We start from the raw sequence: 121,896 nt of genomic DNA, 5'->3' as shown, positions 1-121,896 counted from the left end.
TTACAAGTGGGTATCTGGAAATAAGAACTTGAATGCTAATGATAGTTGTATTAAACATAATTAAACATGTGCCTTGAAGTGACAGCTCAGCTCGAAACTCCACAAAATGATGCCACAAAATGACTTATTCAAGACCCCATCTCTGATCATGCTCTTGAATATGACAGGGATCAAGTGCATTGGTCAGTACGATTGACAACAAGAAAACAGGTTGCCCATCTAGTTATTTTACAGATTATTAGTAATCTGTGCTTGTTATGTTTATATTCATGTACACGCTACTCTGATTCACCCACTTGATGTTAAACAAACAAATAAACACACATAGTAACTTACTAAAGTGACTATCAGCCCATGTTATTCTTCCTTTGGAGCTCTGAAAGAGGAACACTGGAGCATCAAAATAGTTTGGTTTCCTCGAAAACTGGACGGTTTAGGTTTTACAAATGTGAATACTCTCCTGTTGTAAAAAACTTGGCAATGTGTTGCATTCATTACTTTAATAGAATGTTCACAAAATGAATGTGCATAATATTGTTACAAGTATGAAGTCCCAACTGCAATGTGCATTAATCTATAGTGTGCTCATAAAGCAGCAGGCTATAGAATTCTTTCCTGGCATACCTCTCTCTTTCTCAGGACTGTGCTTTGGCATAGATCCTTGTGACCACAGAAAAATCTGTGGGACACGAGGATATGTCTGGCCTCAACTGGCTGTGCCGTCGACTTGCATGACACCAGGACAGCCTTCAAGTTGCGCGCGACCATACTATGTCGTCTTCACCTTTATACGCAACAGCAGGGCCACAGCGTTTATTTCACATGCGACCTTCTTGCGCTGTCCTCCGCTGATAGGCAAGGGCAATGAGTGTCCTTGTAAATCAACCTGTTGAGGATGGACTGATTTTGCTATAACACGCATTTCCCATAGACACCTGCCCGAGTATTCTCTGGACTCGTCTTCAACGGGTTGATGTAAGACGCATGTCCCAAAGCAGCAGAAAGAGAAGCATGGGGACTGTAAAGTGTCTCAGTTCTCTTTGAAAGCCATTAGTTGGGGAGCATTCTGTGTCAAGTATTTTAGTTTGCAAGCAAACAGCTTACAACTCAAGTTTTGCACAAAAGTATCCACTGTCGCTGGCTTATTCTTAAATATTCATTCATGTTCACTTGCTACATTGAGTTGACTCATAATGCAGTCTGATGATCAGCCTTGAACTAGAGCAAGTACTGTTTGCATCTATACCTGTATCATTTTGCCATGCTATCAGACATACAATGAGAGTTGTGTGAGTAAGGATTTTAGCCCAGCAGAATTTCGCTCCAATATTTGTGTGAGTGAAATCTGCTATATAGAGAAAAGCAAATATTTCAGGGTAAGTTTACACGCCCACCACAAATCTTGGACATGAAATCCAGCCATTCGAGTGTCATACTTTGTCAGGACGTCATGGAGATGTTTGGTACAGTCTTGTGTCTCTGGAGCGGAGACACAGAAATGTTGCCCTCACCCGCGGCCAGCCCCTGATGAGCCCTCCGGTAGGGGACCACTCTCGCGACCGTCATGTCTCGCAGGATGAACGCATGCAGGAGTTCGTTGACCTTGTCTGGCTGCTCCACCATCACCATGTGCCCGGCAGACTCGATGACCTCAAGCTGTGACGCATAGATGGTCTGATGCATTTTAAAGTACGAAGGAGACATAAATTAAATCATGGGCAGGTATACATGTACATGGAACCTCGAGACTGCTGGCCAGATACTACAAAATATTGAACAACTCAGTTTCATTTATCTATGAACTGTCAATCCGTGACAGAGCTACAAAATGGGGGGGGGGGGGGGAGAAACTCTACTTACCCCATGTCTAGCCCTTTATGTGCCATGGTGGAAACCCCCTGTGTGCCACGTTATTCTGAGACATGAAGGTAGTCATGCTTTGAGAAAGAATTCTGTTTTTCAAATTTGTATAACTTCTACAAATTTCTGTTAAGCTTGACATAATATTGAGCAAAGTTAAAGAGGAATGCCAAACTTTGCTTCTATATACAACATATAACAATTCTATTTTCAATTTTTCTGTTGAATTACCAGTTGCTACATTACTGTAAAGGCATGACTTCTGCACATAAAATAGTGACAGAAACTTAGAATGTACACGCAAATCTAGTTGGGAACACCGCTTGATAGTCAATCACCACATAGAATGTAAGCCGTATGTGAGAGGAACAAAAGCGCGAGAAACGCTTTGATTGTACCGCAGGATTAGCGATTTATCGATCGGTTTTGGCGGCTTTGTTTGTTGAGCAGAATATGCGAAGTTGGCACGCCGTCGACTGAGTCGGACGTGCCAACGTGGCACATAAAGAGTTAGGTAAGCTTCTATACGCAGCAAAAAATCAAAGAAACTCAACCCTTTCTGAACCAGGAACTTTGGACAGTGTGTACAATGCTGTGAGGTTTTCTGTGCCAATCTGCACTCTACATTTGTATGTTAAAGCACACAAAGGATCCACAGCATAATTTATATGCCTCATAAGAATTGGACAAAAAGACAAAAGAATTCTAAGTTTTCATGTTCCAATGAAACAAACACACCTGCAAATAAAAGGAGCACTTCCGCACACGATGTCATCGCCTAACAAGACTTTAATTGATATGCACACAAATCTTTCACCGAGTCCCATTTGCAATAGAAATTAAGATTTTGTTAACTTTGATGAAAATTATCGCAAAGTTGTGTTCAAGGCTTCTAATGCCATCTTCTCATGCTTGAATAATGCTAACATGTTTTCAACACACAAAGTGGCACTGGCATTATAGATTTCTGGTTTGCATTGAAAATTTGAGCTCTATATTGCTAAAAGTAATGCTCATATTACTTGTACAGTTATTATGGCACAAAATATCACAATGAACAGTCTAGAGCAATTTTGAACCAAAGCTCCCTGTTGCCCTACCACCTCAAAGTATTAACGACTACTATGTACAATCAAGTTACTGACGTTAATGAAAGAGTAACGTGGCCACTTCTCTCTGAACAGGAGACCTCACATAATGTTTAAAACATGATGCATTTTCCTGGTCTTAATATTCAAGGCATAGTGTATGTGTCTATGTAGTTCCCAGTTTGTTGCACACACCTCCTGCATCAGTTCACTCTCCTCCTGTCTCACAAACTCGTCCATGGCGCCGTGGATGATGAGCACCGCCACGGAGAGATCCTCGTGGTAGGCGTTGCCCCCCTCCGGCCAGTGCTGGCCTTGCATCGTGCCGCGCAGGACGTAGGCCGGGATGTCGAAGGCAGTCCGCAGGTCTTCCTGGGTGTGCTTAGAGCCTTTGTGAAAGGCTTGTCTGTCAAATGAATGGATAAACGAATAACTGATGTCATAAATGTTAAAAGGATTTTTACGAGAGTGATCTGCATGCCTGAAACACGATATCAACAATTTCCTACGTGGAGGTAATATGTTTTACTGAATTGAGGAAACAAGCAATACATTCTTTCAATGGCTATTGTGAAACTATGTACAAGTAGGATAGACTTACCAAAAATTGTTACACACCAACTAGGAAACTGCTACATACAAGTTTTTACTTACCATTGTAAATACATGAATGGAAAACACGCTCCCAAGTTGTAATTTACAATGTTGTAATTTACATACAGTATCACATGGAAATACAATTTGTATACTCCTATAGGAAAGAAGGGGAAATCAGAGGTGTGTTACCTGGCAAATCTGCGATTGATGATGGGCTTGATGCACCCGAGGAAGCACGAAGGTAGACAGAACAGATGGCAGGTATCGGGAGACAGTGGGATGGGACCTCCATTGCTGATCAGAACCAGCTTGGTCACTCGCCTGGACCTCTCCCTGGCTATCAGGGTGCAGAAGGACCCTCTGGGGAGGCAAAATATTCTCACATGTCAGCAGCAGAAATGTGTAACAGTACTTACACTCCCCAAACCATAGGTTGGAGCACAAATGGCTTCAGTGTAGCTTAAAATGAGGACTCTTCTGGAATACTGCACAGAATACTTTGTTGCAAAGATAATATCCAGGTTATATTTGAATTTGCACAGTGTTTTTATTCAAAGAATATTTTCAAGTTCCATTGTGAGCTTGACCCAAGATACTGTGATTTACCAGTACATGCAAAGTGACACATCCTCTGGAGATCTTTCTTCACTGATTGGCACAAATGTCTGAAAACTAACTGATAAGTGATATTGAATAGTCCCTATTGTGTCACCATGGCCTTACTGTTGGAATGATACACAATGTTACACCTGAGTGGACTGGCTTATTTGCCTTCACAGCTGTAGGTCAAGTTTGGATGAACTATAATGAAAGCTGATGAAATAGCATGGAAAGTTGCAGAGAGTATGTGCCTTGGCATGTGCAGGGGTAAGGAAGGTATGTGAGCACACAGGCAATGACATATATCCATACATCTCCTTATGTCATCCTGAGGCAGACGTACGTCACTTGATTTGATGAAGCAGCAGAAAATATTTCTAATAGGACTTTATGGGTCAAGTCTTTGTGTTCAGAGTATTACATGCATTTAAGACACAGACACCGTAAGCCACTGTACATGTGACAACTCACCCATATGAATGTCCAATCAAGATGTTCCTCTTCTTTGAATATCGATCAAAGACAGCAAGCATGTCCTTGGACAGTTCCTGGAATGTATAAGCCGAGGCGTCCTTCGGTGCTCGACTGAGCCCGTGCCCTAGCATGTCCGGCACCACCATCTCAAATCCTTTTTGGCGGAAGTATCGGAGCTGGTGGCACCACACGTCCGCACTGCCACCAACCCCGTGCAGGAAGAACAGAACGGTGCCCGGTTCCTCAATGAGGGAGATGAGAGACACCTGGCTTGCCCACTTGGTTCCCTTACTCACAGTAGGATCAGCAACAGAGGAAGCTGTGGTCTTTTCCTTTGTATGCACTCGATGTGTGATGGTGCCAGATGATGCTGAGTTGACGCTTGGTCCAGGTGGACCACAGTCACAGTTGTATCTATTGATATCTACATGATTTTTTCCTGAGATTGACTGGGTCTGGCAAGACGACTCACAGTTGTGGCCATAGGTGTGTTCTAAACATTTTGTGTCCACTGTGATGCTTCCATCACAGAGGCCGGTCCCACTGTCATCATCTTGCGGACCTTGCGATGCGCCACCCTGGGAGGTAGTGTCTGAGCCATGCTTGGCCTTTCCCTCAGGCTGAAGGTGCAGCACGTGCAACCACCTCCCTGGTCGGATCTGGACGATATTCTGCTGGTCAGCGCAGCTGGGCGAGACTGCTCGCCTCCGTCTGTTCATGAAAGAGGTTGCGCCTGTTGAGTGCGGTGCCTCTGGCTGGTTCCTCATTGGCGTAGAGGGAGGAGTTAATATGAATTGCAGACATAATCACCTCATCTGTTCATGATTTCCTGCTGGATGAATATCTCTTAGGTACTTTTTCAAGCAGTTAACCAGGCAATCCATCTAGCAGTTTTAGCACATCTGGGGTCTGCTAATTTCTTCTGAAGATTCTATGTACCATTAGGAGTCCCTGTTGCATGTTGGAGGAAAATATTTGAAAATTGGATCGACTTGCCACTGCTTAGCCATGAAGAAAAAAAGGAGAGAAAATTAGATTTAGATCAGACATCAGGCATTATAAGCTGATGTAGGTTGTAGAAATTAACATGACAATGACCTTTTGCCCGCTTCAATAAGTGTGAGTTGATGTTTATATATCAATCAACAAAATGAAAAGTTCTGTGTGAAAATATGATTTGAATGTGTTTACTTAGAATGTGTAATACCAGTTGGGCTACAAAATTATCAACCCATATCTACTACTGTATGAAAGTGCATCCTAATAGATCCCACGATTTGTATTCAGTTGCTCGTAGCAGGCACCATTAAGCATCTAATTCAGTTCAATCTCCTAAACTATACGACTTACCGTAATTATGGGTAAACTCAGCCCCTCCTAGCGCCCCCATTACAAGGGGCCGAGTTTACCCATAACTATGGTTCTACTTGTGCTTGCGAAAGTACTAACATTAAATTTTAGTGATTATTAGACTACATGAATTTGACTTTTTACGGTTGAACGGTCTAGACCTAAACATCTAGATATTTAGCTATAAGAAACCCCAAAATCTGTAACTACATATGATTATTACCAAGGATTGACCTCCCATGCCAAAATTCGACCACACGCAAGAGCATTTACCTGTACTATAGGTTTTACATGTAGCAGACAGTCAAATTTTGGACAGTGTTGCGGTCGAATCATGGGCAACTTGCTTTACTTAAAAAAATGTTGAAGGGGTTCTTCCTAGCGAGGATTTCTAACCAGTTCAGTTCGGGAAACCCACTCACAAGGGGGGCCCCTCCTTATAAGTAACCCGTCCCCCCTATAAGTAACCCCGTCCCCCTTATAAGTAACCCCCGGGGCACCCCTTATAAGGAGTCTCCACGCTTTTTTGCAATGCAACGCGAAAATAAAAGGACTGCGGCAATTCGCTTGATTATGTCCATAAAGCTTCACAAGTTTCCTAGTTACTCACGAAATTTGAGCAAAATCGGTTTGAGGCATCATATCTAAAATCATGGCTTTAAATGCGATGTCAAACGACCCATGCGAATGCTGAAATGCGAGCGATTACTGGCGTGAGTGTCGCCAGGCGCGGCGGCGCGGCAATGCTTGAGTGCAGACGTGGCGACTGAGTACGTACTCAGTCGCCACGTCTGCACTCAAGCATTGCCGCGCCGCCGCGCCTGGCGACACTCACGCCAGTAATCGCTCGCATTTCAGCATTCGCATGGGTCGTTTGACATCGCATTTAAATCCATGATTTTAGATATGATGCCTCAAACCGATTTTGCTCAAATTTCGTGAGTAACTAGGAAACTTGTGAAGCTTTATGGACATAATCAAGCGAATTGCCGCAGTCCTTTCATTTTCGCGTTGCATTGCAAAAAAGCGTGGAGACTCCTTATAAGGGGTGCCCCGGGGGTTACTTATAAGGGGGACGGGGTTACTTATAAGGGGGACGGGTTACTTATAAGGAGGGGCCCCCCTTGTGAGTGGGTTTCCCGAACTGAGTTGCAGTAGAGTCTACCAGCAGTTATCACCCTCCCTAACCCCGGGGCGCTCCCCACTGATCTCCGTTTGGGCCTGTCGCAGCTACTGTGTGCGGTAAATACTAAATTTACACCCTCAGCCCTCCCCTCCACATGGCCATGCCTCCTGACGTTAGGACATGTATGGACACCCCCCCCCCCCCCCCCCCCCCCATGCCAACGTCAGGGTCTAGTAAATTTAATACTACTCACGCAAGGACTCCTTCGCTTCGGCCTTGCAGTTGCATGTTTCCTGAGATCCGCTTGCTTCGTTGGCGACGCATACAATTGAAGAGGTGCTCACACACAGCTTGCAGATTGCAGAGGTTGCTTCTGAAACCACTGCAGTGCTACTCGTACGATATAGATCGAGGCCCAGCCTGGAACTGCAATTTGCAACTGAGTCTGAAAGGCACGGTACTAGGAGCTGTAAGGATTATCTCTTCAAGTATCGAGGTGCGGATCCATTTCCCACAAGAGTTAGAGATATTCATTACCTACTCGTAAAAAATGTATATAGTAATATAACTAAACTATCTAAATAAAGGCATAACAAGTTAGACCTTCTTTGCCTCAATGTCTTTGACGCGCGACGAGCAGCTATGTATGGGAGATCGAGGAGATCGAGCGAGATGTAGTGTAAGTAGCCAAGGTAATGTTTGAAGCTCGTTCATAATAATGTTCCTTATTCAGAGAATATGTGCAAATAAAATCATCAAAATCATACAATTAGGCTTAGTATTATTAATTTAGATATAAAAACAATATTTTTAATTTATAAAATACCAAATTTTATTTTTCTGAAATTTTTATTTCAGAAATGAATGAGCTTTTAATGCACAATATTGTCTCTTCGCACCGGTCTCTCGGGGAATACCCTGATCGTAATTGTTGTGTACCACCATGATAATACCCACTGCACTTATCTCTCGCATAGCAGATATCAGTGATTTTACCGTGAAATCTCACCTTTTCGTTTTTCACATGTGTGTGTGTTTGACTTCTATGACGTGCGAGTACATAAACGTTTTTAAACAGGGTCAAGTGTGCAATTTATTCCTGCTTCTCTATTTCAAGAACACATTGACTGACGTCCACTGACTCGTGACCGTACTGACAATAATGACATTTGTCACTGGTCAGTGTCAATGAAGAGTGTCGGACCCTCAGACAAGTGTTATGAAGAACGCATGTTCAGTCGGATCGGACCCTACGTCGCGTCACATCGTATGCTTCTCGCAGATCAAGAAAAGATCACAAGAGATTTCAAAGAAACTGGCACTGGAAGTGTTGAGAGTAGACTGGACCACGGCACTAAACAGAACAGGAGAGGAGACTAGAGCGTGGATTGGAGTTCATTGTCTTTTCCCGTGTTGCCTTGCTTGCATCGTTGAGATCAAGAATGTGCTAAGACAGTAACCTAAGTTGCATATGATATGATGAGCCACTTTAATAAACTCTTTGCAATTAGAAATATTTGGGTATTGGTAGAATGGATCTGATTGGCTTCACACACGTCGCGTTGGCTGTGTTGGTGTGTTGTTGGCAGTGGCGTGTTTCCCATCAGGTAAGCAGGCTACAACAGTTTGATTTGATGCCACAGCCACAGGAGTGGAATGAAAGAAAATCATAGAGATTTAGGCTTAAAAGAGCTCCACATAATTTCATTTTTCTATCATTTTTTCTTTTAAAATGCTGAACAATCCGGACTCTCTTTACCCACTGTGGATGGTGGGGAGGGTATTAATGTTACTACTAACATTCATGTAAGTTCAACAAGTCAATTTGACATGTACTTTTCAGGAAAATATGACATTTATTGGAATTTTCTTTAGGCCTAAAACTTTCCACACCCATGGATGTGACATCATGAATTTGTGGACTTCTTATCCATGATACATGGATGCAAAGAAATAAAAAGGGAAGAAAATCCTTTTGAAATGCTTAAGTTACAAATGTATTGTCCGATTTTCCTCAAACTTCACTGATGTGTTTCATTGATATTTCTGCATTTACTGAATCCACATCAGGATGGGGTAAATTTCCCTGTAAACCTTTTCATAGTTTTATTAAACTTTGCACAGGTGATATATTTACCATTTATGCCCATGTTGCTAGCTTACAGAAACCCAGGTCATATCTCCTAGATATCATGTCTGTGAAATGGTTCTTGATCAAAATTGTTTGCTCCATATGTCTTCTCCAAAAACATGTAGGCCATTTGTAGCAACTCTCCAACCCCTCCAACCTGTCTGGACGACTGCAGCGGGAGACGCTTCTATCTCGGTCAAGATGGGCTCTGCAAGATGTGTGTACAGTGTTTGGAAGGCATGGGTCTTGACAAGGTATGTTGAATCTGTTTTGTTGAAGATTGCCTTGAAAATGATGATGTAGGGGCACTCAAAGTGACCATCTCCAAGCAAGATCATATTCAGATTAAATTTTAGAGCAATTCAAAAAATGTTGACTAACCAAGTAGAGTACAAAATCTGGTTTAGTGCCTTTTAATGTTATGCTTTTTTGTGCAGATTGCAAAATGTTAAAGAGAATGTCAGAAATGCTCAAAGTACATGCATTGATATTTAAACCATGATGATGTTCCCTGCGTGTGATTGATGTTGACTTCACCTCCTTTTTTAGAGAGGGAGAAATATTGATTTGCAAATAGATGAGAATTATTTTTGTGTATATTTATTGTTAGTACTTTTTTCTATGTGTGTATACTGAGGGTAGTCTTAATGAGGTGCCAAAATTACTCTCTACACAAGGCACACCCTTTGTAGCAGTGATGGTCAACTCTGCAAGTGAAGTATATTTTAGGAAATAATCTTGCTTCAGAGGAGAATAGGTGCTGCAAACAAAGTGTGACTAGCTGTGATTGCCACATATTCAACTAGTCTGAATATTATTTCCAGAGGTTAGGAGCTGAGTAAATTATGACAAATCCTTGCAGCATTATTGTTGTTTTTTTTATTTGGGGGGGGGGGGGGTGTTTGGAAAACTGATGTTTTCTTTAAAAAGTACAGTCGTACATCGTTAAGATTCACATGATGTGTAATTCAACAATGTACAACCTCTACTATATTATATAAAGACACAGAGTTCATGGATTAACTCAGTTACATCTCATTTGGAAATGCCTGCTGTATGTTACATTGTTTACCTAACATTTCCTGTTAAATTTGTGTCTATTAAATTCAATTATAGCATATTCCTATTGTATGAATGTGCATATTCAACAGAGCAAGTCACTATTCCTTGTTAAAGGACAAGTTCACCTTCATAGACATGTGGGTTGAGTGAATGCAGCAATATTAGTAGAACACATCAATGAGAGTTTGAGGAAAATCGGACAATCCGTTCAAAAGTTATGAATTTTGAAGTTTCTGCTCAGTCACGGCTGGATGAGAAGACTACTATAGCTTCTGATGTCATATGAGTCCAACTATATAAAGAAAGTATAAAGAAAATTCAAGATATTCCCACTTTTCTCACATAATAAAAGAACACTCGACTTCTCTCTTTCAGAAGTCAGGGGAAATGATATTACCCCTAACATAAGTCAGTAACATGTCAAAGAAATGTGCACTTTATTCAAAAAGTCAAGTTTTGTAAAATTCTCTTTTTATTTTCCTTATATTGTTGTACGCATGTGACATCATGCACTGTATTAGTCTTCTCCTCCAGCAGTGATTGCACAGATACTCTAAAAATTCATAACTTTTGAACGGATTGTCGGATTTCCCCCAAACTTTCACTGATGATGTGTTCTACTAATATTGTTGCCCTCACTCGATCCACATGTATATGAAGGTGAACTTGTCCTTTAAGACAGTAAAGGCATGCAAGCTTCAAGATTGCTGATATATACCTTTCACTTTCTAGCAAGAGGATAGCAGAGATTCTTGTATTATTCTTACCAAATTATGGACCAGATGATCTCTAGTTCCCATCAATAAGTGTCTATCCATATCAATCATTCCAGTACTGTGGAGATGGCGAAAACGGGGATGCAGTGTGCGTTCCCTGCCGAGAGGGTCATTACTCAGACAGCAGCATGTACTACAAATGTTTGCCGTGCAGGATCTGCGAAAACACGGAGATAGCACAGGAATGTACGCCCACCACAGACAGAGAATGTGGAGCTTGCCACATGGGGTAAGATTCGCCAGAGTAACGTGGCTTGGTATTTAGGATCATCAGCCGATGCTCAATGGCTATATCATGTATTGGGTTCCCGTAGGTACTGTTGCCTATATGTTACATTCTTTGCGAGCGGTGTGTGCATTATGAAAGATTGAAAGTTATGAAGTTTGACACTTTTGACAAATTGCCTGCAAGAGCGAGATTCACTGGCAAGGTGGCATAGCATGAGATAGTGAAATGGAGTAGTTTCAAATGCTTTTATTAACTCGAATATTTAGAAGTTTATATATGCAATTTTGATCTCACAATGAATTTTTGAACATACATTACTTCAGTCACCACCTAGGTTTATGCAGATGCTGTTATGTACAATATTTCTTCTACAGTTTTTATTTGCAATTCATTCCAGTACTCAGTAGCATACAGTAGATAAGATGTGCAAGCAAATTGACTGGTACGTATATCTTTTTGCAGAGCCCAGTGCAGTTAATGGACATTTCAATAATGTTTGAAACAAATCTATTCTTTTCCTAAAAAAAAAATATTACATGCAAATACACACACACACACACACACACACACACACACACATAGATATTACCGCGACCCACAAAACCCTGACCTGTGCAACCAGAAGTGTGAATGGCTGCACGACCCGAACAGTGAACCGCAGTGCTCAGTTTGGTGGGCCAGTCAACACACACAGACGCAGCATCCAGGACCACCTACCACATCTGACGCATCCATCTCCCCCCTCCCAGGTATTTCAAAGGGTGCGAGTTCATCCCCAAGAGCGGTATTTGTGCTGATGTGGTAGATCCTGTGATGCTGATTTGATTTACTTTGACTATTCATGTTTTGAGAAGTGAAGTTAGAGAAGAAGTTCACCTTCATAGACATGTTGATTGAGAGACTGCAGCAATATCAGTAGAACACATTAGTGAAAGTTTGAGGAAAATCGGACAAACCATTCAAACGTTATGAATTTTAAAGTTTCTGCACAGTCACTGCTGGATGAGAAGGCTACTACAGTGTATGATATCACATGTGTAGAACGATGTAAAGAAAATATAAAGAGAATTCCACAAAATTTCATATTTAGAAAAAAGTCCACATTCCCTCAACTCACTACTGACATATGTTATGGTTAGTATATCTCCCTCTGCCTTCTGAAAGAGAGAAGTTTAGTGCTCTTTTATTACATGAGAAAAGTGAAAATATGTTGAATTTTCTTTATATTTTCTTTATACTGGTATATGCATGAATTGACATCACAAGCTGTAGTAGTCTACACATTTAGCAATGGCGGCGTTGAAACTTCAAAACTTCATAACTTTTCAAAAGATTGTCCGATTTTCCTCAAACTTTCACTGATGTGTTATACTAAAATCGCTGCATTCTCTTGGTCCTTATGTATAAAGTTAATGACGGTGAATCTGTTTTTCAAAATGCAACATGGAGGAGACATTAACCCTTGACCCCCACCCATGGAAGAGACGTGTCATAGCATGACCATTGCAGATCCAAAGCTGTTTATTGCAGTGCATGCTGTTTTTTTTATCACGACGAATATACATCATATGATATCAGATTTGTATTACTTTTGGAGCTGAAATATAGCCGATGATCATGTTTGGTGTATGGTTGAAGAGGAAACCTTTTTGGATAAATGCTGCAAAGAATTTATCCAATGTGTTCAAAGACATACAAATGTATTTGAATTTTGAGACTGATGCTCCAAAACGTAAACACATTTACAATCATGATGTAGTTTGTACCTGGTATTTATAGTACATTTAAGCATAATAATGTGAATATTTCCAGTCAGCTCTGTCTCTTACCTAATGTTTTTTTTTTTTTGTTCTCATTCTTATTTTCAAGACTTTTGAACTTGACTTCTTTTTTACAGGAGGTGTTGCCAAATCTCGCTTAATGATTCTTATCGCAGTGATGGTGGTCATGTTGGTATTGGTGATTGTGGGAGTTTTGTTCGCTGTCTGTATGTTGCGCTCTCCACTGGTAAAGAGGAATACACGACAGAATAATGAAGGTCCAGCCAGGTGATTTCCCTTTGAACTTCTGCTACATTTCCCACATTCTTGTTAGAGGAACAGCACCCAGAATAGAGATAATGTGACCAAAATACTGCTACAAATTTACTGGATATGCTTGTAACATGTCAGGATGGTGTAGAGGTGATCCCAATAGCTTCACTTGTCCATTGATTGTATACAAAATATGAAAAATGCTAATGTTTTTGCAGGGAATTATGTATTGTGCAGTATACACAGAGAAAATAACCTGAGATGAAGTTTTACCAAATATACATAATTGTTTGCACCATGTGAGTTCCATGAAATGACTTAAAAAGGAGATCATTGATACAAACATGAAGAAATATAAGAGTTTTGAGTTTTCAGCAAAACCCAACTGTACAAATTTGAGTTTGCAACATGGTTGCGCCAACTTCTGCAGACCAAGACAGATACTGATGCACAAACTGAAAGATCTTGCATTAATTACAAAAAAGAAGGTAAAATGATTCTGATAGAATTCATCCTCTATAAAAATCCAGAAAAGCAATTAAAGTTTTTATTGCATTTCAAATCATACCATTTTTTATTTGTGTAAAAAATATGTGGGAAATATGATTAAAAAAATATTAAAAAGCCACTCTTGTTTTGGGATGATCTATTCAAAGTTATGACTATACATAATTAGGATAATGTTATAAAGTACTAACTGTGTTCATGAATTTGCATCTGCACAATGTCAGGACTTCTACTCTCTCCACTGTTTTTGTTCATAGATTTTCACGTCTTTTTTTTTTTTTTAGATAAAGGTAGATCTTGTGATCCAACCGAATTCTTCTAAAACATTAGTATGAACTTATATCTCCCCAAACACACTTGATAAGCAATTAATGAAGAGAAAATTATGTTTTCCAGAAATTGAAGAGTTATGTGGATATTGTATACATTTCTTAAAGGAAGATGGTTCAGCCATGATGTCAAAAAATTGTCAGTGTCTGAGGGCATTATGAGGATTCTTTAAATTGAAAGAAAACATCTCTCTTGACAGAATTGTTAAATTTTATCCAAATTTTCACTATCAGTCTCTCAGTATGTACAGTCTGTATACAATGAATACATGTAATATCACAGGATTGTGACCTTTTAGCGCGTGTGTCTGGAATCAAGGTTGTGTGATGATGAGTCACATAATTGCATATGATGCACTTTCTTCCTCTCTGTTTATCAGCAGCTCACCTACAGGTGAAGGGCAAGAACAGGAGATGGATCGCTTGTTGCCACATCAGGAACAGAATGAAGCATCAAGAGTCGAAAACAAACTTCACCAAAATGGATCAATCATGACTTCTCAGCAAGATGATGATACTAATAGTGATGATGACTCCTCAGAAGATGCACATGACAGGTCGGCGGAAGGCACATCACTAGAAGGAAGTGCACGCTACGACGACGAAACCAACGGACTACTGGTAGCTGCCGGATGCAGTAGTGCATGTGGAAAGACAGAAGAGAGAGCAGTTAGAGCTCCTGCTACCCTAGGAGAGCAGATTGAGGAGGCCGGAGACATGGGAAGAGAAGAGATGCAAGTAGACGCGAGAGTCAGAAATGATGTCATCAGTGGTGGTGGAGAGATTGAGTGGAAGAAAGACAAAGATTTTCCTGCTGGGGCTCCGTTCCATGGAAAGCAAAACATGGAGGAAGGGGAAGAGGAGAAAGGAGAGGAGGAGAAGGGAGAGGAAGAGAAGAAAGGTGAGGGAGAGGAGAGGGATGGAGAGAAGGAGGAGAAAGATGAGGAAGAGGAGGAGATGGAAAAAGAAGAGGAGCAGGAAAAAGAAGAGGAGCAGGAGGAGGAGAATGAAAGGAAGGACGAGAAAGAAGAGAAACAGGAGAAAAAGGAGGAGAAAGGTGAGGAAGAGGAGGAGAGGGAGGAAGAGCAGAAGGAGGAAAAAGAAGAGGATGTGAATGAGGAGAATGATGTAAAGGATGAAAAAGATGAGGAAGAGGAGGGGAAGGAGGTGGCAGGAGAACATTTAAAGGCTCCTGAAGTAAATGGTACATGCACATGTAGTTCAAAAGGTAGGAAAAGTGGGGAATCTGAGATGTCAACTCCCAGTGAAGGTACACATACCAATATTTCAATGACTTCAGAGACGCCGAACCAACTTTTCCCTAATGCCACAACAATTAATATCGGGACTCTTGTCCTTGGTAACCAGCACAATTATCGTGAGGTGCCAAGTGCTGATTGGACGCTAGAAAGTGGGTAGATTATATATACATGTATATATACATGCATATAATTATATTTTTTTTGGGGGGGGGGGTGGGGGTGGTGTAGAGAGATGATTTTGTTCTCTGCAAAGAAGTAATGTCCTCTCTATGAATCGGGTTGATTTAAAGGAATATGTGTGGTAGTTTAGATGGCATGGATTGACGATATACTAGGCTTTGTTTGATATATGGAGAATATGCAGAAACTTTATATAATGCATATTATTTATATGTCTCCCTGCAAACTGTTCAATCTATTTCTTTACCTATAGTGATTAGAATATCTTTAAAATAATGTTTCGTTCTGCAAGCCTTGGAATTATGGTGCTCTTTCTTTCTTTCTTTTTTTTACTCATTTGATATGATATGGATCTGTTGATATAGAAACGTAATGTATGTTTATATGGTTAAGGAACCTATGACTGTGGTTTGGGTTTCAGTTTTCAAAGTAAAAAAATCATGGTTATAGCATGATGAAATGTCATGTTTGTGCACAGTGGGTTACCATTATGACAAGGGATGCTCTTTCCTTATGGTATTTGTGTCAAGTTTGTGTGCACTGTAATGCACTATAATGGCATGGTAAATTTCTGCACATTGCTTGTCATCTCACAATTTCAATGTTAATGGGAATAGTTATCATATGTAGTAAATAATGTTCTACGCAATAGATATCATGCGTGGTTGTATGCATTGTTACTGACTATACTGTATGTCCCCCCCCCCCCAAAAAAAAAGGAAAAAAAAAGAAAAAAGGGAATAGAAATTACAATTGGACTTCCGCAATGGTAACTTTAACAATAGTGATCACTTCAAATTTTTTGTTCATTTGTTTGTTCATTTTCCATCTGAGAAGATGGCTGGATAGCCCATATTCAGCTATGCTAAGCTGGTTTTTCATGGGGTCCAGTTGGATGTGAGGCGGAACCACTTCACCGGGTTAAACACCCTGCACCTGCGATGAATGAATGAAGCTGGATCTTTTACGTGCATGAGATGTGACTCTCTCACACACGGGACCTCCATTTTATGTCCTATCCGAGGGACAGAGTGTTTTGCCTCTTGCTAGAGGGGACGGTATGATTACACACAACATTGCTCAGTCCAGACTTGGGTTCAAACCCGGGTCGCTTGGGTCGGAGGCAGACACGCTACCGACTGAGTCAACTCACTGCCCATAATCCAATTGCAATTTCAAAGTATGAAACTATAAGTTATTACCTACATCTTACAGAAAACCCATCCGATTTGCTTCAGTGGTCAAAGAGAAATGAGGATCTTTGTTGAGCATGACAGGAATCCATTCCCTCCAAGTTTTGTCCATTCACATTTCCAAGAGCAAGTGCTGAACTTGGAAGAAACAGACCCATGAAATGCTTTACAACGATCCATATTTCTCTGTGACCACTTAACCAATTTGAATTGGGTTTTCTATAAGATTTAGGTTAAAGTATAGTTTAAATCCCTGAAATAGCATTAAGATTATTCAATCATTTTGAACATTATCAATGCGGAAATCCGATTGTACTATTTTTGATGAACATACTGTATGTACAATGTATAATGTATAAATGTGTATTTTCTTTTATGCACTCTGAAAGTATAATTGATTTGAACTTTCTAGCTCAGAGTGATGCTTTCAGAAGTGCTTCCAGCAATATCGAAATGTATCCCATTAAAGATATCGAATGATGTCTGTTCGTCTTTTCTTTAAAAATCAACAGTACTAATATTCTTATGTTTTGTAAGTTTTTGTCCAGCATTGTCCGTGTGATTTTGTATACGCGTACAGATATTTACAGCTGATAGCCTATATCTATTTAATATTTTTAATTGTTCGTATCTTATCTCTTTAAAAAGAGAGATACAGGTCTTTCATTTCAAAGATTTATGCAAGCCAACTTCGGTGGCATAGACGAAGTAACAACTAACAGGTTCTGCACAGTACTCCACTGCTTTAAACCTGTAGAAATCATTCTTGTTGCTTATTGTACATGACTCGGGGATTGTATTCATTCATCATTTGCACTATTTAGGGACCCACATCCCTGTATGTATGATATTATGCACATAGATAATATTGTATATATTTTTGGGTGATTTATACATATGGCATCTTTTCATTGTGATTGTCTGCAATGTCATGTCTGATGAAATATATGCCTAATATGCAGAATATTTTTGTATTTGAAACGGAGAGCCACGACCATGAATACGTGAAAGACTTGTACATTCAGCTTCCAAACATTTTTGTTAACTTGAGTTTATTTTGTTCCTGTAGGAACTGTATCAAACTGAAATGACCAATGGAAGAGTGTGGAACAGAAATCTTGAATGTTGAATTTGTCGACTGTCAATGTGAATAAACGAATAAGTGTTATCATATCCTCATATCATAACACGCTCAAGGTCAAGAAAATTTGCTTGTCGGTGTCACGCTGTGGTGTCATTATAATGAAACTACTGTATAGAAGCGTGCAGCATTTTGGGTTTATGTGGATTGGTAGGCATGGTGGAGGACCATCTTCACATACACAGCCTGCCAGAAATCTATTTTTATCGTCAGATATACAATGTGTTACACGGTTGTGATGGGTTGTCATACAGAGTAAAGTGATAAACTGGAGTCTTTTGTGACTGCGGGCATTTAAAGGGAACCCAAACGCCCGTGTCAAGTAACGTTGAGTGCAAAGCTGCCAACATCTTGACGATTCGATTAAATTTAAATAAAGCGGCAAATGAGCTATAGAAGATATTTCTTTTATAAATGGTCACAAGAGGGTGAAAATCGAATTAAAAAAAAAAAATCTGTATGGATTGTACGTTTATAGGCCCTGTAACGCAAAATTTTGTAGATTCCACATTTCTTATTATTGAGGCAATCTCCTCTCGGGAGTCGAGATATTTCCCACAATTTTCGTTATGAAGGTACATACCTGTTCCCTCAAACAGTTTTGATCTTTCGGATATTTAAACGTGTGTGTGTGTGTGTGTGTGTGTGTGTGTTTGTGTTGGTCGTGCATGTGCGCGCGAGTGTTAATAATGAACTAACGCATGTGTCTGTGTGTGAACGAAAATTTTACTCGTGTGTGTGTTCGTGTTTGAAAATCCCCAATTTAAAATTACCATGGTATCTGAGAAAAGATTTCTCCTGTAGAAACAACATTCACATGACAGTAAGGAATCAAGAAGAATCATGAATACACTAAACAGATCAAGGGAAAGAAAGAAAGAGAGAAAAAATAAAAAAGTAGAATAATTTAGGGCCCACAAAAGAAATAAGACGAAGCGTTGTTATGTTTTCAGCTTCCTCGAACCCCGTGCTTTTCTTTCTCTGGCGCTTTGGTTCACGATGATACATGATGTGGTTTGTTTAACCCAGGGTAGCCTCCTCAGTAGTTTCATGGCAACCCCCGAAGAATATGCTTTCCATCATTAATCCCAGCGTTGTCGAGTTCTTATTCTAACAAATTGTTCGGGGGGGGGGGGGGGGGGGGTCGTTATTTCGAAGATTTGTCAGTACGAAAATGAAACTTAGGATGTTAGTTCTTAATCGATCTCATTTCGTTTTCAGATTGACGAACCGTCGGAATAACGAATCTTATTTCATTTTTCGGATCAACGAATCTTCCCACTATTTTAACGAACAGTCGAAATAATGATGATAATGATGATGATGATCATTAATGATAATGATGATAATAATGATAATTGTTATTATTATTATAACTGTCAATATTATTGTTATTATTATTATTATTATTATTATTATTATTATTATTATTATTATCATTATTATTGTTATCATCATCATCATCATATCTTGTTTTATCCGGGGCATCCTCTTCAGTGTTTCCACTGCTCTACCAGAGGACCCTGCCATTATCATTACCCTGGCATTGCCAGGTACCCAATGGGCCATTTATACACCTGGGTCGAGAGGGACATGGTGGGTAAAACATCTTGTCCAAGAATGTAAGCACTGGGTGGAATTGAACTCTGGCCCTTTGATTGGGAGTCGGGAGTCGTATCCACTATGCCACAGCGCCCCCACATAATAACACCCCCACGAAATAATGAACTGTCACCCGATTAGGGAAGGGAGTTGTGACGTCAGTGTCCTGTGAAAGCCAGGGTAAACATAATACGTCTACCATGGCTGGTGTCTACGTTCAGGGCCGGCGCAGTGTTTTCAAAAGTGTGGGGGCCCACTTCCGGGTTTCATGAGCTAACAAGCAAAAAAAACAAAAACAAACAAGCAAAAAAAAAAACAAAAACAAACAAGCAAAAAAAAACAAAAACAAACAAGCAAAAAAAAACAAAAACAAACAAGCAAAAAAAAAACAAACAAGCAAAAAACAAAAACAAACAAGCAAAAAACAAAAACAAACAAGCAAAAAAAACAAAAACAAACAAGCAAAAAAACAAAAACAAACAAGCAAAAAAAAAAAAGTCCGCAGCTCTTTCTCTTCCCTTCATTTCCGGGTGTTTTCACCTGACAAGCAAAAAATAAGGTCTTCAGAGAAAAAAAAACATAACCGTTCCGCCGCCATACTTCAAGATCTCTCTATTTCTATTTTAGTGCCACTTACGTACTTCCGGGTTAAAAAAAGTGTGGGGGCCCAAAGTGATGACACCTTATGTATTCCTTTGTATGGTGCCCAAAAAGTGTGGGGGGCCCGAGCCCCCACGGCCCCCACGGCTGCGCCGGCCATGACGCTCACATTCACACTGACAGAGAGAAGCGGAAATAACACAGTCGTGAGGCGATTTGCGAGAATTGATCAAAATGTCTATATTTCCCTCCCAGCTAAAAACATAGCCTGTAATCCACCAAAGCAGCAAGCAATAAATTACAACCCACCAACTAGAAAAAGGCAATAGAATCATAAAAATATAAAGTATATGATTAATAATATTATCATAATTATATCATTATACACTGAATCAACAAAATTGCAACTCGGACACGGGTTAGACAGATACTCAAAAGACATATACATAATAAAAAACTTGAGAATTATGATTGAAATCCAGACTGGAGCATAGAAATATAAACATCTATATAACATTACAGTTGACTGTGGCTTGTTTTCAGCTCTTGAACGGGGCAAAATTGACGATTGAGTTGTGTTTACGACTGGGCAAGATGTTGACAGTACTCCTACATTGGCCTTCAATGTGGGATTACGATAAACCGAGATATGCACAAGAAAAAGATCCAAGCCACTTTCATCAAACTCTCCACTCAGAATTATAGTATTCCTTCCTTTCTTCACTTCCGGGTTGCGGAATCACTGCTCAGCACAAAATAATAAGAAAAGAACAAACCTTTAGAAGATGGATATCATTCTCAATGCAACTACATGTACCATGCAAAGTTTGAACACTTGTAACTTTATCCCAGTCGTGACAGCGCAATTCCTGGTAGTAGATAGTGCCTTCATATTATCATTATTTCGACTGATCTATCAGGTTACACTGCATCATCAGTAAGAGGTAGTCTTGCAACGCAAGTTTGTGAAAATGTGAAAATTCTGAGTTTGTCTTCCTGAAGTCCAGTTTTAAGTTTCACACAATAAGAAGGGAATGATGTCATTGTGAATGCTATATAGCATTCAGTTTTCACATTCATCTGTGTTCTTCGTTTTCACACATCAGAATTTGTCAAGCAATGATAACAGTGGGCGAAATTCGAATTGATGAAAGGATGCATTTCATGACTGTTGTTAGGCCTTACATCCTAAAGCAAAATTTCACCCCAATGTTCAAGGTGACTTTGACAGCAGGGACAGCTAACTACACAGAATATTGCAGAGTTTTGCTGAAATTATACTTAAAAAATATGAAACAGTTTTGGAACTCTCATACTGAGTGTTACGTGTTCTGGGAAAGAGTATTATTAACACAACCATATAAATTATATGCAGCTTTGTTTGTGTAATTTCACGTGGGGTATTTGAAGTACATGGGCACTGACTGGTGTTCACTGACAGAATCAGGCATATACTACGCCTGTATAAGCTGTGATTTTTGCGTGCATATATTTTCGCGAATTAGGAGGTCATGGACATTTTTGCGAGATGTTGTTCTTGCGATTTTGACATCGACGCTATCATAAGTGCAAGGATGCCTGTCAGTTCGAGATATTTTCATGTGTTGTTGAATTCGCGGTCCAACAGTGATTCTCGAAATACGCGAAAAACCCTCGCGAAAATAACAGCTTATAATGCACAGTCATTTGTCGTGGTCATGTCGGCCCATCAGATCGAACTGCATCGACACTGACCATGATTGTCCTTGCTTTTGTCCCCATTGTAACATAGAGCAGTGTGGATATGATCACGTACCTGATATAGAGTACATTGGCAAGAACTGGACCACTACATTCCCAAAGTGATGTTGATGTCTGATATAACAAAATAAGATACTGATTAACGCAGAATCTGACGAATACTTCGAAATAGCAAATGTTTGATATTAACCAATCAGCCAGCAAATCGGCGCCGCTGAGGTATTCTCTATCATAGAACTTCTTACGCACAGGACAAAGTGGATCGGTGAGAATTGGATGCTTGAGTGTAATTTTGGAACTGTTTGCGAGTAGGTTTTACTCTATTTCCAAAGTTAAACGAGAGCATCCAAACGTCACTAATCCATGAAATAGAATCATTCGTTTTATAAAACGTGTCCGTGAATGATCAGTTTATGAATTTCAACCTTTTTCCCCATTATGCACTCGCTACACCAACAATACTAAATACAAGGCTTGAGCCACGCATTCGGATTTTACCGGACGCATGACCATGACCAATCAGATCGCATAGATGAAACTCATTTTATAAAGTGGGTTAATGTCACTGTTCTCTGTGGGAGGTATCTGGATTATTTCATAGGCCGACCCGAATCGCTCTGAAGCCACCGCGCCGCCATCTTACCACGCACGTTGCCCATGATGTATAACTTTTGCGTACGGAGCTCATCACCAAGATTGTGGTGACGATCGTGGAAAATGCGTGCAAGTCCCACCAGTGTGCCTGGTAAGATTACAGTGCGGCGGCCTAAGTTGTTAGCACAGGGTCGATTAATCATGAGATATCCAGATATTAAACCCTTTTAGAGATAAGATGCTAGTCTATATCGGCGTCTTAAAAATCTTACTCTTTTATTGTAAAATCATCTCAAGACCTTCCTTCGCAGTGCGAAGTGGGAATTATTTCATTTTGACATTTACATTAATTAAGTCCATCTTCTATACTAATAACAATGCTAAATCGACTATAACAACACCGAACCCCACGTACAAAGCACCATAATTTTCTAGTAGGCTTAATACATATCCTTCTTTTCGACATGTAACTTTGCAATGTCTATTGAGAGACTTACTACCAACATTAGGGCCGACATGGAGTGTAGGCAAGTTTACGCTATAATAAATATGCGTGACCCAAATATCCTCATCAAAGAAATGTTGCGAGATATCTAAATTTCATTATTTTTCCACAGAAAAAAAAAAAACACCAATGGCAACTGTAACACGAATTCGCTTTCGTGAACAGTGAATTGCTAGCACTTGTAGAACCTATAGACCCGAGGCAACAGAGGAATTTTTAGCACCATTATTCATCATCCCTCGACCAAACTTCATTCATTTGCCACACAGGTACATGCTGTCGGACTCGTCCAAGAGAATCACATTGTGGTTATTTGTTTGAAAATCACGATACTACACTCCTCATGAACTACTGAGTAGGACGATATGCTTACTGATTCATGAATATTCACAAGGGGAGGGGGGCGGAAAGATGTAATGTGAATTTGCAAAATCTGTAGATTCTTTTCAAAAAGATGTGCGTCTCTCTATCATTGTGTAGTCTTTATCAAAGTCGTTATTGGCTTATCGTAATGGCAAATAACACAAGTATTCATGTGGTTGGACATATTATTGCGATGTTTGCCGGCTTTAAATCGTGCGTTGCAAAATAATGAAAAGACTCAAATTCAAAGTGAAAACAATTACGTCGTTGGACCTGGAGATATTATATTCGCTATACCCATCGCTTTCTCAAGAGAATGTATAGAAATTTTGTCTCTGTTTTTTTTTTCTCATCTACAATGCGTGACGATTATCAAAACCTTGGAGGCGCACTTGGATTTTGCAAGTCGTCAATCAGCGATTCTATGAAAGTACATGTAAAAACATAAATATGGTGACTACAGCATTTCGAAGTGCATGCACCAAAGAAGTTTATTTTGGTACATCGAGCTAGCCGTGGATACAATCTCTCACACTGAATTCTCGCTACAGATGTATTGTAGGTAAATTTGTGCGCAAGACAGTGGTGCCGACAAGGGGGCATTTCATGAAGCATTTTGTCCGACAAAGTTGTCGGACAAATTTTGCTCTCAGCCAATCAGATGCAAGGATTTCAGTTGCTTGTAACAGTTTGTCAGAAAAATATCCGACCAAACTGCTTCATGAAATGCTCCCTGGGCCCTGTTTCATAAAGCTGTTCGTAAAGTTACGCATGACTTTACGAACGACTGGAATATGAAGTGCCAATATGTGTGCACATTTTTTTTCCTTTCGTTTTAACAAAGTACGACAGTATGCCAATATTTCATCTACACTGGAGTAAAAATACACTTAAAAAACAACAACAACGTGTGTTAACATGTAAAAATAATTGCTATCATATGCAAATTTCATTTTACCTAATGAAATTAGCAATGACTGTAGGAAACCCACTTGCATTGCTATATTTAAGTCGTTCGTAAAGTTAACTTTACGAACAGCTTTATGAAACAGGGCCCTGCCGCATAGTATTGTTACGGGTCTTTGAAGAGACCAGGTCGGGAGCGCGGATAGAGTCTGGCTGCAAAATACAAGAAACAAACACACATCGGACGTGACGAAGGGACCATGGCGCTTGAGGAGATACGTATAATCTATTGTTCACGTGGCACCATCGTCTATGTTGTTAACAACGTGGCAGCGTCAGCCCAGGTATGATAATGTTCATCTCGAAGAGTATCGACAAGATGACGAACGCGGCGTAGGCCACGAGAAACACAACGCCCAGCGTCTTGCCGAGCTTAAATCGACACACGCTGATGAGGAAGAAGGCGATGATGACGTTGGTTAGAAGGAGCATGGCGATGATGGGGATGGCTCCGCTGTAGATCGGCACCGTGGACCCCCTGTCGATGAACACGGTTTGGATGAACCACGGAAGACCGAGTCCTATCAGGATGTCGAACAGGTTGCTGCCTAGCGAGTGCGAGATGGCCATGTCTCCAGCGCCTGCAGCGGTACGAGAAGATAAATTAAGATAATTTTCGGGGTGGGCCAAGACCGATAAGACTTTATGTAGTAAAGAAAGATAGCTATATAAAAACACCCGGGAAATATACAAGGTACAATTTTGCCATTCTCTATATATTTAAACGAACCCGAACTTGACAACAGTACTGTACAATACAACAATATATCGCATTCTTCTTCTTGAAAACTCAAACCTACTAATGATCTTTTCTGCAAAGGTATATATTGGAAATATCGAGAATAGATCCCCATTATGTTTGTAAAGATGTGTAAAATACAAGTCAGTTGTTTTCATATTTTGATATGCCCCCATTAAAAAAAAAAATGATATGTTTCACTTCACTGTTTCCCGAAATTGCAACTGTATGAAAACTCAGGGTCGCTAACGGCACACACTTAAAATGCCTTCTTTTTTTTAATTTTTGTGAAAATTTTGAACAAATATTCTCTTTCGAAATCTTAAAAAAATAGACACTTTGTGGGTGAATTATGCGGAGAGATCAGATCTGCTCATCATAGTGTAGGTTTTGTGTGTGTGTGTGTGTGTGTGTGTGTGTGTGTGTGTGTGTGTGTGTGTGTCTTTTAATTGGCATTCCCTACCCTTTGCTAATGAACTCTTCCTGAATTCATTTTTGTATCTTTCTTTTTCTGCGGTCCCATGACTCGGCAAGGGATAGGCAATTTCATTAGCAGGGGGAAGAACCTCTCACCAAGAAGCATCTACAGCTATACTCACCTTCCCGAGCTACGGAGATGCTCATAAGAGTGTCGGGCGTGCTGGCCCCCGCAGCTAGCAGCGTCAGCCCCATGACCTCGTCTGGAATGTCTAACGTTACGCCTGGTGGATGGGGGAAAAACAAACCAATAAAAATGGTGTTTCTCAACAATGTTCCATTACACCTGATAATATGCACAAAGAGTTTTTTTCCCCAAAAAATGTCAGCTTTCAAGAGAGTAGAAAGGAGCATTACAAAGTTGTCACAAAACTTATAGCCGTTGATTGCGAGAAAAAATAAATGTATTTCACTTTCTCCTTTTTTTCAACATTTGAAATGTTCATTATCAAAATACACGTTCAATATTGACGTAATTACGTAGTTCTATCTTTGATCTACGTCAACAATGTTCAGGACGGCATTGTGACCAATATCTGTGCTTAGCATAAACATAATGAAACTTCAATACACATACTAAAAATATGATTTTTTTTCTATTTTGTAACTTTCACTTTTCTATCTGATCGATCTGATCAATTGTACTCTATCTATTGAAGTCAATTTGCTCAAAAGAGTGGTTTGGACCTCGGGTGTTTTTTTTTTTTTCTGTCACACACCTATTACCGACACCATCCAGACGAGAACGTAGGTGAGGCCACCGATCCAGAACAAGGACACGATGAAAGTGAGTACGAAGCAGCGCTCCCATCGCTTTTTCCTACAGTCGGGCACTGTGACGTAGAAAGCGAAGATGATGGGATAGGCCGCTATACGAAGCAGCCTGCCGAGCCCTTCCTCGGGCAGGTCGAAGGGCGACGATGGCTTTTGCTCGTCGTCGTTGTCGTTGTCGTCACTGACTTCTCTGCGGTTATTGTTAGTGCCGTCGTCGTCGATGTTCTCGTTAATGTGTCGGCTTCCAATGAGGGTTACTTGGACGGCCGTGTCTACTTTGTCGTTCGGTAGGCTATTTATAAATCGCCCTGGGGAGAATCAGAAAACAAATTTGTGCGGCATTATATATCTCATGTTAATTCGAAAGTTCGTATCTGATGGGCGGCGTCTGAAACAGTGAAATTTTATTAACGATGATAGTGATAATGATTACAGCCTTTCTTATCCCCATGGGTGTGTGTGTTATCACGACGACATACTCTGCTTTCGGAATGGTAAATTTCACACTGATAGAGAGACTGAGATTAATCCACAGGTAGATGCTGCTGAATCAAATTTCGAGATTATTGGTATAACCAGTCAGTACACATCTACCTTTGATTAACTCGCATAGTATTGAATTCAGCCCCACTCACATCTTAATGTTAATCTTTTAGGCCGCCTCGTAGATGAGATGCTCTTCCAGAACATGTAAATTTAGTAAAAAAATCCCCTCAAAAATATGAATAAATAAAAGATAGATAAATAAATGAATGAATATGTAAAACAAATAAAAACTGTACTGTATGCCACCACGAAAAGGCGGAAGGAATTCATGATAAAATCATCTTTAAGAAAAATGTGATTGCATGATGGCGTCTATTTACATCAGTCTACATCATACGTTTATAACACACACACACACACACACACACACACATGCACAGACATGGGCCATCGAAGTGTTTTCAGTGTGTGCGCGGGAGGGGAGGGGGAGAAATATATGAATTAGGGATGAAAGAGGATGTATAAATCCACACCTTGTCCGGGAGGCGGGGCGTTATTAACGTATGTTCTTTTCGGCGACGCAGTCTTGTCGTCGGTCTCCGAGTCGCTCTCCGCTATTAATCGCCGAAGCTCCATGCGATCGGTCACCTTCGCCCTCTCCTTCCTCTCTTCGTCTTTCCGCGAGCTCTTGTCAGCATCCGGGTCCTTCTCCGGTATGCAGCAGAAGAACTTTCTCAGCCGCGACTCCAGATACCCATTGTTGTACATTAGTATGCAATACCCAACGTAGAGGGCCAACAGAATGGAGGCATCACGCCTGGAGTTTCATGGATGGATAAATGACGAATAAAAAAAGTAAACAACAGCAACAAAGACATAGGAATAACAGTTGTGAATATAATGATAAGAATAATCAATAACAAGTTATCAACAATAGAAAGTAATGGTAATGGCAAAGGTATCAATACGGTTTGCTTGCTTGTTTGGTCCATTTCTTCTTTTTTTTCTCCAGGTATACAGAGAAGTTAATGGCTTTCATATCATGCAACGCAATACGAGATACCACAAAACGTGAAAAATAATCCATTTCATACCAAAGCACAGTCATTGTTCCGTAAGAATTACAAATCATTATCATTACAAACAAATGTATCGCACACAATGACGTGCATTAAAGACATTTTTACCATTATTTGCATATGAAACAAAAACCACGCTAGTGTGCTTCAAAATAGTTAGGGATAGAAACAACCAATGTAAAATATTAATCAGTATAATCTAAATTAAGTATTGTTAGATAAACAAGATGTGAACAATAGATATACTAAAATTGTTTCTAGAATAAACCGTCTAGAGTTATGGTTTATTGGGAAAAATTGATATATCCTGTATTTTAGGCTTTATCTCGAGGGTTTTTTTTTTTTTTACTATTGTACCGGTACAGGATGTTTTGTGATACAACTGACCTACAAATATTCATCAAATGTGATCATTCGAACATTTTTCAAGTTACTGCTCCCAATGGCAAATAATATCTCAAAGTGGGCGCGGGGAGAAATAATTAGGGAAATATACCACCATCAAAAGTATGGTCTTATCTTCCAAAGTACAAACCCATTCAGCGGAAGACTAATTCTCTCTTTTCGAGACTCACTGCTGCCAGTATGATTCCGTAAATTATCGATGATGATGATTATGGTATGATTCAACACAGGGTAACTCCTTATCTGCGTTCTCTGAGAACCCTGCATCTTTAAACCTGTGAGTCAAGGGGTGAGCAAAACACCACAGCTGCTGTAAGCGCTGACCGCATAGTGATGGGAAAAATTAAGGACCCATGGCGGGACACTTGATGTTAAAGGACAAGTTCACCTTCATAAACATAAGGATTGAGAGAATGCAACAATATTAGTAGAACACATCGGGGAAAGTTTGAGGGAAATTGGACAATCGATGCAAAAGTTATGAATTTTTAAAATTTTTGTGTTGGAACCGCTGGATAAGGAGACTACTACAGCTTGTGAGTCATATGCGTACAACAGTATAAAGAAAATGTAAAGAAAATTCAACATATTTTCACTTTTTTTCGCATAATAAAAGAGCACTTGACTTGCCTCTTTCTAAAGGCAGGGGGAATGATATTACCCATAACATTTGTCGGCAACGAGTCGAGGGAATACGTACTTTTTTCAAAAGATGACATTTTGTGAAATTCTCTTTATATTTTCCTTATATTGTTGTACGCTTGTGACATCTAAGTTATTCACACACTGCAGTAGTCTTCTCATCCAGCGGTTACTGCACAAAAACTTCAAAAATTCATAACTTTTGAACGGATTGTCCGATTTTCCTCAAACTTTCAATGATGTGTTCTACTAGTATTGCTACATTCTCTCAATCCTTATGTTTATGAAGGTGAACTTGTCCTTTAAGTTGCTAGACTTACTGGTTCCGTGCCCGGTTTTATTTGTTTATTTGTTTTTGTTTTGTTGTTTGTTGTTGTTGTTGTTGGTGTTAATTGTTGTTGTTGATGTTGTTGTTGTTGGTGGTGGTGGTGGTGTTGGTGGTGGTGATGAAGATGGTGGTTGTGTTTTTGTGTTGGTAGTGTTGATGGTGGTTGTGGTGATGGCGGGTGATGGTGTCTTGTTTTGTTTTGTTTTATTTCGTTTTGTTTTATTTGTTTTGTTTTATTTTTTGTTTTGTTTTGTTTTGCGGGTTTTGTTTTGTGTGTTTGTTTGGTGGTTTTTTTTTTTTTTGGGGGGGGGGGGGGAGGGAATGGGGATGAAGTTGCTCGACTGTTGTAAGTCAATTATAAGCCTACGAGTACTACGTATATCTTTGGCATTGCGTGCATTCTGTGTCTAAGAATATTGCGTATTCCCAACCATTTGGAATACAGTATCTGACTCATTTGATCGTCGATGGTATATAATTATCTATTGAAGTCCTAGTCCCGAGCGGGTTAAACAAGAGGGTGTTCTAACAAACTCACCAGTCCACGCTACCGTCCTGGACCACCAGTACAAGGCCTACAATTGACACCATGTAGGCAAAGCTGTCCCGCGTTAAAGGCCAGCATGACAAAACGATCACCTGTTACAAGAAGAGACGATACGGCATTGCAAGGATCACATCGAATATTTTTAGCGTCAGTGTGTAACCCTCACAGCAAAGATCTGTTAAATTTGTTTGTTTGTTTGCTTGCCTCTTTATTGCTGACTATTCCGCCGGAAAAGGCCTTCGGGAAACCATTTTTGTTTTCCAGCAAAGCTCCTGGTGTATTACATAATCATGTTTTCCAAGGACTAACACAATAAATTGAAGGTTAATTCGCATATATATATAATACGTATGTATATATGTATATAATGTATATATATATATATATATATTATATATACATATGACGAACAAATATTAAGAGAAATTGAAGCAAATCAGGACGCTAGGAAAACAAGATAATATTGTTGGATATAAATCAAAGAAGGGAGAGGGAGACCCAAGGCATCCGTAAATATGTCACACTATCTTTCGTTTTCATTTCCTTCTAAAAGTATGTGTGTGGGTGGGTTGGGGGGCAGAAAAACGAGAAAGGGAAAGGGAGAGAAAAGAGAGGGAGAGAGAGAAAATTGCATATGAAGAGGCAAAAATTCGCCTGTAAAAGTCCTCGAAATCACGTTTCTGCCGACCATAATATGATTATTTCTTCTACATCATCCAATTTTTACTGTTGATAATAAAAAATAAACAAATAAAACTCCTTCATTTATTTGAGCTCTTTGTTGCTCATTTCATTGTTGGTTTTGTCTGCAAAATTTTAAAAACCTTATACTTCCAAACTCTAGATGGAGTCCTGTTGACTGGCATCATTTTGAAGCTTAAAGCTCCTTGGCTTCATAAATTTGTTCATTTTTCATCAATTTCTTTTTTGATTTTGTGTAAGTATACAGTGAATCTAGACACTCTCTCATTTATCGATATAAAACTGTATTCAATTGTTTATCGGAACATTATGTTCTTCTAGAGAAGAATTTGTTATATAACTGTATAATTGTACTTTTTGATTTTGTTTTTCTCTTATGTTCCGGTCATTGTTGTACCCGTGCTCCCCTTCTCAATCTTAAACTCGTTTTTAACTGGGACCTACGCTCAACAAGGTCGCTTTTAAGTAGGTTCCTTCATATTTCTTTAGCATTCATTCACAGATTCCAAACTTAACAGATCGACCACTATGTTTTATATATTTGCAATGTTCTATGTATGTCATGTATTTCATTTAATTTTGTTATATTTGATGTAATTTTTCATCGAGAAATATGAAAATGAATTGAAATTGAAATTGAAATTATGTGAAACATGATTTCATTTCGTTTAAACTTCAGTCCATAATGTAAATACAACAAAGCATAAAGCATAATAGCGGAAATATGATTAGAAAAATACGAGACACTATTAAGCAAATAGATATGTAGTTCAATAGCTTTTCAATTTTACGGTTTAATTTTGATTTTCTCAAATAAAAAGCTTAACAGCGAAATCTAGAGATGCTAACTTAATGCAAACCAGATGATGATTTCTGCAATAGAATTATCCCAGTATCTTATAGGTTACAAATAAAATGAATAGTGCAGGCGATTAGTAGTAGCATAGGCTCAACTCTTACATTTTCTCTGATGGCTCGTTCGGGCCACTACTAGTATAATAAGCCTTTGAATTATGAATTATGGTGGCCCGAAATAAGAAAAGTAGCGGCCCAAAATAAAGAAAAAATATAAAACTTTACTTTAATTTGTAGCTGCCCGATCGGGTGGCCACCAAAATATAAGCTTTTATTTTAAGTTTCATGGCCCGCTAATGCCCTGGGCCTATCATAATGCTTACCTGTCCAGCAAGCACTCCGCAAAGCCCTATGACACAAAGCACGTTAAACACAGCTGAGCCGACAATTGTGCCAATGCCTATGTCGTTCCGAATGATGAATACGGCTGGTTTCGAGGGAAAGCGGAAAGGAAAATAAAACAATAGAATAAGCAAAAAACAAACAAGCGTGAGAGCTCCCCAGGGTCTTGACACAAACATTGTATAAGAAGCACAAATGGACAGTCACCAAAGGAACGCCTACCTGGTGTCGAGCCCATTATATACACATACAAAATGGTACAGGAAAGCTCCATCAGTTTGCGGGAGTCTTAATTTTACACAGTTATATCCCCAGGAAAAAAGATATGTCAATGTAATTTGTTGAAAATAGATTGCTGACTTCTGCCCACAGCTGCAGACAGTCAGTTTGAGTTGATTATATATATATATATATATATATATATATATATATATATATATATATATATATCTAAACAAGACTCCTGAAGAAGGCGTAGGACGCCGAAAATTTGAGTCGAATAAACTCATGCTTTATCAGCCAAAAATGCATTACCAGATTGTTATATATATATATATATATATATATATATATATATACATATATATATTCTGTTTTCAACGAATTACATTGACATATTTTTTCCTAGGGATATAACTTTGTAAAGTTAAGACTCCCGCAAACCTCTGAATGGCTTGAATGGCTCTGCACATTTCTCATTCAAATAACGTCATTTTATAATGGAGCCTATATTGGCCTACCTGGGATGTGCGTAATATGTGTGTGTATATGAGTCCACATGACTTATTGTGTAATTGAGTATGGATGTGTTCCTGCACACTGTAAGCGTGTGAGTGTTGGGGGAGGGGTTCACTCGATGTCCGCCATTTGAATTGCCATGCAGTTTCTTCTCGGGAGATTACACTGTTAATCACTTTCAATAAGTATAAATGTGCAGATTGAGGTTTGCGCCTCACAATTAGTCCTGCGAAGCAAACGTCGTTCAGCCCACGAGGAAAACACACACACATACACACAAACACACACACGCACACACACACACACACGCACACACACACACACACACACACACACACACACACACACACACACAACTACAATACCCATGCATAACAAACAACTCTGGGGCAGTATTGCTAATTGTATGAAACTCAACAACCTTTCCATCCCGGAGTTACAATAATGCAGGCATCATTGTCGATTTCAATGGGATATAGAATTACCACTTATGGAGCTAAGGTGTCTTAGTCGCTGCATGTTTAGGCCTATATTACTGCATGCTGTCCAGACACTATACATTTACCGGAGAGAATGAAGACAACACAAAGCAACTACAGGCAGACATCAACATGAATAACAAAATGTACCCAAATCAGACATAAATAACAGACCAAGCGTTAAAAAAAGAAATGATAATCCTCTTACACGTTACTTAACTCTTCGAAATGTCTTTTACAATTGGAGTGTATAATGGTGCATTTTTGCAACAACAATAGTACCGTACACGAAATGCACACACAATGGCATAATGGTACACACAACTGTCTTCTAAGGGCATTTTAAGCGTCGCAGGCACTTTCACAGTTTTGTCTTTGGTTTTGATTTGTTTAATTATGTTTTGCTTTGCTTTTTTGTCTTTATTTTGTCTTTTGTTTTCTTTTTGTTTGCTTTTTGTTGCGATGGTTTCCACGCTGTTTAGATCTGTTCGTTATAGGTTAAGGCAATAAACCACATCACAACATAACAATATCGTTATTATAACACATAATCTTCTTAGACAGCAGCGACATTTATGCTTAGAACCTCAAATTTTGGGATTGGTTGTAATGGTAATGCATACAGTAGCCGTGATAGAGCTCAGAAAACAACCAACCTTAACCGCAAATAATATGGTTTAAAGGTGTTGCATTAACTGCAGTAAATACAATTAATCATAATGATTACAAAGACTTTGTGAAATGTCCCCATGACCATATCCTTTCCAATCTTATTCGAGTGAATTTCCTTTTGGCGTCGTGTTATGATAGCAATGGGTTTTCTAGTTCCATTTGTGAAGAAACCTATTAGAATTGTACGAAGTAATAAAAAGAACGAAACAAGAGAGAAATATTTTGTTAACGACTTTGTAAGTAAATTTTGGAAAGTAGGCCCTACAATATCAACTACTACCCTTTGGGATCGTTGGACCCTCATCAAGTTTACTCTTCAGAATTCTGGCCATCAGTCAAAAACTCTGACACGGAAGGAACTTGTGATGCGTTTCTCAATCTTGGCTCGGCACTCTTAACCTTATCCTGTCAGTTCGCAAAGACTTATGAGATATCAAAGAGTTATGATATGTATAAAAATTTCTAAGCTACAAAGAGAGAGAGAGAGAGAGAGAGAGAGAGAGAGAGAGAGAGAGAGAGAGAGAGCTAGCTGTCCGGCTTCAGGTCAGGAGAAGGACAAACTTTTCTACGGATTGGTTCAACGATGCCTTACCAATGAGAGAGGAAAATAGTTCCGGCGAGGATCCACCTATCGCCATGAAGGTTGCGCCTGCAACGTCGTCAGACAGATTCAGTACTGAAGGAGCAAACAAAAACAAAACAAAACAAAAAACATGGGAAAAGGTCTGATCAGAAAAAAAATGGCACCATCAACGTCATGTTGCGTACGAAATTTCACAAGAGAGTCATGAGCTCGAACAACTGTTATAAAGTCATACTCATAATTCTATGGTGTTGGGTGCGGTTTAGTCGGTGAGTAAATAAAACTCCTGCTGGGATTCTAAGACAGCAGATTGTCGAAATTTCACACAAATACCACACACACACACACAAATACCACACACACACACACAAACACACACACACACACACACACACACACACAAAGATTTCAAGCAGAGATGTTTTCGAGTTTTGAAACGTACCGTTCGTTTTGTTTGTTTGGTTTTTTTTTTTTCAACAGGTATGGACTGCTTTTCGGGACATTATTGATATTGATTTATTTGATCTGAACTCTTTGCTACGACCTTTTGGACTGAGAGTCTAGAGATTATAGCGCAGAGTTGAGATCCCTCGGGGGCAATAATAATGCTCCGAACAAACGCAATCCATATCTGTTTTGTTATAACGCATAGGATTAAAGGAAAGTTTACGAAGTTTATATTATAGCGACTGCAATACATGCACTGCCAGAATGGCAATCACGAGGGGCCCATCTGACATGTCTGACCTTACACCCCGCCTCCACCCCGTCCCACGCAGGCAGTCAACAATAAACATATTGTGTTTAATTTGTTCCACATTTTTAAAGATGCCTCCTCAAAGAATGAAAAAGGAATGAATGAATGAATGAATGAATGAATGAATGAATGAATGAATGAATGAATGAATGAATGAATGAATGAATGAATGAATGAATGGATGAATAATGGAAAGGGTAGACAGGGGTTATATTTTTGATCCTCTATGGAGCCACTAGCGTTTTAGATACACACGTATACCGCGACGAACCAACATGCCGTGGTGGGGCAGTTCAGCACAACGGGGTTGAGGGCAATTGTTGCATTCATGCCCCCAATTTTGAACAATCGGTATCGATGATTAATCGAAAAAGGCGTACTAGATATTTTGAATGCATCTTTGAAATGAGTATTTAGAGCTGCAAAAAGAAGAGCCTAGCTGTTTTGACAATTCACAGTCACGTACGTATTGTACATATCGATAAATGACCTTCATTGTCTGATTGTTACTCCTCATTAATCCTGCTAATTGAATTTTCAAACCATTCTAACGACCAAGTGAGAGAGAGGGTGGGGTCCATTTTCTTAAAACTATAAGAGGGGGGGGGGGTAAGAGACAGAGGGATGGTTGTCTGAACCTTCGCAAGTCAGTTCTAAGGCAGGCATGAAGTAGTCGTCGCAGATGATGGCAATGGCCCCGAACATGTAGGCGGTGACGAGCAGGTGGATGAGCAGGGCACCATGTCTCAGTTGCTCCGTGGTAAAGAGGTGCAGGGGAAACTCGTCCGTGCTCTTCAGTGTGCAGTTGACGACGCTCCCCCACTTTGAATTGTTTGCACTGGTGGCCCGTTGGACGTCGTCGACGAAGCGGACAGAGCTGCCATCGAAGTCACCCGTGTCTGCACCGGAGAGGAAATAAAAGAAAACAAAGATGCAGAAAATAGTCAACGTGACTTTTCATTATTCTCCGGCAAACTTGATGACGTTTCAATTAAAGAATCATTTAGTAGAGGAGGCTCAAGATCGCCAGGTTATACAAAATCATTTTTTCTCTTTTACACGAGATTCGAATTTCCTAAATCATTGCCTTTGTAGTTATCACTGCATGCTTATAGTCATTCACACACTATAATACACAGCCTGTCATGCCATGCATGCGGCAGAGATCCTAATGCACCGCGCATGGCATTTCATTGACTCACTGATTATCTTGTTTACCAAATAAACCTTAGGAAGACAGCTTTCTGTCTCTTGAACGTTTTCAACAATCCTACTCAATCCATGCTTTACGTTTAGCGCTCATTTTCCGTACACTGTCTCCGAAAGATGCAATATAATGATTCTTTTAGGTATATTATGTTGTTCATTTTATAAGAACATGGCTTTCACTGACTCTTAATTGCTTGAATGATTGCTCAAAGAACTGAGGAAAGATATAAGATAGCCAGCATTTTTCGCCAATGGCCTCACGAGATATCGTACGCAAATCTTCTCTTGCTGTATACATCTCATCATGCAAGAAGCCTCCGCCCAACAAGACACACATAATGTTTCCAACACTATAGTCTCTTCAACCACAGTCAAATTCATATATAAGTCTTGCACGGATCCTTTAATTCTCCACAATCGCTTAGGGAAGCTCTCTATTCCTGGCGTCAGCCTAATGTTAGGTGAGAAAATAGTATTTTTTCAATGCATTATGTCTATGTTTAATTCGTTCAATCAACAGGTGGTTTCGCTGTAGATAATGATTATGTCCAGCATCAATGTCTGCAGTATCAGGTAATTACTCTCTTTCGTTGTAAAAAATAAATAAATAAAAATCAGTTTCTGGTCTTTCGGTGAAACTTCGGGGAACTGTAGGAACACTAATCTTGCGCACACAAAATCTTATACTGACGTGACTGATGGATGTCAATTGCCCCCTCCCGTCTTCCTGATTGTACCCATTGCCCCCCCCCCCCTCCTTTATTAATATGAATTTTTATCCTGGGGATTCTAGAAGATGCCTACAAATTCTGAAAGCGGAAAAAAAAGTGGGCGGAGTAGTTTAATCACTTCGTTTTTCACTAATGAGTCTATTGGGATTTTTAGCAAACATTTTTAGCAGGCTACATTTTCGACACCCGCCAAGGGAAAATGTTGATTCGAAAGATTTTGCTCCTGGCGCAAGTTGTTATTACCCACGATCTTGATGTGCGCTGAGGGTATACTTTGAAAAGGCTTCGATTTATTCTTTCAAATCACACACAGTTCGAGTACGGACGCTTGACAAGCATATACAGCATGTACTGCGGGACATCTTTATTTAGAAAGACGAGAATATACTCATTAGCACAGGTTGGAAATAAAAGTTACGATGGAATAAGCAAATGCAGCAAAACAAGAACAAACAACAACAACAACAACAATAACAGACAGACAAAGAAACAAGCAAAAGCAACCAAAACATGATTCTTAGTCGGCGTCAGTTGCTTTCCTGTTGAAGTTCAAGTACGCGCTGCTCAACTGGATAGACGGAATTTCATCAATTTGAGCATCAAACAAAAGCTCCAAAAGAGCTGTATACGTTTAGTTAAGGGCCAATGAGATAATCATTCTAATGGATTTTGAAGCCACGCTACTTAACGTCAGACCCGAATGAACAAGAAAAGATTTATGTGGTTCTGCCGTTTGTTGTTTTTCTTTCGACATGTTGAATTCTGGTATTGTCAACATGCCAAAGGCACACGGTTGCATGGGTAAGTCTTATTTCGTTCCTCTTCATTATGCACGACATGAAAAGCATTAATTGTTTTCGCAGACGGTGTTGTGAAATCATCCAAAAAACATAGACACGATTCCATATTGGTGCGCTGTCTACCAATATCCAGCATTAGTCCATGGGCCAAGACCCGAAAAGTGGGTTGTTGGTACCATCTGAGGTGGCACAACCTTTTTGGTGTCAGTTTGTTTGTCGGGCATAGATATGCTTATCAAGCTATGATAGCATTTCCAAATGAGTAGCTTAGTCATAATAAATGAATTTTTAACCAATTTGGTCTCGTTTTTATATCCCTATACTTCTGAATCGAAACTAACCGCTATACAAAGAAGAGCACTGTCTTCTGTATGGGATGTTCCATAGAGCTGTAAAATGCAGCTCTGTGGTATGTTCACAGGTGTTCTGTTGTAAACGCGGTGCGCTTAGTCTTTATTCAAGGCATCGAAGGGAATATCCAAAGGTTATGATGTCCACAGCGCTTAGTGTTTATCCTAGACGGCGAAGGGAATATCCAAAGCGTATGATACAGTGTATATCCTATTATCTAAAAACAACAACAACAACAAAAGCAATTCCTCGTGAATTTTACCATATCTTTCAATTATTTATCATTTTCCGGCGAAAACGCTACGGTGAAAACGCTGATACCACGCCAATGTCGCTTTATTTTCCTCCAGCAATATAAGATAACGCAAAAACAATGTACCGGTACACTACGATACATTATAATGAATGATATTGTAAATGAACAGAGTGATTTTTGTTTAAAACTGATGTATTTGTTGATAGGGTAGTATAAAAACAGTATAGATAATCCCTTTTAAGAGGAACTTTAGATATGATAACGGTACATTGGTCTAGATAAAGACTAAGCGCACCGCGTGACAGCTGTGGACATCATAACCCTTTGGATATTCCCTTCGCTGCCTTGAGTAAAGACTAAGCGCACCGCGTTTACAACAGAACACCTGTGGACATACAGAAGGCAGTGCTCTTCTTTGTATAGCGGTTTAGTTTCGATTCAGAAGTATAGGGATATAAAAACGAGACCAAATTGGTTAAAAATTCATTTATTATGACTAAGCTACTCATTTGGAAATGCTATCATAGCTTGATAAGCATATCTATGCCCGACAAACAAACTGACACCAAAAAGGTTGTGCCACCTCAGATGGTACCAACAACCCATTTTTCGGGTCTTGGCCCATGGACTATTCCTGTTGAAGTTCAAGTACGCGCTGCTCAACTGGATAGACGGAATTTCATCAATTTGAGCATCAAACAAAAGCTCCAAAAGAGCTGTATACGTTTAGTTAAGGGCCAATGAGATAATCATTCTAATGGATTTTGAAGCCACGCTACTTAACGTCAGACCCGAATGAACAAGAAAAGATTTATGTGGTTCTGCCGTTTGTTGTTTTTCTTTCGACATGTTGAATTCTGGTATTGTCAACATGCCAAAGGCACACGGTTGCATGGGTAAGTCTTATTTCGTTCCTCTTCATTATGCACGACATGAAAAGCATTAATTGTTTTCGCAGACGGTGTTGTGAAATCATCCAAAAAACATAGACACGATTCCATATTGGTGCGCTGTCTACCAATATCCAGCATGACATGATACAAGTACTAGGTGTTACAAAAACATTTCCCACTTTTGATTGTTTCGAAAACTATACATCAGATAACACTGTCATTGATATGAGTAATAGCTGAATAGTGTACAATTTAGTGGGAGGTGATTTGGATAAGAGAGCATGAATCGGTTTCGTTAAATCCATGATTGATTTTAAAGTTAAGTTCCGGATTTTGGTCAAATTTGAACCCTCTGATATACAAAATTGAACTTTACACAAGAACCAATGATGTGTATGTGAGTGTGTGCTTACAATGAATGATCATGAACATTAGACATGAATACCACAAATACCACCTTCTCAGAGCTGTGCTGACTAGGCTTCCGGTCTCGCGCTCCTAGGCACATGAATGCTTTATTAATAATTTATGATGTATTGCCCTGGGCACAGCAGCTAGTCTGAATTAATGGTAAATGGTAAAATGCATGCACATGAAAAAATAAGCACATGTTTCTATGTGCTTGCATACACTACATTTCAAGATGAATAAAGACTAACTGTGATACTGGAATTTCTCATGAATATGCAATAGAGCAATCCAGGTCACGAGACCGACACCCACGAGTCATACAGCCCACAAGTCATACAGCTCACAAGTCATACAGCTCACGAGTCATACAGCTCACGAGTCATACAGCTCACAAGTCATATACAGCCCATGAGTTCGACACTAAGCCAACAAGGCCCACGAGATGACCCCTCCTGGTCATTGCTCAGGACCATCGCTAGGGTTTTAACCACACACTCCCATTAGCACACACCAATTCACCCCTGTGCAGAATTGAAATTTTTTACAGAGGGTTGAAAACAGAGCAAAATCTGAAACCGAACTTAAAAATTAATCTTGAATTGAATAGTGAAACTGATTTATGCTATCATTTTCAAATTATCTTCTACAAAGTTGTACACAATTCAGCTGTTGTTCATATCAATATTAGTGTTATCTGATATAATATAGTTTTTGAACTGTGAAGGATCAAAAGTGAGAAAAGTTTTTTGTAACACCTAGTACATGCAGCATGTAGAAATGGTATACAATCAATATGTGTGATGTGCATGTATCAGGGCATGACTGCTGAATAGCATAAAAGGATAAGTGCATAATTTACTTCGGTTCGATCAAAGTTTGTGTGTTTCTCTGGGTTTTAAAGGAGAGATCATCATATCAAAATAAACACAGCAACATTTCCTGCCGGTATAATAGCCACTACACTTATAATCAGTGGCGTATCTAGGGAAAACGGCGCCCGGGGCAAGCGCGAAAATTGCGCCCCTAATTTCTGAAAAAGTGTTCCCGCCCAACCCCATCCCAGTAGGGACTTTAAAGACAGTCCACATGATGTACTTTTTCAAGCACTTAAAAGGGGTCTTTTTGAGGGTGATTTAAATGTAATGAATGTTGATAAATTTTGGCGAGCGAGCGCAGCGAGCGAGCCGAAAATTTTTGTATTTCAGCTAACAAAACATGGAATTCTTGTCATTTTTTGCTTATTAAATCTTACAATTGTAATCAAGATATAGTGACGACGATAACGATTTATACCAGCAAACTGAGGACTTTAAAAAATACTCTAAATTAGTAAGCGCGAGTGAGCTGAAATTTGTATATTTCCGCGGCATCATCACGATTTGTTCTTAACTCTTTTTTATACATTTTGGCGAGCGAGCGCAGCGAGCGAGCCGAAAAATTTTTATTTCAGCTAACAAAACATGGAATTCTTGTCATTTTTTGCTTATCAAATTTTACAATTCTAATAAAGATATAGTGACGGCCTTATAGATAACGATTAATACCAACAAACTGAGGACTTAGAAAAACTACTCTAAATTAGTACGCGCGAGTGAGCCGAAATGTGTATATTTCCGCGGCATCATCACGATTTGTTCTTATCTCTTTTTTTTAATAAATTTTGGCGAGCGAGCGCAGCGAGCGAGCAGAAAATTTTTGTATTTCAGCTAACAAAACATGGAATTCTTGTCATTTTTTGCTTATTAAATCTTACTATTCTAATCAATATATAGTGACGACGATAACGATTTATACCAACAAACTGAGGACTTTAAAAAATACTCTAAATTAGTACGCGCGAGTGAGTCGAAATTTGTATATTTCTGCGTCATCATCACGTTTTGTTCTTATCTCTTTTTTGGGGATAAATTTTGGCGAGCGAGCGCAGCGAGCGAGCCGAAAAACTTTGTATTTCAGCTTACAAAACATGAAATTCTTGTCATTTTTTGCTTATTAAATCTTACAATTCTTACAAGATATAGTGACGACCCAAACTGAAGACTTTAAAAAATACTCTAAATTAGTACGAGCGAGTGAGTGAGCCGAAATTTGTATATATCCGTGTCATCATTACGTTTTGTTCTCATCTTGTTTGTCTTGGGTTGTTTGGTTTTTTTGCGCCCCCAACCCCCCCCCCCCCCCCCCGTATGTTCGAAACCGTTGGCCCCTTCTTTTGATCCAATTGGCGATCGCTTCAGAACGAAAGAAATGGCAGCCGCTGCTCCGTGAAACATTTGCCTGCTAAATATAAAGTGACATGTGTGAACACAATAGACATTGTCATTTTGTCCATGTCATCATCACGTTTTGTTCTTACCTTCTTTTTTATATAAATTTTGGCGAGCGAGCGCATCGAGCGAGCCGAAAATTTTTGTACTTCAGCTTACTTACAGAACATGGAATTCTTGTGTGAACACAATAAACATTGTCATTTTGTCGGCGGCATCTTTTTTTTTTTTTTTTTGGGTCTTGTTTGATTTGGTTTTCTGCCCCCCCCCTTTTTCCGGGCGAGTTTTTTTTTTTCTTCTTCTTCTTCTTCTTCTTCTCTTTCTTTTTCTTTTCTTTTTTTTTCTTCTTCTTCGTTTTTTTTTCCTTTTTTTTTCTTCTTCTTCGTTTTTTTGCGCCCCCGGGGAGTGGCGCCCGGGGCACGTGCCCCCCTTGCCCCCCCCTAGATACGCCGCTTATAATACATACAGTCAAGACGGTGATGGTGGATATTATAACAGATGTAGAAAAAATGAGAATTTTGATGTTATATTACTACTGAAAAGAGTGCTAAAATAAGGAAGATATAGTGACCGAATATTCCTCGCACTTGTTGACTTTTCTATATTTTCTATTGGTTCATCGAGCAGCTATACATTGTAGCACGATTCACAAGTGCCATATAACATGGATTGTATGTTACGTGGAAGAATACAGTCTTCGTTTTCTCTTTCTTTTTGAATGTAATTATGACGCAGTGATTTTCCATGCAGGCTATTACTCACTAAACTTAATTACTTTAGCATGATTGCACACCCTGTTAAACTGAATCTAGAATAAATTCTGACAAACATGCAGGATGGTAGAAGTGTCATTAAAAAGTCTCACGTGTTTTCGTGAACTATGCAATGCAAATGCCTTTTGATTTGTATTGATTCATTATACACTGCCAAGGACGTATGTGTGATACCTCCCTGATAATACCCTGATCCGTATGTTGAAAAAGAATATCTAAATACACTTATGTATCACATATAGTATATTTGGATATTTCTTCATACTCTTTTTTTTTATAAGGTTGCATGTATTTGCATGGATTCGGCCACAAAAAACAACAACAAACAATGCCTAAACCAAGATTCTCTCAATGACATCATCTGTCAATCACTGGTGAAAAAAGTACTAATTAAAACACAAGACATTGGAATGCACCTTCCCCTATTAAATTGAGCTTAACTTGCACGTTTTTCTACAATGTCTTTTGTTATAATTATGTGGAAGCTAGTACATGCAAATTAAGTTCAATCGGGGAGGCGAGATTCTTTACACCTCCCTGGTTCAATCTAGTGGAACGTGCATTATGTCCTTTGTCAATCATTTACTTTAATACTTCAACAATGATTGACAGATGATATCATTGACAGAATCTTGGTTTGGAAGGTTTTTCTGTGTTTTAGGCGTATGCTATAGATCTGAAGAATGGTAGTGGAAAACTTTACAATGAAATATATGGCACGTATATTTACATGATATTCACTTGGGCACGTAAGTGACATTGGGGCATCATGGATCAACAAACTGTCAAAGGTCTTTGTATATTTCCCAGGTTCTTTTACAGTGATATTCATAAAAAACCACACATGCGAATCAGAAGAGGCGATCTTTGCACAAGTCTACCATAGCACGGTACCCATCAGTATTACAAGGGGGAAGAAACCAACATATAGGCCTACATATCACGCATATGGATCGATGAGTGCAGCAACATCAGCAGCTGACCAGCAGAACTCATCGGCGAAGTTCGAGAAAAACCTTGAAAAAAGAGGCTTGAATAATACTATTTAGGCCTGTTCATCCCGCTACTTCATGCTAGTCTATACTTGAGCCTACAATAATTGAGAACTCCGATGTCCCCCCCCCCCCCCCCACAGTCCCCTTCAGAATACTAGCTTCTTAACTTGTGTATAGTGGACCGGATAATGCCAACGACATGGGATAACACGACAGCTATACGCATGGAACACCCGTGCAAGCTGAGAAAGTACTAATGTTTTTTTTTTTGTACAATTCTCGGTTCAACCTGTACAGTATATCCCGTCCCCATGCACTGTTGCCCAAACTTCGTGCTCCCCACACCCCTCCATTGTCCAATCAGCTGATAAATCGCGCAGGAACGCGGTTTATAAACTCCTATGGGCCCATAGGCCCTAAGCCTCTCAAGAATCATCTGTGCATACGCCTCAGCGGCATACGAATAAGCATCAATATTCGGCACGTTCCAATATTTACCCATAATACACACACCTGTCCAATTAATGGTGTATTTATTTGCACTTTTTTAGGTTTGTATTTTGCCATCACCGCCACACTGCAATTCACATTAAAGGCACAGAACAGCTGCTTCGCAAGAATTATGTGTTTGTTTTCAATTGATTTCATTTGTAAATGGTTATTGAACAGGAACTCAGACAAAATTCGACGGAATCGTATCGTCACAATCGCTACACGGTTAACGAAAAGGGATGAGAATAAACATGAACTATCGAAAGTTTTATCACACTAAAACCTGGGCCTTGCCTCCGATCCAGTTACCCCTTCGGCTTGTGTGTGTGTTTGTATGTGTGTATCCTTTTTATAAACCTGATATTACAGTCGATTGTCTTGCAATATACAGTCAGAGGCTGAATGTTAACTCGCGACTGTCATCATTGTCATGACTATGTAGCCTACATTATTGTCATTGTTGCCATCTTCTATACGGTAAAAGAATGACTTCAAGTAGAACCATTTTTTAAGGAGTGTCATTTACAATGCAATAGTTTTCTCGAGAAGGCGCTGAGATTTTCATCACCGCTTTTGTTCATTTCTTTTATTTAGAATTCAACCGAATCAGAGGGAGGAAATACAAGGGTTGTTCCCCCGATACTGCTATTCATAGTATAGCGTAATGCATTGGTGTATATATACAGCGAGCTATGCCGTTGAAATGAATATCTACATCGGCGTGTCGCAGAATCGCTATTATTATCGCTATCCTATCTATTACTAGTCAGTAGTCTTTACGCATTTGTACTTTCCCTTCCCAGCATGAATGAAAATCAATATCAGTATTATTACGTCGACTACGTGACCATGGTAACAGGTGCATCACATGCCTGTAGACACATCAACAAGTATCTCCAATTGTTCACGTGTTGATTTCCACATCTATTTTGAATTATAGATGTAACGTTACTTACACCGTACATTATATAGACACACACACATTGATACACACATCACACTCACACACACACACACACGATCAAACGCAATAACAATCACACACACATAATCCACACACAAACGGTTGCAAATGGGTTTTGACAAAATTAGTACATTGTAGTATAGATCACGATGATCGATAGATAATAAATTGCAAGTCTAGTTACCTCTCGACAAATAACAGTGGGTATTACGTGCTTTTAGTGTCCAAATGACAGCGCTTTGCCAATTTTCATTTCTCGAATATCTTTGCAAAGAATGAATGAAACAACAATGATAGCAACAACAACAATGAATAATCATAATCATTAGAATGACTGATAAAAAATGAACCAATATATTGTGCAGCTGCCTTACTTGGCCCTTCTTCCAGGCCGATAGGATCTTTGCTAATAATCGCAATCCATGAAGCAAGTGTGCTTCCATTAATTTCAAGTTTTGCGGGATATCTTATGGTGACTATAGCTGTCAATGAGCCAGTCAGCATTAGTATTAATTAATCCTTCTCTTCGGAATATTTCATAAGACATGTTTTCATTGAAATATGAGACTGGCGTCATTTATATCGTCAATTACTTTACGTAATGATCGAACTACTCTGCTTCTTGTGAAAGCGGCCGTCTTTACTCCATTGATATGCACGTTGTTATTGCTGTGTAGGAATTCCCGTAAACAAATATCTGTCGCCGTTATCAAGGGCCACAGACATAATTATACCGCTGTATGCTTTCGTTGCAGCTTCACATTCACGCAATGTAAAGCCCACTTAGTAGATACGCCGTATTTCGCGTTATTATGCATCATGTGATCCGGAATAAATCAAGTCTTGGAGAACGATCTTGTGTGTGTGTGTGTGTATGTGTGTGTTTTGTTTTGGAAAAAGAGTGATTTCTCCTCAAACGAGCGAGACTTCTTCTTGTCTGTACAATAGAGCCGAATGAGACAAACTAGTCCAGGGCCCTGTTGCATAAAACCCTTACCGCTGGACTTATATCGCTCCTTTCTAGCGGTAAGTCTTCAAATTAGCGGTAAACTTTATAATCCTTGATGCTGATTGGCTGTGACGCCTAATTTTGACGGTAGTTACCATTGAAATTCAACGGTAAGTTTTATGCAACGGGCCCCAGGGCTGATGGTCAAACGGGGGGGGGGGGGGGGGGGGGGGGGCATATAATAGCTGAATATCAGTACTTTCTTTTTCAGACTGCGATGAATGTACCCTGACTGTGACTGCGGACAAACAGTGGATCTGAACTGGTCTAATCTTACGAATCGTTTTCCTTCTGTTTCAGTCACTGCGTAAGTCAGCTGTAAGAAGAATGCCTATAATTATCAGAATAATCATAATTATTATGCGAAAAGTTGCAGTGAATGATCCTCCCATGAATCGGACACAAGGTCTGCTTATTTTCATGATTCGCTATAGGACTTTTGTTTGTTTGTTTTTTTCTTTGAAAGGGGGGGGGGGCTGAAATGTACTAGCTTGTATTTTTGTTTGGCAAAATGATCTGCTATTGCACTAGACGCACCTTGTGGACCTTTAGTGCTTTCAACAGGAAAATGGACCATGTGCGATGCCCTGGTCCCTGGCTTGATGTGAGCTACTACGTGTATATACTAGGTGTTTCAAAAAACATTTCCCACTTTTGATTCTTAATAATTCATAAACTATATATCAGATAACACTGTCATTGATATGAGTAATAGCTGAATAGTGTACAATTTGGTTGAAGGTGGTTTGAATATGAAAACATAAATCAGTTTCATGAAATTCATGCTTAATTTCACAGATACGTTCCAGATTTTGCTCTATTTTCAACCTTCTGTACAAAATTTCACTTTTCACAGGGGTCAATGGGTGTGTATGGGAGTGTGTGGTTAACACCCTGACAATGGTCCTAAACAATGGTTAGGGTTTGAATGCTTCATTATTTATTCATGAAAAATTCCACTATCACAACTAGTCTTTATTTAGCCTCTGGCAGAATCTGTGTAAACTCAAACGCCTGCCGATACTGTCGTTGGGTCTCGACAGTGCTCTCCCTACTTCTGAAACATGAAATTACAATGAATACCTTCTGTTCTATCGTAAACATGGTGACAGGAAGCAAAGAAAATCAATGAGAGTATACACTTGTGTAAATGGAGCCTTAAATAAATCTACTGTGAAACATATCGCCCCAATGATAAATGCTGCTGAACTCTTAACCAAGAATGATTTCTTTTTATCAAAAAGCGAAAAATTTGTCAGACTATTTAATTAGTAGACAGTTGTATTAAGATGAGGAACTTTAGATCATCTATGCTTATTTATATCCAAATTTAGTGATATGTGAAGCAAAAATTGAAAATGATTGCCAGCTGGAATGGAATGTGGTGTTTGCAAGCACATGGAAACGTGTGCTTCCTTTTTCCATGTGCATGCAGTTTACCCTTTACCGTGCATGAATCCAGACTAGCAGTGCCCAGGGCAATCCACATGAATTATTGATTAAGCATTCATGTGCCTGGGAGCGCGAGACTGACGCCTAGTCAACAGGTGGTTCAGGCATGTCCATTGTTCAGGGCCATTGTCAGCACACACTCACATACACATCATTGGTTCCTGTGCAAGGTTCAATTTTTGTACAGAGGGTTAAAAATTGACCAAAATCTGAAACCTCACTTCAAAATCAATCTTAGATTTAATGAAACTGATTTATGCTTTCACATTCAAATTACCTCCAACCAAATTGTACACTATTCAGCTATTATTTATATCAATGACAATTTTATCGAATGAATATTTTTTGAACTATTAATGATCAAAAGTGGGAAATGTTTTTTTGAAACACCTAGTATATGCACTGCACAATTCAAATGGACTAGATGTAAGCAAAACTACAGAGTGATATAACGGTATTACAGGTCTCCTTTACCATTTTTGACAAAATATGCGCATGATCTATCTGCGTTGATGATCGTGATGACAGCGATCATAACATATAGAAAGTGATGCAAATAATGTTGATGATGACATAGTTATACGGCAGCTGTAAACTTCAGTGCCACACTGAACGCGCACTGTTCATCAATAGTCTTAAAATGATTAACGCAGCCCTATCAAAACTCTCATCGAACTGAATCTCCTCCTCGTGATCCGAAACTTGAGCTTTATTGATTTGTAGGCGCGGGCAAATGACGTCATCAAACGTATCAATCATTATGCCAAAGTTGGAGCAGTGTTCCGTTAAGACAACCTTCATTTTCGTTGTTGTTACGCAAACTCTGCCGGGTGAAGTGAAGGGAAAATACAATGTACTTTCAGGTTTGCAGCTCGATAAATGCATCACGTCAAATTAAAAGAACATTGAAAGTGCCAAGAAATTTGAAACATGCTCCCATAACAACGAATAAACCAGAGAGATACTGAAACATTGCCCTATTTTTATTTTCAAAAAGGATAACGTTCAATCCCAAGAAGACGAATCCGATTTTGATAAGCCTTTAAAAAGTGGTATTTGTTCTACTTGCTTATTCTTGCGAAAGTCAACTTGGGCGTAGAGCAGAGTTGCCCTTTACGGTTAAAATAACTTGTGAACAATGCAACAATATACAAATGCAAATACAAGTAAGACAATCTGGACTGGTGTAGATTTGGCTGCGACTGCGAGGTCACTGTGTATTCAATGAAAGTCAGGTGACTATTATGTATACATATCGAGACAACGTCGGTTTGAGGCCTACTGATATCTTTTATTATCCTTCGTTCGAAAACAGAGGAATATGAGAAACCTTGCTCTTGTCATACAGTGAAAACAAAACAGAAAACCAAATGAAATAGCGGCGACACAATACGATGCGTCCTTGTAAAGCAGTGCATCAAGCCGTTGCCAGTATTATAGATCAACCCTTTCCGGACTGCTTTTTTGAAATTCCATTTACATGATTATAATCATTAATTGCACGGTTTCGTTACCAGTGGCATTGTCTGCGGTATATAACCATATCGGTGCCCAGAGACTTCGTTCTACGGTCATAGAAGGACCCAAGACAATAGCCGTGAACACGATCTGTCATGCGTTTAACGATTTATATAGATCACTCACAATACATAGCCTGCAATGTCACGAGAAAGGACTTTTCGCCTGTCCGAGGTCTTCGCTCGTATTCAACAGACCTTTGCGGGAATCAAGTTGGTTTTCAGGTCGCGTGACAGCGAGTCCGTTTAATGAGTGCCGGAAACGAATTGCTGGAAATGCAATATTTAGTAACCTTGCGTCCTCGATGGAAACTTAATATGAAATCAAATTCATATCTCTTGAAAAAGGCAGGGGTATAGCAAATATCAGCACTTTTGTATAAAAAAAAAATAGAGAGTTTCTCTTATCAAATCAAAGTCATGTAAAAATAAAGAAGTTTAACAGAAAGCTGCGGCAGAGCCACCGACATTATTTTCATTTGATGATTATACCATTTCGGCTAGAACTTTAAACCTTCGGCGAGAAGTTAAAACCTTCAGGGTTATGAGTTATAGTAAATGATATATCATAGGAAATAGTATGGTACAAAGAGCAAACAGTGGGAGTGTAATGGAGTATTTTAATCTCTATATGCAATGGGCAAGGATATTTTTTTTCAGATATCATGACACATCATTCAGTGAAAATGATTTAAGGCAAAAGGGTCATTGAGAATGACTGACCCACCTTTCAAGTCATCCAGAATAGTGAAGACCAATGCCGTATATAAAGAGAGTCTGGCCAACTCGGTTTTTGGCTTACGTGTTTTGAAGCCTGTGATTGGTCAAAAGCTGGTCCCGTGATCTACAGGCGCCATGTCGTTACTGAAGTGCGCTTATACGCAATGCCCATTGTTAACTGCCCCTTACTAGTATTTGGCTTGGTTATTTTGTTACGTCTGAGCGTACACGCTAATCCTGTGACGCGTAATACGCGCGGTAATGACATGGCGTCCAAATTAGCAGTTGGCCAGACTCTCTTGATACGGCACTGGTGAAGACCATGTACTGATAGCCTTCCTCTGTAGAGTCAACCGTTATTTCGCATGGAAGAAATTTACTAACACTGAAGGGGTGAGAGAGGGAGGGTTCGGTGCATTCTAGAAAGTGACGAAAACGTCCGTTTATAATCGAAGAATCGTCTAGGACGTCACTATGACGATTCTTTTTTTTTTTTAGATAATGAGAAACCTCGTATGAAATACGAAAGAACATTCAACTTTAGGAAGAATTCAAAGTTTATTTGATGAAAATTGGTTTTGAAGTAGTTGAGATATCCAAAATAAAGCAATTCTAATAAAAGGTGGGACCCACCTTTTATGAGGATCGCTTTGTTTTACTTTGTTTTTGGATATCTCAGCCATTTCAAAACCAATTTTCATCAACTAAATTCTGAATTCCTCTCAAAATTGTATGCTCTTCAACATTGGTTTCTAATCATCTCGCAAAAGAAAAAAAAAGTTTAAAGCTGAATCCTCACATCAACCAATATAATAGCATCCATTTAAAGCCGGGGTACACAACAAAAGTCCTCTTCCAAAACGAAGGCTTTTCTAGAGGTCTTAAAAGGTTCTAAACTGGTAGTCTGGTCATGACTTCAAAACAGCATAAATAGATATGATAGATGTATAATTCTATTCTATGCGGGAGCGAACAGAGTGTGAAGTTACAATGTATTTGATAGGATGGACATACACTATACTGCTACTTTGCGTTTTACCCATTCAGCGTTAATCCCATCGGGATATAAGCTGCTTCCAGAACGGGATCAACAGGGGCCTGTTGCATAAAACTCCAACCGGATTTTTTTTTCCGTATGAAATCACAAAATTCCGGTTGGAAGCTCCCAACCAGAGTTTTTATGCAACGGATTTTACATTCTTAGATTAGCAACCTTAAAAAAATTTAGGTTAGGCAAATCCCAACCTAAATTTTTTAAGGTTGCTAAAAAAGTTTTATGCAACGGGACCCAGGGCTGCTAGCGGGACTCGAAAAACGGACCTCGTGAGGAGTAGGCCTATACACACATGGTCAAAAAGGGTATACTAAATGGGTTTTGGTGATTCACACTGCGAAGGCGCTGTTGTTTTGCCCCCGTGGCTGAGACCATGTAGAGTAGTCACGAGGTCCGTTGTTCGGGTCGAAATTATACAACTTAAAGGGGATGGCCAGTAACTGATCAGTGGGAATCAGTGGGAATGCTGGGGGTGATTGTTCCAATCCTTGTGGGATTCATTAAAGAGTGCAAATGTTGTGTGAAAATTGTTTGCTTCAGAATGGTCTCATATTCAAGGAATGTGCAGTTCAATGTTTCCAGGTTAGCATGCCTGTACAGTGAACTGCACATCACTTGAATATGAGACTATTCTGAAGCAAATGATTTTCACACAACAATAGATATATAATGTACTCTTTAATGAATCCCACAAGGATTGGAACAATCATCCCCCAGCATTCCCACTGATTCCCACTGATCAGTTACTAGCCATCCCCTTTAACTCACTCCCCCACAAAAAAAAAAAAATCAAAAGAAAGCAGGTTATTATAACCACAGCTTAGGAAACTACGTCTGTCAAATCTCCATATATAATGTACATAACATAATACTCCTGTATTAAACACACTTTTCTGACAGAAAAGAAAACCACTAATATTTTGCCCTTGAAAAAATACTGGCAGTTACTTTAGATGATTTAAGAGAACATTTTCCTGCTTGACAGACACCATGCCCCATTTGAACAGATCCACTTACATGCGGATGACTTTTTGTTAGTTTGTTTGTTTTTTCTTTTTGTTTGTTTTTTCTTCTTTTTGGGGAGTAAAGTGATCTAATTTCATGATCGCCCAACCGCACATAACATCACTGTCACGTATACGTTTGCGTTCTGTCGACAGTGCAGGATGATGAAAAAAAGTACAGAACAAGGCTGAGTAAAGTAGGTCGGAACTTAGTGTTTATTATTATCATTATTATTATTATTGTTATCATTATTATTATTATTATCATCATCATTATCATTATCATTATTATTATCATTATTTTTGTTATTATTATTATTATCATCATCATTATCATTATCATTATTATTATCATTATTTTTATTATTATTATTATTATTATCATCATCATTATCATTATCATTATTATTATCATTATTTTTATTATTATTATTATTATTGTTATCAACCTGCATTAGAGAAGAATTTGCTATACAATTGTATAATTGTAATTTTTCATTTTTGTTTTTCTCCTATAATATGTTTCGGTCATTGTTGTACCCGTGCTCCCCATCTCAATCTTAAACTCGATTTTAACTGGGACCTACGCTCAACAAGCTCGCTTTTAAGTAGGTTCCTTCATATTTCTTTAGCATTCATTCACAGATTCCAAACTTCATAGATCGACCACTATATGTTTTATATGTATTTGCAATATTCTATGTATTTCTCCAGCTGGATATCATGTACTTCATTTAATTTTGTTATATTTGATGTATTTTTTCATCGAGAAATATGAAAATAAATTGAAATTGAAATTGAAATTATTATTATTGTTATCATCATCATTATTATTATCATATGTTGTTGATGTTGTTGTTGTTTGTTGTAGTTGTTGTTTTCCCAGGGTAGTCACAGAACTGGTTCTCCCATGCCTGTCGTACCCATTCAGATACAACTGGATCAAGAGGGACATCAGCCTGACCATGTAAATTAGCTGTGAACAGTATTCGAACCCTGGATCTCGTGTTTGATGGTCCAGAGCTTCATCAGTGCACCACACCACATGAGTTGGGGCACTGAAGAAGATTTAATGGATAAGAATCTTGACTTTTAATGAGGATCCCAATTTCGTGTCCTGCCGAATGCTCACGTTCTTAATTGGGCAAGATGTTTTACACGATGTTCCTCTCTGGACCCAATCAATAATGTTAATGGCTGATGTTAGTACCGTGATTAAATGAAATGAATGAATAAATGAATGAGTGAATGAATGAATGAATGAATGAATGAATAAATGAATGAATGAATGAATGAATGAATGAGTGAATGAATGAATGAGTGAATGAATGAATGAATGAATGAATGAATGAGTGAATGAATGAATGAATGAATGAATGAATAAATAAATGAATGAATGAATGAGTGAATGAATGAATGAGTGAATGAATGAATGAATGAGTGAATGAATGAGTGAACGAATGAATGAATGAATGAATAAATAAATGAATGAATGAATGAGTGAATGAATGAATGAATAAATGAATGAATGAATGAATAAATGAATGAATGAATGAATGAATGAATGAATAAATGAATGAATGAATGAATGAATGAATAGATAAATAAATGAATAAATGAATGAATGAATGAATGAATGAATGAATGAGTGAATGAATAAATGAATGAATGAATGAAAGTAAATATTGGCACATGGTGATGCTGTGGTAACAATAATGGCAGGATCCTCTGGAAGCAGAGTGTTGCACTGAAGGAGCTATACCCTGGGTAAATAAGACCATCATAATATCATCATTTTACTGTTACTAGTAACTAGTAATATTACTATTGCACTGTACTAGCGTTATTAGTAGAAACATTATACGATTATCATTATCATTATTATTGTTATTATCATTATCATCATTATCATTATTATCATTTTTGTTATCATCATCATTATCATTATTATCATTATCGTTATTATTATCATATTTAATAATTATCATTATCTTTGCTAATATGCTTATAATCAGTCCGTCATGATTATAAATATCATGCAGAAATTAGCACCAGCAGGATGATTTGGTATGTGCATGCCATGTACACGGTGAGGTTGATATGTGATCTGGCAATCAAAATATCATTGCTTCCTGCTGTAGCTTGAAGTTTTACTGCAATAAAACTTTACTACCATTTATTGGGATGCCTAAAAACGAGAATATTCTACAAAAGCAAAATAGTATACAAGATCTATGAGGGATAGCATAACAGTATTGATCTTGCCAATCCTTGAGAAACGCAATGTATGTGGATTTAGATATCATAAATTCTGATTGTGAGACATAATCATCATTATTGTTTACTTTCATACGCGGCCGCTTAGGAAGCAATGATTGCTCGCGTAAGGCAGCAAGCACGCACACACGTATCCTCCGCAGGCAATGATGATATTAAACGAGCCATGTTCTCCAGACCATATGTCTGTAGCCGTGGGGGTCCCGAACCAGGAACGTCTTTTTGATAGTTTCTTTGTATATACATATATATATATATATGTATGTATGTATGTATATAAACAAACATAATTGCCCGGCGGAAGGCCTATATGCTGCGAGTCTACACCATAGCTTAGAAATAAACCCAAACAAACAAGGTATCATTTATTTCAGGGCTCGACACTAAGTTCTTGCTCCGGTGGCACGCCCGGGGCCAGCCCGGGGCCACTTAACTTTTACATTTGAAATTTTGGTGGGCTGAAAAGAACGCTGTATCAATCCGAAGTAAGAGCAAACACACAATATGCAAATTTGCATCTTAGTAGCCCAATTGGGCCACCAAAAGATATGCTTTTTTTCTTCTTAATTTGGTGTCTTAACACCAATCTTCAGTGGCCCTGGGCCACCGCGGTTATGATATCGCTGAGCCCTGGTGAATGACATCAGTACATCCTCGCCATACTAAAGGAAAAGGATAAAAATACTTGAGCTCTCTCAAGACGGCATTACAGATAATACGAGTAGTAACTTTCACTGTACTATACAAACATTTCGTTCACACTGTTGTTCGAGTTGTTGTCCCTGGATTGCATAATATGAAAATGTTAACTCTCTTAATCAAATGATTCTCAGCTCACAAAGTAGATTCTTTCCTGGATTAATGAGGACCTTGAAAGGACTCTTTCATTGCATCGTCGCGTTCTGTTGTCATTTTCACATAATCCGTAATCCCAAGCCTTTAACAATATAGGCTTCATATTTGCTGGCGTACTACTGCTATACTATGATAGTTTCCACACCTTTTACTTTTAAATGAAGTTATCATGATGAAGTTATCATGATGACGACGAGAATTCATTCCTATTTTTACTGCCGCTAATCGTTCTAATTGTAAACGGTTGCTGTCGACATCAGGGACCAACAAGGCAAACGATGGCCCTATACCTTCTCCTTGTTACCCCTCTCCCCTTCCCCTCTCTTCTTCCCTCCCCCCCCCCCCCCTTCATACGAGTTCACATTCTTTTATTGTTTAAGGTGTACAAAAGTGAATATCCAACGAACGCCTTAAGAAATAAACGACAAAGCAATTAAGGAAGTGTCATCAAAGTTAAGAGATATAAATTATGAGTACAAAATAGCATAAATGCAGGTTTGTTTTTTGTTTTCAGTGAAAGAAGGTTGAGACCAGATGTATATCTAAATTATCAAGAAATACCTGGGTATTGATTCTGTGCATGCTTCAAGCTGTAAATGAACTTGATGTTTATATCAGTTTGAGATCAATAAGCACACCTCATTCTCAACCAATTAAGATTCACTGATTCCACAGAAATGATACATCACTATCCTTAACAGGCCTCTTCAAAGTGAAAACCTCGTTTCATATTGAAGTCACTGTGGTAATAAATATTTTGCAAATCAAACAAAAGGAACGTTTGGCATCTCATCAAGCAAATACAAAAAAGTTGTGCCATGTCAAAGTATAGCATTCACAAGAGCAAGATCTCTTCATGTTGATGGTGTCTTAAGTCGAAAGAAGTCATCATGGGAATCTGAATCGTGACATCAGTGGGAAACCTATTTCAGTCACAATGTGAAAGTCACATCCCTTGCATTGGACCGTGTTCCGCCATAAATACAGAAAATACTAGCAAAATCTAACAATTGGCGGTACTAACTGAACATGATGGCAAATCGGTGAAAACAGCTGCTGAAAAACACCAATGTCGTGGATTTGCATGATATTCTTCACAGCACATGTTCCTTTTCACGATTTACGGCCATTGGCAGTCCTCAAAAGAAAGCATTCTGAACGGGAAACGGGATGACTGGTCGAACCAAAGAGAAACCCACACCTTTGGAAACTGACAAAGGACGTGTTGTCTGAATTTTTGGTCTATAGTACAAACTAAACCCGATCAGGGATAATCCTTTCCGCAAGTCTTCCCCTTTTAAATGTATGTGTGCGTGTGTGTGTGTGTGTGTGTGTGTGTGTGTGTGTCTGTCTGTCTGTCTGAGTCTGTATCTGTGTCTGTGTGTGAGTGTCTGTATACTGAATTACAGTTTCATACCTTGATTTGGCTTTTGTAAGTTCATTTTGGGAGCTTTATTCAATTTGGGTAATCAATGGGCAACTTTACCACCGCCCCTTGTGGGATGCATGACGTAGTCAAAGCTGATATAATACCTGCTGATGCCGCAACTGAACCGTGTATTTAAGCTTTACTGCAAATCTGTTATGATAGGCGATGCCTTTTTCCCTCTTCGATTTCTATTCAGATAACGACAGTCATGGAGGTAACTATAATGATTATGATTGTGTGTATGTTTTGAGAGTAGCCTGTGTGTAGGTGTGTGCATGAGTGGACCTATGAAGGGTGTACGGAATAGGGCATATTAAATAGGGTGTATAACACAGATGTCCAGATGATCAAACAGGTTGTCAAGTAGCTACGTACATTTTGTGAGGGGGGGGGGGAGTGTCGTGGTTTTTGTAATTTCATTCACACTGTCTATAATTTGTTTATTTGTATTCTTTGGAAATATTATCCTTTGTATATTCATTCCGTGTATTTATACATTCAGGTGGAATATGTATTAATAAATGAAATGAACATAATACTGGAAAAAGTGGGTGGATGTGATGTGTGTACGTGTGTGTGATTGTGTGTGTGTGTGGGGGGGGGGGTGTTCTTGGGTTATAGGAAAGTAAGATATGATTAAGCCAGTACAAGGGAGTATATAGGAAGGCAACAGGGTGCCGTATAGGTGGAAAGGGAAGGGCACAAGTTAGAGAGGAGAGCCTATTATGAAGGGTATTATACATGAATTGAATTGAATGGAATTGAATTGAATTGAATTGAATTGAATTAAACTGATTGAATTGATTTGAATTGAATTGAATTGAATTGAAATGAATTGAATTGAATTGAAGTGAATTGAAGTGAAGTGAATCGAAAATCGAGAGGAATGATTGATACATAATAAGAGGAGGGATTTTTTTTCAAAGTTTAATGATTTTATCAATATATTGTTCAATTTGTCTACTGCTTGTAACACTGTTTGGAAAGGAATATTCCACCCTAAGAATAGGGACGTAAAGTTATGGAATTTTATGATCAAATCATGCTTTCACCGCATGGTGGTCGCAACCCCACGTCCGAACACAATAGCTTGCATGATGAAGTCGTCAAATTAAAACTTTACTATTGCCAGTTGATTGGGTTTCATGTGTGGAAAAAAAAGTATCATAATAGGCCTAACTAACAGTTATCTCTTTCTATATAAGACTGTTGTGAAGAGCAATAAACCCTTATACTCCTCTTCTAAGAGTTACAATTGCTAGGTTATTGCAACTCACACATGTACTCACACACGCACACACACACACGCACACACATATGCGAAAGTGATGATGATGATGATGATGATGATGATGATTCACAACGTTCATTTTCACATGGCGCCATACCAAAATTCTGTTGAAAAACATTAAAAGGCGCAAAATGAAAGATGTTCATGTCGATTTCATAAAAAAAAAACCAATACAATAATGTTTAGTACACACTTCCCACGAAGCTCAGAGCATGTACACAGAAAATGTAATTACCGGGTGTAGTGAAAATTTAAGAGTGGTTTAGTGAGAGTTTTGTGAGCCTATGATAATAATGTTCACCCATAGTATTCAACTTAGAGAAACACTAAGGATTAATGAAGAGGTGATATTGCAAATTAACGTTACTGTTTTCAAAGCGGTCGCGAAAGAAAGAAACGAAAACACTGGAAGCAATTCAGGCAATCAGTTCCCGTCGGCGCACCTTGCCACAAAAGATAATATACCTATATCGGATCAAACCAGCTGAATGAGTAGCAACATGCAGTGACGGTGGCAGTCGTATAAAAAAACACAGAATTAATGGTAACATTTCGTGGAACTTCGAAATGCGAAAGTTTGTATAACATCCGCTTGTCTCCTCCTATAATACTCAATACAGACGCACACAAAGATTAGCCGTTTCTACAGTATGTCTAGCATATACACACCCACACAAACTTAAACACTCATAATCCCGCCAAAGTGTGAGAAGTCGAATTAAAGAGGAAATCCACCTCAAAAATGAATAGACTTCAAAAGAAAGAGAAAAATATTCCCAACAGAATGATACAAAAATGACCACAAAAAAAAAAAATCGGATAAGAAGTGAGGAAGATATGACATTTTGAAATTTTACATTTTTCGGAAAACATTTCTTGACCAATCGGTATGAATATTCAAATGAGCAAGTTGGCGATGTCATGCTCTCACCGTATTTTCCTATTCATTTCATATACAGAAATGACAAAAATGTGATATTCCAGCTGTATAAAATTTAAATCTTGACTTAACCACCCTAAATAAAAAAGAACAAATATTAACTCTGATATATCTTGGTATGAAAACATACCCTCAGTTGTTTTAGCCCCAAGTAACATATTTTTTCTTTTGAATTTTGTATATAACATACATTAAAAATGTTAGGGGTATGAAATCATCACCTCGTTCATTTGAATATTCATAAGGACTGATCAAGAAATGATTTCTGAAAAAAATGTGAAATTTGAAAATGTCATATCTTCCTTATTTCTTATCCTATTTTGTTATTGTTTGTATCGTTATGTAGGGAATATTTTCTCTTTCTTTTGAATTTTATTTATTTTAGGGGTAGATTTCTTCTTTTAGAGTGCAAAATCTGTACACTCCTTTATGTGTGCGTGTGTGCTATGCGTGTATCCGTGATTGTCATAATTATAGTGTTGAAAATATACATGCGCGACACCAGACCACAAGAAAGCCATATCGTCATTTTGTGTCTTCAGACCGTCCATAGTGAAACGGAAGTCGGAAATATGATTTCTCGCTTGAGCGGGAGTGGAGGTAGGGGGATCAACTGATTCCGCCCTTCCCCCATCAGTGATTTGTAAAGATAAAACACAGACATGGTCATGACTTAGAACTCGATACCCTGTATACCAGCGTGTCCTGATTAGGTTGCACCCACTTCCATTACTTCTGACACTAAGATCATGAGAAAAATAGCGACTCTCTCAGCTAAATCAAAGGGAAATAGATCTACTTATATCTGTACTTGTGTACGACTGACAACCCTCGAAAAGAATCCGATCCCCGCGTGGTGGTACACACTTTCAACCCACTCTGCACGGAAGGCGAAAGAAAAATTGAAACGAGATTTTTGTTATATAGGAACAGCGCGGTTCGGGGTTCCCATTGCGTTTTTTCCCCAGATTTAAAGTGTTGTACTTAAACAATGGCATGGAGTATCTGCTTTCTGAATAGTAAATGCATAAATGTATGGGTAGATGAATAAAGTACAATACCTTTTTTCGGTTTTATTAGGAAGTAACATTTCTAGCAACAATTGACACAACTCGGTCAAAAGATTGCAAACCCTATATAATGAATGCAAATATCCCGGGGCATTATAGCAATGATGTTCCTTTAATGGTGATTTCACGGACCAACACAACTTAATGTGAATGCTGTGAATGCAAAAAGGTAGAACACATCAGTAAAATCGGATGAAATTTGGACAAGCTGTTAAAAACTTACGAGTTTTACAACTTTTTAGTTAGTTAAATCTACCTGCCGCCGTCACGGGAGGTGAGAGCTATAAATGTCACAATAATATACGACAGGATACGAAATATAAAGAGAGTTCCACAAATCTAATTTGTTATGAAAAGTACAAATCCCAACGACTTGTTGCCTATACATGACATGTTACATTCGATGTCATTTCCATGTCTTCCAGAGTAATACTTGTAGGTAAGTCGAGTAGTCTTTCAGTATGCTAAACACAGAAAAGCATGTAAGATATCATATCTTATATGTGCTAATGCTTGAGGGGGAGGTGAGATTGCGCCCGGGACTCCATTATATTTGAAGTTGACCAGCTTTTGGCGTTTAAAGTGAACATCCAAAGAAAATTACCATTCGGCACATTTTTTTCTTTTAATTTTTTTTTTTTTTTTTTTTTTTTTTTTGCTGTGGTTATTCTAGATTCTTGTTAATGACAAAATGTAAGGCTTTTGCTCATTCCACGATGGGAAATGCATCAAAAGCAAAGAGAACTTCATACGATGTCTGCTGTAATGCAAACACTTCGGGATGAATTCGGGAAAATTCGGCGAAGGTTTCACTGACGTCATAAAATGGACCAATCTGACAGCAACAGACGACATGTAAAGCTAAAACACAAGTCAAAAGTGCATTCATTACTACTGAAGAAGAGGTTAAATTACTTCGAATTAAACTAATTGTGACATCTTCGGAAGAAAAGGTGGCACCGAAGGCTACTATACCAGCGCACAGCTTAGAAGCCATCACTGGAAAGGTATATCTAATATTGTATAGAATCGAAGGGCCATCGCATTTTCGAGTTTGAAAAGCCCATCTAACAATGGTGAATGTAATGAACAGCAAACCACCTGCACGGCGGTGCGGCTGAATGCATAACTCAAACAGCAAAGCCAAGTGAATTCTGACAATGACTTTTGCCGAAGTGTTCGGGGCGGGCGAGTGCAAGAGAGATATAGAATTTTACCTTCTTTTATACTTGAAAGATTGTCGTTACTGTTGCTGCTTTTAAAGTATTTAGATCATTCAAGTGACACGGCAAAGTATTAGATTCACATTGCATTGGTATGGCATTTATCCCGGTTAAATATCAATAAAAACGCTCACCTAGGAAACAGCTACACCTTTGAACCTGTGCATTGTCTGTGATAGTACATGCTTGTGCTTGCTCATCCCATTTAGTGACGTTCCAAATATCAGGCATGTTTCAGTAGGTTTTCAAAATAGAAAAGAGAATAGTATTCTTCTCGCTTTATGTTGCACAAATCTTTGCCGTGAGGTCGGGGGTTGTAATAACTTGGGCTGGCTTACGCTCTATGTACCATCTCATGAGATACTATTCATGTTTCATAATATCTTTGAATGAACAGTTTAAAGGCAATGACATGAGTGGGGACCAATGAGAATGTGAATATCCAGAATAAAGCTGTCCAAATCTATGATATAGCTGTTCTCGCGTCGAGTTGTTTTTGTTGCAATTGATTGAAAAATTGCCCTTCAGCGATGTAAAGGAACAGCGATTATTCAGAGTTTTAGTAGCATCTAGCCATGATGAAAAATCATAGGCACTCATACTCTTGGTTGGACTCGAACCAACGACCTCCTGATTGCTAGATCAAGTATCAAGTATAGACTATCTAACCGAACTTCTACTCGATAGTCAGTGATGGTTCTGATCCTTTATACCAGTGGGTTATTTGCTTTATTTTTATTATTGCAACACTCAACGATCACAGGTGCAATAAGATTAACTCGACGTAAGAAGCATTAATTTGAATAATTAATCCGCAGTACCCAGTGCTACAAGGGACCGTAACCATACTTAGCAGATAGATATCAACATGCAGATCGATGTTGATGGTACTGTTTCTGATTTTTTCCCAGTGCCCCCGGAGTCCCACAGGGGTCTCGGCTGGGCCCTCTGTTCTTTACTTTGTACACAAGCAATCTGATAAAAAATGTGTACGATAAGTTTCCTGGTGTATCCTGACACTGCTACGCAGATGACACACAGATGTATTTTTTTGTCGTTCACACCTGACGCACTTGCTCAGTAGCAAAGCATCACTCACATGGAAACATGTGTCAATTATGTGCGTGAATGGATGCTGCAAAACAAACTCATGCTAAATGACAGTAAGACTGAACTGTTATTGATTGGCACATCCAAGCAAATATCTAAACTTTCTTTTGATGGGATATCGGTTGGAAGTACTGTCATAAAGTCATCTTCCATTGTTAGGAACCCTGGTCAGTGTGCTTTGACACACATCTGAACATGGAAGCACACATCACAAATGTTGTAAATCATCATACCATATGATATACAATCTTAGACGTATCAGGAAATATTTTGATGAGAATAGTATGAAAATGATCGTCCAAGCATGTATTGTTAGTAAATTGGATTATTGCATTGGGTTATTATAATGGACTCCCTGATTCTCAAGTTGGGCGCCTGCAGCGAGTCCAAAACTCATGCGCAAGGCTTATCTGTAACAAACCCAGGTTCTCAAGGATTACTCCTCTTCTGAAAGATTTACACTGGCTTCCGATTCGTGAACGAATATTGTTTAAGATTTTGTTGATTGTATATAAGTCACTCATCGGTCAAGCCCCCAGTTACATACCCGAATTATTAGCATGTAAATCTCGCAGACATACTCATAATCTGCGCAGTTTCAAGGACACTCTTCTCGTACAAATTTCAACACTTATAAACAAAAGTAACATTGGAAGACAGAGCATTTGCCTGTGCAGCTCCCAAACTCTGGAACGATCTACCATTAGAAGTCCGGAAATCCCCAACTGTATAGCAGTCTTTAAATCACGACTCAAAACACATCTTTTCATTTAACTGTTTATTATCATCAAGCACATCAGAAGCTTTTGCAGCGCATGAAGAATATATGTCTATAGGTTTTGCGCTTTATAAGTTGTTTGATATATTACATTATTATAACCAGCACATGCAGCTATCGTGCGGAAAGCTCGGTATAATATAATAGTTTAGAGGATATGACGCTTGTCTAGCGATCAGGAGGTCATTGGTTTAAGTCAAAATCGAGTAAATACTGTATCCCTATATGATGTTTTGCTTTAAAATCACGGCTAATATACTAAAGGTCTGAATAATCGATGTTTATTAACGTCGAATGGTAATTTCTCAATAATCGCAATAAAGCTGTCAAAATGAATAAAAAAAAAACCCCGATGATAAATCAGATGTTCACTCAGATCTATATCATAGCAAACTTTCAGAAGGAGCAACGACTGTGAACGATATATACGTGGCGTGATGCTCCTCAACGTTGCGTTTGGAAAATAGTTTGTGATTATTTCGGCTGAGTATAGTTATGTATTTATAGAAACGCTCTGCAAGTCTATCTACTGACACTATAATCGCAACACACTGAGCAACAAAGTATAAAGAAGTTGGACATTTTAAACTATAATTTATCCGTACGATCTATTTCACTGCACCGACTTCGGACGAAAAAACCAACAACAACACGAGTATATTACAGTGATTCAATCTTTTGCACTTCGCCATATACATTTAGTCCCATTAATGACAATGTACCATGAATGACAGTATTAGTCCATGGGCCAAGACGCGAAAAATGGGTTGTTGGTACCATCTGAGGTGGCACAACCTTTTTGGTGTCATTTTGTTTGTCGGGCATAGATATGCTTATCAAGCTATGATAGCATTTCCAAATGAGTAGCTTAGTCATAATAAATGAATTTTTAACCAATTTGGTCTCGTATTTATATCCCTATACTTCTGAATCGAAACTAAACCGCTATAAAAAGAAGAGCATTGCCTTCTGTATGTCCACAGGTGTTCTGTTGTAAACGCGGTGCGCTTAGTCTTTATTCAAGGCAGCGAAGGGAATATCCAAAGGGCTATGATGTCCACAGCTGTCACGCGGTGCGCTTAGTTCTTTATCTAGACCAATGTACCGTTATCATATCGAAAGTTCCTCATAAAAGGGATTATCTATACTGTTTTTATACCACCCTATCAACAAATACATCAGTTTTAAACAAAAATAACTCTGTTCATTTACAATGTTAGTTATTATAATGTATTGTAGTGTACCGGTACATTGTTTTTGCATTATCTTTCATTGTTGGAGGGAAATAAAGCGACATTGGCGTGGTATCAGCGTTTTCACCGTAGCGTTTTCGCCGGAAAATGATAAATAATTGAAAGATACGGTAAAATTCACGAGGAATTGCTTTTGTTGTTGTTGTTGTTTTTAGATAAAAGGATATACACTGTATCATACGCTTTGGACATTCCCTTCGCCGTCTAGAATAAAGACTAAGCGCTGTGGACATCATAACCTTTGGATATTCCCTTCGCTGCCTTGAATAAAGACTAAGCGCACCGCGTTTACAACAGAACACCTGTGAACATACCATAGAGCTGCATTTTACAGCTCTATGGAACATACAGAAGACAGTGCTCTTCTTTGTATGGCGGTTAGTTTCGATTCAGAAGTATAGGGATATAACAACGAGACCAAATTGGTTAAAAATTCATTTACTATGACTAAGCTACTCATTTGGAAATGCTATCATAGCTTGATAAGCATATCTATGCCCGACAAACAAAATGACACCAAAAAGGTTTTGCCACCTCAGATGGTACCAATATCTGGCCTGGCCCATGGACTATATTGAAACAAGGAACAAGCAGAAAGGAACAAGTTAAGCGACAAGCGTGATGAAAAAAATAACGATCATATTACAATTATAAGCCCCAACCATCTCGTTTCGCTTCAATGTGTGAGAAATTCAACGCATGAAATGAATACAAAAGAAAAAAAACTCAGCAAATTTCAAAAGCTCATTACACTTCAATGAAATTGCACGGTAGTACGCTCGACATGAAGCCAATGATCCAGCATAGAAAAAAAAAACCAAAGAAAAGTTAGGCACAGTTAATCATAAAAGTGGTGCACAAAAGGAGCGGACGTGGTATAGTAGGATTGGGACAGTGCATGTTTCGTCATCCAAGAACTCCGCTTTTCACTAAGCTATGAAAAGAAATTGTAAAAGATAGATGTCCAAGTAATGAAAATGATAAAAGAGAATGGTGACTGGAAATTGTTACTATAAGATTAATGATGGTGATACTGACGGTGTTAATTACGATAGCAATATACCCATTCTCATTATCATTATCATTACTACCAACACTTTTCATCGGTGGTTGTACTAGTATCACAGCAGTATAGTTTATCGTCATCTTACCACCATTATCACGCTTGTTATGATAATATTGACTGATTAGAATCGACAACCATCAAAAGGTGAATGAATGCAAACTATCAAAATATTATCGTACACCTATCAAAGTTTATGGAATTTCTTTATAGTTCTCCCTCTTGTACATCTCCTATATCGCTGAATTTGTATACATCTAAAATGCAAGATTAACCTATCAACTGGGTTCCCTGAACTTACCAAGTTTTATACGGTTGTATATAATTTACAGATGCTTTATACAAGTCATAGTGAAAAATAGCATTCAATCTATGTAAGTAGATAAGAGGAGAAATACACGTACATTCCTATTAACAAAACCGTACCGCGCTTGCGCTCACTGATGGAATTGATTGCTGAGTTCATAAGTATTCTAAATATAAAATATTTTCTCTATCTATAAAATAATTGATATAAGATATCACACCTAACATATGAAATCAAACGAGCGAAAAAGGAAATTGAAGAATTGAAAACTCACATCTTCTATACATGGGTAGACGCTACATACGAGTATAGATAGAACACATCTATAAAAGAGTGCTTTCTTATTGGCTTCAAAAGGATACATCATCCTGAGCTCACTCACTTCGCTTGCATAATTATCTCGGTGTTTTGTCCCGACGATCTGGCAATATCACCACCAGCGGAAGATCCGCTGAAAAGCTGCGGAAATCATATCCTGTCTCATTTTTTGCTTGTTGTTTCCCACATAATTATACTCGTATGTTGGCTTAGCAAGAATTCATGTGTACCAAGAGGTTGTGTATTAACGGGAAAATACTGATTCACTAGAGCTGGTGAGATGTATTCACCTTGAATTATAAAAATGTTGACAGTATTGTCAACAAATACTTTCAAGATTTACGTTATTTGTTCTATGTATGTGTGTTCCGTTTATTTAGTTTAAAAAGAAAAAAAAAATATTACAAGGCATATTATGTTCAGAGGCCGTTGTCCAAGTCAAGCGATTTGCTTATTGAAAACGGTCTTCCCCCACCTGTACACTTAAAGATCTGAAATGAAATTCATGTATTTTTCCACAAAATCATATACTTGTAATGTAAAATCTTGTTTATATTTTCATGACTTGTGAATAAAATGTTTGATACTGTTATACTTATTTTCTGTTATGTACAAGTGGAGAAATAAAACTTACTGAAACTTAAACAATAATCATACTTTGACACTACCCTCCCGCTCATTATCTGTAAAGATCAAAACGTTTGAACTCACAATCGTATGCGATAAACATGGTGCGCATATAGATTACAGAAAGATAGTCATGTGCGAAAACCCTCATCAGTAAGAGTGATCAGTTAGACTGTAAGATTGATTTCAAATACTTTTATTTTTTCCCCGTAGAGTTATACGACTATGCACAGTTGAAAGGAATTTGACTTCAATAATGTCGACTTTGAAATTCATCATTACTATTTTTCGCCCTCATCTCACAAACTCGTAGTTATTACACCAGGGAAAAAAGAGATTTGTTTTTTTTTTTAATAAGAATACTTTCCTTCTTGGATCTTGACTTTATGGTATATTCACGTCACACTGACATTGTATGATAAGGATACATTTTTATTCTTTTGCTCTTCACCTTTTGTTGTCAACACTAAAAGCAAGGAAGAAAAAAAGGACCAAAAATGTTTTCACAAAACCCTGTTTCTTTTTTTTTCATTTGATGATGAGTTGAATCACAAAATGAATCAAAATGGGCGCGGAAGCGAAGAGTAACGAAGATGCAAAAGTAGAAATGTAGAAAGTTGATGAGAATTGTCACTGGCAATATTGACGGTTGCATGTATCAGGTTTTCTACAAACAATTTCACTTGCATACCTTTGGTGATTGCGCTTGAAAGACCTCAGAATTTATTCTTTTTACTTTTTAAATGGAAAGGTGAACAAAGAAATTGGGATTCCATTTTTTGATGTTACAGTTTACAATAAAAACTTAAAGATGTTATTCATCTAAGACTGTTTAGTGCTGATCATATCTTAAGCTGCATGACCTTCACTGACTGCGCTTAAAAAAATTCAGAGTTTATTCCTTTTTTAATGTTACAGTTTACAATAAAAAACCTAAAACTATTATTCATCTAAGATTGTTTAATGCTGGGTGGACCTTCAGCTGCCTTCACTGACTCCTGACTGCGCTAGAAAAACCTCAAAATTTAATCACTTTTTAAAATGTCATATAGTTTACAATGGATACTTAAAGATACAATTTATCTAAGACTGTATGCTGCTGGTCATACTTTCAGCTGACCACAATACTGAACAATGCACATGCAAAACAATCAATTTATGATACAGCGTCACGTATCACGTGAACATAATTTGGCGCCAGGGCGAACTGGTATAAAAACTCTCTGGGCGAAGGGTGTAAAATACCTGCTATCCTTTTCTAGGTATTTTTTCTTAATCAATAGGGCCATCTTCCTTTATATGGAAACAAATAAAGTTCTTATACAGAAGTATATATATATGGTTACTTATATCTATCTATGGATACTTCAGGGCAGTCGGTTAGATAAACTTCTGTTTAATATGGTTTCTTTTGCCAGTGAGCGATTAAAAGGGGTTCTCTGGCGTTTTACTTTTTACGTCAATGTAACCACTTGCAGACATGCCGTCAATGCCTTACACCGAAAATGAAAATATGTTTTTGACACTGTAATTTCATCAAAAATCTATGGTTGACTTCAAAATCGGAGAAAGATCAAACAAAAAGTACAGCAGAAGTTTCACCAGAACCTGACATAAAATAATGAAAGCTTAATAAAGGAGTCTGAACATCTGCAGTATAATTAATGTGCAAATGATTTTCCACAGACGGGAACTTCATCAGTCTAACAGCTTTTAGTTATACCCCATCGATAACAACCAAAACTGTGTTGTACACGTACACATATATTTCTCTTTCAGAATGTGGCCAAAGATGAATATCATATATTCATTTCCCTGGTAGTTATTGAATAAAAATCATTTCAAGGTTTCATAGTTCAGTATCACATCGATCCTGAAACAACGGTGGTAACTTATGTTGACACGCAAAACATTTTTTTTTTCAGGTAAATTGATTTTAGCCTGATGCTTCTCTTATTGGCTCTGATGTCTCTTCAAAAAGCTTGAGAGACAAGGCCAAAGGAGCCATGACCCCAGATCAAAAGGAATTCAAGGCCTGTTCTTGTTAATATATTGCATATATATGATATGTGGGTCAAGACGAGTATTACTCTTTTGTGAAAACGCATAGGTTATTTAGAGATACACAAATCTGTTATTCTTTATCCGATTCTACAAAAAACCCACTTTTTTCAGTTGTAAACATAAATGTGGAGTGACCATGACCTCTCACAAGAGTAGTTTCGAGAATATTTTTCCTCTTTTATAACATATTTCGTTTCAGCAACCTCTATGATGATTTCGTAAGGTCAAGAAGATTTCAAAATAAAGCTTGAAAATATACCCGCATTTATTTTGTGATTTCCATTTTCTTTCAGATTTCCTAATAATTAAGCTTTATTACAAAATAAATGAATCATTACTACCAATCTTTACTGGGACTGAACAATACAATTTAATGTGTGTTCGTGAAAAGTTACTTGTATGGGAGCTGGGAGGGATTCACATTTGCATTTTGTAAATACAGTAAATGATTTAATTTTGCGGGCTTCCTGTCCTAATTTGCTCTCTCTCTCTCTCTCTCTCTCTCTATATATATATATATATACATATATACAAACATATATATATATATGTTTTTTTATTTGTTTGTTTATTTATTCATTTATTTATTTATTTGTTTGTTTATATATTTATTTATCATTTATTTATACATATCATTATTATGCAGTCAAACCTCTTCGATCTGGCCTCCCTTTATCAAGATCTTTCTGTTATCCGGATGTGACCTTGGCGTGATTTTTTTTTTCAATCAAATAGTTAAGGGGAAAGGGGGATATCAGACTCCAACTCACATGAATTATATATTATTCCAAACATAATTAACACACATTTACATCTGATTTTCATCTAAATAAATTCAGGCGTTCACTACCCCCAAATCACTGAAAAAAAAGGTTAAATCTGGGCACGGTACAGGTGACCATTCATTGAGCAAATTATCAAATATTTCTGAACGCAGACCGGCTGACGAGGACGTTATATAACGTTCACGCAAAATTGATATGCCTATACGTAGGCATACATGTTGCTACCATTGAGTAGGCAGCTGTGCGTATTACACATTGTGTCTCCCATATCCGGCCAGCGCCTGTCTATGTAATATATATATATATTAATATATATATATATATATATATATATATATATATATATATATATATACACATATATATATATATATACTCCTAGATGGGTCATTTGGAAGACATTTCCATTTGTTTTATATGCAAATTTTAAAATACATGTTCAATGGCAATTTACGCAATGGAGACACGAAAATTGTCTCCTTAATGACCAGTTGTCTCCCTAATGAAGACACTTCCCCCCAATATGTCTCCCTAAGGTGCCAACTAGGGATATATATATAGATATATGTATATATATATATATATATATATATATATATATGCAAAGCAAACATACTGCAACGTCTGCCAGCAGCCATTCCTCCGTCACACCTATATATATATATATATATATATATATATATATATATATATATATATACATATATATGTGTGTAACATGTATTATATATATATATATATATATATATATATATATATGCCTTCTTCCTTCTGCATTTCTTTCTACAGCTCCTTTGTAACTGCGCGATGTATATCAGGTTTCTTTCCTGGTTATGTTGGTGTAGATATACTTATATCACGATGAGCCAAAAATATAGTGATGATGATAATGATAGAGGAAGTAATGCATGTAAGACAAGACTAAATATGTGAGGCAAAATCATATGCAAAAAAAAATAATATTTTCATCTTAAGCTGATATTCATGCTGTACTAATTTTGATTTTAGCTTTCAGTTTTTCACTATTTTTTTTCGTTAGTTTTTCATATTTTGTTCCTGGGAAATCAATAGAAAGAATTGATTACTTGTGTGCACATAGAGAAAGAGAAAAAAATCAATGCCTGGCTGAAAATATACACGCATTTTGCACGTTATAATGGAAGGTCAATATGTATTCATCGGGTACCTTTACATGTATCCAGAAAAGCTGCTCTTTGTAAACATAGCTACACTGGAAATGCCACGGCAGGTAGAATTATATATCATGAAAAGTGATTGTAAGATATCACTAGACTGGACACGAGGGCACTAATGCACGTTTGGACCTCAGCTGCATTCTTTTATCGGCCATGGGAAAAGTGGGTTTTTAGAGAGTGTAGCCACTGGAGGTCTATCACAGCTGAACCTAATCCTGTTTACTCGGTATATGCAAAATGTGTAAGTACAAATGCTATTTATCTGCGCGAGCAACACGTTCTTAATCAATTATTACACGACTTCCTTCTTTTGCATTTTTTGTTTTTCGAAATCAAGAAATCCCGTAATTGTGTGGACCCTCCGCAATGATAACTTTAAAAATAGTGAATCAATCCAAATACAATTTCAGGGTACGAAACTATAACTCATTGCAAACATCTTATAGAAAACCCCATTCGATTTACTTCAGTGGTCAAAGAGAAATGAGGAATTTTGAAAAGCATGTCAGGAATCTCTTCCCTCCAAGTTCTGTTTATTGTGTTCACACACAAGCACACACAAGAACATACAAGTGCTAAACTTGGAAGAATCAGACTCATAACATGCTTTACAACAATCCACATTTCTCTGTGACTGCTTAACCAAATTGAATGGGGTTTTCTGCAAAATAGAGCTAAGACGTTATGTTTTAAGACCCTGAAGTAGCATTTAGACAGTTTAATCATATTGGGTGTAATCAATAAGAAAATCTTATTGTGATTCTTTTGGGGGACACATTGTATATACATGTACAACCATGTCATTTGATTAGAGAAGAAAGAAAGAAAAAAAAAGACACACTTAACACAAATGTATATGGTCATATTATCTCAGGATGTCACAAGTAAATGTCAGAAATATGATGGGGCCTACATAAAAGTTTTGACGCTTCTAAAACTGTAGGTTCCCGAATTCATAGGCATGAAATTATACGGAGAACGGATATGTTTATCTTGACCAACTAAAATTATACTAGTGCAAAAATCAATATCAAAGAATGAACTAATGAACCACATGAATATCGCTCAATCCAGACTGTAGAGATCTCGCCGTGTTTGAAAAAGAAGGCTATAGGTTTCACATAACTGTACCATTACATAACTTGGTGCTGCGGACAAAGACAAGAGACTGGGAGTATTAAAAAAAGTTGATAAAAGCCTGGTACAGTGTATCCACTGAGTAATAGCTGTTTTAATTTGCGTTTGAAGGTGAATAGGGATAAGGAAGAAGTAATATCTTGAGGGAGGTTATTCCAGTATCTGGGTCCAGTAAACATAATTGTTTTCTTTGCAAAAAATAGTGCGAGTACGGGGAAGGTGATAGGCGTCACTCTGACGAGTGAAAGTGATCGTAGCATTTGGATATCTCTGCATAGAAGTGAATGGTAATGTAAATGCACACAATGCAATGTACAATGATGAACAAATATACTGATAGACCAATGGAAAAATGTAAATAAGGATATGAACATGTGTGTATACGTGTATGTTTTTTGCTCTCATTTTCGTATGAAATTCATGCTTTTATTGCTATCAATAATTGACCATTAGTAAGCCTACAACTTTATGGAACCCTGCCGACTTTATACACAGCAAATCCGTCTCTGCACATTTTATATTAGGCATTTGCAGGTACAGTTCTAGCACTGATATGTACACTGTACATACGATTATTATCATAGCAATGATATTTATAATACAAACATATTGTACCTACGAGTGAGTGTGTTGGATGAGTGCAGGTTAAAAACTGCTCGTTTTTATACCTCCACACGTTCATGTCATTGATCGTCGGGGCTGATGTGAAAATAAAGGACGGTCATATCGAGATGAAGGCTTACCCTTACCCGATCGTGCATTTCGATTCTGAAGGGCAACTCCTCCGTCGGCCGTGGCGCCGTTGAAATATGTGACAAGCCTCTTTGCGCATAACGGCGCCACGACGAGGCAGGCAGTAATGGCGCACAAGGCTACGAGGTAGGCACTTTTTCTCCTTCTGCTCCGGCGACATCTTGAGAACTTGACCGCACGTCCTCTCTCGCTGTGACCGAGGGAACACGAGACGGCGGACCCGTCCTCACTTATAACCATGGTAATGCGGCTGTGCCCTCCTGGATGAGCGCTGTCTCTTCTTCATTAACAGGTGGCGATTCAACACGTACGAAACGGAATGCGCACAAAGGTCTGGCGTCCACTCGCCAGCCACGACAAGTATCATCACAGAGCAAGAATAGAATTTCTTCATCAATGGCGCTGAAAATGCTATAAGGATCAACTTATTTCCATCTCGATATCTTGCCCCGATCGCTCGCGGTCGGTGGCGGATCCCTCGGCAGCATACACACAAACACACACACGCATGCACACTCGCTCCAAGAGTGGCGAACGTTCTCATGTGGCAGAACTACTAATTCGCCTGAGTCTGCTGTCTCAAAATGCTCGCTCTGCACAGGCGAGCGGACAATATTGTTTCCCACGTACAGGCGTAAACCATTGCGTACCGCAGTTTTCTAACACATTATGCCGAATCCACAGATCCATGAAGCGAGGCTGTGACAACGCAACGTTAACTCTGTTTTCTCAGTCAGTCAGTCTTTGTGTGCGGGATAAAATCCGTTTAGAGTAACTCCGTCAAACACATAATTCGTCTTGCAGTTTCCGCTCGATTTTAGGCACACAACTATAATACTATTCACTTCAAAAGCTTCCCTTGCACCCCTCCCCCGCAAAAAAAGAAGGTAAGTCAATGATCACTTTATGATTTCACGGGTCTCCACTTTCGTGGTCTGTAAATGAAAAAAAAAAACAACAACAACGAAGCGAAGCCGACGGGAGAGAGAGAGAGAGAGAGAGGGAGGGAGAAAAGGATTGAAGAAACCAAACTTCGAACAGAGGCTCGTTTCTCCTTTGACTGATTCGAAAAAAAAAACTGAGCTAAATCTTTTTCCCTATTGATGTTTTTTATGCTACAATCTCAAACACGATTTCAATGTCACTAACTCAGGAATACGTCGTACAGAAACTTAAATAATATAGCTATTTAACTCAGATAATGCAATCTTTGAAATGTAATAGTAGACATATTACAGTCATGTTGATACATTGTATCGATGACACTTGAAATCGACGTAATAGATGATTTATCATCATAATTGAAATTATTTTATGAAACCGTGTGTCATAAATCTTTCATCACAAGAAGACCCATTATCAGTACAATGAAGAGCATGTTATTCTTTTCCTTCATTCTGTCGTGGACCTAACTTTCCCAAAGGTGGTTTACTTTTTTTCCCCCTATATCTTAGTATGGTCTACTTACCAAAGGTGTCACATTTCGGGCTAACACTATTCTCCCAATTATTAAACCGGCATTCATATTGCCAAATATGCATCCAGATTTTTTTTTATATTCTTGTTTGTTTCTTTGTGTGTGTGTGTGTGTGTGTGTGTGTGTGTGTGTGTGTGTGTGTGTGTTTACACTGTTTGTATTGTTTGATTTGGTTCGTTTTGTTTGTATGTTGTTGTTGTTGTTTTTTTTTTTTTGAGGGGGGTGGTGGTGGTTTACACTATGTTTCAGAGGAACATCGTATATGCGCAAAACATATTCTCAATGGGTACCCTGAGGTATCACATACTTGCGATACGGGCACATTTGCAACCAGGTTCTCCAGTACGAAAACTCTACACACTGCGTGCACGCGCGTGCAAACACACACACACACACACACACACACACACACACACACACACATACACAAAGATTCTCTTGCGCCATCATGTCGATATAAAAGAAACTCTTTAAAACAGGTCATTCAATGATGAAGACCATTTTTTCTGATTATACAATATCACTAAAAGGAGTACTTCATGATAATTTTGTTTGAAGTCTCTGCCTCACTTCAGAAAAAACAACCTTGTTTAAACAGTTTAAGAATTCTCCAAATTCCGCCTTTTAGCAATTTTCTAGATCTCAAGGTGCCTTTCAAACAAACGCGAAGCGCTTGGAGGTCACCGGTTATGACGACTTTGCACGTATACTCCTTTTTCATTCAGTGTTCAGGTCAACTCTAGCGCTGCGATCGCGAGCGAGTATAGACCACCTACACTATACTACCGTCGATCGCACGGCTCACCGAATTTGGATCCGAAATACATAAATTGAATCACAATAGCCTCAGAATAAATACGCTTGTTTATTTCAGATCCAAAGTCGGTCAGCCGTGCGACCGAAAGTCGTGTAGTGTGCGGTGGCCTTTATGCTCATCAATTATGATATTATATTGTGACTGGACGGACGTTGGACATCGAACCTTGCCACACGACGACGATTTTAGGGCAAATGTGGCCGGTTAAGGGTCGTTGATGCTGTTGACGAAGATGTCACAACCTTACTATAGTCCCTCTACCTTCAAGCGCGGCCGAGAGGATCATTGATATATCGTATATTCTCGCCAAATACTGATACCCTGAACTACGCATTTAGGCATAAAGATTTGCAGAAGGGAAGTGTATTGATAGATCTACCACGATAATCTTTCTTTCTGAGTAAAATGATCTTATACATTTCTTTGGTTTAATTAGAGTGGTTATGATATGGATGGAATGTGAGGGGCTGACTTAACGTTGCCAGAAAACATTAACTTCACACTGTAACTGCCTGAAATAGACTGTTTTTACATGGTTTCTGCATGATTGAGAGCAAATGCGTAACATCAACATAACAAAAGAAGGTATGGAATTTCAAACTAACAATGAGCGTGACTGTTACTTTTAATGAGAGTATTGTCACACTGTACACAGTGACTGTAAAGACTCCATTCCGCTATCACGATCTGGGACCCCGATGCACTATACACTGTGCATTGTGTGTCGCAGTATGTGATTCATGGTAAAATCAGTTCATTATATAAAAAGAAACTTTTCTCTTAGAAGAAACTTTAAGCTTAAGAAATGTACCTATATTTCTCGATATCATAGTATCTATATTGTTTATATGTTCACTCCAGGTGAGATTGGCATCAATAGTTACACCTAGGAATTTAGTAGACCTTTCTTTTTTTTTTCTACAAGGGACAGGCCATCAATATACAAGTTACATTCAATACGAGGCGAATTAACATTTTTATAATGCATGCATGCATGGAATTACCTTTATCAATGTTTAAAGATAAGTTGTTACACTTTAAACCAAGAAGAGACTTTACGTAATTCAGAATCAAGTGTGCGGATAAGTGTCAGCGAATCTTCATGTGGGTAGAATAAATTTGCATCGTCTACAACAAGACGTCGGATAAAGTTGGTGAAGCATTGGCTATATCACTGGCATATTAACTTGAGATATAAAAGAGGGTCTAAAATAGACCCTTGTGGTATTCCACAACTGATTTTTAATCTCCTGGAGGAACATGAGTCAAAGTCAACATTTATGCTCACTGTTGGATAAATAATCAGTGGACTATGACTAGGTATTGCTGGAACGCCATAACGTTTCAATATTCGAATAAGAATTTTGTGATCAATAGTATCAAATGCCTTACTCAGGTCCATAAAAACTCCAATAACATGTTCCTTGTTGAAAAAAAAAAACTTCAATTATTTTGTCACGAAGTTGAATAATGGCGTAATCGGTATAAGAGTGATTTTTCCTAAATCTGAATCGATTTGGAATAAGTGTTTCATTTTCATTCTAAAAAAAAAGAGAAATGTATTTTTTATGAACAATTTTCTCTCAAGTCTTTGATATACTGGGAAGAAGGGATATTGGGCAATAATTTTGCATTTATGTTTGATCGTCTTTTTCATGGGTAGGAATCACTTTTGCAATTTTCAGGGATTTTGGGCAGCGGCCTGAATCAAGAAAAATTTTGAATATGCAGGGACGGGTGTAGGAATTCCGTAAAGGGGGGGGGGGCGCACGCACTCCCTCCATTTTTCTTTTTATTTCTTTACCCGGTGCGCCCCCCTGCCGATCCGCCACTGATATGTGTGCTATAGTGGGGGTGCATTAAATGAATAATCTGTTTACAAAGATAATACACTTAAACCATCGTAACCCGAAGACATACTGGATTTAAGATTTTTTTACAATAGTTATCATTTCATGATATGAAGCAGGCGAGAGAGAGAGAAAAAAAAAAGGAATACCAAGGGATTCAGAAATATAGTGCATAAGATTATTTTCGGCTACATTTATAAAAAATGCTAACTTTGGTTATATACTAATGAAATACCCATTCAAAGAATTTTCAATAATGTTTGGGTCTGTATTTTTATAGCCATTTACAATAATTTTAGAACAGGTGTCCCCCCTCTCTCTCAAAAAAAAAAAAAAACACTCGAGAGACCTATAGCCCCTGGTTTGCGAATTACAAAGTAATGTAGTTTGATCTTGCCACTTGAAATGATATGAACAATGGTTGGACCGTCAACACTGATTTGACCTGAAAATAATTATTTTCCGCTTGATTAAAAAGAAAAGTCATAGTGCAAGTTCGAACGAATACTTGACCGAAAATGCAGTCGTGCACGGGAGATTAACTTTGCTCAGCAGTGCAATGGATGTATACCCATTTTATCAAATTTTGTTTTACAAACAAAGAGGTATATATGATTTACGGCATAATATGATTTACACAGGTTCCAGTCATCATGCCCACCAGTTCACGGTAATCGTGTCGAATGATACGTGAAAGGAAATAATGCATGTCTCATTTTGATTTTTGTCAGTGTCGGCGTATAATCATTATAAGCAACATAACGATCGTTTCAAAATTGGAACAGGGAGGTGGAAAGAGAAACCCCACCTCCCTGACTGGAATACGCGGACCTCTCGTAGCGCGGAAGGGTCTGGAAGGGGTGTAATTTTTTAGCCGTATAAATATCAATTAATTTTTACCTTCAGCAGTTTGTTTTAACACATGTTTCAAAGATGAAAAAAACGTTCTGTCGTTTTCGTGCCTATACTGAATTGTTATCTAGAATATTCGGTTCAGCATCATTCCTCTTAGATTTTGTGTTGCATGAAGACTCAGCACTTCTCCCAGTTTGATGACTTTTGGTATTGGATGTAAAGGAGTGCAAGAGGTTCATGAGTTTCATGGCTGTACGCAAACATTTTTTTCATGGGGTGAAATTCGATGAATATGTTAATTTTAACGTTTTGGGAGAACATGGAAGCGAGGAGCGCAGCGACTCCCTTTCACATGATGGAGCTTTTGCATTTTTAAAATGGAATTTCAACGGTCTGTCACTGGTGCACACTCTTGGTGAAATATACGGAAAATTTTCAATGAAAATGTGAGATGGTACTTTAGTTTAGCATTTAGGTTGAAAGAAAATACCAACAAACTGTAAACTCTGTAGTTTGTGCATGATTTTATTATTATTACTATTACGATTATTATTATCATTACTAGCGAAATTCAGATCTGCGACGCGAACTCTAAGACGACGCAGTATCCCGGGTCGGACAATGGAAACAGCTGTCTCGCCCATGTGCAGAACAAGATTTTGCCTATAATTAGCGTCGTCTTAGCGTTAGCGTCGCAGATCTAAAGCTCGCTATTTACAGATCAAATGATTTGAAAATCTTATTTGTATCAGCGCAACGGCCGGGGAAGGGGACGAGGATTTGGGAGGTGAAATTAACTCTCTCCCAAACGAGCGATCATGTTGTATATATAATAGTATATTTAGAAATGAAATTCAACGATCTGTGGCGGTTTGGCGTTTGGAATGTTAAGGAAATTTTTCATCGAAAATGTAAAACAAAGTTGAATACTAATTATTTGAAGTTTCACGAATAAAAAAGACCCAAACAAACTAAGTTCTGTAATTGCTATGCGATACTGAACTCAATACTAATCAAATTATCACAAAATCTCACAATATCCAAGCACAGTGACAAAGCAGGGGAGGGTGTATGGAGGGGGAGGGGGTATTGGAGGGGATACCCCTCCCACCTAAGAGAGCTTTTGCATTTTCAGAATTGAAATTCATGATCTGGTGCACACTTTCGACGAAATATTTGGAAATTTTTCTGTCAAAAGAGCGAGAAAAAGAAATTTTGAGGGAAGAATATATAATCTGTCACCTATAGTTACGAAAGTGCATCTTCACTTTGTTCTAGATCTTTAGAAATAGCGCTCCCATTTATGACAACATTCTTTAAGCGTTGAGTGATTTTCGACTTTACTGATCAAATGTCCCTGTGTATACGGCCATGGTCAACTTCTAGATATCTCGCTCAGCCATTCACTCGGTGCCTCAACAATAAAATCCTACAATAAGGTGGGAGTATCTGCATGGGTGAGTGGGGTCAACCTGCAAAGTTTCTTGTACGGAGGTGTAGTTTTTTGTTATTTTAGAATCTACAGTATCAATTTTTTTGTTGCAACCACACCGGAAGATTTTTTTTTTTCACTTTTTCCTTTTCTGTTCCCTTTTGGTTCAAGTGGACTGCGTTACACTCCCCCACCGGGCCTGGACTATACATCCCTACCTCTATTTCTGCAGATTTAGCTGCTGCTGCTGCTGCTGCTGCTGCTGCTAGGTGTGACTCGAAGCAGGAAACCCCCCCCCCCCCCCCCCCAAAAAAAAAAAAAAAAAAAAAAAAAAAAAAAACTAAAAAAACTGAGAGATTATGAGCCTATATCCACTGAGTCACACTGTGTCTTTCAGCTGCGGCAGTATAGTTATATCGAAATAATAGGAATGAATAATTACGGAATCATTGCTGCCAATGTATATGGTGCAATGCCTTTTGTACCGCAGCTCTCTTTATCTTACTTCCCGACTCCTGGCCCCAAATATCATAATGACTAGCCCTCACAGCGTGACCAAGAGGTGCGGCAACCAGCCCATGCACACCACCAAATAGGAAAACAGCTAGTCAACCCAGCAGACCCGGTATGTGTTATTGTCGATTTTTGGAGAGAAACAATAATAGCACACAATGATTACAGTATCGCATGCGTACGTACGTTACCTTCCATTGAAGGGTTCACGGAGCGCAGCATCATGAAAACCGTCTTTACAAAAAAAAAAAAGTATTTATCAAAAAAAAAACCCAACAACAACAACAGCAATTATGATCATGCCGATATCAATCGAAATGAGGGTAGATTTCTGCTTTTTTCTATCTGCTATCTATCTATTTTCTTAATCTTTTTTTTTTAGTCTAGCGGAAACAGACATACCGAAGATTATCATTAATGTCTCGTAGAGTCCTCATAACGGTAGGAGGAGGTTGACGTATAATACCTGCACGCCCAGGAGCTAAATAAAAAACAAAAAACAAAACAATAAATCCCAACACATCCATACCGATTTAGATTTCTCAAAGATTATGATTTATGAGCATTAAAAAAAATCAAAATCTTACGACGAAGTCATACATAACAGATACGAATACGAGGGATATTGTAAATCTGAATGGTGCAGTGTCCATGTACGTAGTACTGCTTGTATGGTACAGGACGCAGGTGCATATGGTACCGGGGTGGTGTTTCACCAAGTCGTTCTTAAAGTTTCGAACAACTTTAAGAACGACTGGAACACGTTCTGATGTGCTATACTTATCAGAATTTCAATAATTCAGCACAAGAACTGATCACCAGTTGTTCCTAAAGTCGTTCTTAGCCTAAGAACAACTTGGTGAAACACCATCCGGTACTATACCGATACTGAAAGCGTTGGGGAACTGATTGTGTATAGGGACATCTACTTATCGACCTATTGGTTTACAAGCATTATCCCACATAATGAGCAGAGGAAAATGCCCCCCCCCCAAAAAAAAAGAATATATATATATATATATATATATCAATGCGTATAGCCCTTTATACGAAGCAGCATAAAATCATCATATTCCAGAAAATGCTCGAAGAACAACTAATATACTGACTTTACCTCCAGGGAACTCTTTTTTAGCAGTATATCTTTCGTTACATCGTATCACCCTCCCACTGTTTAATTGTTTTGGTTGTTTTTTTTTTCTTGGTCATGTCATTATGGTCATGACACGAAATCTGGACAGAATTTCATTTGTGAATGAATATTCCCCTACCCCGAAACCCCCCCCCCCAAAAAAAAAAACAACAAAACAAAACAAAACAAAACAAAACAAAACAAAACAAAACAAAACAAAACAACAACAACAACCAAAAACCAAAAACCCAAAAACAAAAATATGCATACCAGATTCGGGAGATTTCGGAATAAGGAAGTTCTAACCTTTTCCCTTTTTTTCTGTTCCTTTTTGGTTCAAGCGGATGAATACATCTCTTTCGATCCCCCCCCCCCCCCCCCCCACTATTTACCCGGCCGGTGTAGTAGGCGATTATGTCCCCCCTGGAGAAACACTCCGGGGAACCAAATCTCCGTGTCAGATTTCAGGATTTAATGTCTTAGGATGTAATATCCTGATTTCAACCGGCGATATGGTCCTAGATCTTTTCAACACTGTCAGGAAATAGTGTCCCTACTCCCACACAGTATATCTGCCAGCAGCGATAGCGCCAGCGGCCGAAATGTACTGCGACAGTACAGGACATTGGGTCGAAATTTAATCATTTCAAATCTATAGATTAAGTGTTGTCTGTTTAATATCCATGACTGTATCTATTAATAGTTGAGTGGGAGTTCTGATGTGATTTGGATAACAAAATTACACTTCATAACCGAATATTAGTGTTTGATTCCAGACTTACGTGGTGACTAAGTTGCTACTTTCGACATAACACTCAGTCCCACACATTCCTATTTTGGCAGGGCAAGAAAATCGTCCTATTTTTAGTATGTACACGTTGTGTCGCTTGAGTATGTTTCTGTGTTATTTACTGGTGATTACACTTTTTTGGGGGGTGGGGGGGGGGTCAACATTAACCCACACCCCCACTACCACGCGAATAGAGTTCTAGCAGTGTTTCACAAGTTCTACGTCTGCATTCTGAATGCCACCATGGGTATACCTTTCGTGAAATTCGTTTTGAAAAAAATAATGATAATACACCTGTAGTGACTATTTTGTATAGCGCACATGTTCAATTTCGGTGCCAAAGGCACTTCGAAAAGAAAGAAAGAAAGAAAAATATACAAAGGCCTACATATACAAAACATGACAACAGGGAAGTAAATGACAAAAAAAAGAAACATAATCCCTGATAAAGAACACAATTTTCTATTCTTTATGGATTGCAGTTATACGTAATCCTCAATGTGCGAGGAACATGTAAATTATGTCTTTTGTTCAGTTTTGAATGTTCCTGTAGATGAAAGTTGACGCAATGGAATATGTTACTGATTCTACAGTTTGCATGATCCTATAACTGAAAGAGAGCGATTCCCATCCATGTTTATTTCTTGGTATTAGAATGGACAGTGCATCTCACATGAAGAACGTAAAGGCTTCGTCTCGACTTCAGTGTGTATTTGGGAATCGTATAGAGTCTTGCAAGTATGCGGGGAAAGAGAGTGAACTGAATGGTGTACTAATAACAGCTAGAATCTTAATAACAATATTTTTTTCAACGTAAAGAACGGAAGATTGGTGATATATAAGCAATTAAACTTTGTAGTGAAATTTAACAGGCGGTAGGCATAATTTTGGTATTGTTGAAGTGTTGTAACATCTCTCTGTGGAGATTACATAGCAGCGAATTCGAACGAGAACGAAAACAACTCAAGTCTATTATAGGATTCATTAAATGTGGCGTCCCACAGGGTAGCTTGTTAGGACCTTCACTTTTTGTTATTTACATTAATGACTTTTGCAGATCATGTGACATACTCTCATTTATACTCTTTGCTGATGATTCAAATATTTTCTTTTCTCACCAAAATCCAGGTACTCTCGTACGAATAGTTAATTCCGAATTGAAGAAAAAGTAACTCAGTGGATAAGAGCTATGATGAATTATCATGAATTCACTTAACCTCCAGAAAACTGACTTTTTAGCAATTCCATATACGAGCTTTACGCACAGATATAATTTCTGATGACTCTGCACGTATCACGGTGGACGATAAACTTTCGTGGAGGCCGCATATTATTAACATTAGTACAATAATTTCAAGTAATATTGGTATCATTAATAGACTCAAGTTTCATATTCCATTATCCTGTTTGTTGCCGTTGTATTTTCTCTAGTTTTACCTTATCTTAATTACGGACTCCTAGCATGGGGTAGTGCCCATCAAACTTTACTAGATAAACTGCTGTTACAAAAAAAAATCACTTCGTATATCATTTGTGTCCCGCCACGTTCTCATTCAGATCCATTATTTACTAGATATAAGATTTTGAAAATCAACGATTTGTACTTTTTTTTTCATCTCGGTCAGTCACAGTTTTATGTTTAATTACAACGCAAATGCACTTCCCAATATTTTCAATTCAATGTTCCCACGGAACCAGTTTTATTTTTCATAAGTATCCCACTAGGCAATCTAATGAGTTTCATTTACCCCTCCTGACATGGGCGTAAATCCCGGGGGGGGGGGGGATGGGGGGATATATCCCCCCCCCCCCCCTGAAATGGAGGAGAGGGGGATGGCCTGTACAATCATCCCCCCTGAAATTTGAGGGGGAAATGGAGGAAGCAGAAATGTGATTGTATTAATTTTGGCATATTGCATGACGTTCGTACGCCCGCCTTCACACAGGTAACAGAGCTGAACAGTATTCTCTCTAAATACGTTTACAGGATAATGTATAGGCCTACATAATTTTCTCAAGCGCTCGCTCGCTTCGCTCGCTCGCAAAGAAAATAATATCGACATAAGGTATGGTCCAGACGTTGATAACGTCAAATAGCGTATAGGCCTACATGTAAACATGCTATAACGCGAGCAACTCGGGACCATCTGCAAATTATGTATGAAAACAAACAAACAAACAAACAAGCAATAACAAAACTACACTGCCATAATTTAAACCCCCCTCCATTTCCTGAATCATTCCTGAAACAATGATGACTCTGATGACTCAGTCAGGATACATCCATGGGCATACACAGGAATGGAATCTATCGGGGGGGGGGGGGGGGGGGGGGGGGCAAAGGGGCATTCCCCCATCCCTACGGAAATGTTGGGGCAGACAAATCATTTGTCCCCCAAGCAATTCCCGACACGAGGACAAATCTCGAACTGTCTTCATGGAAAATTGTCCAAATACCGCCAGAACTATGCACCAAATCGTTGAATTGCAATGATAAACATGCAAAAGCTCCGCTACTGGATCCCTTTCGATAGACTTTGTACACTTTTGATATTGACGTTTTTCCTAATATTTTATCCAGTGGCGTAACTACGGGGGTGGGGTGGGGGCCCGCTGGGGGCACGTGCCCCCCCCCCCCCAAATCCGCTGGTAAAAAAAGACACCAAAATGGTAATTCAAGGGTTAGTAAACTACTTTTGAAATCGACATGAAAGGGTGATCAATTGAGAAATAAGATATTTTTCTAAGATTTCTTTTAACCATAATTGAAGAGGGATATAGTGCGCACCGAGCGCCCCCTCCCCCTCTTAATTTCTAAAGCGAAAAAATATAGCTACAATCGGCAGTTTTTTGACTGTAAAATGTCAAAATTTTCAAGCTCGCTCGCTCCGCTCGCTCGCATTTAATCGCTATGCCATTCTCCTGATGTTACTGCCAGTAATTGCCTGCAGTTGCGCCCGGTGCGGCCCCCCCCCCCCCCATTAATTTCCAAGCCGAAAAAGTATAGCTACAAACGGCAGTTTTGGGACTGTAAAAATGTCCAAATTTTCAAGCTCGCTCGCTTCGCTCGCTCTCATTTGATTTTAATCGTTATGCCATTCTCCTGATGTTGCTGCCAGTAATTGTCAGCAGTTGCGCCCGGTGCGCCCCCTCCCCCTTAATTTCCAAAGCGAAAAAATGTAGCTATAAACGGCAGTTTTTGGACTGTAAAATGTCAAAATTTTCAAGCTCGCTCACTCCGCTCGCTCGCATTTAATCGTTATGCAATTTTCCTGCTGTTGCTGCCAGTAATTTGTCGTTTCATGCCGTCATTCCATAATCCATGTAAGGAAAACTTACAATGTTGCTCATTGACTGCGCTGTGGAATGTATCACATTCCGTTATGTGTAGTCCCCATTAAGTTTGCAGACTGACAGGGCACGCACACACGCGCACACACACATACACACGCACGCACGCACAAGCATACACACCCCCAAAATTACTTTTCCACGAGGTCCCCCCCCCCCATGTCTTGACCCACGGTACGCCACTGATTTTATCAAGAGTGTGCGGCAGATCTTTCACTTACAAAAGCTCCCTCATATGCAGAGGCGTCGATGGGGGGGGGGGGGGAATGGTTCCCCCATAAAAGTATTGGGATGGGGACAAACATATCATTTTTATCCTCCTCGTAACTCCCGAGATATGGAAATGTTCTTACTTTTTTGATAGAAAACTGTAAATATTTCACCCAAAGATGGCTGAATTTAAATTCTGGAAAAAAAAATCTCCCTCGTGTAAGAGGGGGACAGGCCTACCTCCTCCCATACCCTCCCCGTACAGTCCTTTCAACTTAATACACTTTATAGATTTACAGATTTTAAAATGTTTCATCTAAAGCGTGCGCCAGGTCTGTTACTTCAGTTTAACAAAATGCAAAAGTTCCGTTGGTGGGAGGAGATATCTAGACACTTTCAATTGATGGAAGGTCCCCCCCCCCCAAAAAAAAAAAACAAAACCCAAAACAAAACAGTATACTCTTCTGGGGTTGAAGTTTTCCCAGATTACCTCATAGATTTGATTACGAGATATTCTCATCTGAATTCTAAAAATGCAAAGGCACCCTCTGTGCAGGGACGTCGATCCAGGAGGACGGGGGCGTGGATGGGGGAGGGTGGAGGGGCAAACATATCATTCTGATCCCCAATGATTCCCCGAAATGAGAAAAAAAAAGTCTTGCGTTTTTTGATAGCGAAACTGTCCAAATATCTTATCCAATAAGTGTGCACCACATTGCAGAATTTCAATTCTCAAATGAAAAAAAAAAAAAAAATCTCACGTGGGAGGGGGATACCCCCTCCCCTTTCGGTCCTCTTCCTTTTTTCTTTTTAGATTGACAGATTCCAAAATGTTTATCTTAAGAGTGCACTAGTTCTGTCACTTCAGTTACAAAAAAAAACAAAAACAAACACACAAAAGATCCACCACGGAAGGGAGGGGATATCTTCTTTCAATCAACCCTTTCCCCGCTTTGTTTCCCATTAAAAACTACAGTATACTTTTGGGATTAACAGCTTTCCGAATTTTTCATTAATTTTTTTCATTTTTATTTGCATTCTAAGAATGCAAAGGCGAGTCTAAAAGGGGAAATTACCCTTATACATGAGGGAACCTTGAGTTTTCGGAATATAAGTGATAAGTCTTGTGCACTCAGAATTATTCATAATATTTTGTAAATCTAAAAAGTGTACTTAGCTAGGGAAAGAGGTACAGAGGGGGAGGGTTTGGGAGGGGGACACCCCTCCCAAGCACGAGAGATTTTGCATATTTTGAATTGAAATTCAACGATCTGGTGCACACTTTGAGTGAAATATTTAAAAAAAAATATCTTATTTGATGAAGGGTTGCAAAGGAGACCCGCTTCATGTGCATACAGTATACACGCATTTTTTTTTTTCCGCCTCCCAAATCCCCGGTCCAAATCTTAGGGGGGGCGACCGCCCCCATCGCCCCCCCCCCCCTGGCTACGCCAGTGATTCAAGGGTTAGTAAACTACTTTTGAAATCGACATGAAAGGGTGATCAATTGAGAAATAAGATATTTTTCTAAGATTTCTTTTAAACCATAATTGAAGAGGGATATAGTGCGCACCGAGCGCCCCCTCCCCCTCTTAATAAAGCGAAAAAATATAGCTACAATCGGCAGTTTTTTGACTGTAAAATGTCAAAATTTTCAAGCTCGCTCGCTCCGCTCGCTCGCATTTAATCGCTATGCCATTCTCCTGATGTTACTGCCAGTAATTGCCTGCAGTTGCGCCCGGTGCGGCCCCCCCCCCCATTAATTTCCAAGCCGAAAAAGTATAGCTACAAACGGCAGTTTTGGGACTGTAAAAATGTCCAAATTTTCAAGCTCGCTCGCTTCGCTCGCTCTCATTTGATTTTAATCGTTATGCCATTCTCCTGATGTTGCTGCCAGTAATTGTCAGCAGTTGCGCCCGGTGCGCCCCCTCCCCCTTAATTTCCAAAGCGAAAAAATGTAGCTATAAACGGCAGTTTTTGGACTGTAAAATGTCAAAATTTTCAAGCTCGCTCACTCCGCTCGCTCGCATTTAATCGTTATGCAATTTTCCTGCTGTTGCTGCCAGTAATTTGTCGTTTCATGCCGTCATTCCATAATCCATGTAAGGAAAACTTACAATGTTGCTCAATGACTGCGCTGTGGAATGTATCACATTCCGTTATGTGTAGTCCCCATTAAGTTTGCAGACTGACAGGGCACGCACACACGCGCACACACACATACACACGCACGCACGCACAAGCATACACACCCCCAAAATTACTTTTCCACGAGGTCCCCCCCCCCATGTCTTGACCCACGGTACGCCACTGATTTTATCAAAGAGTGTGCGGCAGATCTTTCACTTACAAAAGCTCCCTCATATGCAGAGGCGTCGATGGGGGGGGGGGGGGGAAATGGTTCCCCCATAAAAGTATTGGGATGGGGACAAACATATCATTTTTATCCTCCTCGTAACTCCCGAGATATGGAAATGTTCTTACTTTTTTGATAGAAAACTGTAAATATTTCACCCAAAGATGGCTGAATTTAAATTCTGGAAAAAAAAATCTCCCTCGTGTAAGAGGGGGACAGGCCTACCTCCTCCCATACCCTCCCCGTACAGTCCTTTCAACTTAATACACTTTATAGATTTACAGATTTTAAAATGTTTCATCTAAAGCGTGCGCCAGGTCTGTTACTTCAGTTTAACAAAATGCAAAAGTTCCGTTGGTGGGAGGAGATATCTAGACACTTTCAATTAATGGAAGGTCCCCCCCCCCCCCCAAAAAAAAAAAAAAAAAAAAAACCCAAAACAAAACAGTATACTCTTCTGGGGTTGAAGTTTTCCCAGATTACCTCATAGATTTGATTACGAGATATTCTCATCTGAATTCTAAAAATGCAAAGGCACCCTCTGTGCAGGGACGTCGATCCAGGAGGACGGGGGCGTGGATGGGGGAGGGTGGAGGGGCAAACATATCATTCTGATCCCCAATGATTCCCGAAATGAGAAAAAAAAAGTCTTGCGTTTTTTGATAGCGAAACTGTCCAAATATCTTATCCAATAAGTGTGCACCACATTGCAGAATTTCAATTCTCAAAATGAAAAAAAAAAAAAAAATCTCACGTGGGAGGGGGATACCCCCTCCCCTTTCGGTCCTCTTCCTTTTTTCTTTTTAGATTGACAGATTCCAAAATGTTTATCTTAAGAGTGCACTAGTTCTGTCACTTCAGTTACAAAAAAAAAAACAAAAACAAAAACAAAAACAAACACACAAAAGATCCACCACGGAAGGGAGGGGATATCTTCTTTCAATCAACCCTTTCCCCGCTTTGTTTCCCATTAAAAACTACAGTATACTTTTGGGATTAACAGCTTTCCGAATTTTTCATTAATTTTTTTCATTTTTATTTGCATTCTAAGAATGCAAAGGCCCAATCGTATGCAGGGACGTCGATCCTGGAGGACGAGGAGGGGGGGGGGGGGGGGGGGGGCAAATATGTCAATATGTCAAAGGCAAATTGTTCATTGTAATCTACATCAAAATATTCTGCTACCTTAAACAAGTGGGATTGTTTCAAGTCGATGAAACATGCAAATATGAATAAAATTGCACCATTTACAACATCATAGTGCAACAAGTTCTCACCGTGGGAGGGGGACACCTCCCTCCCACATCACCCTCCTCCTCCCCCCCCCCCTCCCGTTTCGCTCGCTCTCGCTCGGGTTCGGTCGCGTTCATGACATTCAGTGCAAGAGTTAACGCAAGAAGTTTATTTAAATGATACCTCTTAGGGTAAATTGTTCAATAATAATCTACATACAAATATTCTGCTACCTTAAACAAGTGGGACTGTTTCAAGTCGATAAAACCAAGGAGGTTCTAGAGAATGGAGTCACAACTGTCTTATTTCCTTTGCTAGATGTTCGAAGCCGCCGCTCAAAAATATTTGAAGCATGTGCCAAACAGGATCTGCCGCGCAGATACGAAGACAATTGACTCGTGTCTCACTGCATAATCACCAGCCACTTTCAAAGGAAGATATGTCTTTGTGATAGTAAATACTTTTCGCTATCCCTTCTTATAAAAGGTAGGTGGTACAGACACAAGGATGCGCGAATAGAAATTGAGCAAAAAATGCAGAAATAAAGATGAAAATTACTCGACTGGGCATACACGGGCACTATCTATCAATAAAGAATAATACTTGAAGATTATTCAATATTAGTTTCATGTGTGGAAATTAAGCGGAAAAGTGATAAAACAAGCTTTCCAGGATGGTACATGATCATTTTCACATGATACAGCTCTTATTTACACTTTAGCACAAATTTCTTGACGGGATTGACTTTTTCGTTACATGCTTTATCATTAAAGGGACATTCCAGACGATTTTCACAATTTCACATCATATAATACATAAATCGACAACTCCATGTATAGATTTGTGGAATTTATTGTGGTTCTTGAGCAGAGAAACAATACTTTGAAAAAGCTTAAACAAATTACACTGAACAAGGATGATGACATAGGAGGTTCACATATTTCAGAAATGTAGCAGTGTAATTCCATTACAATACTGCGTGCTTGCGAGTTCACCTGTGTATAATCTATGCATGCCTTCTTCTTTTGTTCTGCTTCCTTGAGCCCCAACTCATGCATTCTTATGGTGACTCTGCCATGTCATCATCCTTGTTCATAGCAATTTGTTCTAAATTTTGAAAATATTCTTATTCTTCATCCCAATCATCACAAATTCTGAAACTCTGTCCTCAGTATAACTAATTTATAGTTGTTCAAAAGTAAAAATCTAAAAATCATCCGGAGGTCTCCTTTAAGTGAAATTTCATTGAATTTGATTAATAAATAAGCAAAATATGGCCAACATCATGAAAACTTTCAAAATGAATCTTCAGAATGCTAAGCAAGACGACGGCGTCGAACATCGATCATCAGAGGCACAAGTGCACCTGTGGAATTCTTTTGTACATCATAGAAATCTGACGACTGTTTGAATAATTACAACCAGAACTCCATGATAAAAACCTCCTTGATCACAAAAACACGCAAAAACATGCATCAAATTGCACCATTTACAACATTAAAATGCAAAAAGTTCTCACCGTAGGAGGGGGAACATCCCCCTCCCACACCCTCCCCCTCCCGCGCTCGAGTTCGGTCGCGGTCATGATATTCAGTGTAAGAATTAATACAAGAAGTTTATTCATGATGCCATTTTATAGCCAAATTGTTTCATAATAATCGACATCTAAATATACTGCTACCTCAAACAAGTTGGACCTTCTCAAGTCGACAAAACGCGCAAAAACATGCATCAAATTGCACCATTTACAACATTAATATGCAAAAAGTTCTCACCGTGGGAGGGGGAACATCCCCCTCCCACACCCTCCCCCTACCCCCCCCCCCCTCTCTCTCTCTCTCTCTCTCTCTCTCGCTCCGCTCCCGTGGGTTCGGTCGCGTTCATGATATTCAGTGTAAGAATTAATACAAGAAGTTTATTTATATGATACCATTTTATAGCAAAATTGTATAATAATAATATGCTACCTTTTAAACAAGTGGGACTGTTTCAAGTCGACAAAACGCTCAAAAACATGCACCGCTCCCTCGCACAGGTATTTCAAAAACAAAAAAGTCTTCGTAGTTTAAGGTCTGATTTTCCGCCGAAAGTCGGCTCACAAGCAAAAAAAAAAAAAAAGAAAAAAGTGTGTGTGTGTGTGTGTGTGTGTGTGTGTGATGGGGGGGGGGGGGGCACCAAGCTTCACCAAGCCCCCCCCCCCCTAATAAGGCTGCGCCAGTCTGCTTATGGGCTTGTAATCGTGGTGATGGTGACTATCCGATCATCCCCCCCCCCCCCCCACTCCTCAGTACGGATTTACGCCGTTGCCTCCTGAGAACTTTATTGGCTCAGATACATTTATTTACACCGGTCCTAGATTTTGGAATTTCTGAAGCTGTGAAATAACAAATTCTTCATCTTTGTATTATTCCGTGCAAGTTGAAATTCTTTCTGTTATATCCTCTCTAATATCCTGTTTTTATTAGCTAGGTCTCATGAACCTCAGGGTTCATTATACATCCATCAATCAATCAGTCACTGAATTCATTATTTTGTAATGAATAAGCCATTATAATACTTGCACAGCTGCGTACAGCACCAGCTCTCTGAAGGACCCCAATTCCCTGTTCCATTTCCCTTGTTCAGCGTGTATAGGCATTCTCTCTTTTTTTTTCCTTCCGTTCTTTCCATCTATTCTGTCAAGTCGTCTTGTGTTTCTCCTGTTTTGTTCCGTCCTGTCGTAAATTATGTTTGTGATATGTATTTGTAAATAAGTAATTCATAAGATTTTTTTTTTGAGTGGTGAACAGTATATAAGCTTGCTTTTTAGTGGACCACTCAATTCTTTTTTTTTTCTTAACTAAAACATAACTTTGCGTTTTTGTCAGTATGCATTCTTATGTTTATCTGTATCATTTTATCTCTTGCAGAGGCGAATGTTTATGTTCATGATGTAATTAGTGATTTATTTTGTTATGTTCTGTTGGAAAAAGAAGAATGAAAATTAATGAATTGAATTGAATTGAATTGAGTAATCTTTTGTTCATGATTTGATTCGTCCAGATCATGCGGTTAAAGATGTCATACCGTATATATAATTAGGAACTCATCAATCTCAAGCTGAGAAGTGAAACCTATTATGATTTATATGAAACATATTTACAAATGCTTTACTAAGTGTTACTAATTTCCTACTTCGTTGACTTCTATTAGTAGAACAGATAAGCCGAAAAATTGTGAAAAATTTGACTAAAGCATGAAATTTTCACCAGTGTTAGTACATGTTATAAGATTCATTTTAAGATCGGGAGGTAAGTCTGAATTGACCTCTGATGACCTCCAATGGTCAATGACCTCAAAATTTGATAAAAATTGATATTTTGCGTCATTGATTAATGTTAAATATGGTAATGATGTACTAAAAACTCATTTTTGTTACAGTGGAATTGTCTTCATGATCCATAGAACCCTGACAGGTTTCTACCTTTGACCTCTGATGACCTCCAGAGGTCAATGACCTCAAAATTTGATAAAAATTGATATTTTGCGTCATTGATTAATGTTAAATATGGTAATGATGTACTAAAAACTCATTTTTGTTACAGTGGAATTGTCTTCATGTTCCATAGATCCTTGACAGGTTTCTACCTTTGACCTCCAATGACCTCCAGAGGTCAATGACCTCAAATTATCAGAATTTTGATATTTGGTGCAATTTGTTGATGATAAACATAACGATGTCCTAAAAATTCATTTGTGTTACAACTGAATCGTTTTCCTATTCCTCAGATCCAGGGAAATTATTTACACGTCTCTGCCTTTGACCTCTGAGGACTGTGACAGGTCAATGACCTCAAAATATCAAAATATTGATATTTAATGTATATTCAATGGTTAACTGTATACCTGGTGTGCAATCATGCATTATGCTATTAGCATTTATACTACAAGAAGTGTCTTCTCATTCCACAGAACATTGGTCATTACCCTGTGTATATCCAACTTTGACCTCTAAGGACAGTGTGAGGTCAGACTTTTAGAATATCACTAAAAATTTGTGTAGGATTGCAAATATTGATGTTTGGCTTCAATGGTTTAATCCTAAATGTTTAATCATGTACAAATCACGCCTTGACGTTATAATCAAAGTATGTATCCACATTCCACAAAGCATTGGTTCATAGTGGTTAACAAGTCTCAGGAATGTGAGCGGTCAATTACTTCAGAAATGAAGCTTACGTGTCTTCAGTGATGGCAGTGACCTCAAATATAATATTTATGTTTGGGTTAGTCACTTTATGCAGACTAGCTTGCATGAAATTATGTGCAACATTATCCAATTTGCACTGGACATAATTTGTACGCTTAAACATGGAAGGTGGGGAGAGGAGTACCATATTTTGGGTTGATGCTTAATAGTTTGTGAACAGGCATATGGCAAAGTCCCTTGAACTGGATGAAAGGGTGACAGATGCTAACCAGAAAACAACAGGCCTACCTCATCAGATGTACGTCACGAGTCAAACAACCAGAGTCGTACAGCCCATGAGTTACGCAGCCCACGAGTCATACATCCCGTGACCTAAACACTAGATGAACAAGGTCAATGAGCTCGACATCAAATATAATAGGCCCACAAGCTGTGCGGTCCGCGAGCTCGACACTCGAGGAAAACAAGGCCCACGAGATTAATATATGTATTACATCAGAAAGCTTAATCCATTCAGTTGAGGTCTTTGTGGACCTCCCCCTCCCCCCATGTGTCGGACTCTTATGGGCCTGGTTTGCCTAAGTGTCAAGCTCATGGGCAATGCTACCTAGTTTCGAGCTGGCGGGCCTGTGTTGGTCAGTGTCAAGCTCGTGGGCTGTATGGTTCCGGTGAATGACTCATGGTCTTGAAGCATACAGTGACGTCATGGACCATCTGTAAAGCGACATACTGTGAGGCATAACATGCATTCCACATGAAGCAACCCTGTGTCTTGCAACTTGCTATTGTCATCCAATTAAGTTTGGGTCATTACGTCAGGCAATTTTGGGCATTTTTTCAATGACCTGTTTAGGAACCTCAATTCCAAATAGGAGTGGAACTACTATTTACTCTAATTGTCTTCTTTATGCTCGATACTCCTTAACACTTGGGCCTGGCCAAGAGTTGTGCCCCCATGCCCAAATATTGGTTGTTTCCACTAATGGCCGCCATCCGGTTTGCATCCAATGTGTGAATCAGGGTACGCTAGCAGCGGGTAATATCACCTGCATGATCCGGTTAAGACTCTCTGCCAGCAAGTGATGATATAGTGTAACCTGCTGAAATTGGTCTAGATCTATACCCTCGATCTCTTTCAAGACAGGGCAGCATCTGCGTCTTCAGTGAAGCACGCGATTGAGCCTACGTACATTGCACGGATCGGCACACAAATCTCCTCCACGACTAAACTGGATAGACATCCTGAGGTCAGACCAGCGTTCTTATAGGTGCACAACCACTGTATGCGATCATCAGAATCTTCCAATGACAATATCTAAACAGTTTGGGTGAAGGCAAGCTTGTCTCTATGATGAGTGCATTGCACATAGAGTACAGGATGCACGAGATGATAAGAAAGCTTCTTTTTGACTCGCGGGATAGGCTACAATCCTTTCTCAGGCAGAGCAAGGAGGTACTAGGCCTAGTACCTCCTTGGGCAGAGGTTCTGAATTATCGGGTCGTGCTCAGTCTGCACACAGTGAGCTGAACACCATTATCAAGTATACGTGTATAATGATTGTGTGTAATGATATGGGAAAAATGCATGGAAAAAATCAAAATACATGTTTATGTATTTTACGTGGAATCAGTTCCTGTCTGTTGTCTTGGAAGAAATGCATTAATCTTGCAATGTTGTTGTTTATTATTTTCCCTCTCCATCACGAGTATTATGGAACGTGTTGATCAAAGTTTTTGTGATGTCGGAAAATGCGAGGCTGTATTGCAGGTGGCCTATTGCAGGTGGCCTTCAATTTGTTTTTCACAGTATATTGGCATGTTTAACAGACTGTAACTCACCAAGATGCCTCTTGAAATGTTTTGAAAAACTTCTGCTTGATTTGACATGAGCGGATGATTATCAGTTGTCTTTCTGCTTTTTCATCTTGGGTGAAACAAAGCATTGTTTCTCTTCAAAAGATAGCGTGCCAATTAATCTGCACTTACTGTTGGTGCTCTATCGGCCCTATAAGACATTCAAACCCACCTTCAGCCTAGACATCCGTAGGCGTTGTGGTGTCGAGCGGGATCTGAACATCTCTCATGAAGCGAGACTTCTCTTTTCTTTTCTTTTCCCCACAAACAATGTGAAACAAAGATATCCGTAGGCGTTGTGGTATGTAGACGTGGTAGAGCGAGAATTCTCTTCTCTTTTCTTTTCTTTTCCCCACTAACAAACAAGTTTAGCAGGAAACACAGAAGCATTTGCACATACTGTTTACATTTCCCATCGCATGCTTTTAACATCGGAATTTTCACGTACACATTTTGCCTGGAAAAGAATTACCATGAACTTTTCAACACAATACATGTTCAATAGACTGAAGCCATTTGGTTCATATATAATTTACTCGACAGAGTGATTTATAGGGGCCTGCAAACAGTAGAATGATGTGCCCCTTAACATATCAGACTACTACATCTCTTGAAATGTCTTCAAACGTAAATTAAAGTCATTCCTCTTAAATGATTACTCTCGGTCGACGAATGAGGTCCTCGTCTGCATGTCATTGTCGATCTCGTCAGTGTGACTGGGCCGTCCGTTGAGCGGTCTGCCGTCACGCTGTCAGTATTCTCTTCACTCTCCACTTTGTATCAGTCTGACAGGGCGCTTCAACATCTCCGATGACACCAGTTGACTGTTTGGAGTTTGTAATTGCACTCCAAATTGGCGTAAACCAAAGTTTTGTCTTATCGTGACTCATAGTTTTTCCTTATGTCCTGCTGCTCGCCGGTTCAGTCATGACAGTCAGATCCTCATCACATTCACAGCGTAGGTCTATGGTGCATTCAGCGTCGTTAAAGATTAGTTGGTTGACTTGGAGGGGGGGGGGGGGCATGATGTACCAAGAAAGGGGGACTCCTGACTCTATCTCTGTAGTTTCCAACTATTCTCAAAGTTCCTCAAAATTCCAAAATACTCTGCTGCCTTTGCTTCACTACATAGACTTAGTGTGAAGCCGCTCCCACTGTGCTTGCCACTCTAACTTATTTCTGGGCTGAGACATGTTTTTTTAATAACTAATTTACTAACAAACTTCCTTTCCCTAAAGCATTTCATTGGCTCAATCTTATAATGGGGTGTGGCGTTCACTAGAAATTAATTCCTAACTGGTCAAATGTTCAATTTGCTCCTCCTATTCGTTTCTGTGAAAACTCAATTTTCTGTGATTCATCTCAATTTCTGATTAACTCGCCCACTCTCTTTTAGTTTCTTCATTCACTTGTTCTCTGTAACCACTGGTAAAGACTTTATTGTTTCTTGGATATCAAAATGATAAACCAAATGAATATTAGTGTCCTTAGGCTATGGCAACCAACGTCATCGTTGTTCTGGGTCATTACCCCTGAATTTGTCTATGGAGTTCCTGTTTGACCCACTCCACTAAACAATAAATGCTAAAATAGAGGGATAAATTCTGGCAGGAGGGCCACCTTCTAGCTCAGAGGGTCATTTATGTTTGGGGATCAGAGGGCAAATACATGTCATCACGTCATTCCCCGTAATTTGGCGCGGGGCTTTGGGATGGAGAGTGCTGACCACTAGCGCGGAAAGTAGCCAACATCAAACTCATAAATTCCTATGACCATAGACTTTTCTTGGAAGAGGTGGTTTTGACCAAAAAAAGAAAAGAAAAAAAGAAAGGAAATAGCTGGAAGGAAGATAAACGGTTTCGTAAACTCCAAGAAGGGGAAAAGACTGAACATATATTGACCTCACAGGGTGTCTAGGAAAACGACCGCAGTGTTCTGTTTTCTTTTACTCTCTATCCTATTCTATTCTATTCTATTTTATTTTTTATTATAAACATGTGCTAGTAGCCATCTGGGCTACAATTGTGTTTGTTTTGTACATCCTCTAAAGGTCACCAGAGGTCAAAGGTAGAGCCCTATCTGTGCTCTTTGGAATGTGAAGACAATTTCTTGTTAAACAGGTATGCTTGTTTTGTACATCTTAACCATGTTTATCATTAACTAATGACACTACATATCAATATTATGATATATTAAGGTCATTGACCTCTAAAAGGTCACCAGAGGTCAGAGTTAGAAACCTGTCTTTGCTCTTTGGAATATGAAGACAGTTTCATTGCAAAACAGATATGCTTGTTTTGCACATCTTAACCATGTTTATCATTAACTAATAACATCACAGATCATGGTATTTTGAGGTCATTGATCTCTAAAGGTCATCAGAGGTCAAAGGTAGAAACCTGTCAATACCCTGTGGAATCAGAAGATTTGTAGTACAAATGCATATTTAGTGCAGCGTAACCAAGATCTAAGCCTATCATTCACAAATGCCTCCAAACATCAATATTCTGATATTCAAAGTTCATTGACCTCTGGAGGTCATCAGAGGTCAAATCAGACTTACCTCCTGATCTTGAAATGAATCTTTTGGTATGTACTAACACTAATGAAAGTTTCATACTTTAGTCAAATTTTGCACAATTCTCATGACTTTGAGGGTTTAACCGCTCTACTATATACCCGATCTTCTTATGACTATGCATGAAGACACCATATAAGCAGTTTGTTCCCTAGACGATGAAGTGCAAAAAATAAATCAATAAAAATAGTGAAAACATACACGGGCAATTATGATATACACACTGTCCTTATATGTAGGTCCCTACATGGCCGTTCCTACTTTGCATATTTTGCCCATAATTTGCATGTTACTAAATATTATGGATTCAATTCATTTCAAAGTTTATTTCGTCTTTCGACAGAAACATAGTGATGTACATTTCAATTTCTCAGGCAACAGAGAATGAGGTAAATGTAACATTGTAGAATATAAGACAATATATAACAGGCCTATATTGTGAGATAATACGACAAAGGACTGAATAGTATATCAACTTCTTTTCTGCGGCCCCTGGTCACCTTCTTGTTAGTGGATGTTATTATCTTGTCATTTCTGTCGAAACTTTATGAAAAGCTGATAGATTGCAAGAATGGAGAAAAGGTGATGATTTGGTAGCCATTTTTTAATGCCAATTATTGGTCTTGCACTGAGAATTATACTTGTTTATGGGTTTGTTTGTTATGATTCAGCGTACCTAAGTCTATGACAAAAGAGCCCAATTCCCAACATTAAGTCCAAAGAACTGCTATGAATCACATTTTGTCAATAACCCCGCTATGACGGGACTACTATGGAGCAGTAAGTATTTCTTCGATCAACTTGAATCTACTAAACAAATCAAACAACAACCCCTCAGCGGCAATCATCCTTCTGACCTGCTGATTTTTTTCCCTTGCACTTTGAGGCCTCACGCTCCTAATTCAACTCGCGCATTGCCTACCGGGAAGGCAGTACAAAGATGAGGTAATGTTATTTTTTACCAAAAAAAATCATTAAAAATCAGTCAAATGGAAAATTGCCACTTTTGGTAGTGTTTGACATTGCTTGAGGACAGGAGCTTCTGCAGGTTATGAAGAAGTTGAATGAATCAGGGTTTTTGTATTTTTAATGATTTTTTATTGATGTATGAGGTAATTTGCTATTTTTATCATTTTTGAAAGTGACTGTATGACTAGTCTCGTATGGAGTCTCTTAACTTTTTTTAGAGCTGGACAACATCCCAAAATATGTTGTTTGCTTGAAAGCAGAGAAAATTTCCCTTCATCTGCTTCAATTTAAAAAAATTCTATGATTCGATTGATTTTTTATGATTCATAGAATATGCTGCATTTAACACAGGTTTCTATGGGAGCCTGGAAAAGGAGCGTGAGGCCTTTGATGTTACCGAATACTATGTAGTAGGCTTGTTCTTCTAAACCCACCGATCCAGTCCTTTTTCGGCGGCGATTTGGTCCCCCCGAATTTGCGTATAAACCCGCCCATTCGACCCCCTCAGCGGCGATTTGGTCCCCCGAATAGGCTTCTTCGTATAAACCCGGCGATTCGATCCCCCCTCAGCGGCGATTAGGTCCTTGTGAAACGGATATTTGGTCCTAGGATACTATTTCCTAAATTCGAACCCGGAAATAAGGTCCCCCGGAGTGTTTCTCCGGACGGACATTATCTCCTACCACACCGGCATCTGCCATGAACAAACTTGAATCTGCAGTTAGCTTCCTTTTCACGTCCTCTCCGGGACGCTTCATCAGGCCGACTGATCTTTCGGCCTGATGATGAAGCGTCCCGTAGAGGACGTGAAACGTCGCTACTCCAAATTACAAGTAAGTCCAGTTGACAAGATTTACTGATATAGTTCATGAGATACTTTACCTGGATGACTGAGAACATTCACAGACATGTCTCTTTATTATCTTTGAGTCACCATTTGTATCACTGACTTTCCTACGAAATATGAATGTACGATTAAGTCAAATTGACTGTAAGCGAAGTCTGAATTGTTGTCTAGATAATAATATAAATACTGCTGAACGTGAAGCAATGGGTACATGTTATGCTGCACCAGTCCTTGAAAGGCTGCACGAGAAAATCAAAAATAAATTCCAAATGCTTGTGCCATTGCCTATTACATAATAAGACTGATGGCGACTATTAAAGCTTCTTTAATATAAATCATTTAAAATCCTACAGTCTCATACAAAAAAAGGGGTGGATATCAAATTGAGGGGTCAAAAGTATTACATTTAAGGTTAGCATGCATTACATTCAGGGTGGACCCCGATTATTACAGTTCACTGGATTATTACACTTGGCATTTGAATGTATTACAGTTAGGGGTGTTATTAAATTTTAATAGGGTTAAGGTGTATTACATTTTGGGTCGTCATTACATTTAGCGCTAAAATGTATTACATTTAGGGTTGGTATTACATTTAGGGTTAAGATGTATCATATTTAGGGTGGATATTACATTTAGCGCTGGAAATTTTATTACATTTAGGGTCGATATTACATTAAGGGTTGACATGTATTACATTTAGGGTTGACATGCATTACATTTATGGTTGTCTCCGGTTATTACTTTTAGGGTTGACTCGATTATTACATTGAGCGTTAAAATGCATTACATTTACGGTTGTTATTACATTTAGGGTAAAGGTGTATTACATTAAGGGTCGATATTACATTTCGCGTTGATATTACATTTAGCAGTTTAGGAGTGATACAAATGTTACAGGAAGAGCAATTGCTCCAGGGACATTGATCTTGCGGCAATGCCTACGTCGATAATGCGACAATTTGCTATGTACGAATACTCCTTGAGGGACAATTTTTTGTGCGACAACAGAGAAAAAAACAGAAAAACCAGAAAAAACACAAAACGATAAAATAAAACAGTGTCGAACCGTGCATAGTGCTTATTTCCATCTTTTAGTGATCCGATTAATCCACCCTTTGTCACTGGTTCCGGGAAATTCCGGTGAGGGTATTATAAGCGTTTTTATGGAGTTTAGTGTTATTGTGGATAGTGGCGAACTTCCGTATTATCAAGTTGGTAATCTTAGATGTGTGTATTGTAATGATTGGTAATCTTAGATGTGTGTATTGTAATGATTGATTTGCTCAGAAAATGAAATGAATTTTGTTGCTGAGATGATTAATGGTAGAACATACCTGTATAATTATGCTCTTTATGTTCACATGTGTTGCTTCCTCGAAGGAAACTGGTGAACCAATAAAAAATCATACAGAAATACAACTAAGCAATCATACAGAAATCCTTTTTTTTTTAAAGAAAAAAGTAATTTGTCAAACATAAGTTTTCCTCAGATATTACTTTTATTGTACCGTATAAGAGTGTTTATTCTCTTTCTTTCTCTCTCTATCTCTCTCTTTCTCTCTCTCTCTCTCTCTCTCTCTCTCTCTCTCTCTCTCTCTCTCTCTCTTTATGTCCGCTCTGCATTCATACCGGTATATGTACCCAATCCTTCTCAATATCAATCCAGGGAGCGTTTTATCATTACACTTACATCATGAAGTCCAGTCTGCTTGTGTCCACGATGGCGCGTGTTGTAGTCTCATTTTTCCCCCTTTTTTCTTCTTTTTCCTTTTTTCTTTCTTTTGTTTTCCCTTCCTTAGTTGTTTTCATGTCAGTTGACATTGGTTTCTTTGATTTTGTTTCATGTAATGTTTGTAGTTTCATTAAGTCATTATTTGTTCTCTTATGTATTTTTCGAGGGTCCCATACCCTACAAGCTTTGCTTTTTAGTGGGACCCTCCATTTCCATTCCAATCCTTGTACTATGCATATGTATATACCTTAGAAAATGAATTTATGTTGTTACTCGTGATCACATGTACGTTTTCTTTGAAATTGTTACGAATATGTTCTTTTAATGCATTGTTTATAATTTTCCCTGTTTATCCAATGGAAATTTTGAAAAGTTGAAAAAGTATGGCCTGTACATCCTATTCCCCATCATGTTTATACTGTAGACGGTGTTCGTCATCAGATATAATTATCTGTGGTGTATGCTGGGAGAAAATATACGATAGAGGGACTGATGAGATCTGTGATATTCCTACCTTCTTGAAATGAATGTCTTCTAACCGAAAAATCACAACTACAACCACACACTCTTATGGACAGTGAAGTTTCTACGTCAATAACAAAGTACATCTTTGCAATGTAGCGAGTTCCTTTTTCATTCGAAAGACCCCATTTATTCTCATGACCAGTATAATACAATGTTAATTTTCGGGAAAAGGTACAACATGTTTTTCTTCAATGTAATGACAGTTCACACCAACTAAACCCCTCTAAATAGTCCTCTATTTCTTTTCACTCCTTAATACCTGTAGTAAACCCACACAAGTGCCATGGTGCTATTACCTGCAGACTATATGATGCATAGTCTTTTTCTCTGAAATCCAAGGGAGGTATTTTTGGTGTCTGGTGGTCTACATCAGAAACCAAGGTAGTACATAAATCGTCACAGAATAACACAAGCTTACAATCCTTGAAGAAAACTATGCGCCTGGATAAAAGTCGGACAGTTACAAATTGATTATATCAATTTGAACAACTTGCGAAATTGATGGATGGTTGTCACTGCACAAAGCATTTCATTTTGTTTAGATGGAAGAGAAAATGATCTTCTCTACAACATTAGAACATCTATACTATCAGTTACTCTTCTTTTGTAATTATAGATCAACGCAACTCCTTGAATCTACATCCATGAAACACATACGACGTAGATCTGCAATATATCATGTGCTCAAGAAGTGCACTTCATACAAATAACCACTATTAGCATTATCATTATTATTATTATCATTTATTATTCATAATATCGATATTATTGTTATCATAAGAAATAGTAGTAGTAATAGTAGTTGTATAGTAGTAGTAGTAGTAGTAGTAGTAGTAGTAGTAGTAGTAGTACTTAGTCATTGAAATCGTCCCGGCCTCTGAGCGTCTGGGGAAAGTGAGAATCACATTGGTCTTTGTTCTGAGTCAGATGGGACATCTTTTATGAGGGGTCACCAAACTCTTGAACCGACTTCAGCTTCTTAATTATCACACATCAACATGTAAACAATAAACTTTGTTTCATGTATAGTCAATTCCATTCTAGACAGTTCAGGTTTACATAGGCTTCAATTTCCCACACATGTTTGATATTGTCTTAAAACATTTCGCCGGCATAGACTATCACGTGTCGGTATAAAATTTAATCTACAATTATTGTTTGACTGTGTATTTTGTATTGATTTTTTTTTTCTACTCTGAGGATTGATATTGTGTATTTTTATGTATGTGAGTGCTTGCGTGCGCGGTTGCATACATTTATTGGCGTGCCCAGTGTGATGACAAACGGACAAATACATTTAAAACAAGGAAAAGTAGAAATTACGCGGTGCGTAACATATGTCCCCGCCGGAAGTAGCATTTTGTAACAAAATGTGCAATATAGGTAAAAAATCAAGGTCAAAGGTCAAAGAAGTCAAAGGTCAAAATTCTGTGTAGAAGTTTTGAAGCCCTCCCCTAGTGCCATCACATAAAGCAAATGGAATCGAAATTGGGTTAGAAATGGCGAAGGAGTAGCATTTTGTAGCCAATGTACAATATAGGTCAAAAATCAAGGTCAAAGGTCAAAGAAGACAAAGGTCAAAATTCTGTGTAGAAGTTTTGAAGCCCTCACCTAGTGCTATCACATAAAGCAAACGGAATCGAAATCGGGTTAGAAATGGCGAAAGAGTAGCTTTCTGTAGCAAAATGCACAATATAGGTCAAAAATCAAGGTCAAAGGTCAAAGAAGTCAAAGGTCAAAATTCTGTGTAGAAGTTTTGAAGCCCTCAACTAGTGCCATCATATAAAGCAAACGGAATCGAAATCGGGTTAAAAATGGCGAAGGAGTAGCATTTCGTAGCAAAATGTACAATATAGGTCAAAAATCAAGGTCAAAGGTCAAAGAAGTCAAAGGTCAAAATTCTGTGTAGAAGTTTTGAAGCCCTCACCTAGTGCCATCACATAAAGCAAACGGAATCGAAATCGGGTTAGAAATGGCGAAGGAGTAGCATTTTGTAGCAAAATGTACAATATAGGTCAAAAAATCAAGGTCAAAGGTCAAAGAAGTCAAAGGTCAAAATTCTGTGTAGAAGTTTTGAAGCCCTCACCTAGTGCCATCACATAAAGCAAACGGAATCGAAATCGGGTCAGAAATGGCGAAGGAGTAGCATTTTGTAGCAAAATGTACAATATAGGTCAAAGGTCAAGGTCAAAGGTCACGACTGAAATTCTGTGTAGAAGTTTCAAAGCTCCCATGTAGTGCTATCATATGAAGCAAACAGAATCAAAATTGGCTCATAAATGACAGAGAAGTAGCAAATTGAAGATTTTGATCACACACGGACGCACACACGGACACACGGACGGACGGACGGACACACGGACACACACACGTACGGAGCCCGTTTCATAGTCCCCTGCTCGAACTCGTTCGGCGGGGACAAAAAGATACCAAAAATACATAACAAATCGCAATATAGATTACGTGAGACCATTTTGATTGAGAATTTGACGAAACTGAACGCAAACGACGATGTTGCTTTACCTGTTGTCAACGAATTTACATTGCAAATGATGATAATATGTGGCTTTAGCTGTTGTCAACGAATTTACATTGTAAATGATGATAACATGTGGCAAATGATTAACTTGCATTATCTTTTCACTAGTGCCTCTGTGATAGAAGAACTTATACGGCAAAAGATCATGCCAAAAAGAAGGCCTAATATACTATGTGCTTTTTCATGCTATACACTGTATTATAGCAAGTTTCATGTAATTGGTCATCTATCACCAAGTTCAAAAGCGGGATCCAATCTTCACGATTTGACCGACGATGTAGAAATTTCCGGTCACCATCACCTGCACGTGACTTGCGACGTCGAGTCGTCCGTCGTCCTCGGATTCGCAGGCCTGTAACGGGGGCAGATCCCGAAGGTCATCGACGTTACCCACGGCCCATCGGAGGGCGGCCGGTACCGAAGAGGCCGCCTTCACTACAGGGCGCTTCGTCTTTCCCAGTTGTTTATCCAAAGCTTCCTCGAAGTGGGTCTTCAGTTCTGCGGTGTTTTTCATTTCTCCCTCAAAAGTGTACCGCTCTTCGTCGGTGTAAGAAGAAGCTAAAAAGAAGGAAACACGAATATGATTTTTCCCCAGACATATGGGATTCTTTATTTCTCTCCAAGCCTGTTTCAACGGTGTTCAAGCACACTTCATTTCAGCAGCATTCTGATACGATTTGTTACAACGAAACAGCACCTTCTCGCCCCAAATTGCAGACTTATTCTTGTTCTTATTTTGTCATAATCATTGCTATTCATGTGTCCTAGGAGTTGGCATTTCGGTGTAAGAATTAGAATTTTAGATTTTCAACGTATTCATGTAGCTCGTGCACAGCAATTTTTCTTCTTTTATACGTTTCATTGCTTCACATGTTCATGTATGTTATTATTTTACTCAACATGAGCCCTCGGAGGCTAATTTTCAATGTATTTTCACAGATGAATAGGCCTAAATTGAATAAAAATAGAAATGAATGAAATGAAATGAATGAATGAATGAATGAATGAATGAATGACATTCATATAAGTTGTCCATTAAATATTATTTCCAACGATGGTTTAAGTGTGGCGGCAGATTCTACAAGTCGTCGCTAGGAAAACAACCGCAAATGGTGTATGATGGCAGTTTCAACCGGAGTATTTGACGTTTAAAATAGGTTGGGATCTGTTTGATTGTATTACACATTGCCATTGCATTACAGTATGCTAGAAGAGTTTAAAACTTCCTGGATCCCCGATTACCACTTTTCTTTACGTTATTTTGAATCGCACTGTGTATCCAAACATGTAACACACTAGTTCATTAGGTTTTTAGGAAATTGAAAGGAAACAATAAGCAATATGCTTGTTACTGGAAAATTCACTTAATCAGTGTAGATCCCGGTACATGAGTTAAGGTAGTGGTGTTTTCCAAGAAAACTTACGATGAGCTTCAGGTAGCGTGCCAGCTATCATCCAACTCGGACAGAAGACGGCGGCATCGAAGTCAAAATCCTGTAAAGCACATACATATTACGCTATATTACATATATTGTATATATCATATTGCATCATTTTAGGTCCCGCGGGTTGAACTGGGCTGCCAGTCAGTTGTCCACGCTTTTGGCTCTTTAAAAGAAAAAGAATTTGAAAAAATAAATAATTCAAAAAAATAAATAAAAAAAAAAAGATAGGAGAACTCACTAAGGTTCAGTTCCGAGATTCTTCTTGTGAAAAAAAGGAGGGGGAAGGCCCTAACATTTACTTTTGGCCCAACCAACCACGAGTATTACAGATAATGATAATATTAATTGACAACGCTTATACGGCGCATAACACAGTCCGGTCAAATCCCAAAGCGCTATTTAAAAAAAAAATCAAAGAACCAACTTCTAAAGGGGAAAGAGCGTTTGCATTGAATGCTTCAATAATCTACCTAAAAATCTACTAGACAATAAAATTATCAACATCAACAAATTCCAATCTGCCTTTGTTGCTACTGCATCTTTTTACAGTACAAAGCAAACAAGAAGCTCGGTACAGTTTTATTACTAAATTCTATTTACTTTTCTTGAGAGCACCCAGTTGACAAAGTCGTACACTTTATAGGCCTAGTATGCGGAATAACGCACAAGAATTGTTCATTATTATCATGCATGCAGTGCAGTATGTATACATTGACATGCATAGGCCTATTGCACTTGTTCATTCATTAATTGACTAACAGATATCACACCTGCATTGAATATGATTATTATGGAGATAGAAACGAACTTTGATAATTTCATTACAAATGATTGTAACAGCAATGTATGATTTTTCAAATTTCCTGTATCATAATCTCTACGGTAGCTCCCTATCTCAGACCCGTTGCCAATATTTCCAGGTTTACCGCAAGGTTTTTCATGACTCCTGGAGTCTTCACTTTGGCTTTCATGCTGAACATGAGCACGCGGGTCATGGATACACCCAGTCTTTCCCTTTCCTCTTCCGCAGCTGCCTTGAACCATTCCTTGCTCGCAGTCAAGCTCATCTCATTGCTCGCGGTGTCGCAGTAGAAAGTCACGTGCTTCCAACGCACAACTTGCTGGCGGCCCGGTAACGAGCAGTCCTTCAACCCTGAGGAATAACCACCACCAGCAGAGCCAGAATTTGAACTTTAAACAGTCTCATTCGTTTAAGTAATGTAGCCGTATTTTGATGTGGATTGATCTAACAATTTGCTTTTAAAAATGATATCATTTAAATTGATTTCTTGTATTTATTCTGTTAAGCAATGAAGTGGAGAAAAACATGAATATGTTGTAGGAGAGGGTATTATAATTCCTCCTCCCACAAGAGGGTGATGTTGCATTTTCGTACCTGATATTCAGCGATCCGGTGTCAGCTTTGGATGAGTTAGAATGTTGTTGTTGTTGTTTTGTTGTTGTTGTTGTTGTTTTAAGTAAAGAAGTACGGAAAATAAATAGGGCTTTTCAGCGAAGTGTTGATAGCTAAACGACGGAATCTCAGCTTTTATTCCGCGTGTGCATCATCAATGCGTATCATAGGGCTGATGAGGTAGAGAGTGTGATAAGATGATACCCCTCCCGCTCGACGGAGCTTTTGCATTTTTTTTAAATTGAAATAGAGCGATCTGATGCACACTTTTGGGGGGATATTCGGAAATTTTCAAAAGTTTGAAAAGAGGGGACCGACCAAAGGGAGGCAGGAATATACCCCTCCCATAGTCGAGGAAGCGTTTTCATTTAGAACTGAAATTCAACAATCTGGCGCATACTTTTGTTGGAATATCTGGAAATTTGTCAGTCAGAGAAATGCATCAAGTTTGTGGAAGGAGAACAAGCAGGAGGATGTGTCAAATGAGGTAAGCCCTATTCCTCCTCAAACATTAGTGAGATTTTGTGTATATTTTGTGCTTTTATGATTCCAGTTTGATTCCTCTTTTAACCATATACAGTAAGAATATGAAATTGTAATTGTTTAGTTGATCATTTATCTAAATTGAAGGTTGATATTACTATAATTGTGAACAATATATTGATGAAGCTTATTTTATTCGAAATTCCTTTTAGAATTATGTACTCATATACTGTGTGTACACTCAGCAAAAAAAAGAAAGTAAACACTTTTTCGAGTTCATATTTTTCATAGAAGATTTTGATGAACATCGATGTATTATATACCATATTAAAGGTAATTTAATTAGCAATCAAGCTAGTAGAATGATACTTAAGGAAATTTTACGCATGAATGAACACTTTTGTTTTTGTTCTCCAAAGCACAAAAGTAAAAATTGCAAAAATGGGCAAGTTATCTTTCTTTTACAAACACCCTTCTCGATAACAATGACAACAAAAGACCAGTATTACACAATGAGAGACATGAATGAAATAGCAAATATAAGTTTTCGTTCTCTTTATCTCTTTGTAACCTCTAACAAAAACAAAGTGAAAAAACTAAAGGGGGAAATAAGAATTTTCTGTCAACTCAAACTTCAAATGGCATAGGGAGTAATATGCATAAAGATGATTAAATGAACAGAATTTCTTTATTACATTTTGTTAATTTAGTAATTTAAGAATCCATAAGACAAATACAGTAACCAAACATAATTTGCAATTTCTTATTTGAAAAAAAAAACCCTAAATTTCTACCATTTTTGTTAATTATTGCTTCTTTTCTTATTTCATTTGAATTTAGATTTGACAAAAGATTCTCCATTTCCCCCATTATCTTTAGCCTTTATTGATCTTTTGGGCTTTAAAGATATCAAGAGATCACAGTTGTTCTTATTAAAACTTAATTCATGTTTCTTTTTGTGTGAAATTTGTTGTTTGTTCTTATTATATGGAAGAGCACCTAAGCATGACTGGCAAATTGTTCAGTTTTGCAATTTTTACTTTCGTGACCTGGCAGAGAAAAACAAACGTGTCCACTCATGCGTAAAGTTTCACTTTTTGTTGACCTACCAGGTTGATAGCCAATTAGATTACCTTTAATATGGTATATAATACACAAAATTTTAGCCGAATGTTAGATTAGAAATATATACTTGAAAAAGTGTTTACTTTCTTCTTTTTTTTGCTGAGTGTATATCATACTTTGTTACTTTATGGGGGTAAAGTTATCTAAATTTGAATTTGAAACGATCTGGTACACACATTTTGTGGCATAACTATTTTGAAAAATTGTCAGTCTTTAAAGGGTAGCCAGCGTAGCAGGGGAAGGCATGAGAAAGGGCTATCCCCATCCTTCCCATACGAGGGAGCTTTTGCATTTTTAAAGTTGAAGTTGAAATATCTCGTTTATACATATTCTTTTATAAAATTGTACTAAATTTGATATGGAGGGGAACTTAACAAAGAAAGGGTTAATTAAAAGTGGATACTACCCTTGTACAGGGTTGAACTATTGAGTTTTTTCTTAACTAAAGTGACAAGACACTAAGAATTATTAAGATATTTCGTTAATCTGAAAAGTGTATTAAGGCGAGGAAAAGGAGCACAGATAACGGAGGGTGTGGGAATTGGGTCCCCCGAGACTCTCCACCCCCCCCCCCCCCCACACACACACCCAAGTTAGATTTTGTATTTTCAAAATTGACAATCAACGATCTGTTGCACACTTTGAGTGATATTTTTGGACAATAAAATCTTACTTGAGAAAAGGTTGAAAGACAGCCGCTTAAACTGCATATATACACCCAACTATCACATTTTCCCCCTTCCAAATCTTGAACCCTAACCCTAACATCCCCCTCCCCCCCCCCCCCCAAAAAAAAAAGGAAAGAAAAAGCTGGGAACGCCGGTATTTTTTTTTCAAATCGTATTAAAATCAAAGATATTATGAAACTGCGAAGTTTTTCTAAGTTTAACAAAACACTTCTCGAACAATCAATAACAATGAATAAGAAAATGAGTGGTTTGATGCCATCGCCTCGACTTGATATTATTTGTACACACTCACACACACACAAAAAAAAAGTTTACAATGTTCTTGTAAACTATGTTGTTCCAATGCATTGATGGACTATTGTTTTGCCATAAATAATAGTGTGTTTTACACTTTTACATTTATAGATATTGCATTTTCCTCCTTTTTTCGAACACAACCATTGGAAATTGTGAGAAAACATGCGCATATTCATAGCAACTGTTCAAGAAATGTTCTGCCAAAATTAGTGAATCTTATAAAGTGTCATAACTTCCTTAACAGATGGAAATCTGTAGCTCATAACGGACCTCATTTTTTCTCATCTTACATTAATCATATCCTATGTAGCAAACTCGTAGCAAACTCGCACCTATTTTAGCCCAGCGTTCACGAACATTAAATGTTATCATAATAACAAAGATTGCGTTAAACATTAGATAATCATTACATTGATGACGTAGTCCTACCTTGTATGAACGGATCAGGCAACACATATGGTTTCACGACAGGAATAGGCCTACCTTCATCCGCAGACGATCTCACCGGAAGGTCTTCATAACAAATCGAAAAAGAACAGACGGAGAAATGTATACCTTCTTTGAGATACTGCACGTACAACGCTAATTGCAGCCCTTGACGTGCTTGAACTTGTGCTCCCGATACAATACACATTTAATCACCGTCGACTGGGATACCGCTTCCATCACATGTGATTATACTGTTTACTCCCCATTAACAAGATGAAATTTATAAATACGGCGTATATCTGCAGGTGAAACTCAAAGCTCATGACTTTGTCCTTGATGTTTGACCGTTGAAGGGGTAGCATAGTGTTGGTTGAGATGCGTCTTCATGTTTCCAATCTTTTTGTGAGTTAATGAGAAACTTCTTATAAACAATGATGAAATAGAATGCAATTGAAAGAGGGATTGAAATATTAGATGAAAATCTGTTCTAAAATGACTGAGATATCTAAAAACAAAGATGTCCTAATAAAAGGTGGGAACCCCCTTTTATCAGGACAAGTTTGTTTTACTTTTTTTTGATATCTCGGCCATTTCAAAATAGATTTTTATGGAATAAACTTCATCTTAGAATTGTATGCTTTTTTATATTTCTTAAGGAGTTTCTGATTATTTCGCAAGAAGTCATTATGAGAAAAAAAGTAATTAATCATTAATCCCCATCTAAAAAAAAAAATACAACCCCTTTACTAAAAGCCAAAAGCCAACACTGCAAAGGGTAGAGGTGCTAAGTAAATAGCTATATATATATATATATATATATATATATATGAATTAAAACACAAATAAACTTATAACCAAGTTAATCGATTAAGTGCAAATCAAAATATATCTATCTGCTGCCAAGCCTTACAACGCCATACTGGACATCGGGGATTGTGATCATAGTGTAGAAAGACATCTATTAACATTGCGTTTGATAGACGGGTTATCGATCATACGTGTCTGATCAAGCTATTTTCAACCTATGACAGCAGTACATTAAAAATCTAGGAACGTCGCTATGGTGACTGGTCGGCCTCCGCCATAATACATGCTCCTCCTACAAGGTGTAATTTAAGTATTAAATGGTAAAAATATTAGCATTTAAACCTGGTCTTTGACCCTTTACCTTTGACTTAAAGACCCTAAAGTTTCATGATGGTACCTTGAGTCACTTGCGAGATACGGATGAAGAAGTGAAATTTAGCACTTTCAATTGACCTTTGACCTCTTGACCAGAGAATCTCTTCTGGGTATATGACATGTATATATTTAGTTTCAAGAAAAATACTGCAGGCACTGCATAAATATGAGGGAAGACTTGAGTGACATTTTGAGGAGTTGACCTTTGACCAATGACCTTTGACCCCTGACCTTCAAATTCTCTATATGATTGTTGTCAGTCAGTACATGCATATATACTAAGTTCCATTAAGATACCATAAACCATTTGCGAGATATAGAGAAAAACATAAAATTCCAACATTTTGACTTGACCTTTGATCTTTGACCTTTGACTTCATGACCCGAAACTCTCTCTGGAGAATCTTTATTTGGTAGTACATGTATAAAATAAGTTGAAAGAAAATACCTTCAGGCATTGCGTGGATATGGGGGAAATAGTGAAATTTTGAGCATTTGACCATGAGCATGTGCATTTAAAAGTTGATAGGCACAACTTTGCCCACCCATGCATGCCAAGTTTCATTATGAAACCTCAAACGGTTTTTTGGTTACGCTGTCCACAAAATTGATTACGAATGGAAGGACGGAAGGACGGACGGACAGACGGGCGGAAGGACAAACGGACGGACGCACGGACAACCCGAAAACAAAATGCCTCCGACACCACTTCGTGGCGGAGGCATAAAAAAGTATCAGAACGAGACAATAATGAAACCAACCGTTAAAGTCATAGCAACCAGGACTTTTCTCTTCAATCCAGCGCTTTGCCAACTGAACAGCCAAGGCAGCGTTATCGCGTTGAAAGTTACCATGGATACCAAGTTCGAATGCTTTTCCATCGGTCTCGTAGTCAGAGAGGGGAGGGCAAATGTATAAAGGGGTCGCCTGTTAAGATGAATACAAATACTAGTATCATGTACGCCTACTTATAAATGAATTAAGATATACGTGAACATTAATATGGAACCCATTTGAACGTGAAAGTACTGACACTTTTTCGTGATCAATATTTTAATACAATTCATATTCATACTGATGAATGAAAACGAGAGAAAGGAAGTGCAAGAAATGATCATACTTTAGTAACAACATCAACGCATTTCAAATCAAATGTAACCAGAGCTGAATAATGCTATTCGTCGTGTATATCTAATATCATGAAGTTTAACCAATGATCTGGCAGTATCCGATTATTTTTAATACAACGTAAGATCCTTGTGACCTGCAGCTTGTTTGTTGTTGTATGAAATGGCTTGCTTATACCGTCTCATTTGCTGCCATTGGCTATACTGAGTAGAGAGGCTTACTCCAATTTCCTTCGTACGCTCTGCGATCACCTGTAGAGGTCCTTTTGGCTGGCTGAGGGTGAAGCAAGGACGGTCTTTCTGCAAGTAGATCGCAGCACATAATGCGCAAAAGTTATTAAACGTGGTAACTTTTTAAAAACAAGAAAATAACCAATGACACAGAATAAAATAGTTAACCAAGAATGTCCGTACAAATGTAAAAACCATTTGAAATCAGATATTATGTAAAACCAAAACAAACATCGAAACGTGCAGTAGGTGTTTTTATCACGGCACTTAAGCCACCATGACATCTCTTACGTAAAAACGTTTTAGATCATAGAACAATGGCATTACCATAACTTTGATATTGTATACACAACTGCATTGTCTTAAAGAGATGGTATAGTTTTGGTTGAGATGGCGATTTATAGATTTTAACTTTATGCGAGATAATTAGCAACCACTTATGAAATATTAAAGAGCGCATGATTCTCCGAGGTATTACAAATTCTGCTGAAAATTGGCTTTGAAATGACTGAGAAATCGAAAAACAGAGAAGTCCAACTGAATTATGGGTCCCAACTTTTACTGATACAAAGTATCTCAGCCAGTTCAAAGCCTATTTTCGTCAAATAAACTCTGAATTTCTCTTTGCATTCAATGTCTTTCATATTTCAGAAGAGATTCTAATCGTTTAACAAACTGAAGTTCGGCAAACTGAATTCCCATCTCCACTAAAACCTATCATTCCTTTGACTCTATAGGGAACTGCGCGCGTGACGCCATAATTTAATGGTCCCGTGTTAGCCATGTCAGCGGCCAAAAAAAAAAAAAAAAAAAAAAAAAACATACCTTAGCGATGCTCGCTTTGTGCCAAGCGATCCTCTCCAATGTGGCTCCAAGATACTCGGTGTGGTCAATGCCAAGAGTCGTGAGGCCAACAACAGTAGGGGTCCTATGCAGTGTAGTGCAGTGTAGAGGGTCAGTGACGTCAACAATAAAATAAGAGTAAGCTTTCTTCTGTGGATGGTCAAGATATTATCAGTCCGTTAAATAAGAGAGAACGCAACAGTATCCAGCGCATGGACCAACTCTTCTTATCTTCCGATATGTTATTACTTCCTATTTTGTCACCCCTCCCCCGAAAGGAAACGAAAGTAAAATGTATATGTTACACCTGACTTGATAACCTATGATACCTCAAATGAACCTTTATAAATCACAAAGGTATGTTTGAAACCAGCGGAAAGAAGCGAGGTTTCGTCGTGATGTTTGGACTGTAGGTTTTGATAATGGATAGATTATTATACATAATGTAAGTAGCTTTGAGCACTTCCAGAGAAGTAGAATAGAATATTGCATCCCATGTTGGCATAGTAGTTGGAACAGACGCGTTGATATTCTCGACAGCATTTGCACTGAAGTTTCTTCCTTAACAACATTTTCTTCTATTTCTTCAAAAACTGCCAGTGTGCCAGTGTTTAGGTCTATGCATACTTATTCATGTTTTTACCTTTTCTGTTATCAAGATGTCACATTGAAATTGAATCAAACTATATTCAACACAATTTGTTACTTGCTTGTAAAATAAGTAAAAAATACATACCTGTAAGTATACCTGATCCATATCATCGTATTCTCGTAAAATTCCATGTTATCATACCGTTTGTAATTTCATGAAATAATATTCAAATATTGATATGTAAAAGCATGTTGTTAATAAATTCAACTCAACTTAACTCAAACTCAAATAGAATATAGGAGACTTGCATTAACTTGTCCATATGTTATCACGTGCTAGCATTATTGTGACTGTTATAGAAGATTCTTTTTTTCCTTCAAATTAATTACTTCTGTCCAGTAGTTTGATTTTCCCTTGAATCTCGATATACATTTTTTCTTTGCCTGAGTTAAGAATTGATTGAATCTTAAAGTGCCTGCTAAGACTTACTTAATAAGAAATAAAAGAATTAAAAAGCAGAAATGGAGATTTTAGTCAGCCAAAATTGATACCAAAGGCCTACGTACCGGAAGACATTTGTGTAGTCAGTTTCGCCTCCAATGAACACTTCCATGATGACGACATCAACCTAGGATACAGACATATCGACAGTGATTCCCATTGCTGAATGACATACGACAGATTATGAATCGATAGACTGATAGATGTGGCATGAAGAGTGAGGCAGCAAAAGACGAACAGCGACAGGAATATATTTCCAATAATGTATGCTGAAAAAAAAAAAAAAATTAATACTGCATGCGTTTGCCACGCATCGCATTACCATGTTCATGTAGGCCTATCCCAACACATAAGAAATAGAGATTGAGACTTAAAACGTTCACAATGTCTTGAATATCTGTGTTGTTATAACTATTACCCGCGAGAGATAAATGTCTTGATTTATGTTCCTAAACTGCCAATGTATACATAAGACCACGGATCGAATGTCGAATGTCCCTTTAAAACATGGCAAAGCGGACACATACTTTACCAGGAAGAGATCTCGTCACACCAGTGTATTACAGTATATCAATCTTTCTTATTGTCGTTAATTTTGAGTTGATCACATTATCATCGTAAATCTTGCTTCTACCCATTCAAGCGACATGGTACAGTTTTTTTGTTTGGGTATTTGTTTGTGTTTTTAATTGGAGATCAGCAAAAATCAGAAACCGACAGATGCAATAGCGATTGGTTTCAATCTTCAACTTGAAAAAATATCGTAAATCCTGGTATTGTTGGGAAAACGCAATCAACAGAATCACAATTCTACTACCAAAAGCAATCTAAAAACAAGATAGAGATGCCGAAGTTCTAAAGCTCCTTTCTGATTCCTAGAAGAATTTCTCTTTTTTTTTCCTTGTTGTGTCGCATTTGTCTTATTTTTTTTTCTTGTTGTGTGTTCTTATGTTGTGTAGCGAAATTAGAAAACGGATCCATAATCATAACACCCTTGTCGCCATAGAAAATTCATGGAATTCTGTTTATACAGGGCTGGTTTACCTTTTCTTTAAGAAATATGGAGAGTCCCAATGTCAGGATGTATTGATATAGATTTGGGCGATATTTTTCCATCCCCCACTCTTTGAAATTCTTCTCCACTTTTTCAAACATCGGAAAAAGCTCCAGGCCGTAGGTTGCAAACATTCGGCGTGGAACCACTTTACCATCCAAACGTATTCGTTCTCTTGTCTCAGTCAACGGTGGCGAGCTGGTGGGGTTAAAACAGTAAACCTGGTGATTAGATTGTTTGGAATATTACAATAAATTGTCCAGCCTATTAAAAAATATATAATGTCGGTGATTGTACACTGATAAACATTACTAAGCGTCAGAGCACATTCTCAGTAAATCAGTTTTCCACCATGTTACTCCAGTCCTACAAGACGCGATAGGCCTACGCACTATTTGTTTGTATGTTTTTTTGCCCAACAGTACAGTATACATGGAACATGTACTGGCAATAACATTCGTTTGAAACATATAAATGAGAGAGAGAGAGAGTTGAGACCACAGTTTGATTCTTCTTTCACGACGATGGGGTAAATCCGGGAAGTATGCATTGCTATTAGGAACCGGGCTCTTAGATTCAATCTAATATTCAAATTAAGCGGGGGGGGGGGGGGGGGGTATTCCAAGCAGACTTCAAAAGTCATGGTTGAGATAACGTGCACAACAACATAAGTAAAAACGCCGACCTTGTGAGAGAGAGCACAAAAACACATTTATCGTTTTCTCTTTCAATATGCGCAACTCACCTCATTTGGTGATTTGTTTGGGTAATTAACTCTGGAAAGGAGGCATTGCTACAGGAACTATACAATTCGTTAAGTTAAAACAAAGACCAGAGGCCCTAAAAGTTAAACAAGAGACTACAAGAATCATTGTTACATGATAAAGTGCAGAACAACATGAGTAAAATGCCGACATAGTATTTGTGTAAAAGGTGAAGGCAACTGACCATATCATCCCCGTTTTATATCCACACGTCTGAAGGATCTTCTCTGTGAAGTAGCACGTGGAACCTTTGCCCTTTGTTCCTGTTACGTGAATCACCGACAACTGGTCCAGATCGTCCTGTGGGATAAAGTCACATGATTCGGCTCAAGCAAACTTCCCATCAGCAAATTGTAACTCAGTGGTGAGCACAAAGCAAGTATTCCATCCAACCATATCGACGACAAACAATAATGAAATAGTTGCTTATAAAAACGAAAGAAGTCTTTTCAAACCCAATGAAGTCCACATTTGAAGACGATCGATGACCCCTATTGCTGTCGAGTAACTCTTCTGTCACAGTAATCGTCACTATACGGCTACATTGAAACATTTGTCACTCCCACTCGCCCTTCCAACGTCCAACAAAAGTGATTATTCAAATTGAAACATAAAGAAAAGTCAGCAGGTATATAGAATGAATAAGACTTGATGGTGAAGTTGTAGCAGACAAAGAATCGATGATTTTAATTATTTCTTTGCAACTGTTGGAAGTAGATTATGACCTCGCAACAAACAGATACCTGTCAGTGCCTGTGGAATTGATTTTGAGCATTAACAATCAATATTTATGACACTTGTTAAACCTAAAAAAATATTTATTTTATATAATGATTTGCCGATATGTCCAGACATGTTTGATTATATATTCTATTTACTGATGATATGAGTGTATACAAATCAAATACAAATTTAACACTTGAGAGAGAATCCATTTCGTTATTTTGCATTGAACAACATTGTTGAATGTATTAACAATCTCCTTCTATCGATATTGTCAAACCACTTTTGCTGTCAGGTGGATGTCCTGGAAATCAGCATTTGTAAGGATCACATGAATAATCATTACATCACAGATGCTTATCCTAGTGAACAATGGTGAATTTAAAAACCAACATGCCTATTGGTACGAATGACGTTTTTTGCTACTCACACTCTGGAACTGGGAACTGGGAGTGGAACTGGGAACTGGCTTTTTATGTCATATAGTAGGCCAGCCAAGACGATTTTTTTTACTTTGGACGGCAAAATTTGTTAATGCTAAGTTTCCCAGCTGAAAGAATTGCAAAAATACTGAAGTTTAGCATACGGCCGGATGTCAAGCGCGTTTTTGCCGAAAAATGCCTTTTTTAGCCCAAAATTTGAAAGAATGTCAAAAATCACGATTTTTATTTTTTTTATCGAAATAAGTAATGGTTGATAAGTAACTTTCAAACTAGAAATGTGTTATCTTCCATTTCAAGTTTAAAACCTGACTAATACACATTTGAATGTAGCATATTACACGCACATATATGGCGTAATGAAACATAAAACCGTGATTTACTCAAAATTGTACTTTGTAAAATCTACCAATATTTCAAAGTTTTTTTAAGCTACCTAAATCAATCTATTCAAAGGGTTTTATTTTCTCGAAATATAATATATGTGTCCTGATATCTTATGCAGCAAAGAAATTATAAGATAAGGCGAAAGATAACTCGTTTTATGTTATCCTAAATGGGACGATGTATTTTTGCTGGACGCGCATTTTGAATGAAAAATCGAGTGTATAGCGTAGGCCCATATATACATGCTATAGTGAGTGTAGGTATTTATCTTACATAATCGGCGAAGTCAATGGGCAGGTTGGATAGCTGACTGCAAAAACCCTTTGTGGCACCTTGATATGACTGAAATGTGCTTATCTGCCCCCCCAAAAAAAAATACAAAGAGGGGTGGTCAGTAGTGCTGTTACCATGGCAACTGATCATTATTAGGTCACTCTCTGAAAATTTCAAATATCCATGATTGTAAAACGTGCAAGTGTTAAAACATGGTTGTTGTTTTTTTGGTGTGTGTGTGTGTGTGTGAAAAATGTATCAATCTAACTAATCTATGTTTAACAATGAAACCTACGAGTTATATACAAATTGTTTACTGTGTTTGGAAATAGTTGTCATGGAAACCGTGATAACAAATCACGTTTTACTGGGAGAAATTACGATACCAAATCTCCCATCCTGCATACTCACCCCTTCCCCCGAGAATGCTTGGGAATTAATGGTTATCAATACAATGCTATAGTTTGCATTCTCAGGCCCTGAAACGCAGCCCTGCAAGGATAGGCACGAAATCAGTTTTACTTTTATAATGTTCTAAAGCGAGGTGTTTGCATTTTATTTTGATCTATCCTCCCGCAGAAGACTTACTAGATGTTTCTTTTATGATGGTTGATTGTTTACATGTATGAACGTTGTTTGGAACGCACACTTATTCGGCGACATCAGAATATTATGTATCCCAGATATTTGTGTGAAAAAGTAAGGCAAATATCACACTCAAAAAAGAAAACAAGAAGTAAAAAGGAAGTAGAATTGAAATGCGTACAATGCAATAACAGCCTCATTTCCCCTTCCCATCATTTAAGGCGGTTAAATCATCGATTCAATAGTGCAGATTATATTTATCCTTGGCCAAGTTCTATGTCCTTGGAGCAGACACGTAACAAATTGTTTGTTTGCAATTCGATTTTTTTTTGTTCTATATTATCACATCTTTGTGAAAAAAAAAAATTATTTCAGTTATCACCAACACTAAATTCCCAGTCAACCAACAAAACGTACTACACAATGTGCACACGCCCGCAATCACCGTCTCAAACAGCGTTCACGGATTATATCAACACACAATGAAATACAGTAAGCAGTAAACGAGGCAATTTCTCTTTTTAAAAATAATGATTTGCCATTAGGGTACATTTACTAGAACTGCAGATCTTGACATCTATGTTGCTGGTTACCAAAATGCTGATAAAAATACCATACACAGTAAGAACATGCTTGAATCCTGCAAAATATAAATAATTATTTGTCTTCAACAGTATTTCGTTTTGAAAGGTAAAGAACTTCAGTCTCGATTTGTGGACATCTAAAAACAAAAACAAAAATTCCATCTGAAAGCAATCTTCTTAAATGATTAAAAGCATTAAAAAAGAATGAGTCCTCAGTGAAAATATTTATCATGAACAAATCTCTGTGACATACCTGTACATCCAAAGACTTTGAAAATCAACAATGCAAATTGCGCTGACTACATTAACTGCATTGATAAACTCATTTTTTTTTTTAAATGTGACATATACTATGTGTCCACCATCACAAACGTTACACCAGCTGGAAAAACATTTATTTTTTCCTTAGGCAATATTTCCATATCTCCATCTTTTTCACAGTTTGTGGTTACTTAGCTAATTATGACTGTACGCTGTTGCAATGAACTTTCGTCACTGTACAACTAAATTAGAATGGTGACTGCCAAATTTTTAAAATTCTACTTTTAGTCTGATATTATTTTTGTGTTCTGCAGACCAGTGTAATAAGATATCTGTACTGAGTATTCGTCTCTCAGTGAAGAAAAAAAGAAATCACCTCTCCAAAACGCGTGGGTAATGCTTCCTTCTAACACTTTCCCTTATTCCAAGTACCAGAATACATTGCTGGGGCCCTGAATAGCTAACATATATTACAGTATTACCAACATCATGACAATTATGGCACATGTGAAAAAAAAAAAACTGGCAAAACATACATCTTGACCAAATCATATTCTTTTCACTACATCTTGTACTTGGTGTTTGGATTGGAACCTTTTGCTTATGTCTTTTATATCTTAAACTAGAAAAAACATGCTCTGTGCTATTTCCCTTCAGATTCACCAACTGTTCCTTTGTGAAGTTTTCTCTTTTTAAGCACTTCAATGTGCAGTTTTTTTTTTTATTTCTGACCAACATGTCATATATTTTCCTCCATCTGATGAACAAAGGCAAAGTTCACTTCCCTTTTGTTAACCCCCCCCCCCATAAAAACAAAAACAAAAGACATTCCAATCTGACAGGATTAAAATTTTGGCGTTTGGGCTTCAAAGGAAATAACAGGATCAATTTCCATGAACTACTAGTATGCGGCTTGGAACTCTGAGTCTCAAAGGCATGGTATAGTTTTGGTTGAGATGGAGATTCAGACTTCAACTTTTTGCAAGCAAATTAAAAACAACTTTTGAAATATGAAATAACATCAAATTCTTAAGAGTAATTTGAAGTTTGTTTGATTAAAATTGTTGGTTTTGAAATGGCCGGGAAATTTTTAAATAAGTGACACAGAATGATAGAACAAGTGGGTGCCACCTTTTATTAGGACCTCTTTGTTTTTGTACATCTCAGCCTTTTCAAAACCGATTTTTAACAAATAAGTTTGGAATTCCTCTTGGTATTGTTTACTCTTTAATATTATATAACAGGGTTCTCATTATTTCACAAAATCTCCATCTCAGCCCCCATCTCAATTAAAAGAAGACCATCCCTCATCCTATAATGCTGCAATCAAAATTGGAAGTAGATCTATATCAAATCATATTGTAAATTCTGTTTGCCAAGTAGTGTTGTGCACATTTTTATATAAGACCTTGTTTTACTTCATCACTAAAGAAACAAAAAAGATTAGAAAAGAAGTATTTAATCTGGATTAGTAGAAATACCTAATATATACACATGTCTTCCATATATACATATATACATATATATACAGCTGTATTCAACTTCTATAATAGTCCTGAAAGACACAGTGTGATTACATTTGAGAAGTTTAGATGGATGCATTCCACATGTAAATTCAGGTTCTAATGACATCCTTCATAAGGAATCTGGATGCGGACCGGATAGCCTGGCAGGGTTGTTTCTGGAGAGAGAGAGAGAAAAGAATGGTGTATCTGTCTTTACTTGATGAGGAAAGTGACATGGGCATTTTAATCTTTGGTGAAGACACAGTGACATATATGCTAAAGATATACGGTTACTTGATTTCATCTATATGTAGTGTTTCCTTAAATTTGTAAAGTATATTTTATACAGTAGATCCTAATTGTAGCAATTTAACCGTGAGTACACAATGAAATATAAAATGTAGGAAACTTTATTGATCCAAATATCCAATTCTTTCCATTAAGCTTTTTATTCCATTCAGAAGAATTTCAAGGTAGTGCTTGCCTGATACTGCTACTGGATACATTCAACACTTTCCCGCATATAATAACCCAATGACCTTTCGCATCAATACCCTCATAACTAATCAAAGTCAAATTGCTTAGAGGTTATGGTAACGTTGACATCCAAAGGTAAATACAATACCATTGTAGCAATGCTCTACAGTCAATAGAAATCAGGGTTTCCATGTAATTTACAATCAGCAGCAAAATCACAACAGAAACTAAAATGCTAAAAAGGCCCAGGTAATCATCTCTTCTGTATAAAACCAAATTTGAAGATGATCTGCTGAGTACATGTTAAGTTATTGCAAGATGAGAAAAGGACAGATGTGCCACGGTGTGAATGGATGACTGCAACAACATAAAAACTCCTGCAACCATCTTTGACAGAGGCTCAAAAAAAAAAAAAATCAGCGTTAATTCATGTGAATCTTGGTTGCTGGAGTGATTGACTACATGCACATGCAGTACTGCATTTATGTAGCAAAACATGCCTTAATTTTCTGCCCAATGAACGATCGACAGTCAAGAATTTGGTCAATATGTCAAAGGCTTGACAAAATATTCCAACCTATTTGGGGTTTACATTTTACATGCATTATTGCTTACCTCCTTTTTTCTGAAAGAGAGTACAGGATGCACAGATTAGAAGTTGGTAGTCAGGACATCTGTCTCTTTCTTTTTCTCTCTTGTCCGTGGTTGGCTGTGGTTGGCAGGGTCCATTTTGTCTACTTTGTGCTAATTCTGGTCAAAAATATAATTAACAAAAACTTAAATAAGTTAACATTTTTATGAGTGAAACCTAATACATGTACTTATACTGCAAAAAAAAAACAACAACATCATCATGAATTAGAATTAATCATCATGATCTCATTGAATCCCTTAGTATGAGATTTTGGATCTTCAGGTCACTGTCAACAGAGGGGCCCACACACTA

General features: G+C 38.3%; 2 protein-coding genes and 1 long non-coding RNA gene across 4 annotated transcripts; 1 reads left to right on the top strand and 2 right to left on the bottom strand.

Moving 5' to 3' along the window:
* Positions 1–1,440: 1,440 nt before the first annotated feature.
* Positions 1,441–5,386, bottom strand: LOC139721138 (protein ABHD8-like). Its single transcript, XM_071632469.1, has 4 exons — positions 4,617–5,386; positions 3,735–3,905; positions 3,144–3,354; positions 1,441–1,674 (listed from the first exon to the last, which is right to left on the bottom strand). Exons 1-4 carry the CDS (start codon positions 5,384–5,386, stop codon positions 1,441–1,443), a joined length of 1,386 nt encoding a protein of 461 aa, XP_071488570.1.
* Positions 5,387–11,155: 5,769 nt separating this feature from the next.
* On the top strand, positions 11,156–13,394 carry LOC139721182 (uncharacterized). The gene is made up of 3 exons (XR_011710217.1): positions 11,156–11,293; positions 11,876–12,042; positions 13,191–13,394. It is a non-coding gene; the product is annotated as an uncharacterized lncRNA (long non-coding RNA).
* Positions 13,395–23,278: 9,884 nt separating this feature from the next.
* LOC139721181 (sodium/potassium/calcium exchanger 5-like) lies at positions 23,279–72,802 on the bottom strand. Of its 2 annotated transcripts, none has more exons than XM_071632508.1 (9): positions 72,278–72,802; positions 35,552–35,812; positions 34,166–34,249; positions 31,666–31,769; positions 29,777–29,877; positions 27,318–27,601; positions 26,244–26,606; positions 25,647–25,748; positions 23,279–24,889 (listed from the first exon to the last, which is right to left on the bottom strand). In XM_071632508.1, exons 1-9 carry the CDS (start codon positions 72,525–72,527, stop codon positions 24,567–24,569), a joined length of 1,872 nt encoding a protein of 623 aa, XP_071488609.1. In that variant the 5' UTR covers positions 72,528–72,802; the 3' UTR covers positions 23,279–24,566. The 2 variants fall into 2 exon arrangements, with proteins under 2 accessions (XP_071488609.1, XP_071488610.1); XM_071632509.1 differs by having other exon boundaries at positions 23,280–24,889; positions 72,284–72,802.
* Between the last annotated feature and the right edge of the window lie 49,094 nt (positions 72,803–121,896).

Source organism: Diadema antillarum, unplaced genomic scaffold (assembly GCF_040938485.1).
Source record: "Diadema antillarum isolate AM-2024a unplaced genomic scaffold, OU_Dant_1.0 scf00000139, whole genome shotgun sequence".
NCBI classification, from domain to species: Eukaryota; Metazoa; Echinodermata; class Echinoidea; order Diadematoida; family Diadematidae; genus Diadema; species Diadema antillarum.
The sequence above is the reverse complement of the archived record's forward strand: the minus strand, read 5'-3'. Positions and strand labels throughout refer to the sequence as shown.

Excerpts from the sequence above, each read along its gene's own strand:
- LOC139721138 (XM_071632469.1), bottom strand. The coding sequence starts at position 5,386 with ATGAGGAACCAGCCAGAGGCACCGCACTCAACAGGCGCAACCTCTTTC. Across the intron at positions 3,906-4,616 it reads TTGATTGGACATTCATATGG|AGGGTCCTTCTGCACCCTGA; the intron begins GTGAGTTGTCAC and ends TTGCCTCCCCAG. Across the intron at positions 3,355-3,734 it reads ATCAATCGCAGATTTGCCAG|ACAAGCCTTTCACAAAGGCT; the intron begins GTAACACACCTC and ends TTCATTTGACAG.
- LOC139721181 (XM_071632508.1), bottom strand. The coding sequence starts at position 72,527 with ATGGTTATAAGTGAGGACGGGTCCGCCGTCTCGTGTTCCCTCGGTCAC. Across the intron at positions 35,813-72,277 it reads AAATGCACGATCGGGTAAGG|ACACGGGTGACTTCGATGGC; the intron begins GTAAGCCTTCAT and ends TCTCCGGTGCAG. Across the intron at positions 34,250-35,551 it reads CTTAGAACTGACTTGCGAAG|TACTGAATCTGTCTGACGAC; the intron begins GTTCAGACAACC and ends TTGCTCCTTCAG.